General features: G+C 44.1%; 2 protein-coding genes across 5 annotated transcripts; both read right to left on the bottom strand.

The window, feature by feature from the left end:
* Positions 1–1,535: 1,535 nt before the first annotated feature.
* Positions 1,536–31,930, bottom strand: FAH (fumarylacetoacetate hydrolase). Its single transcript, XM_061595273.1, has 14 exons — positions 31,799–31,930; positions 26,713–26,823; positions 24,908–25,029; positions 22,791–22,840; positions 19,354–19,444; positions 18,402–18,499; positions 18,184–18,236; positions 15,643–15,742; positions 12,854–12,984; positions 10,973–11,048; positions 10,231–10,277; positions 7,692–7,793; positions 6,255–6,372; positions 1,536–1,933 (listed from the first exon to the last, which is right to left on the bottom strand). Exons 1-14 carry the CDS (start codon positions 31,877–31,879, stop codon positions 1,857–1,859), a joined length of 1,257 nt encoding a protein of 418 aa, XP_061451257.1. The 5' UTR covers positions 31,880–31,930; the 3' UTR covers positions 1,536–1,856.
* A 5,388-nt stretch (positions 31,931–37,318) lies between these two features.
* On the bottom strand, positions 37,319–102,755 carry ZFAND6 (zinc finger AN1-type containing 6). Of its 4 annotated transcripts, none has more exons than XM_061595469.1 (7): positions 102,532–102,755; positions 62,507–62,678; positions 58,741–58,852; positions 55,294–55,400; positions 49,597–49,814; positions 39,532–39,645; positions 37,319–38,444 (listed from the first exon to the last, which is right to left on the bottom strand). In XM_061595469.1, the coding sequence occupies exons 2-7, from the start codon at positions 62,658–62,660 to the stop codon at positions 38,325–38,327; spliced, it is 825 nt and encodes a 274-aa protein (XP_061451453.1). In that variant the 5' UTR covers positions 62,661–62,678; positions 102,532–102,755; the 3' UTR covers positions 37,319–38,324. The 4 variants fall into 4 exon arrangements, with proteins under 4 accessions (XP_061451453.1, XP_061451450.1, XP_061451452.1 ...); XM_061595466.1 differs by having other exon boundaries at positions 49,593–49,814; positions 102,532–102,752; XM_061595468.1 differs by lacking the exon at positions 102,532–102,755 and adding an exon at positions 88,542–88,620 and having other exon boundaries at positions 49,593–49,814.
* Positions 102,756–130,995: the final 28,240 nt, after the last annotated feature.

Consider the following 130,995-nt stretch of genomic DNA (forward strand, 5'->3'; position numbering starts at 1 on the left):
GCAAATGCACACATTTTTACAAGTTATTTCCCACAATATAATGCATTTTGTATGTTATTTTCATTAATACATTCATTCTTATGCTCACTTTCCTCAAATATATGCATGTTAGTAAACACCGTTTCATTAAAGAACTGCATTGCAACTTTCAGATAAGTGCAAATTTTGACGGATAGGTGTGTTTCAGCTTGCATGTTGTTTCAGAAAGTGCAAATTCTACCATCCAATGAAATGTGGGCATGTTTATCCCTATTTCTCTCACAGAGCTACAATTCCCAGAGTTCTCTGGGAAGAGGGACTGACTGTTAAACCATTCAGGGAATGTAGCTCTGTGCGGAGGCGTTTCCTAACAACTCTCCGCAACTGTCGCAAACTACACTTCCCAGGATTCCTTGGGGGAAGCCATGACTGTTTAAAAGTGGGATAATAGTGGCATAGATGTGTGGTGTGAATGTGGCCTTGCTGTCAGTCTCCCAGATTCCTGTCCTACCGGTCGCAAATGGCCATCAGCTTCCACTGCTGGAAGGTTCCCAGTTCTAGCCCCAGTTGCTTTTCCTGAAAAAGAGTAGCCTTTAAGCAGAGCTTGGAAAAGTTACTTTTTTGAACTACAACTCCCATCAGCCCAGCCCAGTCCAGTGGCCATGCTGGCTGGGGCTGATGGGAGTTATAGTTCAAAAAAGTAACTTTTCCAAGCTCTGCCTTTAAGCTTGAGAATGCCTTTAGAGCTGGAATGGACAGCCCTTTAAATATCAATTGGGATATAGGCAATAGGGGCAGAAGCAGCCAATCTACTAGCCTTGCTATTAATGGGGTGGTGATGGTGGTGGAAAGGCATCTACATCAGCCACGGCTCACAGAGAGAAGCTCTTTCTACCTCTCCTCTATTCAGAATGGAAGAGAGGGTAGGCTTCCGATCCTGGCATCTGACGAAATGTGGGCACGTTTTAAGGGGGTTGTTCAACATAGGAAAAGCCAAGGCAGTGCAAGCAGGAACTGAGCAAAGCCAACCATTTCTTGTGAGCATCATAGGAGGTACCAGTAAACACACTGGCACTCAGGGGTGCCATGTTGGCATCCCCTGTACTAGACAAACTGGCACCCAAGTTAAGGAATATAACTCAATTTGTCCAATAAAAGGCTCTGAGATTTGAGCTGCTCCCTAAACTCAGATGAACAGAATTCAAACAAGGAGTCTTCTTGTGGCATCTTAAAGACAAACGGATTTATTGAGGCACCAGCTTGAGTCATCAGAAGTGTTATCCTTGTCTGATATACGTCATGGATATAAAAGGTGGGGAGCAAACAGGTGGGTTAGAGTCATTATTTAGAGAGGCACTTAGCACATGCTCAAAGGTACCATCTCTTCCAGTCAGCCTGCAGATAAAAAAAGGCCACCACTCTGTGGCAATTTAGGATACAGAAAATGCAACGTGCTGTAGCCTCTCTAATAGGTTCAGATTGATATGAATGTAATGCAGCACTGAAGATAACTACATTGTGTATTGTTTAAAAAGTATTAAGAAAAAGACCAAGAATCAATAGCTCATATATTTATATATTTAAAACACACACCATTTTAAACATTTAATATGGAGAGATACCACCTAATAATGTTCTTTTCCAATATTATTTGCCCATGAACAACAAGGGATGGTATTCAATGCTGGTGTTTCTCAGAGTAGACCCACTGAAGTTAATAGACATGATTAACGTCGGTTCATTCATTTCAATGGGTATACTCTGAGTAGGACTTGGCTGATTACAAGGCAAGATCAGACATATCACAAACTGGAAGAGAGAACATTAAGAGTCCTCCATCCTCTGTTCCTCCCTGGGATGTCCTCTGAAGAACAGCATCAGATCAGTCTGGCTGGGAGCACTTTTCCAGAACATTTGCCAAAGCCAACGCGGTAACCATCTCCCTGGCAGTAGCCTGTGGGATGAGAAAGCAGATAGCGGATATGGTAGATGTTAAAATGGAATTGAGAAAAATGAACTAAAATGATTGGATAAGACTGCAGTATGTATAATAGGGAACATCACATGAAAAACCCCTTGCTTGTTAAGATCAGTAAGCCCCATGATTAAAAGAAGTCAGAAATCGACTGGAGGCAGGAGCAGGGACTTTATGGTTGTGACCCCAATGTTGAGGAATGAATTTCCCAAGGAACTGAGTGTTTTTTCCTGGCTGGAATGTGCCCTTGAATTCTGATAATGCCTCTTGCTTGCCTTGATTGAGACAGAGTAGGGTGTATGAAGAAATAAGCCTACTCTTTGGACAACTTCTGGGTGAGATATAGCTCTTCTCTGTTATTCACGAAATTAACAGCTTATCTCTGTTTCTGTCGCAAAAAGCTGTCCTGGAAGTGCATTCTAAAGATAATAAACAGAAGAGGGATTTCTATTCCTGATTTCTATTCCGAGGAATATTATATTGTCTGGGACTATTCTCTTTTTGGTCTATTTTATTTTGACGAATCTGCTTCTTCACGACGCCACTAACTGTTTTGATGCTGGGAACTAAATTTGTTTTGCATTCTTGCACAAGAGAGATAAGGCAGGTTGCTCTGTTTATACTGTGATGTCATCAAGCCTGGAATATTAACCCAATTGTTGCTGAAATAAGAAGTGGTTCTTCTTTATTTTTGTTTTGCTTTGTTTTCGTGGTTTTAAAAATGGCAATCAAGAAAGTGGCTGAGAATCTGGAAGTAATTATGTTTCAGAAAATAATGGATGAGATTGAGATAACGAAACAAACCCTGCGACAGGGTAGTAAGGAGCTGAAAATTGAACTGAGCAAAATGACGCAGGAGCTTAAAGAAATAGGGGACCCTGTGAGAGAGGAGAATGAGATCAGAGATGAGAAAAGAAAAAATAAAGGGAAGATACAAGCCCTGGAGATTGGAACAAATGTGGAATTGGAAAAAGATCTGGAGTTTATGGATTTTAGAAATAAAATCTACTGTTTGGAATTTAACGTTATCTCTGAAGAAATTAATGAAGATATTAGAGATAAAGTTATCAATGGCTTGGATAATCTTCTGGACTGGAATGATGTGATGGAGCTTGATATAGAGAAAATCTATGGAATTAACTGCAGCCATGTGACAATGGAAAAACTCTTAAGAGATGAGCCAGTGCATTTTGTAAAAAAGAAGAACACAGATATGACTTTACAACAGTATTTCAGCAACTTATTCAGAATGGATGGCAAGAAAATATTTGGGATAGAGGAAATTCCCATCAGACTCTTATTATATGACTATGGCTACAACAGCAAGATTATTATGGAATACTGATAATGGAAGATTGGACACTGAAATTACTGGACTTAACAGGACTATTGAAGATGGAAGATGGAACTAATAGGGATAATGGAATAATGGCTATTGAAATTATTGGACCTAACAGATTCTGATGAGATGGATTAATCGAAATGTTTATTTGGACTATGGTTATGACAATAAGATTATTATAATTATTAACGAGATGGATTAATTGACATGTTTATTTGGAGAAAAATTGATAGATATATTTCTTAAAGAATTGAAACCTCTCTTTGACTTTTTGTGGAAAGAATAAAGTAATGTTTATGAGATTTGATGATTAATTAAGATAACTACTGGAGGAAAGTGATTTTATAATATGATTTAAGAGACAGGATTGTTATATATTGTAGACCTATAACTGATTTGATATGTGACAAATGGGAAGTCAACATTTTATTTTATTTTATTTTTTTGTTTAATCATTTTTGTTTTGTTTTGTTTTTTGTCTTTGAATGTTTTATGATTTTGTTTTCTATGTTTTATGAAAATTTGAATAAAAATTATTGTAAAAAAAAAAGAAAAGAAATAAGCCTACTGTACAAAGGAAAATTTTACATATGTTCCTCTGCCCACTTCTGTCTCTGGCCCCACCCACCATTCGCATGGAGCATTGGGAAGGTTGCCCAGAAGGGAACGTGGTCCTTGGGCTGGAAAAGGTTCCTACCCCTCTTGGAGATGGAAGAGTGAGACTCACACAGAAGCCTATAATGAATGAATAATAACATGCTAGCTTGGAAATGACTGCTTTAGAACACTGGAAGTGGCACCTGCAACAAAATGGTGAAGTGCGGAGTGCTCCTGTTCAGAGTGCCAGCCAGCCAGCCATTTTCCAGGATATTCCATTTCTCCACCCCTGTTTTTTTGCCCCTCCCTCCAAGTTAGCAAGCCAGCATTCAATTGCTTCTAGCTACGCTAAATCCTCATTGACCTATTTTGGGACATTTCCTCTCACCCTACCCTGCTGATACCTGCCTCAGGTGTGCAGATGGTGCATTTTACCTACTAGAGATGGAAGAATCTGTCAATTTTGATTCTCTCAGTTTCTAATTTTTCCAATCTGAAATAGGGATGAGAGAGAATTCTGCAGAATCTGGATTTAGCACTGGATTTTTCAATGGTCCACATATTCTCCATCTTTGCGGAGTGATCCTGCTTGCTTTGAATTTCAGTGGCACCGGATTTCCCCCCCCCCTTGAATATTCCCTCAAATATATTGTTCTTTTATTGATTTTACTCACAGCACAGCAGTACAGGTCTCTCTCTCTCTTTGCCATGCCCCCCCAAATAATCCAAGCTCCAAGTGGGAGGAAACAGCAGACAGAGGTACAAAGAATGAACTCGAATCAATACTTTTGAAGTGGCACTGGCCAACGGATCCAATCCCTAAGTAAAATTCAGGTCTCTACATTTTGATAGCAATTTAAAAAAAAATCCTCATGAAAATTCTTCAGCATTTTTTTGCAAATTTCTCCTAACAAACACATTTTTATCTGCAGTTTTGACTAATGTACACATTTTCCCAAGCAATTTCTCATCATGAAACACATTCTTGTATGTTATTTTCACCAATATATTCATTTTATACAGACTTCCCCCCATATATATGCATTTTGTACACATTGTTTGGCTGGAGAACTGCATTGCAAAATTTGTATAAGTGTGAATTTTGAAGGATGGCTGTGTTTTGATTCTCATATTGTTTCAGAAACAGCAAATTGGACAGATTCACCTTTAAGGCTATAGAAGGATCCAGAGTTGGTATAAGTGTGGAATAAATTCTCTATTAGTATATAGGATTTGAATGTGTGTGTGTGTTTAAGGAAGAACATTGCACACACACTAAAAAAAGTGGAATATATTTTATTATGGAGCAGGGGAAATAAATGAATGAAACACAGAGAAACCTGAGGTTAAGAAAAATACCAGATGTTAATATAGCACTAGTGAGCAAGACTGAGGAGAGACAAGTGTATGGAACTTATCATGCTGCAGGATGCTTTTGTTTCCCAATCTCTGCAGCAGCAGCATATATCTAAGTGACAAATTAAACTGCTGGCCAGGCCAGACTCTTAATTAATGTGTCAGATTGATCTGCCTTCTGACAGAGTTAAGGCTGGCCTTGAACTGCCAACTCCTTTGTGCATAAATACAGTGAGGTTAGAGTTAAAAGGCTGGATTGCTCCCCTCCCCAACAACCACTTCCCTTTCTCTTAATGTGAATCAATATCGTGGCTCAGTTTGCACATAACAGTAAGCGAAACTATGGCTTAGCAGGGACACAAGGGTTCCCGGAGAGAAGCTTTGCTCTTCTGCTTGTGCTGTTAGGAGTGAACAGGCTTTTGTCAGCCTTTTTCTTTTCTTTTTCTAGTTCCATTCAAAACTGCCAAACTGTTTCCTTCATCCCAAACAAATTGGACATATTCACTTGCTAGTAGCCACCACCCATCAAGGCTGTTAATCAAACCATACTATATATATAGAAGGCTAGAGGGAATGGCGGTTATTTCCTCACTTAACAAATACGATGGCATTCCCATTTCAGCCTTTTACATGTCTCCCGAGGTTACTGAACACAGAGCAAAGATTTTCCAAATTTACAGCAAGGCTATAAACCATAAGGAAGGCTGTAAGCCATGACTGATTAAATGACAAAGGTACCAAAAACAACCCCAAGCCAACCCAGGGTCAGTAATCCACTTCCACAAAAATGACACTAAAAAAGATCTCTAAAATAGCTCCACAAAAAAAAAAAGTAGAAAATTTCGTACCAAATCCAAATTGGGTTGAATTCTAGCACATTCCTAGTACTCCATGTCTGGTAGAGTACACTAGCTTTCCTCACAGGTGATGAAGGATGCTGGGTGCTGATGCTGATCCTGACATTTACTCTCCTTCTTCCTCATTCCTCCCCACATACACACTTACCTGTTATAATGACTTCATCCCCATCCTGTAGAAATTTTCGGGACTGGCCATTCCCAAGGTCGATTGCTTTTGTCCCTTTCCAGGACAGTTCCAACATGGAAGCAAAGCTCTCGGGATCCTTCAAGCAGAAATCAGAAAAGGACTTAGCATCGGATTTCTATATAGATGTCCTGCTGCTGCACCCATTGGTTAAAGCAGGGATGGGGGACCAATTTCAGACCAAGGGCCGCATTTCCTTTTGGGGAACCTTCTGGGGGCCACTTGTCAATGGTGGGCAGGGCCACAGACAAAGTGGGTAGAGTAGTGAATGCAAGTTTTACCTTTGTACAGAAGGCTAGTTTCTACACACATTTCTCTCCATCTAGGCAAGGAAGAGGCCTTGTCAGCGTCGGAGGACATTCCAGCCACGCAAAACACTCAAGGAAGGCACAAAGCAGGGCCAGTGAGGGGTGTGACTGGGGAGAGGGTGTGGTTTGGGAAGAATCCCAAGGGCCAGTTGAAGGGACCAGGAGGGCCACATTTGGCCCCCTAGGCCTCAGGGTCTCCAATCTTTGGCTAAAAGAAATCAAGGATACGCTTGGATCCTCAAGAGTGGAACTCTGCCAACAACAGCCATTGATCCAGCCCATTGACTTGCTACGCTTAGTCACTTGGCTATAAAGTAATCCTTTATTCTCTGGGAGGTACAATTGCTTACGGAGTGTTTGTGTTTTTTTAGCCAATGCCTTTAAAATCTCAGAACAGTTTGTTAAAACAAAATGGAGCAAACTCCTCCACAAAGATGCATAAACAAGTACAAAACAGGAGACAAACCTATTTCAGGATTTTCTCTCTTTGTGCAGCAAAAAAGAGATACCACTCATTCCATCTCCCACCCTTCATTTTGCATTACGTTATTAGAGGTTCAGGGTGGAGGGGTGGGCAGCAAGGAGGTCTCTGTTCTTGATGATGAAGGCTACAGCAAGGGCTGCACTCCTGAACTACACAAATGTTTCATCTGGGGACACTGGGAAATATGAGAACTTTATTTCCCATGGGCCCCAGCTTCTCTGATGTGTTATGCATGTGCAGCAGTCTAAGGCTTTGGCACCTGCTATGGCCATCACCAGGAATCAAGTCCTCCCAGCTGCTTTTCTACTTCCAGTAATTTACGTTTGATGGAGAAACAAGGACGGCCCAATTTCCAGTGCTGAAGGCTGCCCCTCCAAGCCCTGGTGTGCCAATTATATCACTGGTGTGCCTGGGCATGGAGGCCCCAAAGGGCCTTATCTGGATCCATTTCAGACCAGACATATCTGGATGGTCTGGGATCCAATGGATCCACAGGTACTGGACACTCCACATCTGGTCTTAAAATCTGGATTTGGTGGGGCTTCCCATCACCTGTCTTGCAAATGTGATCCACCACAATTAGGGTATGGCCAATTAAATGCTTACAGGTCCACTGATGGTTCCGGAAGCTAACAGGTCTCCAGGTCTGAGGTTGCAGCCGTTGATCGTGTGGTGAGCCAGTTGCTGCTTCATGGTCCAATACATGTACTGTGAGATAAAGGAGAAGGAAGAGAGAGGTCTAGAGGACTGGAGTTACATGGGAAGATGCCTTATACGAAGTCCAGCTGTTTTTCTATCTAGCCAGGATTGTCTGTTACTGTCAGCAGCTCTGTTTGAGGTCTCAGCCAGAGGTCTTCCCCACCACCTCCTGTCTGGTCCTTTTAAATTGGACTGAACCTGGGACCTTCTGCATATAAAGTGTATGTTCTGTCAGTGAGCTCCTCCTAGGGATAGAGAAGAAATTTGACTCAGGTCTTATTTAAAGGCAAACCTACCTAATTCCCACTTTCCAAAACAATAAGCGAACTGAAACACAACCATCCTTCAAAATGCACTCTTGCCTGAATTTTGCAGTGCAGTTCTCCAGCCAAGGAACATGCGCAACAAATCATACACTGGAGTAAAGTGTGCATAAAAATGCATATATTCATGAACATAATACACAAAAATGCATTATAAGTGCTTGCAAACGTGTGTGTATTAGGCAAAATTGCATTCAAAATTCTGCATATTAGGAGAAATTTGTCCTTAAATGCTGATGAATTTTCATGAGGATTCTTTAAAAAAAAATTTTATCGCAAAACTGATGTGGAAATGTGGAAAACTGAACTTAATGATGGGGAACTGAAATTGACATTGAATTGAAATTGAAAGGTTTATATTCAAATAGGAGCATTCCAGCTACAACATCCTTACCTGACCAGAACATTCTACAGCAGTGACTTGCTCATAATTTGTTTGTTTCCCACACACATACACACAATTTATTCCATCGATATAAGCAGTTTATGTTGGGGAAGATGCTAAATGATCCAATGTGCCTCCCTCCCTAAGGAGTTCATTTTTGCAGAGCTTGATCTATCCAGCTTTTGTCAGCCTGGATGGCATGAAAGGTATCAAGCTGGTGAAGGTGAATCTATACCATAGATGCAGGCCTGTGGCCCACATGCTGTGCGTGTATGTGTGTCTATGCCAATCTCACCAATTATACACTTGCCTTCAAACCAGTAACATTACTTAAGCATCTAAGCACATGAAGTAATCACCGAGCTTGCAGAGTTAAGGACAGAAGGTAAGGATGGAAAAAATTGTCAATTTGGGTTCTCTCAGTTTCTCATTTTTTCAACCTGAAATTCAGTTCTCCACATTTCTGCAGCAATTTGCTACTTCTAAAAAAAATCCTCATGAAAATTCTTCAGCATTTTAGTGCAAATTTCTCCTCACACATTTTTGTAGGCAATTTTGACTAATGTGCACAATTTTGCAAGCCATTTCTCATCATATAATGTATTTCTATATGTTATTTTTACTCATATATTCATTTTTATCCACACTTTTCCCTAACATAAGCATTTTCAAAACATTGGTTGGCTGGCAAACTGCATTGCAACATTTGAATGAGTGCAAATTTCAAAGGATGGGTGTGTTTCGGTTTGTTTCAGAAAGTGCAAATATGGATAGATTAGGCTTGAAATGTGAACTGAATTTAATATCTCACCCATCCCTAGTAGGAGGTCAGGTATCTTGCCTGCCACAACGGTGCTATTGACTGCAGATCCTTGATTTTATCCCATGAAAGTGTGGCAAGCACTTCTATAGCAACGAACAAAACCAAATGGGTGCATTCAGGGACACCCTTGGGGTAGGGTGAAAACCTGCTCTCCTTCCTGACACTGCTGAGCCCAATGCAAGGGACAATTTGCTCCCACCCCCAACAGTGTCCTACGCAGTTGTGTTTTTAGTGCCATAGAAGTATTAGCAGATATTCACAAAATTAATACGACTGATATTGTGAGTTTGCTCTCTAGAGGACAAGAAGCTATGTTGCAAAGGAAGAGGAGTGTGACTGGTGTAGATTAACTGCTGTAGATGTCCATGTATAAACAGAGAGATATGGCCACATTCACGCCATACCACATTCCACTATTATTCCACTTTAAACAGTCATGGCTTCCCCCAAAGAATCCTGGAAAGGGTAGTTTGTGAAGGATGCTGAGAGTTGTTAGGAGACCCCTATTCCCCTCACAGACCTACAGTTGCCAGAGTGGTTTAACATGCAGTCTCTTTTCCCAGATAACTCTGGAAATTGTGGTTCTATGAAGGGATTAGGCAACTCCTAACAACTCTCTGCACCCTTCACAAACCGCACTTCCTAAGATTCTTTGGGAAAGCCATAGCTGTTTAAAGTGGAATAAATGTCTGGTGTGAATGGGGTCACAACCCTGCATGCACATAGTCAACACAATCTGACTTCCACTAACTGAAACTCTCAGTAGCCTCCTCTTTCCCTTCATACATAAAACAGCCGCTCAATAAGTGGCAGTGTGTCTCAATATGTGAGGTTTGTAGGTACACTAAACTCAAATACCCTCTCAGCTGGAAACATGATAAACACAAATGGACACTGAAGAAAAACATTCCTTACCTTAAAGTTTGAGCGGCAAATATTAGCTGGCTTGCTCATCCCATCTCCTGAAACCAAGTCAATAATTCTGCAGTAAGCAGGATTGTGTGGACTTAACATTTTCAATATAAATACCTGTGCCCAAGTAACTCTAATTCTGCAACCTGAGTAAATACAACTTAAGCATATGTACTGTGCATAATTTGTTCTGATAATCACAAGGCAGGGTAATCACTAGTTTTGGACAATGGCTTTCTAGACAATACAGTTGGGGTGCAACTTTAGTATTTCAATCTCTGTACTATGGGGGGGGTCATTTCACTTGTTTACTTGGCTCATAATATTTTCCCTGTGATGGAAGAATGAGAATAAGCATTCAATTCTACCATAGTGCAACATGCAACTCTAACAGATGTGTTTACTGAATCTTTCAAAACTGCACCGATTTTCATTTTGCATGCTGGGTCCTGAGATGAAGGGGCAGGTTTTTGTCTACATTTGGATGCAATTGGATGCTATTTCCACTCAAGGTGGTGGACCGAAATTCTCAAAACTACACTGATTTTAACCACGTATTTCAAAATTGCACCAAATTTTTGGTTTCTTAGAATTCCTGAGCAATGGTGGGCACGAGGTTGCTAGTAGTTTAATATAGTACTGTTAACATTCTGACTCTTTTAATACATCATTCATTTATGGTCTCCCAGTGTGTTCCTTAGTTGAAGCACGGCAGGTGGCAAGCATGAATGGAATTAAACTGTACCTTTAATACCAACAAAGAGGTTTATGTCAAAAGTGTAAGGCTGATCATCACAGAGGTAGGGCAGCGGTCTGGGATCCTTCCAGGAACATAAGAAGCACACAAGGGGAAAAAAAAGTTTCATTACCCTTAACCAAATATACCTTTAAAAAAAGAGTTAAGTTAATTACAAATTATATAAACATAGATTTTTAATTTTCCATAGAATAAGATGAACAGGATAAATAAACATAAGGAAAGCACTTCTTTATCCCACTTATAGGCCACTGCCAATTAAAAATAAGGGTTCCTCAAAACGTAACAACCAGATATATTTTTGTCTTCTTCAGTGGCTAAATATTTATGGTCCTTATGCTTCTTTAGAATTTTTTCCCCAAAACCTGAATTCCAATATATACATTCAAACAATTTCCAAAGATTAATGAATTCCAGTGTAGAAATCCAAACAATTTTCAAAGGTCAACGTGAAGCCATTTTCTTAGAACCACGAGATCCATCATCTGGAAATGTTAATGGACTGCCTTCAAGTCGATCCTGACTTATGGCGACCCTATGAATAGGGTGTTCATGGTAAGCGGTATTCAGAGGGGGTTTATCATTGCCTCCCTCTGAGGCTAGTCCTCCCCAGCTGGCTAGAGCCTGCTCAGATTGCCACAGCTGCACAAGCCAGCCCCTTCCTTGTCTGCAACTGCCAGCTGGGGGGCAACTGGGCTCCTTGGGACTCTGCAGTTGGCCCACGGCTGCACAGGTGGCAGGGCACGTAACCCCTGAGCCACTCACTGTGGGGGTGATCTTTAGCTGGCCCTTGACACCCAGGAGACATGAGCGGGGATTTGAACTCACAGACTCTGGACTCCCAGCCAGGCTCTCCTCGCCACTGTGCTATACTTGGAGCCTGGTGCAAAATATGTAACACTTTGAAATAAAGGACTCTGAGCCCAGGAATTTGTTTTGAATACCGGAACTGAACTGAGCTCACAATCATGCACTCACAACAACAACAATAGTAATATCCTTGTTACACTCCCCACCCCACAAACTTTATTCATTTCAACAGTACAGAGGGGTGCCAGTTTGTTGTTCCTATTGTTATTAGAATCAGAAATCCTTGCCAACATACTTCAACTCACACAGACATCTACCAATAGATCCTGATTAACCTTATACTCACCCCTGCTTTACAGGACCAGTTGCAACCCTATTGGCCCATTTGGTCACCTGGTCCATGCCAAGCAGTGGCTACGATATTCACTTTTGACCATGCACACTGATGAAACTTAAGCACAACAATGAACACAGCAGCAGCCCCTATAGAAGACTACTGTGGTGTTGCAGAGACGATGGTGTCAGGCTCTTGCTGCCACAGTCCTTTGTTCAAGACCTCCAGCGCTTTTCACTTTGTTTAGGTGGGGTGTAGGGCAGAGTGTAGTACTGTACTAATCTCATGGAGGTTTTAAAAATCTATTTATTAAAGCTCCAGCTGAATCCCAGATTCCAAACTGAGTGAGACCAATTTGACTGGAATGGGGTAAGGCAACCCTAGATTGTCCCGGGTCAAATCGGGTCTGCCTGGAGTGATCTGGGCTGTCAAAAGGGGGTGGTCAGGCAGCAAAGGGAGGTGGGGAAGAGTCCACATCCTCCCTTCCTGACCACATGTTTAAACCCTAATTAAAGACTGTGCTAGGCCCCCAATTCAGTTTGGGGCTTGGATGTGGGTTGGGTCTGATCCCAGGTCAGATCAGAACCACTCCAAAGGACTGGACTGGGCCACAAATTGGAAGGGGGAGGCCATGCACAGCCCTACTATTTATGTACGTACCACACATCTAATCTTGTTTCCTGTAAGTCACATAGGTAAGATGCCTCTGCTCACTTTTTGCTCACCTGGATGGGATTTGGCAAGACAAAAGGCATCAGAGCTTCCATAGTAACCACCCACGGGGAGATGGTGGTGCCAAAGCTCTTGCCCAGAAATGGGCCCAAGGGAACATATTCCCATTTCTGAATGTCACGGGCTAGAAAGAGAGGAAAGCAATAAAATAAAACAAACAGAACATAATGAAAAAAAATTCAAGACACTACAATTCTTTTCCTTCCCATATGCACCTCTACCAACGAAATGATTATGTTGGGTTGTATTCAGCTAAGTCCTACTCAGAGTATACCTATTAAAATTAATGAACTCAAGTTAGTCATGCCTATTAACTTCAATGGGTCTACTCTGAATAAGACTAGCATTGAATACCACCCATTATTTATTTATTTTTATTTTATTTTTATTTATTTATTTTATTTTATTTATATACCGCCCTAAGCCCAAGGGCTCTCTGGGCGGTGTACATAAAATAAAGCAATCAGGAATATTGCTTTAAAGCTGCAGTCCAATATATGTCTACTCAGAAGTAAGGTCCATTGGGTTTGGTGGGACTTTCTCCCAGGTAAGTGTGTATCGGATTACAGCCTTACTCTGGGGGAGCATGATCACACTCTTGATATACCTGAAGGACTGTCACACAGAGGAGGCCAAAGACTTGCTCTCTGCTATCCCAGAAGACAGGAATAGATCAAATGGGAAGAGCTTGGAAAAGTTACTTTTTTAAAACTACAGCTCCCATCAGCCCCAGCCAGTTTGACTATGGAACCAAATACCTAGATGGGTGGTGGGCTCTCCTTGCTGGGGGTTTTCAAGCAAAGGCTGTAAAGCCATCTGTTGGGGATGCTCTATCTTCATATTTCTTGTATTGACTAGGTCAGTGGTTCCCAAACTTCCCCCCCCCATGGACCTCTTGAAAATTGCTGATGGTCTTGGTGAACCACCTAATTTTTTTTTGCTACACTTTTTTTGCAATTATAATGCCCTGCGCTAGACACGGTATAATTTTAAATCCATTTTATCATTTATTTTGCATATTGCATTTTATAGTATTACAATTTGCATTACATAGCATTCAAATTGTAAAGCAATAAAAGAAGTAATAAAATACAATTAACAAATCAATATGAATATTTAATGTGGACATGCCACGGCTGCCTGAAAGAAGCTCGTGGACCACTGATGAACCATGGACCACAGTTTAGGAACTTCTGGACTAGATGGCCTACAAGACGTCCTCCAACTCTATGATTCTTCCACTCAGTCAGCCCCAGCCGATATGGCCAATGAGTGAGGGACTATGGAAACTGTAGTACAATAACATCTGAAGAGTGGTTGGCTACCCCTGTGCTTAATCATTGCTTTGGTACAATGTGCATGAGCAGGAACAAGCTATAGTGAGCCTAGGGCTCATATGTTTTTCCTCTCTCTTCCCACATGGCTGAGAGGAGGAGTTTGGGAGCTTTCACTTATGCCCTTAGTTAACCATGGTTTGCTGTGTCGGCCAAACCTGAGATTGTGGTTAACATTAGCTATGGTTGGCTTCAACAAGCCACCTTCAGAAACTGCACATTGAAGTGACTTCTGTGAAACTAACCATAGTTAATGTTAGCCACAGCTTGCAACTCCAGATGACACGACCATAGTTAACTATAAGCAACAGCTTCCAAACTCCTCAGCTGTGCAGGAGAAGAGGGGATGGGGGAATGCACAAACCTGAGGCTTGCTGTGGCTTATTCCTGTCCTAACCTAACCTAACCTAAACCTGATGCCTTCCAGATTTTTGAACTCCAATTCCTACCAGCCCCAACCAGCATGGCCTATGGTTGGGGTGATGAGTGTTGTAACTCAGTATAAACTGGATGGCATTACATTGGGGATGTGCAGGAGTAGGGAATATGAGGCCCTCCAGATGTTGTTGGACCCCAACTCCTATCACCCCCAGACAGCATGGCCTATGGTCAGGGTTGATGGGAGTTGTAGTCTAGCAACATTTGGAGGCCCACAGATTCCCCACCCCTGGTTTAGTGCAACATATGAATGTGGCCACTTATAGGGATGGGATCAGCTGGCTGGTACCACTTTGAAAGCATTCCATCGACCTAACAGGCAGTATCAATTCAAGTCCATTCTTTGTCTGCTGTCCATTGCTTTTACCGGTCTGACTTTTTCCTCCCAAAAATATAAATACCGATATTTTAAAAGGAATTATTGATATTTTGAAAGACACTATCAATGTTTTGAAAGGAATTATCAATACTTTGAAAATAAAGTGGGTTTGCATCCTCCTCTGCTATTATAGGCTTGGCTTGCTTCCTCCCCACTTGGAGCTTGGTTTATTGAAGTGGAGGAGGTGGCACAGTGAGAGAGAGAGAGAGAGAGAGAGAGAGACAGAGACAGAGAGAGACAGAGACAGACAGAGAGAGACAGAGAGAGACAGAGAGAGACAGAGAGAGACAGAGAGAGATACTGATGTGCTGTGCATAAAAACAATAAAAGAAGAATATATTTGAGGGAATTGTTGAGGGGGGGAAATCCAGTGTCAGAGGAAATCTGCTGAAGTGCAGAGAAAACACAATTGCTCCGTAACGATGGAGAATATGCAAAACATTGAAAAATCCGGTGCTAAATCTGAATTCAGCAGACTTCACACCGATCCTTAACTGGATGACCAGCGCCGCTTCTTGTCTTTTGTTCTCCTGAGGAAATATTTCAATGCTGCCTTATTTTACTACATCGTCTGATGAAAAAAGGTAGGAAGAGGCTCTCTCCCATGGAGAACCACAGCAAGGCTCATTACCGCTCCAGTCATTCATGAGGACCATCCCAAAGATGAATTTGTGAGCTTCTCTGATGGGAACCGGCTCTCCAAGTTTGTTTCCAGGGCCAACAAAGAATGCCTGGGAAAATGTAGGAGATCTTGTCAGGGTATGAACTCTGCAAATGGGAAACTGGAAAAAAACTGATATGGTAATTCACAGGTGCTACAGAGGGGCGACTTCTCTCATTTCCTTCTTGGAATTTCACATGGCACTTTCCATGCAAACAGAGCAAATGTGACAGCCAATACTTCTTAGCTCTGTGAGGACTAAAAACTACAGTTCCCAGGATTCTTTGGGGGAAGCCATCACTGTCAAAAATAGTGCTTTAAATGTATGGTGTTCATGTGACCTACGGTGTCTATTTCATCTTATTTTTCAGCTGTGGCCTTAGCTCTATTTAAATGCTTGCATTTTTATTGTTAAACTTCCTGGGGCTCTTATGAGGGGAAGGGAGGGGCAGAAGAAATAAAATTCTTATGCAGTTTCTGTCATATGCTGAAGGCAAACCTCTTTACCCTGGTCTTTGACATCTGCAGGGGTATAGTTGTCCAGGATATCAGAGGGTCTTAGACCCCTTACCTTTTGGGGAGCAGGGTCCCTATGTCTCCACCATCCTACAAGCCAATCATCAAGAGTCTTCTAACATGTTTCCTTGTCCTTTCCTGCTGATTGGAGCCAATCAGAATGAAAGGAGGTGAGTCAGCCACTGAGAAGACTCTTCTCAGTAGCTAACACTCTCCTGTTTCATGCTTATTGGCTCGTAGGGACGTCTGTTGTTGAGGGAGAAGGCATTAACAAGGATCTCATTCTCAACCCAGCAGCTAAAAAAGGGTGGAGAGGGCATGGCTATGACTAACATGAAGGGACCCAGCACTTCTGAATTTGCCACCACACTACCTGACACCTGAGATGAGGGGTGGAAAGATCAATGTCAGTTCTCCATTGTTTTTTTTAATTTGATTGTACGCTGGATGGCTTTAAAAGAAGATTAGACAAATTCATGGAGGACAGGGCTATCAATGGCTACTAGCTGTGATGGCTGTGCTGTGCCACCCTAGTCAGAAGCAGCATGCTTCTGAAAACCAGTTGCCGGAAGCCTCAGGAGGGGAGAGTGTTCTTGCACTCGGGTCCTGCTTGCGGGCTTGCCCCAGGCACCTGGTTGGCCACTGTGAGAACAGGATGCTGGACTAGATGGGCCACTGGCCTGATCCAGCAGGGTCTTCTTATGTTCTTATGACAGCATTATTATTTTTCAGTTTATTGCATGAAAGCTGACCAAACTTTGTGCATATATACATATACATACATATACATACATATAGCTGGATCAGGGGGTAGGCTAGTGGTGCCCCTCTGTGAACTTTACAGGTTTATAGGACTAAGCTTTTGCCCTCGTTGATGTTTGGGGGGCCCTGTATGGGCACACTTAGATTATTATTTATTTATTATTGTTATTGTTATTGGCAGGACCAGCGTCAGAGGGCAGCCAGGTTGGGCCCTTGCGGAGGGCCCTTACAGCCCAGAGGGGCCCCTGAAGTGCCCCTCCTTAGGGTGTTAGGGTGTTGCTCGCATTCCACAATCCATGGCAGCGTTGGGTCCTGCAACCCGACCCTGCCACAGATCATGGAGAGGGAGCTTCCAGGCATTCCCCCATACAGACAGTGCAGGCTTCAGTGAGTCCGCCCACATGCCCCACCTACCTCTCCCGTCAGTGTGAATGCCGTGTGTGCTGTGCTCGCATGCCTGCCATCACTCAAGATGACAGCGGGGGCTTCCCTAAGGGAGAGATGTCCTCACCGCCATCTTGGTTGATGGCAGGCATGCACGCTATGCGCATGTGTCATTCATACCACATGAGATGTAGCTGGGGTGTACGTGCAGACTTATTGAAGCCTCCCCTGTCTGTATTGGGGGGTTGTTTGGGAGCTCCCTCTCCACGATCTGCTGCAGGGTCAGACCTGCATCACCTGTATGGAATGTGTGTGTTGAGCTATGGTGCTGAGGGCCCAGGGCAGGCTGGTGCCCAAGGGCCCAGTCATGCCTGGCACCAGCCCTGGTTATTGGATGAGACAGAAATTCACTGGATAAAAGGCAAACAGAATCATTTTGAAATGACAAGTATCCAATTCATTCCATGTTTCTCCTTGTACACAAGTCTGTTGCTTTCTAGGGTGGCTTTATATGCACTAGCAGTGAGAAAGCTGCAGGCTATTTTTTTTTTTTACCCAAAAAGTGTTGACTTCCAATGAGATTTTTTTTAAAAAAAAATCGAAATGATTTGGGGAGTGTTTCCCATTTATATTTTGAGAATTTGCATTCCTGAAATGTTACACGTTTAACTTGCTACTAGATGGCCTTGCTTGTTTTTGTGGGAGCCATATTGCAATGGCCAATGCCTACAAACCATAACCAGCAGATGGACTATTCCTCAATACAATGAATTATTTTTGCTCAGGGGCATTAAAACAACAGGACAGGGGAGGAAATGGAGGGAGAAATGTAAGAAAATAAAATCCTACCATTTCTAATTCAATATCCAAAAGTTTGCATGCTCCAAACACTGGAGGTTTTGCTGTGATTGAAACAGAAGAAACACAAAAAATAAGCACACTCTTTTTGTTAATAGGGAAAAGCAATGACGCCTGCAAGCTCAAGGATGCCACTTGCTCTGTTTGCACTGATTAATTACTGTTTGTAAAAGTGACACCATATTCGAGTGGGAGGCCAACAGGCTTACTCTCATCAGGTCGTATTTGCCCCACTGGCCTACGGACTGGCGTCCCAGATACGACGACAGAAGAGGCACGTCCGTGGTATCCAACCGGCAAGTGCAACCTTGGGGAAAGAGAAATATTCGTGGGAGTTCGTGATCATTAACTCAACGGAGAATTCAGTCAATGTCCTATTGTGTAGCTTTACTTAAGCATCAGTTTGGAATCTCAGAAGAGAGCCTGGGGCATTCTAGCAAATATTTACTAGTATCTTCACTTGGAATAACATTAGCAGCCTAGCAGAAACTTAGCATGCAAACCTTGCAACAATTTGGAAGGCTCAGATGTGCCTGGTCTTATCTGTGCGTGAAGATCAAACAACTGAGGCAGGGACTGTCCTTTTATACTTTGTAAAGTGTCACCACAAACACACACTTAAGGGTCTGAGGTTGGGACTTAAGCTGTTGAGTTACTGAAGGATGGTGGGCCTACCAGTCCACTTAGTTCTACCCAGTGTGGTGTAGTGGTTAAGAGTGTCAGACTGGGACCTGGGAGACCAGGGTTGTGAAGCTCACTGGATGACCTTGGGCCAGTCACTGTCTCTCAGCCTAACCTACCTCACAGGGTTTTTGGAGAACCAGTAGGTCTCCAGATGTTGTTGGGCTAAAACTCCCATCATTCCTGACCATTGGCCATGCTGGCTAGGACTGATGGGAGTTGGCGTCCAACAACATCTGGAGGGCCACAGGTTCCTTACTCCTGATCAAAGGAATTTGATGCCCAAGCATTTTGCGCATATGTCTGTATGTGCAGTTTTCCTATTTCCACCAACAACAAGGCAGAGCATTTTCAGGGTTCAAAGCACTTCACAAATATTTGCTGACTCATGGCATTCAAATAATACCTTCTAGTGATTCTGTTCCCCACCTCTTACCCAAATGTGGCACCAAGTGCTATGTTGGCGAAACAATTACTGACCAGTTGGGCATCAAAGCATTCTCCTTTCCTCTGAACATCACCCCAACATTTGTAGCGTGTTGCCGGGAGGAATAGAAATCCGTGTAATCTCCTGTAAGGACGAGAATTTGTCAGACTGTTAGAGAAACTTACAAGTCAACTGAAGGGAGCACAAGACTTAACAGTGATGTTGGAGAGCAATGACACGGTTTTATTGCCTTCAGGATGAACGAAGACAGACCTGTGATGCCACCAGCTGTGCATGAGACACTCTGGAAGGACTTATTGGACTAACAAGATGGAGCATGTTTAACACAAAAGCCCTGCTGGATCAAGCCAGTGGCCCATCTAGTCCAGCATCCTGTTCACACAGTGGCCAACCAGATGCCCCAAAGGGAAGCCCACAAGTAGGACCTGAGTGCAAAGAACACTCTCCCCATTTGTGATTCCCAGCAACTGGTATTCAGAAGCATGCTGCTTCGACCATGCAGACAGAGCATAGCCATCACGTCTAGTACCAACCGATAGCTTTATCCTACATGAATTTGTCCAATTGTCTTTTAAAGCCATCTAAGTTGGTGGTCATCAGTGCCTCTTGTGGGTGCAAATTCCAGAGTTTAACTATGTGCTGTGTGAAGCAGTACTTTTTTTTGTCTGTCCTGAATCTTCCAATATTCAGCTTCACTGGATGTTCCAAAGTTCTAGCGTTATGTGAGAAGGAGAAAAACTTTTCTCCGCCTGCTTTCTCCATGCCATGCATAATTTGATGCACTTCTATCATGTTGTCTCTTACTCGCCTTTTCTCTAAACTAAAAAGCCCCAAATGTCACAACTTTTCCTCACAGGGACGCAATGGTTATACTGTGTTTCTTTTCTCTTGTGCTGTCAAATTTATAATTGCTGAAAAATCTCATAACTAAAATTATATTTAAACATTATAAAATGTGTTTGAAACAGCATGTAAAAGCTTGCATACATGGTGAAACTCTGACACAGATCTGGGAAGCGGCAGAAAAATTTATCTGGAAATGTGCAGGTCCCACCAGCTGTAACTAGTGCAGCATGAAATGGAACTATCACTTTCTGTGACTTGGAGTCTATGGTTTGACTTCCATCTATTTGTTCCCAAACCATAGAAAGAAAAACCCTGCTTCCTACAAATCTAGTCCTTACTGATATGTAAAAAAAACAACGATCACAAGTACCATCCAGTGTGCGATTCCTCTTATATAGTCCCCTCTGGTGGCAATGATAGGAAATGGTTGAACTAAATTTTCTATTAACTAACATCTAACATTCCATACCTCCTTTGGGTGGGGAGGTCTAGCTCTTTTTTTGTGTGCACACATCCTTCCATCCATGCTAACGAACATGTCAGTTGCGTACAAAATAGAGGGAGAACATAGCTGACAGGGCCAGCTCTACCATTAGGTACAGCGAGGCAGCCACCTCAACTAGCTGGTTTTGAATGTCATGAAAGTGCAGCAAATGGTTAGTTATTGCATTCCTACTGCAAGGGAGGGACAGAGACACTTGTGGGACTTTCTGCTTCCAATGCCAAAATAATTTGCCTGGCTTTGGGTACTCTGCGCTTTGACTTGGGGTGGGGAGGCATTTGCTAATCTACTTCAAGCAGCACAACGTCCTGGGCTAGGGATGGATGAATTTGTTAACTTTGGTTGCTCATTTTTTCCAACCCTAAATTCAGATTGCCACATTTTTACAAATGTTCACTTTTCTTTTTTAAAAAAAGAAGTCGTCCTGAACATGTTTCAGCATTTTAGTATGCATTTCTCTCAATGCACACAATTTTCTATGCAATTGTGTATGCAAACTCTCTCACACACATCCCCCCGGAGACCGGCGTGCCGCTAAAGGGCACTCCACCCCTCTGAGCCATTCTGAACATTACCCAGAAGGAAGTGGCAGGACAAGAATTTTGGACTGTAATGCTTCAGAGCCCTGGTGGAAGATCACACTTCTGAATGCTCCCTTGAGCAATAAAATCAAACAAGCACTTCTGGAAGTACAAAACGTAGCACAACAAGAAGCAGGCCGGGTGAGGCTGGTCACCAGGGCAAGGTGAGGCACAGCCCTACCAGTATTGGTTCTATTGCATTGCTTTAGTGTCCAGAGTATCTTGCACGGGAGGAGGACGGGGAGAAAACCAGAACAAACTGGCTCTGCCTCCACCTCACCAGGTCCAGTGATTACCAGCTACCACTGGTTATACCTTTCTCCCCAATATTCTGCCCAGCAGGCCTTATTATTATTATTTGCTTTGTGAGAGAGCATTCAAACAGGCAGCGATGGTCAGTGTCCCTGGAGACTGGTGGGGCGGGAGGCAGGGAGCCCAACAATAGGTGGAACCGGAGCCAACGACAGGGAAAGCCAACAGGCACAGCCAATGAACGCTACTTTTGCTCCCATCCTCCCTACCTGCTGAGCTCTATAATGGCCACAATGAAACTAAAGAGGAGGATGCTGACAGGCAGTCCCATCTCTTGAATGGGTTGTAAGGAAGAAGGCAGGCAGGTGGGGGCTGGCTGAGGGCAGACTGAAGTTGGTGGGGCAGTGCCCCACTTGCCCTAGTGGGCCAGCCTCCATTGCAAACACAGCTGGCCCAAAGCATTTTGCTGCCTGAGGAGAAGGAGAGGAGAGTGCTCCCCTGCTTCAATTTCAGATAGAGAAGCCAACCACTCTAGCAACTGACATCGTTTACCTATAGGCTGAAGTGACAAAGTCCCCAGAATTCTACCCTCTCATTCTGCTGCATGTATAGACTTGGGCCCCATGCACACCATACATTTATTCCACTACTATAGCATAGTGGTTAGAGTGTTGGACTACGGCCTGGGAGACCAAGGTTCGAATCCCCACACAGCTGTGAAGCTCACTGGATGACCTCGGGCCAGTCATTGCGTCTCAGCCACAGAGGAAGGCAATGGTAAACCACTTCTGGAGACCGCTCACCATGAAAACCCTATTCATAGGGTTGCCATAAGTTGGGATTGACTTGAAGTCAGTCCATTTCCATTTCATTTCGCTTTAAACATTCATGGCTTCTCCCAAAGAATCCTGGGAAGTGTAGTTCGTGAAGGGTGCTGAGAGTTGTTCAGAGATTCCTATTCCACTCAGAGAAGTACAGTTCTGAGTTCTCTGGGAAGAGGGATTGACTGTTAAACCACTCTGACATGTGTAGCTCTGGGAGGGGATTAGGAGTCTCCTAACAATTCTCAGCACCCTTCACAAACTACCCTTCCCAGGATTCTCCGGGGGAAGCCATGACTGTTTAAAGTGGAATTATAGTGGAATAAATATATGGTGTGAATGTGGCCCAAGCATAAACTCACAGCCACACTCTGACTTTCCTCAGAACTTGGAGAAGAGAACTCTACTTTTGAAGGAAACGAATTAAGACAATTGCAGAGGGTATGCTGCAAGTCTGGGGAACTTACCAATTTCAGCGGGAAGATGCATTAGTGCAGAAGACTGAGGGACAAAAGCTCTACGGAGCAAAGAGAAAAATGATGCTTCATTCTCAAGCACTAAGGACACACGGCTCTGTTTACTCAAGGTGAATTTTCTGATATTTCTGTCTGAACATACTCATATACTGTATTAGGAATTATTGATCAATTTAAACATTTGCCACATTTCTGATATTTGCTGCAACACACCTAAAAGAGCACATCCCCCAATTTCAACCATCTCAGACCCTATGATGGGCAGGGGAGGCCCAGTTTGTGGTGCCGCTGCTGGTTGCTGCCCCATTGGTGCTTACCCACGATAGGGCCTTCTCAATGGTGGTTCCTCATTGTTAACATTCAGGAAGCATTTAAAAGCATTCCTGTTTAATAAGGGATGGAAAAATCTGTCAATTTCAGTTCTGTCATTTTCTCATTTCCCCAGTCTTAAATTCAGTTCTCCACATTTCTGCAGCAATCTGTTATTTTTTTAAAAAACATCCTCATGAAAAATCTGCATTTTAATGTGAATTTCTCCTTAAAAAAACACATTTTTGTATGCAGTTTTGACTAATGTACACATTTTTGCAAGCAATTTCTAGTCACATAATGCATTTTTATATGTTATTTTCACTGATATTCATTTTTATGCACACTTTCCCCTAACGTACACATTTTTGTAAACATTGATTGGTGAACTGCATCGCAAAATTCAAAGAAGTGTGAATTTTGAAGGATGGCTGTGTTTTGGTTCTTGCATTATTTTGGAAAGTGCAAATTTGATAGATTCGGCTTGAAATGAACTGAATCAAATTTCTTGCCCATCCCTACTGTTTACCTAGGCATTTGATGGCTGAAAGATACTGATGGCTAACAAATATTGTCATGGCTTTCAGCTGAGCCCAGAGGAGATAAATTGGCAATAATGTAGTTGGTACAAGATCTACATGGTCTGAATTGTGTGGTTCCAATGATTGAGGTTTAGACAGGCAGAACACCTTGTTGGAATCATGGTTTCCATTTGCAAAGTATTCCTAATCCTGCTGTGCTCCAAGGCTGATGTTCACAAATTCAGAGACAAACTTTCTAGAAAAGAAAAGTCAAATTCTGTACCATATATGAAACATGCAAATTACGGTCATTTGCATGTCTGCTTATTTTGCAAAGTTTATTCTGCTATCGGTAGTCATTGGAGGGAGAGAAAGAAGAGTGGTACAATGAACAGAAGTATAAAAAGCAAAGGTCAATTTCTGTTAGCAAAAACCAAAGAACTGAAAAAAAATTGAATTACGGTTAATGTGCATAAAGAAAATACAAATTTTAAATTACAGTGGATGGTATTCAACGTTAGTCCCACTCAGAGTAGGCCATTGAAATAAACATGACTAACTTAGGTTCATTAATTTCAGTGGGTTTACTCTGAGTAGGATTTAGATGAATACAAACTAATTAAATGAATGTCTCATATGCAGGTACATAAACACATTGCTATTAAGTAGCTCAAACATGTTTTGACAAAGTCTTCCAATACAATAAAAATAATATTTTTTTCCTTATGTATGAGTAAGAAGTTATTGTTTTTCTTATGTTGGTTGTTATACTAACCTTGAATAGCCTTTAATGTTATTTTTATTTTGCAGAATTATAATAGTATACTTTATAAATGTCACTGAGGAACGCAGTTCATCTGCACTGACAGCAAACATTGCTTTGGAGAGAGTTTGGTTGACAGCAAGTCCCGCTGTGGACAGGGACTGGCTGCAGAACAGAGTTCCCAACTGGAAACTATGTAGTGCAGCTGATCCCAGAGGATCAGAAATCCTAGTGGATCTTGCTACCTCTTCGGCTTTTGACATTCCAAACCAGCATTTGCCCACAAGCTTATCTTTGTATCATAGCCTTGAATGTCTCTGCATGGCACAAAGATAGCACAGAAATATTTTATAAATAACCCATGAGGGCTAGAAACATCATTTTTTAAAAACGAAAAGGAAAGTTGGGAATCTTGCAGCCATTACCACATTCTGCAACTTTTCTGTGCTTCCACAGAGTCACAGCATGCATATCTACAGAGCCCTGGCCATTTATTCCCTCCTCAGTTTTTTTACCTTTTGCGTAATTCTGCGTTATCTCTCAGCATCGGCTCTGTGGCAGACAGCAGCTTTTGGAGAAAAGCTCTGGCTTCCTTCCATGCTTCCCAGCCCAGTGCCATGAAAGGGTTAAGGGTTGGCTGCAAAGAAGGTGCAACAAGGGCAAACATGTTCTCCCACATAAATGCTCCCTCACACAGCACATGAAGCATACTGGGACATTGAATGAAAATTTAAAAATTGAATTTAAAAAAATGTATCCTGCTTTTCATGATCTAGGTCTCAAAGTGGCTTACAATGATAAAAAGAAATACACAATACAGTAATACCTCAGTCAACAAAGCAGATGTGTTCCTGGACATTACTTCTTCAACAGAGGCAGGAATAACATGGAAAGAATAGCGATAGGTTCCTACACCTGCTCATAGATGGTGGAGGCAGCTTCAACAGGAGCTTTAAAGGGTGCCTACCTGGCACCCACCCCTATATATATATATATATATATATATATATATATGAAATGGAATGCCTTCAAGTCGATCCCGACTTATGGCGACCCTATGAATAGGGTGTTCATGGTAAGCGGTATTCAGAGGGGGTTGACCATTGCCTCCCTCTGAGGCTAGTCCTCCCCAGCTGGCTAGGGCCTGCTCAACTTGCCACAGCTGTACAAGCCAGCCCTTCCTTGTCTGCAACTGCCAGCTTGGGGGGCAACTGGGCTCCTTGGGACTCTGCAGCTGGCCCACGGCTGCACAGGTGGCAGGTCACGTAACCCCTGAGCCACTCACTGTGGGGGTGATCTGTAGCTGGCCCTTGACACCCAGGAGACACGAGCGGGGATTTGAACTCACAGACTCTGGACTCCCGGCCAGGCTCTCCTCTCCACTTATGCGCTATGACTGAGCTACAGCTCTTGCTTGACCAACGTGCCCCTAGTGGTCCCCTCTCCTCCTCACCACTGTCCATTCGCTTGTGCCCTCTTCCTCTGGGCCCAATCCACCCCAAGGCAAGCAGAGACTGGCTGCTGGCTCCTCCTCCTCCCGCTCGCATGCTCAGAGAGAGCAGGGGAGCAGGCAGTGAGAATCAGAGCTTGGAAAAGTGACTCTTGTGAACTACAACTCCCGCATGGCCACTGGATTGGGCTGATGGGAGTTGTAGTTCAAAAACTTGTCCAAGCTCTGGTGAGGATAAAGGGCAGCAGCAGCTGGGCCTCCTTCTGGTAGTGGCGCCACCTTTGGGGCAGAAGTCAAGGGCCCCGCTGAGAAGAATGATCAGGAGGGCCCCCAAACACAGCAGAGTTGGCTTACCCCATTCACACATCCCCACCATACAATTAAAGCACATGGCGTTCCCCAAAGGACCCTGGAAACACCTGCTTGTTAAGGGTGCTGGGAACTGTAGCTCTCTGAAGGGTAAACTACAGTTCCCAGGATGCTTTGGGCGAAGCCATGTGCTTCAAATGTATGGTGTGGATGTGAGCAATGTGAAGGAATGCACAATATCATTTCATAGCCACAGACACACATACAAAGAGCTCTGTGAGCTCATTAATTCCAGAGGCTGAAATTATCCAGCGGCACCACTAGTTGCTGAGGTGTGGTGCTTGACTACTGCTCAACGATCCTGCTCCCTGACACTGGCCCCAGTTCCACATGTAAAATCCCAGCAATTCAGTGACCAGTCGTTGTCCTTAAGGCTCCTGGTGGTGTTGAGAAGAAACAGCTATTCCAGTTAACTTCTTGGTCACAAAGCACCCCATTTAAATTTGCTACTGGGAAAAAGAGTTGTACAGGTTGACCTCATCAGTCATCTTGATAAAATACCTGATCAAAGACATGCTGGTGCTTCGAAAGGGTAGGCCCATCGATGAGATGCTTAACAGCACTGAGGTCAAGCACCTGGTCGCCAATAGCAACTCCAATCCTAGGCCTGGGCTGCAAGAGAAGATAAGAGGAGGTAACCAGTTATACTTGCCATTTGTGGCATGAACCAGGGGCAAAAAATGAGCAAAAAAGTAAGGCTGCAACATTTAGGGTGCAACACAAACTCCCTTTCGCCAGCTGGGGTGGTTGTGCATATTGGGCAGAGGTATCCCTCTGCCCAGCTCCGCTGGCCTCCACCTGCAGAATGATCCCAGCATCACTCCGCCTGCACAGAAGTCCTTGTGCCACCTGCCAAATAAATGGGAAGTTAGAAGTGCTGACGGGAGGAACACACTGGCATCAGCAGCTCTCTGAAATCCCTGACACGGGGTGTTTCGGGGATGGGAAGGGGCCGAGCCAACCTGGAATCCACTGGATCCCAAGTTGGTGCCACTGGTCCTGGCTCCATGTGATGGCATCAGGTCTGATTTGGGCCTTATCACAGCACTAGCTGCAGGCTGGCATAGCAAATTGCCTGACCCCTTCCCTTTTGCCCCAGCTGGTGTGAGTAGCAGGGCTGTGCATGCAGCCAAGTACCTTCTATTCTATTAAGCTCCACCACTAGTCAGTTGGCATTTAGATTGCAGCTGTAGTCAATTCCTCAGCTAGATTTACTAAAATGATGGCCCTGAGGAAGGCCTCTTAGAAGAGGAAGGCCTCTTCTGAGATGATGCCTTCTGTGACACGTGTATCACCTAGAAAAGAAAATATGTTTTAGAGTAGAACAGGAGTATAGAACTTGTGGCTTCCGGACTACAACTTCCATCATCCTTGACCATCGGACATGCTGCTTGGGGCTGATGGGAGTCCAACAACATCTGTAAAACCACAGGCTGAGGAAGGCCGTAGGTCAGTGGTAGAGCATCTGCGTGGCATGCAGAAGATCTCAGATTCAACCCCCAATGGTGTCTCCAGGAAGGGCTGCAAAAGACTCCATACCTTAAATACTGGAGGGCTGCTGCCAGTCAGTGTAGACAATAATGAGCTAGATTTCAGACAAGGGACATTCCCAGTCCGACTTGGCGATTCAACCTGGGACCATCTGAATGCTCTTCCACTGAGCTACAGTCCTTCCCCAGAAATGTATGTGGGGAGGGGGTGAGCAAGAGACAACTCTAGATCTATCTAAATCTGGAAAACCTTATCCCAAAATGTTTGCTCAACAGGAGTTTCTGCCAAAGGACAAGTTAATGCATAACCTGCAGCTTAGAAGCCTAAGTCATATGCACCAACTGTGCGGATTGTTCTGATACCTGTCTTTGGGAAAGCACAGTCCCTATGTTGTCTTTTGGGAAAACCTTTACAATATTATGCTATTGTGTTTGCAAGGGGACTGAAGCTGTAGGTCTTTAGGTTTCAGCTCCCTGCACCAAGGCTCTGTAAAGTCAGCTATTTGTATGCGCTTGTGTACACAGATATGTTCATTTTAATGCTAGTACACATGCATATAAGTGTGTATACACAAACATCAAGGCATCGTAAAGCGCAGAGCCGGCCATTTTACATGCTGCTGTTAAGGTTCGTGTTTACCCATGAGGTAGGACATCATATTATCTGACAATTATATTGTACCATCAGCACCCTAATACCAATCTCAATTCTCCAGTGGTGGCTTGGTGTCCGTTGAGACGGGGAGGCGGCAACTCAAACCGTAGGGGGGGGGGCTTTTTAGTTTAGAGAAAAAGCCAACACTGTTATCTTTTCGGCGCCAGGTCAAGACTTTCCTCTTCTCCCAGGCATTTTAGCATGTGTTTTAATTGGCTTTTAAATCTGTGTTTCTAAATTTGTAGATTTGTTTTTCATGTTTTAATTGTTGTAAACCGCCCAGAAACCTTCGGCTATGGGTGGTATACAAATGTAATAAACAAACAAAGAAATAAATAAGAGGAGATATGGTAGAGGCATATGAAATTGTGCATGATGTGGAGAAAGAGGATAGAGAAAAGTTTTTCCTCCCTCTCCCGTAACTTAGAACTAGGAGACATCCAACGAAGCTGAATGTCAGAAGTTTCCTCCTTCACAGAGTGCATCGTTAAACTATGGAACTCACTCCCACAGGAGGTAATAATGGCTGCCAGCCTGGATGGCTTTAAAAAAAGGTTTAGACGAATTCACGGAGGATAAGGCTATCAAGTGGCTGTTAATCCTGATGACTATGTTCTGCCTCCACTGTCAAAGGCAGTACGCTCCTGAATGCCAACTGCTGGAAACTGCAGGGCGGGAGAGTGCTCTTGCACTTCCGTCCTGCTTGTGAGCTTCTCGTAGCATGTGGTTGTCCTTTGGGAGAATGGGATGTTGACCTAGATGGGCTATTGGCCTGATCCAGCCGGGTTCTTCTTAGGTTCTTTTATTAAATGTCTTCTGTGTCTGTAAGAAATATGTTCAAATGTACCCAGGCAGGTCCTTGCATAATAGACGGTGGGTGTTTATCCTTCCAGTATAAGTCTCTTAGCATAGGTCTCTTAGCTACCATAAGGGCTTGCAAAATCCACATACGTCTGAGCAGACAACGGGTAAGATTGCCCCTGTGAATGAGCATATAAAATCATACTATTTGGCATACTGATGAAATTTTCAAAGGGACCCTATGCATGTTTATTTAGAAGACCAATCCACTCGGTTTAGGGGCCAGTTTGGAAGGCCAGCAGATGCAGGATACTTAGGAAACTCCCTCATACCAAGTCAGACAACTGGTCCTTCCAGCTCAGTATCGCCTACACCGACTCGCAATGGTTCTCCAAGGTTTCAGGCAAATAGCCTCTTCCAGCCCTCCCTGGAGATGCCGGGGATTGAACCTGGGATCTGCAAAGCAGATACTCTCCCACTGAACTATGATACTTGATGCTAGTATCTCCAAAACGAGATCAAAGGTCACCAGAAGAAGGCGGCCAGCAGCAACTCACAAGCATCCAATGCCCTGCATGCTTTTCTCATGATGTTGGCAGTGACCTCTAGGTCATGGATGAGGCAGCTATGGTCCTCCAGAAGTTGTCGGGATACAACTTCCATCAAAACAGACCATGAGCCATGCTGGCTGGGGTTGATTGGAGTTAGAGCCAGCGGTGGCTGGTTGCCCATCGGGACTGTCAGGGACTAAGGCAGGGAGACCAGTGGCAGGTAGGGCCAGAGCCAAGGACAGGCAGACTAGTTTAGTCCCCCATCCTGAGACCTACAAGGTCAACACAGAGATGAAGGAGGAAGCAGACAGGCAGTGTCACCCACTGGCCTGGTGGGGCTAGTTGAGGGCAGACTGAAGTTGGTGGGGCAGTGTCCAATTTGCCCTAATAGAACAGCCTCCACTGGTTGGAGCCCAATAGCAGCTTAAGGGCCATTGGTTCCCTACTGCTGCGTTCAGTGCAGAAAGGCATCTTGGATTTGAGAGCGGCATATGGGCCTCACTGGAAGATCTTAGTACGTAGGCATGTTGATGTGGGAGAACGTGGCCCTCATTTCCAAAGTGGAACCCATGCACTGCTGTTGCGAGTCCAGTTCGTAAGGAGTTGGGGGTTGGAAGATGCAAATGAACTTAAGGAATCATCAACAGCTGAGGCTGTCTGTGCATGCTCCAATTCTGGAACAAATTGGAAAAGTTCTTCTAGCCAGGGGAAGTAGAATGTGGCATAGAGCTGGGCTGATGAATGACAAGAGGAACGGGAATGCACAGAGGGATTTGCGTGTCCCTAACCCAGGGTGCTCCCAGACTGTTACAAATTTCAGGGGGGATTCAATCACATACTGGCAAACTCAGGTTGTGTAATTGGGATTGTTGATTGGGGGTTCCTGGACTGAGCAACAAACTCGCTTTCCCCAAAGATTGGACTTTTTGCAATACGTGATGGAAAAATGCGCTGGAATGTGCAAGTCAGCATTTGCTTTGATGCAAGATTATTTAACCATCCTCCATACAATAAACAAAAATAAATGCTCATTAAATAGCCAGCGTCCTCTATCTCCCTGCAAACAAGTAATGACGAATGCTCACTAACACCCCCAGTCTTTGGAATGCCATTTGAAAGCTACTGCATTGTATTACTGAGTGAAAAGTTTGCAGGACTTAGGAATCAATGGAGACAAAAAAAATAAAATGAGGCATTAATCTTCACAGAAAAAGTCAGGAACAAAAGGCTAATTTCAGACAGCATGAACACAGCAGGAAGAGAAAGCAGATCAGAGCATCTGTTAGCAGGCAGAGAATGAAAAGTCTTCTACTTTTTGTTAAAACCAACACTTGCACTGACCGTCTTTTGGTATCATCACATACCACTTGGGCCGCACATCAAACAGCCCGTGAAAAGCTCGTCATGTCTTTTGATGAACTTCTTTAAAGGCAGTGACAAGGGGTGATACGTGTGTGTGAGTGTGTGTGTGTGCGTGAAAGAGAATTGTATGTGTGCATGGGAGTGTGTGTATATATGTTTATATATGTGTTTGTTGCTTTCAAAACTATCATCTATCTGTCTATCTCTTTACTGATCATTAGGCAACATACCTCACAAGGTTATTGTGAAGCAAAAATCAGGGGGCGGGGAGAACCATGTACATGACTTTGAGCTTCTTGGAGAAAAGGCGAGATATAGATGTAAGAAATAAATGAATGAAAAGTGCTACAACTTTCTAATGCTGCAGTTCCCAAACTTCCCCTCCCTCCCTGGACCACTTGAAAATTGCCAAGGGTCTTGGCAAAAATTACTTAGTAAATTTTCTGCCTGTTACAGGCATTGCAATGTGCTACAGTAGATGCCGAATGAATTTTAATTATATTTTTTGCAGACGAGCTGCGGACCACCTGAGGGAAGCTCACGGACCACAGGCTGGGAACTCCTGTCCTCAAGAAATCAAGCCAAGTCCTCAGCCTCGCTAAGTCTGGCGCTGGCCTGCAGCCGGATCAAACAATGTCAAAGGAGAATTAGAAGAGCAAACTAGATCTCTGTTCCTTGTGGGCAGAGGCAAAGATATTCAAGTCAAGCCAGTCTGTTTCTTTACTTACCTTCTCCTTGGTGGAAAAGACCCCGTAAGGCAGATTCTGGATGGGGAAGTCAGACTCCTCCTGGACAGGAATAAAAGACATTTTGTGTTCCTCTTGCAGACGCAGCAGCGCAGAAAGGGAGTTAAAAAGAAAGAGGATCTCCAGCTGTTGCTTTCGACTCTGTACCTCTGACAAGCCCCGCCCCTTCCAGGATGAAAAAGCCAATCGGAGCTCTTTCCCGCAGACCGCCCCTTCTGAAGTGGCAGCCTGTAATCCAGGCAATTAATGAATTCCAGAGTTTGGCACAACTCACCAGCCCCCCTCCTGCTTCATTCCTCCCTCCCCCCCCAAAAAAACTCCTTATATTTGTTAACCAGGTTCAGTCTGGAGAAAATATAACAAAGCAGTGACGGCTGAGTTCTCGTTGCAGGGAAGGACAAACTTCCTGGCTGAGCCATTTTCTCTCTTTCTCTCTGCCTCTGCTCCCTGCTCAATGACACATGTCAGCCTCCGCCAACGTGGTGCCCCCCAGATGCTTGGAACTACAATTCCCATCAGCCCCAGCCGGTGGAATTGTAGTCCAAAGTATCTGGAGGGCACCACGTTGGCAGAGGCTGACATGAGTTAACGTGGCATCGGAGGACAAGCCAACTTTCAGTGTGCCAGAAGTAAAGAGAAGGCCATTCTTTTGTCTCGGTCCCCATCAGCTTGGGTGCAATGTGAAATTCTTGTGCACCAGGCAAGGCCTAAGTCAGGAACGGGGAAGCCCTCCACCAATTCCCATCAGCCCCCCAGCTGTTGGCTATGCTGACTGAGGCTGACCGAAGTCTGTGTGACTCTCTGTAAAACAGCAGCTCAAAAAGAAAATTCGTAAAACACACAGAATCTCTTTGGTAGTTGGGTTTCAGAAAACTTTCCCAAGCAAATTACTAACACAGGTTGGCGAGAAAGGCACAAACATCACTAGGTGGCAACAGGCAAGGCACTCCTAGCCTCAAGCTTTCCCTTCTACAACAAAGACACCTGGCTTTCTTCTAGGAAAAGGAACCGAGTAGGTTTTGGCATGACAGGGCCATGGCTGACATCCGAGGCACAAAAGGACATGCTCGCCATGCCCCACCCAGAGCCAGCGGCATCACCTGTGATCTCCGACTCCAGCATGGCCACGGAAGGAAGGCTGCTTTGCATGCAAAAGGTCCTAGGGCCAGTCCCTGGCATTTCCAAAGACGTCTGCCTGAGAGCCTGGGATGCTCCTGGGGTAGACAGGCAGAGGACCGTAGCTCCGTGGCAGAGCATCTGCGTTGCATGCAGAAGGTCCCACGTTCAGCATGCAAAGGCATCTCAAGGAATGGCTGTAGGAGACCCTTTGACTGAGACCCTAGAGAGCGACTGCCAGTCAGTGTAGACAATACTGAGCTAGATGGACCAAGAGTCTGACTTGGTATAAGGGCAGCTTCCTCGGTCTGTGTGTGGACTCAGCACTGCATTATACTGGATAAGTGATACCGTATAAGGTGGCTTCATATATTGTGCATACAGATATATGAGGGAGGGAGGGGGGGAGCATAGCTCAGCAATAGAACATGTGCTTTGCATGCAAAAGGGTCCATGTTCAATCCTTGGCTTCTCCACTGAGGAGGCTCTCAAAGAGGGTTGGGGAAAGTGACCCTCTCCCTGGAAGAGTCACTGCCAGTCAGCATGGACGATAATGGACTAGAATCTCTGTTCTTCAACCTTGGGTTCCGAGATGTCATCAGACTACAACTCCCATCGACCGCAGCTAGCTTAGCCAAAGGCCAAGGATGATGGGAGTTGTAGTCCAGCAACATTTGGGGACCCAAGGTTGAAGAACAGTGGACTAGATCAAGGTTGGGCAAGCTTTTTGACCCCAAGGGCACCATGCGGCAGTAGGTGGGTGCTTGGGGGGGGCTGCACGCAGTGGACATGGCTGGCAGAGACACATGCACACTTAAACCTCTCTCCCTCTACTCCGTGGCATTTCAGTTCAGCAAGGTTTTGGTCCCTATGCTGCTTAGCATCATGGAAGCAGTGATCTTTTCCGCACCGCCCAAGTGATAGCTGATCAGCTGGGTAGAGATAGGGAGGGTTTGGGGGCTTGGCAGGCCACAGCAAGAGTGGCTGAGGGCCACATGCAGTCTGGGTCCACAGGACTGTGGGCTGGAGAGACCAACTGTCTGAGTCACATCCACACCATGCATATAAAGCACATGGCTTCTCCCACGTAGTTTATCCCTCACAGAGCTAATGATTCTCAGCATGCTTAAAAAATTACAGTTCCCAGGATTTTATAGGGAGATGTTGGTTTAAACGTATGGCATAGACGTGCCCAGAATAAGGCAGTGTCAAATGCACATTTTTCCTTATGCTCATGCTAATTCCCCACATATCCGTGCAATCTTTACCTCCGCTCTCAAATTCACAAGAAAGCAGGAATATACATTCTTCCACCTTGCATTTTCCCTCCCCTTATTACTGCATTTATTACTTATACCCTAGTTTGTACATGATCCCATTCTATCCTCACAAACAACCCAGTAAGGTTGGCTAGCCTGAAAAGGAGTGTCTGACCATAGTCACGTCAACACCATACATCCCAAAAGCATATGGCTCCCCCCAAGGAATCCTGGGAACTGTAAGTTATCCCTCACAGAGCTACAATTCTCAAGCACCTTTGACAAACCACAGTTCCCAGGATTCTTTAGGGGAAGCCAACTTCTTTAAAAGTATGGTGTGGGTGTGACCAGTGTAAACAAGCTCTGTATGAGTGACTAGTGCAGGTTGAGCCATATCTCAGTGATGGAGTCCATGCTCTGCATGCAATAGATCACAGATTCAATCCCTGGTTAGAAAGAAAGAAAGAAAGGAAGGAAGGAAGGAAGGAAGGAAGGAAGGAAGGAAGGAAGGAAGGAATGTGGGCAGCAAGAGACAGAATAGATCCACCTGAGACCATAGAGAGCCACTATCAGTCAGGGTACATAATATCATGCTAGATGGACAAATGGAATATGATGTAAGGTAGCTTTCTGTGCTTGCTGTTTGTTTGGGGATGGGCCATGGCATGTAAACTAGAGGCATGGAAGCTCGCTGACCTACAAAGCCAAGGATGATGAAAGCTATAGGCCAGCAACATCTGGAGGGCCCACACCTGGTTCCCCACACCTGTTGTAAAGAGACCTAGGTTCAATTCCTGGCATTCCTATTACAAAAGAATCAAAAGACCGCTCCTGAAGAAACCCTCCTTGGACCCAGATAACCTGAACAACTATAGACCTGTGGCAAATGTTCCGTTCTTGGGCAAGGTACTGGAGCGGGTGGTTGCCGGACAGCTCCAGGTGCTCTTGGATGACACTGATTATCTTGATCTATTTCAATCCAGTTTTAGGCCCGGTTTTGGCACCGAAACAGCCTTGGTCGCCCTGTATGATGACCTCTGTCGGGAGAGGGACAGGGGGAGTGTGACCCTGTTGATTCTCCTTGATCTCTCAGCTGCTTTTGATACCATCGACCATGGTATCCTTCTGGGAAGACTCACGGAGTTGGGAGTTGGGGGTACTGCTTGGCAGTGGCTCCGCTCCTACTTGGCGGATCGTCTCCAGAAGGTAGTGCTTGGGGAACATTGCTCGATACCCTGGACTCTCCATTGTGGAGTCCCGCAGGGATCGGTACTGTCCCCCATGCTTTTTAACATCTACATGAAGCCGCTGGGTGCGGTCATCAGGAGTTTTGGGGTGCGTTGCCATCAGTACGCTGATGACACGCAGCTCTATTTCTCCTTTTCATCCTCTTCAGGTGAGGCTGTTAACGTGCTAAACCGTTGCCTGGCCGCGATAATGGACTGGATGGGAGCTAACAGACTGAAGCTCAATCCAGACAAGACCGAGACGCTGTTGGTGAGTGCCTTCTCTGCTCAGATGGTGGATGTTCATCCTGTTCTTGATGGGGTTACACTCCCCTTGAAGGAACAGGTTCGTAGCTTGGGAGTTCTTTTCGATCCTTCCTTGTCTCTTGAGGCCCAGGTGGCCTCGGTGGCACGGAATGCTTTCTACCATCTTCGATTGGTAGCCCAGCTACGTCCCTATCTGGACAGTGACGACCTCGCCTCAGTTGTTCATGCTCTGGTAACTTCTAGATTGGACTACTGCAACGCGCTCTACGTTGGGCTGCCCTTGAAGACTGTTCGGAAACTACAGCTAGTCCAGAATGCAGCGGCCAGATTGTTGACGCGGACAAGAAGGTCCGCTCATATAACACCTGTTCTGGCCCGTCTGCACTGGCTTCCTATTTGTTTCCGGGCTAGATTCAAAGTGCTGGTTTTGACCTATAAAGCCCTACACGGCATGGGACCGCAATACCTGGTGGAACGCCTCTCCCAATATGAACCTACCCGTACACTGCGCTCAACATCTAAGGCCCTCCTCCGAGTACCATCCCATCGAGAAGCTCGGAGGGTGGTGACTAGAGCTAGGGCCTTTTCAGTGGTGGCCCCCGAACTGTGGAACAGTGCCCTCGATGAGGTGCGCCTGGCGCCGACGCTACTATATTTTCGGCGCCAGGTGAAAACCTTTTTATACTCCCAGGCATTTTAAAGTGTATTTTAAGCAGCATTTCTGTATTTTGGACGTTGTTTGGTTCTTTTGTTGTTTGTTTGTTTTGTTTCTTGATTTATTGTATTTATATATTGTGCTTGTTTTTATCTTTTTGTACACCGCCCAGAGAGCCTTCGGGCTTAGGGCGGTATGTAAATTAAATAAAATAAATAAATAAATAATAGCAAAGGGAAAGACCTCCACTCCTTTCCAGAAATCTGTATTGGGTAGCAATGGATCTGTGGTCCAAACATAGTTTGCCTTACATCCATACCTGCTCGAGTCCCATTGAACTCAAGTGGATTTACTTGTGCCCTGCACGCATCCAATTATAACATCCATGGCAGAGCCAACTTGAAACCATCCTTTGGGAAGGGTTGTAGCTCAGTGGTAGAGCACCTGCTTGCACGCAGAAATGCAAGGCATTTCCAGATAGGACTGGGAGAGGCCACCTGCCTGAAACCCTGCTCAGGGATGGGGAAATGCTTTGAGCCCGGGGGCCACATACCAGCGGTAGGCAGGGCCAGATGCAAATGTGGGCAGAACAATGGCTGTTCATACACACACACACACCATCCAGGCATTATCACAGTCAAAGGACATGTTCCAGCCAGGGAAAAGCTCTCAAGGAGGGTGTGGGAGCAGTTCCAAGGGCCAAATACAGAGGTCTGGAAGGCTGCATTCAGCCCTGAAGCTGAGATTACCCATCCCTGATCTACACTGACTGGCAGCAGCTCTTCAGGGTTTCAGGCAAGGCTCTCTCCCTGCCCTATGTGGAACTGCTGGGATTTGAACCTGGGACCCTGTGCATGCCAAGCCAGAAGTTCTACCACTGAGCTACAGCCCCTTCCCCTATCCTACTTCTAGGCAAGCACACATGCATGTGTGAACATATCCACCTGCAGAAAGCAACATGAACAATCACCGCCAAATCCCAGTTTTTAAAAATTTTATTTTAATCAAAGTTAAAGACGTGGATGAACATAAATACAATACAGTTAAAACTTCATCATTCTTCATATTGGTGTACATAAAGGACCCAATAACATAAATCCCCCAAGAAAACCTGCAGTCAGCAATGAAGTGCAGAGAATCTGCTCCCCCCCCCACGCATCCTGGCACACACACACAGGAGGAAAAAAATCCTAGAAGTTATCTTTGAAAAGGGGGGGGGACCCACACAAACGTCAGAATCTCAGTGCTCTCACACACACTCTCTCTCATACACACACTCATTACAAATGATTCATACATAAATAGGAAGTGGGTGCAAACAAGCTATTATGCTAATGTATGTATAAACCTTTGTTAATGGGGGGGGGGAACGGAAAAAAAAACACAAGCAGCCATAATGATTAAAATACATTCAGTTACTGATTGCTAGTTGTGCTGTACGAGGCGTTATCAAAAAAAAGGGAAATCGTGCTGCAAAAAGAGAAAAGAAAAGCTATATACAAAAAACCCAAAACAAAACAGCCAGGTTAATGCATGCATGTTTTAGTACAACAGGAAAAAAAAAGCGCTGATGCCCTCCAATATATCTCTGTGTTGGTATTATAAAAAGCCCTCTGCACTCGACTAAAATAAAAAAAATATTTTAAAAAGGATAATACTTGTAAAGCCATGGTATTCATTCAAGAGCCCCACAGGGACTCATAGCGAATCTCACAAGTGTAAAGTTCACTTAACTCTTCAGCTGTAAGAGGAACCCGGGGGGGGGGGGAGAGAGAGAACCTGCAATAAAGTTAAGTGTTTAGTCGTGTTCTAAAAAAGGGGAGGATCTATGTTTTCTGATGACATGCATGATTCGGCATGACTAAAGGTGGGGTGGGGGGAGAAGAGGGGAAGAAGCTCAAGTCAATTTCATCTGCAGATGGTCAAAAATTTTAATATCCCAGCTAGAGTAGCAGTTCAAATCTTCTGGATCTTTTCCCCAACAACTACAGGATTCTCTTTTCTGATTTTCTCAGCGGCGTCAGCTTTGTAATTGTAAGAACAACTGTGGACGTCTGAGTAACGGTGTACGCCGCAATAAACATTTCCGCACCTGCATTCAAACCCTGTGGAAGAAGACAGTACAGATACTAAGAGGCCCGGCATTAGGAAAAGGACGAGGTTCGTTTCGTTGGTTTGAAGCTCGTTGTTTCCCTTCTCATCTCCATCATTGAAACTAGAAAAACAGCATTTTTTGGTGGGTGCATTTGCAACAGGTAATTGTACGTTAGCAGTGATTTTATACAGAACCGTCCGCAAATCATTCTGCTTTATTAGTTGTTCTCTAATGCTTCCCCAATGTTCCCGCAATATACCATCTGGACTATCATCATCATCATCATCATCATCGTCATCCCATCCTTCCTCCCAGTAGGAGCTCTTGTACTATAGAGCAACAGAAGTGGGACAAAAATGTAAACAAAACCCTGGAACATGAAAGTTACATGATTTCAGCAGAAAATTCATGCACAATAATTTTATGGCTGATAGAGTACGTCAGCGGTGGAGAACCTTTGCCCCTCCTGATGTTGCTGAGCTGCAACTCCCATCATCCCTGGCCATTAGTCATGCTTGCAGGGGCTGTAGTTCAGCAACGTCTGGAGGGCCAACAGTTCCCCACACCTGTTGTAGGCAGAGGTGTGTGTGTGTGTGTACGTGAGCGTGTGAGAAAGAGATGGCACATGTACTGTGGCAGCTAGTAGCGCCATTGGAATCTGCAGTGAAATCTGCTCCAGGTTTTAGCTCAGACTTAGCACCGTGGACAGCTCCTTCAAAATTCAGACTAAAACCCAAAGTGGATTCTACTGTCCCACTTACATGGAGCTGTCAGGTGCCAGTGCACATGTGCGTATGGAATGGTGGCAGAAAACATTTCTGCATCTGTGACAGCAAACCAATGTTTAAGAAAGGAAATATTGGGGGGGGGAGTTTCTGGCTATTAGCAAGCCCACATTTCCTAAAATAATGTAGAGTTTTTATTATACATCCTCCCCCAAGCATTTACCGAAATGGTTCATTCACCTGCTCCAAATGGGGCAGCCAATTTCAGGAGCCAGGCTGAGCTCAATGTGAGAAGCCTATTTACAAAGTCGGAAGCAGGCTTCCGATATACAACTTCACGTTTCCAATTATTAAAACCAAAAGAGCTTTTACCAGTAAGGCCAACCTTCTTCCGGCACATGAAGCAGCGCGTTTTTTTCTGTTTTGGTTTGTCGAGTGCCTTCTCTTGTTCTTCAGAGGATGGCTCTGCACTATCTGATGCTGAAGCTAGGAGGTAAAGGAGGCAGAGGGGAAAAAAGAGAGTGAGAAGATGGAGAGAGATAAAACACGAGGCAAGACAAAATCTGAAGGCCACTTTGCAGTTTCAGATCATGACTGACAGTGGTTAAAATTCTTCCCTCAAAACACCCAAATCTGGCCACACCCAGAACTTTAACCAGATTCCTCCATCATTCAACCGCACAAAAGGGCTCAACTCCCTCTATGAAAGGTGTACACTGAAAATCTTGTGTTTATATCTTGTGGTAGGGCTGGAAAAGACCTGTGTAACAAACACTACAAAGCCTCTGCCAATAAGCACAGATGGGCCAACATTCTGACGTAGCCTAAGGCCATTCCCTGTGTATCACCTCCAATCACTGACATCTCCAGGTAGGGCTGGGAACATCCCCAAGCAGAAACCCTGGAAAGCCTCTGCCAGTCAGTGTGGACAATACTGAGCTAAACGGACCAAGGGTCTGACTCAGCATAAGGCAGCTTCCCATGTCCCTACGGAAGGTCAATGCTCCCAATCCAACCCTCCCCATATCTGTTATCTGGGTTTTCCTGGCAAGCACTGGGAAATCCTTTAGGATCTTCTGTCTCTTCCTCTCTGTGGTGCCTCCAAGCAGCATCAGCCAGCTCTGCATTCGGCTTGGTTGATTGCTTCATAGATATTCATGAAGAATCAGGCTATCAGTAGCTAGCAACCCCGATGGCTGTGTTCTGCCTCCACTGTCCAAGGCAGTGAGCTTCTGAATAGCCTGAAACCACCAGAGGGGAGACTGCTCTTGCGCTCAGCTCTTGCTTGCGGGCTTCCCTTTGCGGCATCTGGTTGGCCACTCTGAGAACAGGATGTTGGACTACATGGGCCACTGGCCTGATCCAGCAGGGCTCTTCTGATGTTCTTATAAAGCTAACTTCTACCTCTACTGTTGGAGGCGGTATGCTTCTGAATACCAGTTGCTGGGAACTGCAGGAGGGGAGAGTTGCTCTTGAGTTCAGGTTCTACTTGTGGGCTTCACACAGGCATCTGGTTGGCCACTGTGAGAATAGGATGCTGGATGAGATGGGCCACTGGTCTGATCCAGCAGGCTCTTCTTACGCTCTATATAGCAGGGACAGGGAACCTGTGGCCCTTCAGATGTTGCTGGACTACAGCTCCTGTTGTCCCTGACCATTGGCTATGCTAGCTGGGGCTACTGGGAGTTGGAGTCCAGAAACATCAGGAGGGCCACTGATTCCCCATCCCCACTCTATAATAATAGAATCATAGAGTTGGAAGGGGCCTATAAGGCCATCAAGTCCAACCCCCTGCTCAATGCAGGAATCCAAATCAAAGCATTCCCGACAGATGGCTGTCCAGCTGCCTCTTGAATGCCCCCAGTGTCGGAGAGCCCACTACCTCTCTAGGTCATTGGTTCCATTGTCGTATGGCTCTAACAGTTAGGAAGTTTTTCCTGATGCCCAGTCGAAATCTGTCTTCCTGCAACTTGAGCCCATTATTCCATGTTCTGCACTCTGAGACGATCAAGAAGAGATCCCAGCCCTCGTCTATGTGACAACCTTTCATGTACTTGAAGAGTGCTATCATATCTCCCCCCAGTCTTCTCTTCTCCAGGCTAAACATGCCCAGTTCTTTCAGTCTCTCCTCATAGGGCTTTGTTTCCAGTCCCTTGATCATCCTTGTTGCCCTCCTCTGAATCTGTTCCAGTTTGTCTGCATCCTTCTTGAAGTGTGGTGACCAGAACTAGATGCAGTATTCAAGATGAGGCCGAACCAGTGCTGAATAGAGGGGAACGAATACTCCCTAATAACTTTAGGAAGACTCAAACTGCAAGGCAACAGGCCAGTTTCTCATGTCTCACATCAGTCATTCTTAGAATGTTAGACTGGGGGCTGCTTGTCACAACTTTCTTACTTTATGGCCACTAAGTATGAGGATGCTTAAAATGCTTCCTAATTACTGTGGGTTTTCTCTTCTGCCATCAGAAATCCAAAAAAGCTACATTTAGGAATACAGGAACTTACAAAGCTGCCTACTACCAAGTCAGACCGTAGGTCCATGTAGCCTACTATTGTCCACATTGACTGGCAGTAGGTCTCCAAGACAGGAGTCTCTCCCAGCTCTACCTGGAGATGCCAGGGACTGAACCTGGGGTCTTATGCATGCAAAGCAGATGTTCTCTCACTGAGCTATCGCCTTTCCCCACTTACACAAAGGGTGTGTGTGTATGCATGCATGCATGTATACATTTCCCTACAGCCACTTGCAACCGGCTGTTTTTTTATTTTAATGTTATTTGCATATGTAAGAGAGAGAGAGAACTGGACTGCCTCTTCAAGATGTGGTGAAAAGCTAAAACTTCAAAGAAACCTCTGACTCTTCAGCCTTGTGCGTTGGGGACCTCTATAGACAGAAGCAGCAGCCCTCCAATGAGCTGCTTACTGCAGCTTAAGAACCATTTATCTCTCTTCTGTAGAGATCAGCTGATCATGCATGGAAGGTCCAGTCTGTACTATATAGGAATTGGTCCTTTAAGTGTGGTGGCACCTACTATACCCTTTGGAGCTCCCGCCCATTACATATCAGACCGGAACCATCTCTGTTGTCTTGGCAATTATTGCAGACCTTCCTTCCTTTCATCCATCTATCCGTCCATCTATTTATTTAAAGGCATTTATAGACCACTTAAGGTGGTATTCAGCGCTAGTCCTACTCATGCACAGTAGATACACTGAAGTTAATGGACATGGGTAATTTAGGGTCATTAATTTCAATAAGTCTATTTTGAGCAGGTCTTAATTTGAATACAATGCCATTTTTTAAAAAAACAAACAAACGTATCTTTTCCAGAAGCCTTTTTAAGTGGAGATTTTTATCCCAGCCTTATTTGTATTGGATTTGAAATAGTTTTCATATCTTAAACCACTCTGGGAAGTTTTATGGGAAGTGTTTCATAAATGAAATAAATTCAGTCTCATCAGAAGCCCCAAGCCAGTGACAATGCCTGCAAGTAGCTCCACAGACCCAGCCACTGACCTTCTTAAATGGTTTCCCTTGAGAATTTGTAAAAATGGGTCCTGCACTGGCGAAACAGTGAAATTTAAAGCACCAGGTAGGCATACAGTTTCCATTTCAAACACTACCATTAGCAGTAGCAGTAAAAGCTGACTTGTAAAAAACAAAACACATAGCAAGTCTGCCAGTTTTGACTCCTCAGCGCTGAACTCCTTCATCCCTTAAATGTTGCTTGGATGCTACCCTTGCTAAGGATGTTCAATGAACTAGGGTCAAACCTCTCCCAATTTGTCAAGTCAGGCCACATCTGCATCATACCTTTAAAGCACTGAATTGTGAGAAGACACCCCCCCCCCAATTCCCCAAGTGGTTTCACAGTCATCCCTTTTCCCAAGAAACTCTGGGAACTGGAGCACTGTGAGGGGAACAGAGGGATGTCTCCTAATAACTCCCAGTACTCTTAGCAAACTACAATTCCCAGGATTCTTTGGGGGAGGCCACAGCTGTTAAAGTGGTATAATAGTACTTTAAATGTATATAGCATACTCTACCCCCATGGACCACTTGAAAATTGCTGATGGTCTTGGCTGACCACTTCATGATTTTTCTGCCTGCTGTAACAATTACAATGTGCTGTCCTACATGCTGTACGATGTTAATGCTTCTTCTGTTTCTTATACTGTACTACAATTTGCATTCCACAGAATTCAAATGGTAATACCGTAAAATGCAACTTAAGAAACAAAAGCAGCAACAACAATACAACTGAAAATTAACACAAATATTTAAGACGAACATGCAATGGACCACCTGAATGAAGCTTGTGGAGCACAGTTTGGGGACCTCTGGCATAGCATATACAATCAGCTGTTTATACACTCATTTGCAACCTGTGCAATGTCCATGGACCAGAAGAGGTATAGGGAAAGTCAAGTTCTACTGGAGCAGTAAGACTGGATTCCCTCAACAACAGGCAAGCTTTCCTTGGAGAAATCACCATGCAGGTTGCACTGGAACACTTTGCAAAAGCAATGGTACCATCAGGACAGGCAACCATGTCGCCACCCAGCAGAATGAGCAGGGGGGCTCCAAAATGTAGCAAGAGGAGCTAACCACATTTTGAAGTTGATCCCAACCCCTCTCCCTGAAAGACCATTAAGGCCAGAGTCTAAAACGGCCTAAGTGCACCACTATTTGAGAGAGATACATTAACGCAGAGTCTTGGTTAAAACAAGACAGAGATTAGCTGAAAGGTGCTGCGTTAACACCCTGCCCTCCAACATTTGATACATAACACCTAAGAACATCTAGCACATCTGGAGGGCCAACAGGAAACACTTGGTCCTCCAGATGTTGTTGAACTACAATTCCTATCAGCCACAGCAAGAATGGCCAATGGCCAGGAATGATGGGAGTTGTAGTTCATTAACATCTAGAGGGCAAAATATTCCTCAGGCCTGATCTAGCAGATGCTTGAAAGCTTCCAATTGTGTTGAACCATAGCTTGTGTGCCAGGTTTGGTCTCCAAACATGAACCTAGGTAGATGACCAAACCTGACCAGACCAGCTTGGCTTCAGAAAGGCAGCTGCATCACGGGCCCTCAGACCAAAGTCCGGGACACTACTCCTAATTGTGGAGGAGACAACAGGGGGAGAGATAACGGTTTCAGGGCAATTTATATGACGAATGTAATTACTGTATTGGTCTGAATACAGGCCACACTTGTCCCGCAAATCTGGCTTGTATATAACCTGAGTGCAGGCTTTAATTGTGGTCTTGAAGGTAGCGTAGCCATGATTTAAAATGAGGCCTTGGGAACCACATGAAGCTTCGGTATGTTTTAGTAGTTTCTGTAAAAGGATCACCCACCCTTCTTGACAGGTAGCGCTGGTTGCTCAGTGAGTTATTCATTGCAAGTCTAGAAGTTGCATGTGTCTTTTAGATTGTAAAAAGCATGGATTGCACCAAAGATTTTTTATATACACTCACACACATACAGTGCCTTGCAAAAGTAATCAGAAAGGAAACATAAATCAGAGTTTCAAAGTAAAATATCATACAGAATGAAATTACAATGTACCATTTGTAATTCAGTGATATGAGCGCATTGGTCAGGGGTCTGATTATTTATATACACACACGAAAGCAGAAGTGGCTCACTAGGGGTTCAGAAAGGGGATATTCCCAGCCCCACTTGGAGATGTCGGATATTTAACTCTGGCCCTTCAGTGGACAAAGGAGATGCTCTATCACTGAGCTACAGCCCTTCTCCTTGTTGGATGTGCTTGGTTCATGATCGGTTCAGGTCAACCAGCAACCCAGGGAAGCAGCTACAGCTTAATTTCTATAGCTCTGGTCTCAAGTGGTTTCCCAGGCACTTGGATGGCACCAGTGATTGGATGCTTTTATTCTGTTTTTAATATATTTAGGTATTTTGATTTCTGTATTTTATTTTTGTTGTAAATCGCACTGAGATTTTTGTTGCTGTTGTTGTGGGAAGCCATTCAGAAATTAAATAAACCTCACCTAAGGAGCAGGAAACTGCTAGGCCGCTGAGGACAGCAGAGTTAACCAAGAACTTTTTACATTTTCTCCCTTTGACCTTCAGACTTCACAAGACAAACAGATTATCTACCTACACTTGGCAGAATATTGCTGAAGGATGAATGTACATAGAAGTCCACTCCAAGGCAGATAAATGAATATAGAAAGAAAGAAAATGTTTAACGCTAAATACAGAGTTAGAGGAAAAATGGAAACTGGTTGGAGTTGCAAGGTTTTTAATAAAAGGGTTTGTTATTCCAGGGTCCATTAGGAAGGATGGGAATAAAAAAAACCAAGCACCAGACCAGGGTCAAGGCCTCAGCAACTTGGGTCCAGGGTGCCTTAAAGACTGCCTGAGCCCTTATATACATCCCAGTCCAATCACTGAGATAATCCAGTGGAGCACTGTTAGTTGTCCCCCATGCTACGGGGGGCCTGACTAGCCTCAACCAGAGAAGTTGGTGATTTAGTGCTGCCGATCACACGCTGTGGAACACTCTTCCAGCAGAGATTCAGCAGGAATTCTCCCTTTTGGCTTTTAGGCATCTCTTTTTATGTAGTTTTTAAAAGTTTTCTAAAATAGCCAATTATTTTAATGATTGTTCTGTGCTGCTATTAATTTTTCAAAAAAATGTCTTTATACTGCAGTGCTATTTTGTGAGAGAAGAAAAATTAATATGTGTGTGTGTGTACATGTATAAATAAAGTTGATCAGGACTTAAGTTTCTCGTACAGCAAAGAATTCCCAAACTCTGTACCAGGACACACCAGCAGAGCTAAAGCACTGAAAATTAAGACAACCTGTTGAATGGATACAGAGTGATATGCTGTTGGGAGCAGGGAGGCCCATGTACAGCACTGATCGCCTTTCTCTATGCCAATATATGGACAAGAGTGAGCTGTCATTTGGCCGGAGGGAGTAAGGATGCAGCCTGCTCCCTGATGCAGTCCTCCACTACGGTCAACAGAGGGAAGGGAGTCCTGCCATGGGGAAGACAGCAGCAATCTTGCTGCTTTTCTGTTTGCCGCCCTGGGCTCCTGCTGGGAGGAAGGGCGGGATATAAATCAATCAAATAAATAAATAAATAAACCCATCCCCGAGCCATGAACCACTAGACAATGCAGAAGGCAAAAAGTAGGAAGCAGGATTCATGGGGAAATTATGCCTACTCAAGATATGGGCACATCCAGTTTCAATCAAGGGGGGAGAAGAATAATTTAATTGTGCCCCAGGTATTAGAGGTTTGGGACACATATGACAAAGGAGAATTCATCTACAGCAGCCTTTGCCACCCTCGTGCCCTCCAGAGATGTTTTTACCTACGATTCCTGCCAGTAGAGTCTCCCCTGATTCTTTGCTTATGTCCTTAGCCACTAAGATATAAGCCACTAAGAGAACCAATGTGGTTAGAGTGTTGGACTAGAACCTGGGAGACCAAGGTTCGAATCCCCACTTGGGCATGAAGCTCACCGGGTGACCTTGGGCCAGTCACAGTCTCTCAGCCTAACCTACCTCACAGGGTTGTGAGAATAAAATGGAGGAGGAGAACAATGTACACCACCTTGAGCTCCTTGGAGGAAAGGTGGGACATAAACGCAATAATAAATTAAAAATAATAAAGATCACCAATTGTAATGTAAGTCAGGGGTTCTGCTCTAGTCTTATTCTGTACATTGGCCTTCGCCAACCTGGTGTCCTCCTCATGTTTTGGACTACAACTCCTATCAGCCCCAGCCAGTGGCTGAGGACGTAAGCAAAGAATCGGGGGACTGCCCAGTTCAAGTCTCATGAACACAATAGGTGAATCTGGGTAAGCAACATCAAAGTACCCCAGCAGTATGAACATAAACACACACATATGCTGCACTTTCCATGTGCTTTGCTGAAATACTGACTACTCTGAAGGCTACTCTTGTACAAGGCGCTAGCACTTTGGATCTCAGTTGGCAGCCCAAGAAGTACTTTATGATAACTAAGAAGCCAGCTTGTGACGCATCAGGTATTTGACACAGCCTAACAGAACAGGAGATGCCTTTTCCCCTTGTCCCCAGCTATGGGTTGTATCCAACCATGTTTTACTCAGAGTAGACCCACTGAAATTAATGGACCCGAGTTAGTCATGCCCTTTAAGCTGCAATGGAAAGTTGGGGTTGGTCATAACTGAACCCCTTCTTTGCTCCACCCTGGAGAGGAAGGCTGGGGCTCCTTTTCAGGCTCACCTGATTTCAATTGGTCTGCTCTGAGTAGGACTAGCACTGGATATAACTCTAGATGTTCTTTTCTCCCCAGCTGGGGAAGAACTGCTGATTAGTGGCAGAGTGTCTGCTTTGCATACAGAAGGTCCCAACCGGACACACAAGATTCCATCTCTTGTATCTCCAGTTAAATCAGATGTGAGGAATCTTTGGTCCTCCTGACGTTGTCGATCTACAACTCCCATCATCCCTGGCCATTGGCCACACTTGCTGAGGCTGTTGGGAGCTGTAGCTCAGCAACATCTGGAGGGCCAAAGGTTCCCCATGCCTGAGTTAAAAGGATAAGGTAACCAGTTGGAGTAGCAATGCGAGGCTAGACAGACAAACTGTTTCTTACAACCCTCTGCTGCATAGCAGACTGCTTTTGCAATGGAGGAGTTTTGATGCACTTTTAAACATGGCATTGGGGTGGTAGTAGCTGTTATGCACAGAAGGCAGGCCAAAAAAAAAATCTAACTAGGCATGCACGCTCTTGGGTGCACATTTCAAGTAGTTCTTTTGAAGATGGCTGCTGATCTCCTTGCTTCACCTGTGTACAGAAAATGATATTTCCTCCTATCTCAGAGAAAGAGGAGGCTTGTCCTTGAATGTGCTGATGGCAAGAGGGGAAGAAAGTGACTCACATACACACAGATGACAACAGCACCCAACAAGCACATTGGTGGCAAAGAAAAAGTTTGGACAGCAGGAAAGGTGCACTTAATGGTTAAAACTTTTGTGTTTTTCCCCCTGCACCCTTATTCTTTACAGAACAACATGAAGTTGAAAGATCTGAAGCTGCAAACGGAAGTACGAATTAAAAACGGAGGGGGGGGGAGGGAGAGAGAGAGAGAGAGAGAGAGAGAGAGAGAGATTATTAGAACAGAATTATGACACAGAATAAAGATATACAGACATCTGAATGCAGAAAAAGGTGGAAAACTGGTGGGAAGACTACGATAACAAGCGTATTCTTTCTTGAAGGTGGCAAAAAAAGGTTTTTTTTAACCAATGATTACACTGTGGATATAATAAAATGAGTAGCAGAACCATGTTAGAAGGCATTAGCAAACAACAGAGGACAACAACTAGATGTGGGGAGATAAAATAAAAAGTGTTTGAGGTACCAACAGGAGAATTCAACACATGGCCATATCTCTGCCTTTGAAATAAATAGGTTTAAAAGATCGGGTCCGTCCACACACTACCAAGAACTAGATATTTATTGTCTTGATACTCTATTTTATCTAACCTACAGTTTCCCAAACTTTCAATATCTGGGGCACAGCCCCCCCCATGCCCACTTTGAATTAAGAATAGAGAGACACTTCACTCCTTTGCAGCTCTGGTACCTCAAGCTGCTTTTAGACTAACAGTGCAGGCATCCTCTTTGCGAATGCATCCAGTCTCCTCTTTCTACCCAGCAGCCAGGATGCAGGGATGGGCGCCAATTGCTGCTTTCTTGGTAACTGTGATGCATCTGTGATTCACCAGTTGCCTCTCTGCTGTACTTGCAAGGTGCCACCATCAGAGAATTCTGTTGTGTCCTTGTACCGGGGTGTGGAACCTTTGGCCCTCTAGATGTTGCTGAACTATGACTCCCATAAGCCCCAGCATGCATGGTCGATGGCATGGAGAAGGGCCGTAGCTCACTGGCAGAACATCTGCTTTGTGTGCACGAGGTCCTAGGATCAATCCCTGGCATCTCCAGGTAGAAAGGAGAGGGAGGCTGTGAGGTCTGGCTGAGGACAGACTGAGGTTGGTAACGCTGAATCCCATTTGCCTTAATGGACCAGCCTCCACTGCCAGGTAAGGATGGAAAGACTCCCCCACCTGCAACTCTGGAGAGCTGCTGCCAGTCAGTGTAAACTATAGTGAGCAAGATGGACCAATGGTCTGACTCAGCGTAAGGCAGTTCCTAAGATGATGAGAGTTATAGTTCAGCAAGATCTGGAGGGCGAAAGGTTCCCTACACCTGTCTTATACTCTTGCTCTGGGATATTAGGGTTGCCAACAAGGGCAGAAAAGGATGAATGCATCCAAATTGGCACTCGTTTTACCAGGGCTCCTTTTCCAGCCCCTATGGGTTTATGTCCCAGCGCACAGTTTGGGAATTGCTGCTATAAACCTACATTAACAATGAAACTCACTTACCTACTGTGTTTAGTGTTAAATCTGTATCGCGCCTCGTCGTTTTCCCTCTCGAGCTCTCGTCCAGGAAATCGGGATCATCTATATTAGTTTCTATGCTTGCATCATAATCACACTCTGTTTCTGAGCCCCTGGTAGTGTCAGGTAAATCTGAGTTATCCATCGACAATTCCTCTCCGGTACTGTCTATTGAAATTGTTTCGGCAAGGTCCACTGAAGTTGGTTCTATTTATTCAACGGGACATGTGTTTTAGGGATGGATTTTTTTTTTAAAGGAAAACACACACGTGCACACAAACATGCAGCGTACTCAGTTATAAAGTGGTTTGCATTTGTTTATTGTTAAAATCAGTCCCCCCCTCCCCCACACTCTACAATGACTTTCATTTGAGGGCTATGACAAGGCAGAGCATATCAACACATCAAGGTAACGGTGGCGAGCGGGGAAGGTTTAATAAGGGAAGTGATTTTGACCGGTTCTGTTATCGCTGGGAACAGAGAACGCAAGAGGTGTTGGAGTATAGACGGAAGGCAGGCAGGCATAAAGGTACAAATGTAATTTTCACATCTCAGTGTAGTTTGATAAAAAGTCCCCCCCCCCTTTCTTAGCTATTGTAGGGGTCAATTCCTTTGCACTGCCAAAGGTCCATGGGGATTTAGAATGAAGACGCTTCCAGCAAAGAGGTAACTGCAACTCAGCGAGCGCTGAAACAGGAAGAATATCAGACCTGCATGAACACCATGGGTTGTATTTGATTAAGGCCCCATCTGCACTATACATTTAAAGCAGCATCATGCCACTTTAAACAGTCATGGCTTCCCCCACAGAATCCTGAGAACTGTAGCCTGTTAAAGGTTGAGAGTTGTTAGGAGACCCCTTTCCCTTTGCAGAGCTGCAATTCCCTTCAACATTCAATCCTTCTTCCCAGGAGAACTCTTGGAATTGTAGCTCTGTGAGGGAGTCTCACAACGATTCCCGGTGCCTTTGATAAGACTACAGTTCCCAGGATTCTTTGAGGGAAGGCACAACAATTTAAAGTGGTATGATACTGCTTTAATGTATAGTGCAGATGGGGCTAATGTTTACTCAGAGCAGACCCACTGAAATGAATGGTCAGGACTTAGATCCATTCATTTAAACAGGTCTACCCCGAGTAAAAGTTAACTGAATACAACTCGATACATTTAAAGCATATGGCTGTCCCCCAAAGAATAATGGGAACTGTAGTTTATCCCTCACAGAGCTACAATTCCCAGCACCCTTAAACTACCGTTCCTAGGATGCGGGGGGGGGGTGAGATGAGGGAAGTGATGTGCTTTAAATGTATGGTGTGTACGCAGCCAGATATACAATATGCATGAATGTTATAAAGCAACATGGGTGCACTCTGGCAGATAGCTGTTGTGGTCTGAAGGTTTGTAGAAGCCTCTTACGTTCTATTTCAAACCACGTGTATATACACGCTTTTAATGAATAGAAGTAAAATAAAATTCCTTCTCTTCTTCCCCACTTCACAGAAAGCACTTGTACATAGGAAATGTGATGTGCACATCTAAATTAGCATATTTTGGCTACCCCCATAGTGCTGAACGAATGCGCATGAAGCGGATGCACACTGAAAAGTTAGCTGTGGCGTCCCGGTGTGCATATTCAGAGCAAAGGTGCAGCTGGAAGGTGGGCTGTATACAAGAAATCGCTTCATGTGGAGGGGGAAAAGCACCAATATGAAGTTGCTGGGTCACAGCGAAGGATCACTTCACACAACCCAAGGGGAATATTAAGAATGGGAAATACTAAGTACCCATCTGCAGGGATTTTGGATAGTGGTGCAGTTGGTCGAGAATGTCTAAGACAGAGCTTCAGTCCTTGTCACTTCCAGTGAAAGGCTTTCCAGGCAGTGAGACAGGGAAAGACCTCAGCGCCTGAGACCCAGGAGTTGCTACTCATCGGTCTGACAGCACTAGGCTAAAGGGACCAATGGTACGTAGGAAGCCATTTCTTACCAGGTCAGGCCATGGCTCCACCTAGCCTATTATTACTTATTTCAGTTGCCAGTGCCCTGCTTCTCACATCATGCCGAGTCAAACCATGAAAAATGGAAATGGACTGCTTTCAAGTCGATTCTGACAAATGGCGACCCTGTGAATAGGGTTTTCATGGTAAGCGGTATTCAGAGGGGGTTGACCATTGCCTTCGTCTGAGGCTGAGAGGCAGTGACTGGCCCAAGGTCACCCAGTCAGTTTCATGGCTATGTGGGGATTTGAACCCTGGTCTCCCAGGATGTAGTCCGACACTCTAACCGCTACGCCACACCATAGCTTGCTGCAAACGTGCATGGTCTCAGAGACATTGCAGCCGCTTTGCTCCTCCCCCAGTTGTTCTGTTGCTGCTTTAGGCCATGATTTGGTGTAGTGTGCTGTCCAAATCAGGACTCACAGTGTGTAGCTCTCACAGACAAACTAAGAGCTGCAAGATGTAGAATAAACCTTGGTTATGGCTCCTGTTCAATCTGGAAAGAGCTAAACAATGACACCGGGTTCAGATGGAGACAACACTCTGAGCCAAGCCATGGTTTAGCTCAGCACATCGCAGCAGCAGCAAAACAACTGGGGAAGAACAAAGCAGCACAATCTCCTCTCCTGGAGCCTGCACAGTCACACTAAACCAGGGTTTGGCTTAGTAGAATGTGTTAGCCAGGCCAGTGGCTCTCCAGTATCTCAGGCAGAGCAAGGTCTTTCCTGTCACCTGCTCCTTGACCCCTTTTTTAAAAAACTGGAGATGCCAGGAATTGAACCTGGGACCTTCTGCATGCAAAGCATGTGTTCTACCACTGAGCTATGTTAGAAGGAGCAGACTTGTGGTACCCCAGGCCACCTTTCCCAAGCACCTCAAAAGCTCAGGGCAAAAATAAATACAAATAGAATCAAAGTCCAAGGTATTCCCCGCATGCTGAATCTTACAGACACACAATCCACATTTCACCATATCAAACTATGTAGCCTGAAATACACGGATACACTCAAGTAGTTTAGACAAAAATTCAATATACTTATTTTTTTTAAAAACTCCGCCACAATAGGTGCTCACATATATGAATCTAACTCAGGTGAGTATCTTCTCCCCAAGCAAAATGCATTAACAATATTTCTCACATGATCTTCAGATGATGATGATACATAGGATCCATGCCTTTAAAATATGTGAATCCCCCCCTCCCAAAGGCCACTTGAAAATAGCTAATGGTCTTGAAGGACCACTTAATGATTTTTCTGCCTGTTGTAGCAACTGCAATGCGCTGCGCTAGATGCCGCATGAATTTTCGTTGTATTTTTATTGCTTCTTTTATTTCTTATATTGTTTTTTTACTGCATTACCATTTGCATTCCACAGAATTCAAACTGAAATACAATATAAGAAATAAAAGAAGCAACAAAAATAAACTTAAAAAGCAATGCGAATGCAGACATGCCGCAGACCACCTGAATGAAGCTCATAGACCACTGGTGGTCCATGGACTACAGTTTGAGAGCCCTTGTTCTATAGGAAACACTGACTAACTGAGTATAAATATCAACACTAATGGGAAAGCACAGATTAATATCCTGTAGTCTCATGCTGTGGATTGGAGAGCAAACACCTAATTTATTTATTTATTTATTTATTTTGTTAGATTTTTATACCGCCCCACTAGCATAGCTCTCTGGGCGGTATACAGCAAAAAATACAAATATATACATTAAGAACCCATAATATGATACAGCAAGGACACATATAAAAGAATGAAAGATCTAAAATCAGTTACAACAAATTTTTAAAAACTAAATTAAAATTAAAGTTAGATTAAAGTTAGATTAAAATGCCTTAGAAAAGAGGAAAGTTTTAACCTGGTGCCGAAAAGATAACAATGTCGGCGCCAGGCGCACCTCATCGGGAAGACTATTCCACAGTTCGGGGGCCACCACTGAGAAGGCCCTAGTTTTAAAACACACACACACACACACACCAGTGCTTTGTTTTGAACAGGCAGCAAATTAAAATCCGGACAGCAAATACTAAAAGTATTGGTTAGATAAAAAACCCAACCCCAAAACACCACCAGAGAGAATACGCGATCAGTATCCCAATACAAATAAAGGGAGCAAGGGAAATGGGAGATGCTGACAAGGAAATCTTTTTAAAAAAGAAAGAAACCATGGTATGTTCTACAGGGGATAGGCTAAGGGAAAAGAAAGAGAAACCTTTCACCTAGTCTAGGACATATAGCAGTCTGTAGAATACCCTTTTGTTATCTTATGGTCTGACCAAGATCTAGCTTAACTTGCAATCCATCTGCAAAAGTTCCCCCATGGCGGAAATGAATATACAATGACGGATATATGTACTGAGTAACGCTGCGCTTATATCATAACAGTGCATCTTCTCAAAGAGAGCGGTGCTGCTTGTATTTCTGAATTTTGGAAATACTAAAATAATCTTATGCACCCTTCATGCGAGGATAAACCTCCCTGAACATAGCAAGACTGACTCCTGAGCGTAAAGGAATGCACTACTATTAATGGCATGGCTGAGCGGCACTGGGCAAAAATCATCTAAAAGATTAAATGGAGCACATTCCGTTTATAAATAGCATGTCTTAAATGCACAAATACAGTTTTTGTCAGCCCCCACCCCTCATCTGTGCCTGAAGGACATGAGAATGTCACTACATCTGTCACTCAAAGCTACAAACTATAGATGGCCACTTTAAAATGGAATTCCCTAGAATGTCTTTTTTTTTTTAATAAAACACAAACACAAAATAGAATTTCTGTGTTACCTTGAAGTCTATTGTGGCAAGACGTTTGTCTTTTTGTACAAAGTTGTGTATGCTTATGCCATAATAAATGTAAGGTGCCCCAGGACTCTTGCTGCAAAAGACTAATGCAGAGCTACTTTTGCAGAATTCTATTACATGCAGCGCAATTGACAAGAAACCCTGAACCTTGTGAAGACTGCAGCAGTGAAATTCAGCTTTACGAGCTGGGAGGCTGTCTAATGAAACTTGCAAGCACCAACACTTTTTTGTGAAGCTACAGGGTGGATTCCAGTTAAGCGGGAAGATGAAGCTTGGATTCTCATGAAATAAACGGGAAGGCCAAAACATTAATGCCCAAGGCATTCATCTGAGTATTATGACTTAGTACCACAAAACAGTCAGACATATTCCGTCTTTGGAATCAAAAGCTGCAGACAGGCAAATGATGGGGTTTGTTTCTTATTACCTCAAGTATGGAGATGGCAAGATTAAATTTCTGGTACAGCAGAACTACCCAGAATGACCCATCCCTTTCCCCAAAATCCCTAAAAAGCAGTAAAATTATGGGGTGGGAAGGATGAGGGGAATCCTGACATATTGATGTTGCATCCCACCTTCTGTAACAAAATTTTAAGTGCTTAAAGATTCTCTCCACTGTTAAGAAGATGTGATTGTTAGCATGCTCAGTGGGAAATTTCATAAAACGAATCCGTGCATGCCTGCAATCAAGGTGCATCGTTAAAGTCACCAGCCTTTGGCTGCTGCAGCTTTCTGACAACAGGCACTGTTGAGTTATTGATAATAAGCAATAAATCAAATAGGACAACATTGGTTTTGTGTGTGTGTTTAAGGCATTCCAAAAACATAAAGGAACACAATGGAGGCATCCAACTAGTTCATATACTAACCTTGCACATCTTCTCTTTCAGGTCCTGTTTTGTCTTCTATGCCCGTACTTTCCACTTCACATGTTGCTACAGATTCTGCTAAGAGCGATGACGGGCTTGAGACAGGGCTAGAAAGGGGGGGGAGAGTTTCTTTAGAAAGTGGTACAGTCTTTGCCACAATTAACTAGTTGTATACAAAATATTCACTTATAATCTTTCAATAGCTAATTAAGGCAGCTTGATGTTATGGACCAGGGAAACCTGGGTTCAAAACCCTACTCGGCCATGAAGCTCTATAGATCACCTTGAGCCAGCCCCTCTTTCTCACTCTCAGCTGAGCCTACCTCCCAGGTTTGATGTGAGGATAAAAGAGAGAGGGGAGTCAGGTATGTTGCCTTAAGCTCCTTGAAGGAAAGGCAGGATAGAAATGTAAGGGGGGGAAATGAATACAGTAACTCATCTGAAGCCAAGTATTTGTTCAAAAACAATAAACAGAATTATTTTCTAAATGGTGTTATTTTTATACAGTTTGGTTTAGTAAAATTGGATCTTTTTTGTATTTAGAAAGAAATGAATCAAATGTGTAAATGTTTATTTTGTTTGTTGCAATAATAATCAACCAATAAAAAGCCAACTATTTCAGCTTCCTTTAAATCAGGGGTGAGGAACCTTTGGTCCTCCAGATGTTGCTGAACCACAGCTCCCATGAGCCCCAGCAAGCATGGCCAATACTCAGGGATGATGGGAGTTGCAGTTCTGCAACATTTGGAGGACCAAAGGTTTCCCAAACTTGCTTTGAACAGATCACAACAGGCAAAAAAGGTGCATCAACATCTCAGAGGGTTCTCTCCTCTCCCCCAAATGGAAGTGACAAATGACCTCATCAGCCACAAGGGACTTTAGGTAGTCAAGAACTTTTGTTTAATTATTTATTTATTTATTAAATTTATATCCTGCCCTTCCTCCCAGAAGGAGCCCAGAGTGGCAAACAAATGATAAAACACTAAAAACATCTTTTAAAAAAATCTTTAAAAATATCTTAAAGACAAAACATCTTAAAAGACATTTAAAAAGATTTTTTTTGAAAACATCTTAAAAACAATCCTAGCACAGATACAGACTGGGATAAGGTCCCTATTTAAAAGGGTTGTTGAAAGAGGAAGGTCTTTAGTAGGTTTATTTATTAAATTTCCATCTCACCCTTCCTCCCAAAAGAACCCAGGGCTGCATATGGGATACTGTGACAATATGGAATTTGATTGGGTGCAATGCTGATTCTTGGATTCTGTGTTGTGAAAATTAAAGGCTAGGAATGCTCATGCAAGTCGAAGCAATCCCCAAGGGAAGGATGGGTCCTGATCAAATACCACCGGCTCAGCATCAAGAGGTTCAGCAACAATGAGCATAGGAGTAAACACTAAGCATTTCAGTGCAGAGGGGATCAAAAGCCCATTGGCTCACGAAGCATGATAGAGTATCCAGAAATAAGTGGTGGAATTTAAACTTGCTTCTGAATGAGGACTCCCAATACTTGTGTCTCAGGGGAAAAGGCATTAAATGTAAGATGCAACATGCTGTGAGCACATGCATAAACATGAACATAATACTCTGCTAAGCCAGAAGAGCATACGTTTGGCCTTTTTCTCTGGCCCCAAATCTCTTTTCCTTCATTTCTGCATCTCCCCACCTCCCATCCCCTCGAGGGGATACAGCAAAGTGGTCAAGCAGGTGCTTTGCATGTAGAAGGTCCCAGGTTTAATCTCTGGCATCCTAAGAAGCGGGTTGGGGGTGGGAAAGGCCCCTGTCTTGAAACGCTGGAGAGCTGCTGCCAATAGGTGCAGAGATAGTACTGAGCTAGATGGCCCGCTGGTCTGATTCTTTACAAAGGAAGCTTCCTATGCTCTTATCCCAGTAACACTATCTCCTTAGGAACATAGGAAGCTGCCTTAGACTGAGCCACCTAGATTGGTCCATCTAGCTCAGTATTATTGACATGGACCAGCAGTGGCTCTCAAGGAATCAGCCGCCGGCTCTCCAGTGGCTTCCAGACATGAATCTTTTCCCAGCCTTACCTGGAGGCACCTGGGGACTGACTCTTACACCTTCTGCATGCAAAGCAGATGATCTACCACTGCGCTATGGCCTTTTCCCAAATATACTCCTGCTTTCCCTTCACACTATTCCTTTTCATGTAGCAATCACAAACTATTTTCTCTGTCCATCAAAAACCTACTGGTGCCCAGGAAATCATTATTTTTTATTTGTTAAAAAACTAAGGTAATACCCCACACCTGCAGTATAGAAGTGTTCCCAGGATAGCTAACAAAAAGTAAAAATAATAATACAAACAGAATAAACTAACAAAAGAGAGTAAGATGGTTTTTGCCTAGTGCTGAAGCAACAGCAATGCAGGTTCTAAGTGAGCCTCCTAAAGTCACCACAAAGAGGCTCGCTTGCCTTCCCGCAGGCAGTGGGGACACCTGGAGGAGAGCCTCAGCTGACTATCTCAGTTGTTGGGTGAACTGGTATGGGCAACAATAGTACAGCAAGATTTGCACCTCTTAGTCTCACTTAAGGGCTTTGAAGATAAGCATCAGCGCTTTGACATGGCTTCAGAAGTGGACCAGGAGCCAGGCTTCCGAAGTGGACTGGCAAGATATCCCAATGCCTAGTCCCAGTTTCTGAACAGTCTTTCAAAAGCAGATTTTTTAAAAAGAGCTCTATGCTAAATATACAAGATAAAGACAAATATCTGAGGTAACAAAAAAGAGTAAAGGTGCAGGTTAAAACTGTGTTCCTCCCAAGATTTTTAATGTTAACAAGTGGAGTCTGCAATGAAAAGTTCCAGTGCATTGCCTCCTAACAGGAGTGCTTCTGTTCAGGGTTCCAGCCAGTCATGCCCTCCTCCAGGATACTCCATTCTATTCCATTCCCGCCTGTTTCCATTTCCCCCCCCCAATCAAAATCCAACAACTGGGCCATGAGTGTGTGTGTGTGTGTTCTCCCTCTTCTGGCTACTTTGGCAAAGCTTAGCCCCCCCCCCCCCAAGTATGGCGATGCCTCTCTTACATTTCTCAGTGGCCCCGTTTTGGCTACAGAGCCATTGGCACTCACTGCCTGAGTTTACAATAACAGGGAATGATGTAGACTGATGGGGTCCTGTTCTATCCAAGCTTTTTACTCACATTAACAAAATCAGCACAGAAAAATATTGTACAGCACTTTCAATCTATAAAAAGGGAGATTGCTCTAGCCTAATCAGTTATTATTCTGTCCCAAAATAGAAAATGCTGTGATAATGTTATAGTAAAAATTGTAGACTTTCAACACAGAGAGAGAACTTTTACCTACAGAGAGAGAGAGAGAGAGAGAGAGAGAGAGAGAGACAGACAGACAGACAGACAGAGAGAGAGAGAGAGAGAGGGAGGGAGAGAGGGAGAGAGAGAGAGAGAGAATGGCAACTTTTACCTTGGCTGCATAGGTGGTACAGATGTAGAGTCTAGTGTTGATGAAGTTTCCTGGATGCTGCCTTCAGTGCACTGAACTGGTAAAGACTCGGCTAGGCTACTAACAGAAGTTGCTGAAAGGAGAGACACTAACATTAATACAGCAGAAGACTACTGGTCACCATAGGCTTGATCTTGCCCCCTTAGGGTTAGGGGAGACTAAGAGTTGTGATGATTTCAAAACTGCACAACATCCAGACCTGAGCTGCCCACTGTCCATTTACCAAGGTATATGCTTGTGCTTCTGTTAGAAAGGCAGCATACAATATTAACCATGCGATCACAAAAGGGCACACTCAAGGTCAAAGTACAAGTAAAGACAAATTAGTCTTTGCATTTAGTGTTCATGTTTTTTAAAAATACAAAATAAACTATGGTATTTAAAAATAAAAAAACCCATCATCTCCTTGGGGATCAGGGATGATAATCAAACTGGGACATCAGCAGGGGAAGGAGAATTCAACCCTTTCCTCTCCCACTGCAGTTCTAGCCCAGAGGAAAATCCCTCTTAATTTGCTATTTGTATTGGTTGGAGATCACACACCCCCATACATGCACAAAGAAAAGGGGCGTCTTCCTCCTCCTATAAATCACACCTTTAGGAGGGGTTTTCCTCAGAGCAGGAAAGAGTGAAAAAGCCCCTACACATCTGATGCAATCCTGCTAATTATCAGTCCCTCCATGTCAGTGCCATATGAATTTAAAACAAAACAAGCGAATTAAATGCAAAAAATGCATTTAGCGTTTAGTTTGGCCCCAAGATGTGGCCTAGCAGTTAATTTTGGGCAAGGACTGCACAGAGGAGGGACTATATAGCTCGGTGGTGGAGCATGCAGAAGGTCTCAGGTTCAATCCCTGGCATTGCCAGTAAAAAAAAAGGGGGATCATGGATCAGGTGACAGGAAATACCTTTCTCGGCCAGGTAGCAGGTGCTGGGAAAGACCCCTGCCCAAGAGACCCTGGAGAAGTCACTGCCAGTCAGAACAGTCCAGAGGCTGTCAACCTTTGTCCCTAAATGGTTAATGGAGTACAAGTCCCATCATCCCCAGCCAGTTCAGCCAGCGGTCAGGAACGATGGAGGTTGCAGTCCGGCAGCATGTGGGGACTCAAGGGTGAAGAAGGTTGGTATATAGCACCTACCCTTTGGAATTCCCTCCCCTTAAATATTAGACAGGCACCATCTCTGTTATCTTTCCAGTGCCTACTGAAGACTTTCCTCTTTCAACGATCCTTTTAAGTTAAAACCTTATCCCAGCCGGCGTCTGTGATGGAATTGCTTTCTAATGCTTTTTTAAAGCTTTTTTTTTTTTAACATGTTTTAAAATGCGTTTTGTTGTAATGTATTTTAAAGTCTGTTTTTATGACGTTTTGGTGCTTTTGTTTGCCATCCTGGGCTCCTATTGGGAGGAAGGGTGGGATGGATATATACATATATACATATATACATATATATATATATATATACACACACACAGACACACACACACATATATATATATATATATATATATATATATGTACACACACACACACACACACACATATATACACACACACATATAAAAACAAACAAAGATAATATGGGGCTAGATGGACAGTCTGACCTAGTATAAGGACATCAGAAGAGCCCTGCTGGGCCAGGCCAATAGCTCATCTAGTCCAGCATCCTGTCCTCACAGAGGCCAACCAGCTGCCTAAGAGAAGCAGGACCTGAGCACAACAGCACTCTCCCCCCAAAAAAAGTGATTTCCAGCAACTGGCATTCAGAAGGGCCATAGCTTACTTCTAGAGCATCTGCTTTGCAGGCAGAAGGTCCCAGGTTCAATCCCTGGCATCTCAAGGTAGGGATGGAAGAAACTCCTGCCTGAAACTCTGGAGAGCTGCTGCCAGTCAGTGTAGACAATACATCTGAGCTAGACGGACCAATGGTCTGACTCGGTATAAGGAAGCTTCCCAGGTACTATTATTTATTCATTCATCCAGTTTGCTTCGTGACTGAGCGGGGATCTGAACCTGGAACTCTCCAGTTTTAAGTCCAACACTCTGGTCTATCCACTATACCACATTGGTTCCCTAAGGGACTGAGGCCCCATCTGCACTATACTTTAAAGTGTTTTAAAACAGTCATGGCTTCCCCCAAAGAATCCTGGGAACTGCAGTTTGTGAAGGGTGCTGAGAGGAGACCCCCATTTCCCGCATAGAGGCACAGGGCCTAGAATGGTTTAACAGTCAATCCCTCTACTCAGAGAACTCCGGAAACTAGCTCTGGGAGGAGAATAGGGGCCTCGTAACAACTCTCAGCACAAACTACAGTTCCCAGGATCTTTTGGGGGGCGAGAAGCCATGGTATCATAGTATTTTAAATGTTTAGTGCAGATTGGGCCTAAGATAAGAAAGGGATCAAGATCAGTTCCTGGAAAAGTTGCAGTCCAACGATGTACAATGTGGCATTGACAGGAAGGTCAACAGTGCAATGGGAAGTTCTGCAAGTCATGTGCGGCAGTTTTAATTTGGCAGCTGCTGCTTCCATATCATCTGGTTTTTCTTTCCTCATGTTATGTATTCCTTTGCATTTTTGTTAGTCGTCCTTGACAGACAAATCTGTATCTGTGTAGCAGGGATGGGGAACCTTGGACCCAGATGCCAAATGTGGTCCTCAAGGACTCTCTACCTGGCCCTCAATCAAGCCTCTCTCCAGGTCACTTCTCCCACCAGCTTTGCATCCTCCTTGAGGGTTTTTGCCAGGCTAGAATGTGTCTTTGAACTCCGACAATGCTTCTGGCTTGCCTGGATGGAGGACAGAGAGGGGTGTGTGAGGGTGTGTAGAAACTAGCCTACTGCGCAGAGGCAAAATTTACATTCATTGCCCCACCTATTTTTGCCTCTAGTCCCACACACCACTGCACATGGCCCTAGAAGGCTGCCCAAAAGCGAAGACGGCACTCGGGCTGAAATTCACTCTTCCCCACCTCTGCTGTACAGCTAGTCACAGCAACATTGGGCAGACTAAGCTTGTAATACTTGACCAAAAATAAAACACAAGCTGGAAGAATGACCCTTAAATGACACTGACAAAAAAAAAAAGGTTTTAAAACAGTGTATGCCTAATGCGCTATTTAAAACTGATCATAATCTATTTGGTGATACTACAGGACCCACACAATTAGTCACAGTCACAGCCTCTTCTCTGCCTTCTCTCTCTCCCTAATTAGTAGTTGCTTAATGCAAGAGACAGAGGAAGGCAGTCTTGCTTAGCCTGCCTCATTTAACACACTCAGGCCGATCAAAGCTTGCAGCTCCCTCGGATGAGCAACAAGACTTTTGCATTCCATTTTGCCATATGACAGCAGAACCTTTTTTCCGGGGTGTGTGTGTAAATCTTTATTTTCCCCCACCCCATGAGCCAATTTTGACAGGAAGGTGGCTAAAGGTGACTCAGAAGGTTGTGGGTCTGCTTTGCCAATATGTTCCCTGCAGGAAATGTGCAATGAAGCAGGACTGAAGTAGCAGCTAATATTGCCCAGTGACTTCACCCAGTGATGCCACCTGATTGACAGGTGGGTGTGGGTTTTTTTGGAGGGGGAATGGCATCATGGGCCAAAGTGGACCCCCTGGCAGGGCAAGATTGGCCTGCGGGCCAGAGGTTCCCCATCCCCTCCATATGGGCTTCTGCATCTAGGAAGGGAGCACAAAATCAACCCTTATGCCGTTTGGCGATTTACACTCACCTGGTGGGCTAATTCTACCATTACTACCATTCTGCCGTTGAAGATGCTCTTTATAGCATACCGAACACATGCCATTCGTACGAGGGTTTCCGTAAAATCCGCACCCAGTAGTACAAAGCATAGGCACTTGGCTATGGTTGGTTTCTTGAGCCATATTCTTTTCTCTAGTGACCTGGGAAACAAGAGACAGTCGATTGACTGATTGAGTTCAGACCCAATCGAAGTTTTTGCATACAAAGACACATTAAAGCCCCAAACATGAGCCCAGCAAACTTAAGACACCAGCATGACCTTTAAGATCAGGAAGGCTCTCAAGTCAGAACTGCAAAGCTGTAGAGAGTTCAGTGGCTGCCCCTCAAGTTTGGAATTCTCTTCTCCAGAGAGTTGCCAAAGCTTGAGCCTGTGCATCTTTCACTGGCGGTGCAAGACATGTTTATTCAAACCGATTTTCAATGGCACAGGCGGTAGAGTAATTAGGGTATTGTTACCTATCTCAAGCTCTTGGGATGGAGAGGTCCAGTAAGGCCGGTTACATAAAAAATGTAATGCAATCAGATATATGATCATACAAAGATCTGTTTTGTATGTTAACGCTAAGCCAAGCCATTGACTGTGTTTAAAAAAGCAAACATGCACGCTCCCAGTGAGATTGCAGCTGCTTTGCTCTTCCTGCGATTCTGCTGTTGCTATGCTGCTATAAGCTAAACCATGGTTTGCCTTAGCTCTGTATTTGAACGCCGGCTCATGGTTTATCTCACTCCAAACAAGCCACGAGTTGTAGCTAAGCTATGTTCTATGGCAGGGGTAGCCAATGTGGTGCTCTCCAGATGTTGCTGGACTACACCTCCCATCCTCCTTGATCATTGGCCATGCTGGCTGGGTCTGATGGGAATTGTAATCCAAAAACATTTGGAGGGCACCACATTGGCTGTCCCTGTTCCATGGCTGACTGACTGCTTAGGGTTTGTCTGGAGTGAGATAAATCATGAACCCGGATTCAGACATAACACAACTACTACCCATGGGAATGCAGCCCTCAACAGAATAAAGGCTGCAAACCCATTACTTATTTTAATATTTGCAAGCTGCTTATTATTATTATTTATAGAATTTATTAGTCGCCCATCTGGCTGGCTGTCCAGCCACTCTGGGCGACGTACAACATAGGCATATAATACCTAGACATTGAAAATCTAAAAACAATGAAGATAAAATCTAGCCCACCCCAAAAGCCTGCCTGAAGAGCCAGGTCTTCAAGGCCTGGCGGAAACTCATCATAGAAGGGGCATGGTGGAGATCATTTGGGAGGGAGTTCCACAGGGTGGGGGCCACAACTGAAAAAGCCCTCTCTCTCGTCCTCACCAGTTTGGCTGTTTGGACTGATGGGATGGAGAGAAGGTCCTTTGAGGCTGATCTTGTTGGGCGGCATAGCTGATGATGCTGGAGGCGCTCCTTTAGATAGACTGGGCCGAAACCGTATAGGGTTTTAAAGGTCAAAACCAACACCCTGAATTGGGCCCGGTAAGCAACTGGCTTACAATTCTATTTCATAAATAGAAAAGTGGGATAATGATGGTGGCATTATTATTATTAGAAGCTGCGCATTCTCCAGCAACCAGCCTTCCATGCATACAACCTCTTTGAACTAACTGCTTTCTAGGGGTGTAGATACATAATACTATAATCAAAATTACAAAGGACCTGAAATATCATCTAGCCCCAACCCCTAGTGATGCAGGAAGTCTCCTGCTTTGGCTTCCTAGCACAGATGGTCATCCAGACTACTTATAAATCTCTAATGAAGAGTCCACCATCCAAGGCACTCTCTGTTCCACTCAGTGGCTGCTGATGTCTATTGGGACTGGTAGGATGGAAGTCAGGGAGGCCAACAGTAGGTGACACCAGAGCCAATGACAGACAGAGCCAACTCACTGTCCCCAAACCCCACAACAAAGGCTCTTCCTTCCAAGTAAGAGAGAACACTTTATTCAAGCAGGTTACGATACAGGTTCAGCTGTAGGAGCGGGTTACAGGTTCACCTTACAAGAGTCTAAAAGCGGGGTTCAGAGTTCAGGACTTGGGGTCAACAACAAAGATGTCCTGACATCACCCTTCCCACCAAGGGTTTAAAGAGCAACACATGGCAAATTCACTCGCACAACTCTTATCCTGCACAAGATACTGTGCTTCCAGGTGGGCACTCTGGGGGGGGGGGGGCTGCATCTGCTTGCGCTGAGTCCTTAGTGACGGAACAGTGACCTGCCCTCCTGGGTCCTCCTCTTGCTCTGCCACCCCTCTGGTGTGATCAATGAATTCCCATTCCCAATGAAGCTTCCAGCTCTGGGGTGGGGCAGGGCAGAGAGCTGGCAAGTCTGCCTCCCCGTCCATAACACTTACAAGTCAGGGTGGTTAGATCCTTATCTTCCCTCCTGTTTGTCCCAGCCCACTTGCATCTTCCTCATCTGTCAAACACTGCCAACTCAGCCCAGACCCTGTTGGAAATGCAGGGATCATGACGTTTGACCCCGTCCTCCTCTCTTGATTTCTACAAAGACAACATTGAGACGAAGGAGGAGAAGCTGATAGGCAGTACTACCGCCTGACTGCTTTTAAGTAAGAAGCCAGAAAGGTGGGGGCTGGCTGAGAAGAGGCTGATGGTGGTGAGGCAGTACCTCATTCACCCTAATAGAGCAACCTCTGCTGGTTCTATTTCAAACAGCTTGTACCATCAGGATGTTCTCCCTAAAGTTTAGTCAAAAACCCTTTTCTCTTTCTTCGCGTGGAAAGAATGGCCCCTATGCCAATTCTCTTTTTTCTTCATCCACTCTGAAGTACAAAAATAATTAGAAAAAGGTAGCTGCAGTCACATCCTCTAGAGTTGCTTTTTGGAACGTCTAGCTTTTGGCTTAAAAAGAGAATGCTGTACAAACAATTCACCTTCACAGATTCACTGAATCATGAAGCTGGAAGGGATCAAAATGCTGCCCAGCTCAACCCGCAACTGAGAGATGGCGCTATACAACCCACAGCATCAGCACCAGTGACTAGACAACAAGGTGCCACAAACTGAGGGCATAACAGAAAGGACCTGCAAAACGTACGGACCCAGAAAATGTATGGACACCAAACAAACTTGATGCAAACAAGGCATTGCAAGGTTTGCAGCCAAGGAATAGCGCAACCAGTTCTGCCCATCTTTTAACACTTAAAAAGACAGACTGAAAACCAAGATGTCGATCCATAGACTATTGAAGAAAGGCAAGAATTACATCCATTGCTCCACCTACTTTTGCCTCTGGCCCTGCCCATCGCTGGCATGAGACCCCTAGAATGCCACCCAAGAGGGAAGATGGCCCTCAGGCTGAAAAAGATTCCCTGTCCTGGAGCACACTGGAAAAAGGTGATACATAGGTGCGAATCAGTAGGAACGTAAGAAGCTGCCTTATACCGAGTCCGTCTAGCTCAGTGTTGTCTGCACTCACTGACAGCAGCTCTTCAGGGTTTCAGATGGGAGCTATTCCCAGCCCTACCTGGATACCATGGATTAAACCTAGGGCCATCTGCAGGCCAAGCAGATGCTCTACCACTGAGTTACGACTCTTCCCTACCTTATTAAAATGGAAATGGACTGCCTTCAAGCTCATTTCGACTTATGAACAGGGTTTTCATGGGAAGCAGTATTCAGAGCGGGTTTACCATTGCCTTCCTCTGAGGCTGAGAGGCAGTGACTGCCCCAAGGTCACCCAGTGAGCTTCATGGCTGTGTGGGGATTTGAACCCTGGTCTCCCAGGTCCTAGTCCAACACTCTAACCCAGCCTTTCCCAACCAGTGTGCCTCCAGATGCTGTTGGACCACAACTCCCATCAGCCTCAGCCAGCATTGCCAATGGTCAGGAAAGATGGGCGTTGTGGTCCAACAACATCTGGAGGCACACTGGTTGGGAAAGGCTGCTCTAACCACTACGCCACACTGTCTACATTATTAAGTGGAGCTTAAAAAAGTATTTCCTGCCATTGTAACTGCAGGAGGGAACAAGAACCAGCCAGTGGCAGTGGTTTCAAAGGGTGTTCCTGCAGGAACCCTGGGGCTTCTTCTTGGAAGCTGGAAGCTTATCAGGAGTTGTTCGATGAGGAGACAATGAATGGTGAATCAAATCTGGGTGGGAAGGGGGAAGTTTCCTCACCACTCCTGGCCTTCTGAGCGCTGGGTTTGTTCCAGGTATGCTCTCAGGTCGCTTCCAGACACCCTGTTTGTGCCTCATTCATTTGCACAATGTTTGTGGGGAAGCTAGGTGATGTCAACTATTCAGTGAGTAATCATTCTGATTTGGTCGCGGAAAGGTTAGATGGTTGTTGAGTCAAGCAAATGTTGCCCTACTTTCCAGCATATTTTCTCATTACTTTCCTTGTAGCAAAAAAAGTTGTGTGTGTGTGATGTGTGAATGAGAAGCAGGTTTGTTGCACAAGACCTCCAAACCAACTTTAATTGCAGAATTTGAATTTGCCGTTATGCGATTGAATCCCACCCCAAAATAGTGACATCTTGCAAGTGCCCTCCATTTACACAGAGCAACAGTGAGCCCCAACAAGTCTGGCCAACATGAAGCAAGGCATGCCCTGGCCTAGAACAGAGCCAGCAATGGCACAGCCAGAGCAGAACTTGGCAGAATGAGTAGGAGGGTCCCGAGAAGGTAGCCAGGCTAGCTTAAAGGAAGTGAAGTCACACGCATCATCATCTAAAGAGACTCCCATCACCTGCAAGGCAGCTAAGTCCAGAGCCTAAAATTATCTAAGTACGCTAATGAACATTGGCATAATGCCTGATATTGGGCCCTCCTGCATTGTGCCTATACCAGTCTACTTGGTCAGCCTTCAGCAGGTGGTGTCTGAAGCAGAAGATTCATCCACACAAAGCTGGGTTCGATGGTGGTAATGCTCTGGTGAGTGCTGGACCCCCAGTAAGGGGCTGGAAGCCACCATTTAAAATTTCAGATAACACCCTGGACCATTGCTATGCTGGTGGCATTGTGGAAAATGTAAATGGTAGCTCCCAGATCATCACTGGGAGCTGCCTGGTGCTCAATGGGGGCCAAGGGCAGACATCAGCAATAGGCCCTTCTGGGACAGTGGCAGCTGACAGAGAATACTATGTGTTGACACTCAGACCACATTTGCACCATACATTTAAAGTCAATGGGTCTCCTCTGAGTTAAAGTTAGGCCCCATCTGTACTTTGTGTTTAAAGCGGTATCATTCCACTTTAACAGTCATGGCTTCCCCCAAAGCATCCTGGGAACTACAGGTTGTTTAGGGTTCTGAGTTTTTAGGAGACTCCTATTCTCTTCCCAGAGCTTCGATTCCCAGCGTGGCTTATCAATCAAATCCCTCTTCCCAGGCAACTCCAGGAATTGTATCTCTGTGAGGGGAATAGGGATCTTCTAACAAATCTTAACGAACTATAGCTCCCAGGTCCCTTTGTGGGATGCTATGACTGATAAAGTGGTATAAAAGTGCTTTAAATGTATGGTGTGAATGTGGGCTCAGTCACGCCTAAAACATACTCCAGAATCTTCTGTAGAGGTACAAGGAGGAAAATATTCAGGGGTCTGTGGCAGGTCTGTCCATGTAGAAACGATTCCCTGAAGTTAGAAAAATCTGAAAACCATGCTGGCAGCACAAGGCTAAATTGTGACGAGCAAGTTGTTAAAATCAAGAGTGACTGTGTGGGAAGGCATGTGTGGGGAACCAACACCATCTAATAGACAAAGACAGGAAGTAGAATAGGTGGACGTAGAAAGAACAGGAAAAACTGGATTCAGTATGAGCTGAGCCAGGTACCCATTTCTGTAGCTAGAGGATGAAGGCAGTACTCAGCATCTAGGAGAATGACTCTTGGAGTGGGGGGAACATTTGGCATACTTTCAAAGGTACTAGAAGGCTTCTGTTTGTTTTAAAAGAAAAAAAAAAGCAAGCCAAAATTAAAAAGCCGATTAAGAAACAGAACAGAGTTTCACCTTGTTAGCGAACATATCCAACAGTCTACTGGCTTTTCTTTACAACAAAAGGCTGCCAAAAAGGAACCAGATGGGGTGTGTCGGGGGGCAGGGATGATATGATTAATCCTTTCCCTTCCAGCCATTTTTCTGCTCAAAGACTGCTTTTCCATCCAAGAAGAGGGGGGCTATTGCCAGTATCTCCCCAGCTGGTAGAGCACAACACAGTTTTGAACTTTTAACTTTTTGCCTTTGGCCATTTTAAATATTTGCTCCTCCCTCTCTTGCTGCCACCCTTCCTGTGATCAAACTTGCCACCTCCAGTGATTGCTTGCTGTTGAAAACATGCTACACTGGAAGACTGTCAGCCACATAACATCTACGAAAGCCAGTATAGTGGTTAGTGTTGAACTAAGACTGGAAATATTTGGGGTCAAATCTGCACTTAGCCAGTAAGTGGCCTCAGGTCAGTTACTCTTTCTCCTCCTAAGCTACCTCACCGGGTTGTTGTGATAAGAGTGAGGAGATGAGCACATATGGTACCCTAAGCTCCTTGGAGGGCTGGTGGGACACAGATGTAGATGTAGTCTAGTTTGGCCCTGAAATACACAATGCAGGTAGAACGTGCACTATTAACTATGCAAATAACTTCATACCAGTGTTATTTTATCTTTACAGAGTAACATAAGCAAAATCAGGGTCCTGTGCCAAAGATCTTACAATATAAACTTGCTAGTGTTGGGTGGGGGGAGGAGGAGAGGTAAAATGCCAGTTTTCGTTTCAGATGCAGATTAGGACTTGTGGGTAAGGCTTCATGGAAGAACTGGCTTTAAAAGAGAGGAGGAGGTGAAAGGGGAAGCGAGGGGAACTTGAGAAGAGCCCTGCTGTATCAGGCCAAAGCCAGCACCAGACTGCAGCGGGTCCCCAGGCACAAGTCCGCCGGGGATCTTGAAGATGGTGGTGGCAGCACTACCGCTGCTATCAGGGCTTAAATAGGTCCAGCCAGCTCAGCAGATCTGTGTGTTGCTCACACATGCTTGCCAGGGTGTCTGTTGATGACCCCACCGCCATCTTGGGTGATGACAAGCAAACACGCACAGCAGACTGATGCGGCACCGCAGCAAGTTGCAGGGCCAGCTCGGGGTGGGGGAGGGTTGCCTGGGAGGGTGGTTGCCACTCCACAATCTGCGCCAGCATTGGGTCAAGGGGTGCATGCTCTACAACCCGAAGCCAACTTGGATCGTGGAGCAGGAGCTATGCCCACCCAGCCCCTGCAGCAAGGGTCCTCCTCAGCGCCAGGGGCCCTCTGCCAGTGCCTAACCTGGCTGCCTGCTAGCATTGGGCCTGCCAAAGGCCCATGTAGTCCAGCATCATGTTCTCACCATGCTCAACTAGATGTCTATGGCTGGTTATCAGCCTGCAAACAGAACCCAAGCACAACTCTCTTCACTTGTGTTCCCCAGCAACCGGCATTCAGAGGCATACCATCTCTGACAGTGAAGGCAGAGCATCAATGGCTACTAGCCATGATGGATATTAGTCTTCTCCTCCATTATGGGGCCATTTGAGAGCATCAGGTTGAGGAAGGGCTGGTCTTGAGCAGTGAGGGAAGCAAATGACCAACTCCAACAGGGATACAGGCAAGAGAGTGCGAGGTGCAACTCTGGCCCTCCAGATGTTGTTGACTCCAATTCCCATCAGACCCAGCCAGTGGTCAGGCATGATGGGAATTGTGGTCCAGCAATATCTGGGGGGCTGCTGGTTTCTCAATCCTGCTGTAAGGTAACCAATGTTAACGTACAGGGTTGTGATGAGTCTAGGGAAGGACTGTGCTCCAGTTAAGAATAGCCCTGCTGTATCAGGCCAGTGTCCCATCTTGTCCAGCATCCTGTTCTCACAGTGGCCAACCAGATGCCCATGGGAAGCCTGCAAGCAGGACCTGAGTGCAAGAGCACCGTACCCTTCTGCAGTTCCAGCAAATGGTATTCAAAAGCATACTGCCTCCAACTACGGAGGCAGAGCATAGCCATCATGGCTAGTAGCCATATTTGTAAGGATAGCCATCAGCATCTCACTTCATTTTGACACCCCCCCAAAAGAAATCAAGATGTACTAAACCAAAGATGCAACACACTGCAAGGGCAAACTTATGAGACTGCTATAGATATCCAAGGCAGGAACTTGGGCAGGTGCAGGATGGGAGTGAGGAGAAGAGGATAACAAGGCTGGAGATCCAGAAGAGTTGACAGGCAATTAGGAAGACAAAGCCCATATCCTAATAGGAGAAGGCAAGAGTTCCATCTTTGTTCCGCTTGCATTGCCTTTGGGGAGGCAGACTACACCAGCATTTGAAATCCCTTTCATCTACATATTATTTTAGGAAGATTTTTCTTTAGCGCACACCCTTGAGTTTTATAGTACATCAAGAATACATTGAAGCAGTAATTACTACTTAAGCTAAAGGTTGAGTGCAGCTGCAATACAGATTAGTAGAACCCCAGTTTGAGGATCAAAGATTATAATGGGCTATAAAGCAGAACATGTCAGTAACTCTGGTTAATCTCAGGCAAAAGAAGATGCAAACAGCAAGGGAAAAAAACTTTTTACACAAAACATTGACAACCAGGGTGTTTGGGGGGAAAAACACCACCCTTCCCTACAAAAAAGCATTCACAACATCCTGCTGTGTGGGTCCTCACGTCGATTATTCATAAAACTGGCAATTCCTTACTCTAGCATATTGCAGTAATTATCAGAGATATGCCACTCTGAACATGATTTATAAAGAGGCTGACACTGGCTTTTATTTTACTGCATACCATTTCGATACAGACTTAAGAAAAGGAGCTGTAAACAAAATGCAGGCTTACAGAATGTGGACTGGAAAAAAGAGATTTGTCCAGGTGACAGTTTCAGAAGCAAAACGGTTTATTAACAAGCAATTGACTAGTTCTAAATTGTTTTGAATGTACCACTTTGAATGTGCCAAAGCATCCAATGTGCCTGCAAAAGTACAAAAGACAAAATGAAACAGTCCAAACAATGCATTAGAATGGTTGTCAAATTACACTGCTTCTTCCTTTGAGAAAAGGTGAAATTATCTTTTCAAATATGGACTGTAGTAATTCACAAGTACTGGAAAGTTTTTTAAAATTTCTCTCTGGAGAATAATTGTGATTAGTTTTACAGACCGAGCAAAGTGAAAACGGAAGGACACCATTCTTGTACGTTGATCTTCCAATTGACCCCAAGAATAAAAGATGGCTTGGACTTACTGTTTTAATTCTTTTATATTCTCCAAGTAAACTACATTTGAGAATAATTTAGCTGTAAGGAACCTCTGACCCTCCAGATGTAGTTGAACTACAACTCCCATAAATAAGAAATATATTTAACAGTGATAAATTTTAACAAAACCCTGGGTGATGCTCATGGGACCCAAGAGTCCTACAGAACCCTGGATGAGAAACACTTAGTTAAGGCATAACTAATATGTGTTCAGGGGTCCTGAGTATGCACGCTTTAAGGACCTAGGAAACACCTTGCTGAATCAGACCACAGTGTATTTAGTATAACATCCTTGATAAGAAGCTATGCAACCAGAAAGACATCTGTTGGTCAACCAGACATTGACCAACCTTTTGCCCATCCTAACACACAAAGGTGTCTTGGCTTTATTAATATGCATTAAGGTGGCATACACACATTAAATGCTCTTGCTTTCCAGATGCAAGACAACTACTGAGTGAAGAGAACTGTTAGTGAAAAAATAAGATGCCAACTTCTGCACCAGAACTACTTTCCTAGTTTTTTTTGCCAAACTGCTGTCATAATGTCATTCCAGTTTGTATTAATGCATTCAGAACCATTTTACAGGATGCTTAGCAGCAGTCTGATTGTAAATGGAGGACACAGCCACTTTAGAAGTGGTAAGCATGCATTCATTCCCTCTGGCTCTTTGCAACTGATGATTGCTTCTTCATGTATGGCATTCCAGGAGCAATTGCAGAAAATGCCCATTTTCAGCTCACCACCATATTCTGTAGGCTGCAGTTCCATGAACAGAATCTCCCCAGATGATCTAAGTGATCTTACAGGTCTATGCAGTCTTTCAGGGAAACTGGTCCTGAATTGTTTGGGGCTTTATACGTTAACAACAAGACCTTGAGCGTGGCCCTGTAGGTGACCAGCTGCCACTACAGTTCCCTCAGTTCTGCACCAGCTGCAGCTTCTGGACAAAAAATGTTACATTGCTTTTTGTATGGCAAGCCAACCCACCAGTCCCTTCCCTTACAAACAGCCTGAGCAGAGACAGAACACACAAAACGTGAATGTATGTGTCCTTTTTGGCATGCAGTTTGGAACATACAGCTGACATTTATCTGCCACCCACAAGCAAAAGACAACCAGTAAGATTTCATTTCCAGCCTAAGATTTCAGCATCGACCATTCAAGAATAAATTTCTGGCTCCGCTCAATGACCTTGAAGAAAATTAATTTCCACAGACTCAGTTCTGCAGTGCAAAGCAAAACCAAACCAAACCTGCCTTATCCTGTGTCAGGTCATTGATCCACTAGCCTATTACTACTATCTGTGACTGTTAGTGGCTTTCAATGGCCTCAAGTTGGAAGATGTCTTTTTCAGCTCTTTCACCTTTGCACGGAGAGGTCAGGAAGTGGATCCGGGATTTTCTAGCCGCAAAACATGTGTTTTGTTTGAGAGGTCTCTCCCTCCATGTGTAAAATTTCCTCTGAAGTTGCTCTGATGCAACTCTTCTTTGCCTTTTCAAACAATGCACACAAACATTAAAGAACTAAGAAACATTTCTGCCCAGAGGATATGAAAAAGCACCCTTTAAAAAAAAAAAGAGGAGGGACATTTGGCACATTTGTCTCAGAGAATTGTAGATGTTACTGTTTTTATACTGACATCTCAAATGCTTTAAAAATAGCTTTTTCAAAAAAGGGGGGGATTCTACAGGTTTTCTGATTTCATATGAAAAAATACATATGCAGGAAACAAGACGATGATTGCATTCACACCATCTCTCCAGCCAAAGAAAGAGTACAATGATTTATATACACACTTTGGCAAGATGCCAATTTCCTGCTGAGTTATATCATCAGAAAGTCAAGCTGCCTGGATGGATGAATATGGATGACACAGGAGTGTGTGTCAGCAAGAAGATGAATATTGCAAAGCAGTATCACTAGGAAGGCAAGATTAAGACACTAACTATGCACATACGTGACGTTTACCCTACTTTTAACCCCAAGGAAGAACCAAGGCTAGTTCCCTGCTTGACCACCACTTCCTGCTTTGACTCTCTGAACTTAATCTGGAGGCCATGAATAGGGAGGGAGAAAGGAGGTGCTATTTATGGAAGGAAAGGCTGACAGGGAGATGGATGGGGAAAGAAACATAGCTGAGTTTGAAATGGAAATGGACTGCCTTCAAGTCGATCCTGACTTATGGAGACCCTATGAATAGGGTTTTCATGATAAGCGGTATTCAGAAGTGGTTTACCATTGCCTTCATCTGTGGCTGAGAGGAAGTGACTGGCCCAAGGTCACCCAGTGAGCTTCACGGCTGTGTGGGAATTTGAACCCTGGTCTCCCAGGTCGTAGTCTAACACTTTAACCACTACACCACACTGGCTCTCTAGCTTAGCTTACGTAACTCCTAATTTGAAGATCACCACCTTTGGATTCTGATTACTGTGTTTTTGGGGGGGGGCAAAGAACAGCACATCTACGTTCATATGTCTAAGGGGCCTTTAGGCGTGTATTTTTTGAATGTACATGGCAAACCATTTTTGCAATTTAAGAGTTTTTTTCATAAGCGGTAGAGATGGGGAAGAAATTTGATTCAGTTCACATTTAAAGCCAAATCTCAAATTTGCACTTTCCAAAACAATATGAGAATTGAAACACGACCATCCTGTGAAATTCACACATGTCCAAATTCTGGGATGCAGTTCTCCAACCAAACAATATTTACAAAAAATGAATATATTAATGTAAATAACATACAAAAACGCACTATATAATGAGAAACTGCTTGCAAAAATGTGTATGTTAGTCAAAACTGCATGCAAAAATGTGATCTTTAATAAAACTTTGCACTAAAATAAGAATTTTCCAGAGGATTTTAAAAACATCAACACATAAATTGCTGCAGAAACGTGGAGAACCGAATGCAAGATTAGAACAATGAGAAACAAGAGAACTGGATCTGATGGTCCTTCTATCCCTAGTAAGCAGTCTGTGGTACAACATGTTTTAAAGGACCAACAAATTCCACTGGGCGTGCCTAGAGATGTGAAGGCCCAGAAAAAAATGGAAAAGTTTGAGAAAACCCTTTCCCCCATTTTTTTTCTGTTTTCCCCCTATTTCCCCCCCCCCCAGGCCTTCACATCTCTAGACACACCCAGAACTTTGGCATATCCGAAGTACCTGTTTGAATCCCTGGCAACATTGTTTTAAACCAAGAAATTGGTCTAAAAAAAATAAGTCAGCATTTCTCTCTCTCATCTCATTGATGCATTTGTCATCAATGCACACTGATACATTTTTGAAACAAACTGTGTTGGACAGGGCCAGCCCCAGGCATGCCGGGGCCCTTGGGCACCAGCCTGCCTTGGGCCCTGGCACACGCACACATGCCCCACCTACCTATCTACCAGGCAGGCAGAAGAGCGGGAGGTCGAGCGAGCGAGTGAGCGGGGGTGAGGTCAAATGAGGGAGCCGGCGGGGGTGGAGGGCGAGTGAGTGGGTGGGCCGGCAAGCGGGTGGGTAGCTCCCTCCCTGCCCTCCGTGGCAACCTGCTGTGGAAGGGGAGTGCTACTCCCCCACCATAACGAGGGGCCCTCGGGATGGTGGGCGAGCAGGGGGGAGGGCAAGTAAGGTGGGGGGCAGAGGGGAGAGTGGGCAGGCGGGCACGGGCAGGGAGCCTGCTGAGGAAGGGGAGCACTACTCCCCCACCATAATGAGGGGCCCTTCAGGGGGCCCTGTGGGCCGCAGGGCCCCACCTGGCCGCCCTTTAGAGCCAGCCCTGGTGTTGGAACATTTGAAAAGTGTTAAAGCCCATGGATAAGTTCCAATCTGTACTTCAGTCTGGGAGATGCAGATCAGGTCAAAAAGACCAAATTCCTCAAGCATCCCTATACAAGGAGGGAATCATTCTATAAAAAATATTTTATTTAAAAGCATTTATATACTGCTTAATATAAAGCATTTATTAAGAGAAAAATCAACGCGTTTGAAATGTGGTGTTGAAGAGCTTTGCGTATACCATGGACTGCAAAGAAGACCAATAATTGGATGTTAGAACAAATTAAACCAGAACTATCACTAGAAGCTAAAACGATGAAACTGAGGTTATCATACTTTGGACACATAATGAGAAGACATGATTCATTAGAAAAGATAATAATGCTTGGAAAAACAGAAGGAAGTAGAAAAAGAGGAAGGCCAAACAAGAGATGGATTGATTCCATAAAGGAAGCCACAGACCTGAACTTACAAGATCCGAACAGGGTGGTTCATGACAGATGCTCTTGGAGGTCACTGATTCATAGGGTCGCCATAAGTCGTAGTCGACTTGGAGGCACATAACAACAATAAAGCATTTATATAACACTCCCTGGTCTCCTTTGGGAGGAAGGGCTGGATATAAATTTAATATATAAAATATTTCAAAACTCTCTAAATGGTTTACAGTCTAAAAAACGAATATCTCACTAAACAAAAAGTCAACCAAAAAACAGCAAACAGCAATAAAAAGCAAATAAAACAAAACTTCAGAAGATTCAAACAGATAAAACAGGCTCCAATCTTATGGGCCAGGGAAAGCCTGGGCCAAAAGATATGTATTTATGAGATGTCTGAAGCACCTGATGGTTGCTGCTTCACGTATGGCAGAGGGAAGGGCATTCCATAGAATGGGGCAACAGCAGAAAAGGTCAGTTTTTGGCATTAGATGGCACTTAAGAAACACCCACACCAGTCCTGTCCTTGCTGAAAAAGTGCAGCTTTGCAAGTTAAGAGTTACTAGTCCACAACATTTTACAGAAAGCTATGTTAGCCAGTACTTCCTAATGTTGAAAGAAAGAAAGAAACCAATCAGTGTGCTCTAGTTTACCAAAGCTCTTCTGCCGGTCATAATGAGAGCTCTTGCAGAGAGTGACAAGGCAAGCAAGTACCTATTCACAAGTCTGTGAGGTCATTACTACAAGAACACAGAATATTACTGCTGTTAATCACGTCCTTGGCTTTCAAGAGCCATTGTTAACCAACTCAGAAAAAATGCCTAAATAACAGCATACATGCTAAGGGCTGAAAGCCAATGAAGCTTTCATGAATCAATGAACTAGTTGTTTTAATTTTATTTATTTAGTACATTCGTATCTTGCCCCTCTTTTATCATGGACTCAAAACAATGTCCATGGGGTTGCCAGAGGTCTCCCATATAGGCACTGCCCAGACCTAAACCTGCTTTGCTTTAGCAGGTGATAGCACCCTCCCCCATGAGGCCATATCAAGTCTTACAGCCAAACAATTCAGCGCAGCTCTTATAAGCAGCCTTCACCAATTAAGAAAGTTGTTAGCCTCCAGTATGAAAGAACCTTTAGTTTCAATCAGCAGTTCCTAAACTCCCCCCCCCATGGGCCACTTGAAAATTGCTGAGGTGGACCACTTCGTGATTTTTCCACCTGTTGTAGCAACTGTAATGCACTGTGATAGATGCTAACTGATTTTTAACTGTATTTTATTGCTTCTTTTATTTCTTATATTGTATTACAATTTGCATTCCACAGAATTCAGATTGTAATACAATAAAATACAATATAAGAAATAAAAGAACCAATAGAAATATAGTTAGAAATAAGTATATTTAATGCAGACATGCCGTGGACCATCTGTGTCAAGCTTGTGGACCACTGGAGACCCACAGACCACAGTTTGCAAACCCCTGGTTTAAACGGATCTGTACAAGCCAGTACGATGTAGTGATTAAGAGCATCAGACTAGGACCAGGACAACACAGGGTTGTATTCAACTGAGCCCTATTCAGAGTAGACCCACTGAAGTTAATGGACTGGACTAACTTAAGTTTATTATTTCAACAGGTCAACTCTGAGTAGTACTCGGTTGAATACAACTCCTGGATTTAAATCCTTGCTCAACCATGAAACTCACGGGGTACCTTAGGCCAGTCAGCCACTCTCAGCCTGGCCTACCTCATAGGGTTGTTGTGAAGATAAAATGAGGGAGGGTGTACAGTAACTTGAGCTCCTTAAAGGAAGGGGCTCTTACATATAAACGTATAATAATAGATTGTGCCAAGAGTTTCACGAGTGTGGTACTACCTCAGAATGACTGGAGATGACTTTTTCACCACAGACGAAAACCTATGAATTTGCTATTATCTCTTTTGCTCAAAAGGAAACAAAACAACCTTTTGTGTGCCAAATCAGGCAGATTCTTTCAAATATTTGCATGAAGTCAGCAGACTTCACATAAGACTGAGGCAACAGGGCAGTATCAAGCGTGTGTGTGTATAAGTGTAGTTCTAGCCATGTTTAGTTAGAAGCAAGTTCTGTGTTCAAACGAGGCTTACTCTCAAGTTAAGTGCATTCAGGATTGCAGCCTGGCTTTCCTTCAAAGCATCTTAAAAACTGAGAGAAGCCTGTCGTCGTCATCATCATAAATTTATTTTTATTGTCTGCCTCTCATCAGGAATGTGGGTCCTGAGGCAGATTACATAAATTTAAAAACACAAAGCATACATAAAACCATACAAAGATTTAAAAATATAAAATATACATAAACAAATCCATAAAATCCTTAAAAACATCAGTACTATTTCACAAAGGGTAAAAATTTAACCAAATGCTTGAGTAAAAAGATGGGTCTTCACCAGCTTTTTCACCTGTCACACAGCCTCTTAATTAAAATGGCCAGATTTTAATTGTTTACAGCCAATGGAAATTACAATAAAAATCACAAAACAACAAACAAAATGTTTAGTCTAGGAGATTAATGCGCAATGTGTGTGCAATACAACATGCACCAGCAGTTGGATCTTCCAAGAGGCTAGGGAAGAAGACTTGCCATCATTGCCCTCCCTGGCACGTCCCTTTTGACGCTGCTGATCTCCTTTGGAGGAGAGACGAGGGAGTCAGCTGTAAGTCCTCTCTAGCTTGGTGAGAGGAGCCTCCCCTCTGAACCGCTGAGGCTTCTTGAAGTGCAGCAAAGTAAGCACCTTGAGCTCTGTCTTCTGTCAGCTTTGTTTTTGTTTTGTACTTATGTATTTAGGTTTAGATATTTTTGTTTGCTAAATTGTTTTCGTTCTCTTTGAATTATGTTTTACAAACAGACTTTTCTCCCCTGCCCCAGTGCTTTGTATTTGATATTTTGAAAGTTGGTTGTAAGCCACTTCGGGCACAGCTCACTGTAGAAAGGTGGCGGCATATCAATAAAACTCTATCCATCAATCAACATAACACTTTCATAAATGCAGTACAAGCAGTATTGAAAGTGGGATTGCATATAACTGCCCTGATACCATGATGAGCACAAATCATCATCACAACTTCCACTAAAAAGGGCACTTGGACGGGCCCAATGTCACAGGTAAGTGAAGTTAGGCAAAACAGAGGGGGGGGAAAGAATGGAGCCCTAGGAGGCTATCTGCCCCACTAATGTGCCATTTGGTCCAGAACTAAAATAGCTTCAAACACACTTCTTGGAAGGCTGAACTTCATTAACAAACATCACAGAACACCTCTAACTAGCAAAAGAACCAGGCGAGAGTACTTGCACCAATCTAAAAAGCTGTTCCTGTACAAACTTTCCAACAACAAAACCCATCATGGAAGTGGCTTACCTGATTTGACAAGAAAGGCCAGACAAGAAAAGCAGCCTTTAACAGCTCATTTTTCTTTCTCACCAATAAAGACACTGATTTACAAAAAACCTTTCGTTAATCAAAATAAGCATCCCAGTGTGTTTTACATTCTGTCCTGCTTAAGCTGCTTTGAACAGTCTAACTGGCTAATACAACATTAAGTCTATTTATTTATTGGATTTATTAGATGCCCAGTTGTCCTGCCACTCTGGGCGACGTACAGTAAAATATATAATACACTCAATATAAAAACATATACACAGAAATTAAAACCACAAGTCTATGTTACTGTACTAGGAAGAAGAAATTATTTACCACCTCTGCTCCCTACCAACACAACTTAAACCATTTAATGCTCCAATATCAAATCTCATGCCTTTGGGCACTATACAGCGCGATAATAAAAATTTAATACTTGGGATATCATCTAGGGGTTCTCAGCCAAGGTGGGTAAAGGAGAACACTGCACAAACCATTGTTTGTCTGCATGCCTGGAATTGAAGCCAGGAGTTGGAGTGCAAACTATGGTTTGCACAAACAGGGATCAGTGCTACATCTGAACCAACCCACTATGTACACAGCCTGGTGAGCCACTCACAAAATACATAAGAAAGTTTTAGATACGAGGATTTGGCTAGGGCTGTTGAATGAAGATGTCAAGCCTCCTAGGTAGCAGCAGAACATCCCCACTGATACCTTCTCGAGCCTTGAACTACATGCTAGAAATGCATCCTCACATAAAATAAATCAGCTTGATGCCCAGGACCCCCCAACTCTGGGGACTATTCAGGTTCTTTAAATTCAGAGCCTGCCTACTCGAGTCCCCTGCTTCTGTTTGAGATTATTCTGGGCCAACTCAAACCCAATCCGTTTATTACCTGCAGCAGCAAGGCAGCTGCTATGCCGTGGTTGCTCAGAAGTCAGTACTAGTAAAACATATAAATGGCACTCTAATGTCCCCGATTCACTGAGAGGCTCTGCGGCTGAAACAGTAGGGTCATTCAGTTCTTCCTGAGCGACAATAAAATGTTTTTCCTTCACACACCAGCCTTCCATGGGCGAGAAGTCATCATTCTGAGAGGCGAGGGAGCATCCAGACATGTACCCCCAACAGCAGCCTAAAGATGCACAGTCTAGGACGGGCTGTACCACCTGCCATGATGTTAATCCCCCACATTTGAACCAGTTCCAAGCCAAAGGAAGCAAGTCATCATCCTTTAAATTGGACTTGTATGTTGCAGGACAATCCTGCATTATCATTGTCCCTCTCAAGTGCATCCCTATTACTACACAATGAGGGAGGCAAAGAACCTTTTTATATCATAAGTTTGATATGCGTCGGCAAAGATTTTAAGCCTTTTGTTACCCAAGGCCAAAATTTCCACCCACTGATTAAAATCAGAGGCATTTGGAAAGATAGGAAACTGCCTTATACTGAATCAGACCCATTGGCCCATCCAGCTCAGTATCGTTTACGCTGGCAATAGTTCTCCAGGGTTTTACGCAGGAGACAATGACGCATCCTACCTGGAGATGCCTAGGATTGAACCTGGGGCCTTCTGCTACCACTGAGCTATAGCCCTTTCTGTAAAGGTTCGTACAGACTGAACCTGGGACTGTCTGTGTGCAAGGCAGACGCTCTATCACTGTGCTATGGTCTTTCCCCACATCCTTGTTACTGCAGGATAATTAATATTAACTCGGGGAAGGGGGCAGCTCCCACCCTCTGACTCATCCCTCAAGGCTCAGCTATGGGCAATGGAGATACTTCTGGGATTCCCCTGTGCCCGTCAGCTGTATTGCATCAGAAAACACCAGGTGCATACACACTCCCCACCCTTTTGGAGATCAGTGCTCATCTATCAGCAGATCAACACAGCAACCGCAACCTAAGGAATTCACTGCCACAAGAAGGCCACAAATGAAGACACCTTTAAAAGGGGCATCGACAAATTCGTGGAGGTCTAATAAGTGGCTTTTAATCAAGATGGCTATGTAGAACCTCCATATCCATAAGCAGTATACCACTGAAAACCAGTTGCTGGGCAGCAACGGGAGGACAGGGTTATTGCTTTCATGCCATGCTGGTGGACTTCCCAGAGGCATCTGCTTAGCCACAGTGGAAAACAAAATACTGCCCTACTTGGTGTTTGGATCAGATCCTGCAGGGCTGTTATGATGTTCACGGGGGCTTCCCCACTCCAGTGGACACTGAAGCATAGCTTGATTTTTCAAGCCCCAGTCACCTCACCCTGCCAGCCCTCAATATATAGTTTGATGATTGCTGTTTTAAGCCATTCAAACCCGGCTTTGTACTTGCAAAGGAACTCCCGTTGGTGGAGGTGTTTGTTTTGGCAAAGCAGGACACACTCCAAAAGGCTCCACCACCCTCCCGCCCAACCCCTCTCCTAGCAACCCCGAGGATTCCAGTCCCTACACTTTAATCAGAACACAAAGTTCAAGATTTCAATTGTTTGTGGACACAGAGAAAGACTGTGAAAAGGTGAGGAGGAGGAAGGAGGTTTTTTACTTCTCTGCAATACCCAACTAATAGACCTTTGCTTCTCCATTTCTAAACATTTGAAATTCAGGAAAAACAAGGTAAGCCAGGTCTGCAGATACAACAGCAAGGAAAACCTGATTTCCATCCCTCTCCATCTACCCATTTAAAGAGCTTCCAGAGGGGTAGTTATGTTTGTTGGGTTTGCTGCAGACTAAAGAGTCCTGTAACTAGAAGTGGGGCAACCCAATGGAATCATGTGTCAGTAGTCCTGAAAGAGCTGCAGGAGCCGCCAATGAGCTACTGGGCCCCATTCAAGGTCTCAGTACTGTAAGACGTACACTATACACAAAGGATGGTGACCAAACCCCTTTATTTAGAACAAACTCAAAACACACCATTAGGCATGAAAATAGCCCACCAGAAAACTACGGCCTCAGCTGACTTAGGGCCTAGTCCCTAGACTCTGGTGAGCTGGAATACAAACATGTACCAGATTCCCTCAACATTACAAGCACAAAGCCCTAAATGGCTTAGTACCCAAGTACCTAAAAGAGCACCTTTCCTGATATCTACCATCTTGGAAAGGGTCTACTGGTGTCACCATTGGATACTGTTTGGTTGGCACTGTACCTGTGTTGATTCCCCACTAATGAAATGCCTTTGATGCTGAGGTGTGTCTGTCTCTCCCATTATTCATGTTTGAAATTCCTCCCGAAACATTTCTGTTCTGTTCACAGCTGAAATATATAATACGTAATACTGCTCCCAGCAACCTTGAAATTATTAGCTGAGGGCATGAAACCGTTTAAGAGTTTTTAGATGTTCTTATTGTTTTGTTTTATTTTAATTGCATTGTTTTACTACTTTGCTGCCCTGAACTCATTTGGGAGGAAAGGCAGAATAGAAATTTAAGAAAGAAACAGCTGGCTGCCTACAGTAAGCACTATCCTTTGGACGGCTTTTTGAACCTGTTGGTTAAGGCACAGAATGGATATTGTTTTATTTTTTAACCAATTCTATATTTATAGTGTCGTTTCCATTCAATTACACCATTTATATACGCACCCAAAACCACTGTGAGCCCCTTGGGAAAATAACTATTAACACCTAGAAAAATTGCTGTAAACTGCTCTATGCCCATAAGACAGAATAAATAAAAAGCGAAGTCTGACCTAGAGGGTCTGTGAACCAGGCGCAAAAAAACAAATTCCAATGCAATAAAATTAATTGTATTTATTCATTTATTTATGGAAGTCTATGGCTTTCTTCAGACTTTCCAAAGGGACCATGACCCAAAAAAGGTTAAGAACTACAGTACTGCCCTAGGCAGTAACAGACCATGCTCTGTAGAATTATGCAGCCATGTTGGCTTATTGTCTATCACTGACTCACACAACTGGGTGTCCTTGGTGCATAATGTGTGTATTTCTGATAGAAGTCAAACAGCAGTTCCATAGGAGGAGCAAGGTCTTAACTTGCACTGTCCAAGTTAACCACTGTTTTCTGACCACAAGCCTGTGTGATCCTCTTCTCATTTCGGTACCTTGATACTAAGTTCTGAGTTGTTTCATTCTCTTGGGACTTTGGACTGGCACTCTCTCTATAGATACAGATATCTACATTAAATGCTGAATGTGGGGGGAAATGCACTTGTACAACCGTATCAGTTTTAATGCAATGAACAATGCAGGGAGAGAAGAACCACCTTGGGATGTCTCTGTGGGAAAGCAAAACTGCAGCTGGGCTAGAAATCAAAAATTCTACCATTTCCCTATAGCATTAACTTCAAGGTCTAAGTTAGTAGATGTCTACAAAATTAGTTTTTAATTTTAGAAAAGGGACTCCAGCAACAAGGGAGGAAAGACAGACAGAAAGGGGGGAGGGACATCGCTAAACTATTTGCTCACAGGATCCACTGACATTTAGTGATTCTTTCGACACTATTTTCATATCAAGGAAGCAGGAGAGTTAAGATACGATACAGGATGAAGAACAGACTGCACAAGCTCCTTGTATTAGTTTCAGAAATTCAGTGGTGGGGAACTGCCTGTCTGCCTGCCATGCCTCCCACTTTGGCCCTTGATTTTTTTTTTACCTAAACACCCACCTACCTGTCCATCACCTGATGTCTTATGATATGATACATCATATCTAGAAATGTTCAGTTGTTTGGATACCTCATCTTCAATCTTTGGTAGGCAGCCACAGACAGGTATGTCAGTTCATCTGCCACTTGTACCTTAATTTTTTCCTATACTTAAGATTCATCTTAAAACTTTCTCTTCCTAACCCGCTTTCCTAAACTTCTGGCGGAATTTGCTGTCTTTAGAGACTATGAATTCTTAAATTGTTTTGCATTTGGTTGCATGCTACACTTTGGAAACTGTACTGTGGCACATCAGCACATTACTGGGAAAATGAATACTTCCCAATATTCCATAGGAACAGGTTGCTTTGGTGTCAAGTGAACAGAAGAGCTATGCTCTAGCCAAAAGAAGCAAGCCACTTTGATTTCAGGAGATGTCAGAGTCCACATACCACCCTCACACCAAAGCTGCACATTCACATACCAGCCAATTGCATCTTCATATTCAGTCTCAAACACACTCATAGAAAGATTTTTCATACAATGTTTACTGAATATGCTATTAGTTCATACAGTAATGTTGCTGGAATACCCCTTCTCAGAAGCCACAGAATTGCAACAAACTAGCAGGTAACAACTGTGGCGCAGTTCCATGGTAATGTACAAATTCAGTGCAGGTTGACCTAGGTGCATAGTGAACTGGCAGATCTGGAGACGCGCTAGACAGATGTCGAACTCCTAGGCAACTTGCAGTTTTTCCTGCTCTACATGTTACCTTTCTTATTGAACTGTGCTAAGAGTATCTACTCACCTTGGTTCTGTGCTAAAGAGTATCCATCTATATACTGAATACCTGCCTAAGAGATATTTTAGACATGCCCAAGCTAATATGCTTCCGCCGCCTTTAAACAGCAGTTCCTCATGCACACCCTCTCACAAATTGCTTTTGAAAAGTTCTCTGTTTCACAAGTGATTTCCTATATGACAGGGGGTGGGTTAGATGGAGTTTGAGCAATACAAGCCCAATTTTTAGTTGTATCTCTAACCCTGCCTTCCCTATATGAAGCTCAAAAAGAGGGAGTTCTTGCCTCCCATATCATCCTCACGACAACCCTGTGAGGGAAATTGGGATGAAAGATAGTGACTGCCCCAAAGTCACCCAGTGGGCTTCATGATTGGGTTAGGGACATTAAAGCCTGGGAGAAAAAAGTTAAGAACAAACAAGAACTCCACCTTCCTGAGGAGTTCCTTCCTTCCCTTAAAATTGTCTAGTGAGGAACACGGGGGTGACGAACTCCGATTAAATATCGTCTCTTTGGAAATGATTGAAATGCTTTAAGGCAAATGCTTTTATGTAAGCCAGTCTACCAGGTTAGAGAATTATCATTCCTGTATATACCAAGAGCCAATGTGGAGGAATGGTTAGTGTTGGACTAGGACCTGGGAGAGTTCAAATCCTGGCTCAGCCATGAAGCTCACTGAGCAACCTTGGGCTCTCAGCCTAACCTACCTCACAGGGCTGTTGTGTAGATAAAATGGAGAGGGGCAAACCATGTATGCCATCTTGAACTCCTTAGAGGAAAAAGGGGATATAAATGTAATAAATAAAACTAATTTATAGACCAACTTGGAGGGCTTTAAAAGAGGATTAGACAAATTCATGGAGGATAAAGGTATCAAAGGCTACCAGCCACAATGGCTATGCTCTGCCTCCAGTCGGAAGAAGTATGCTTCTGAAGACCAGGTGGGGGAAACCACAGGAGGGGACAGTGTTCTTGTGCTCAAGTCCTCCTTGCAGGTTTCCACAGACATCTGGTTGGCCACTGTGACACCAGCATGCTGGACTAGACGGGCCACTAGCCTGATCTAACAGGCTCTTCTTATGACCTATACAATACTCATGTCCAAAGTGCTTGTGAATTGCTGTTTGCCTTCCCTGATGATCTTTATTGGAGATACTAGAAACCAGTATCCTGCATCTGTTGTCTTTTGACCTGGGCTCTCCCCTACGCTCTACATTTTTCCTCCTCCCTCAAGACACCCTGTTACAAAACAGTGCAATCCTATGCATGTCTACTTGGAGGAAAGTCCCATTTGGTTCAATGGGGTTTACTCCCAGGTAAGCATGCACAGGACTGCAGCCTAAGACATTGAAAAAGTACATTTGAGGCTCTAATCCTATATGCACAAACCCAGGAATAAGATCCAACAAACAGAATAGGTATTATCTCTAAGTAAAACTAGGATTGCTTGGTAAATTTCATTAACTATGCTAAATAGTACACTTTTATAGTGATAAATGGTGTATTTTGTGTTGTTAAATTGGTCAAATAAAGTATAGGTCTGATAATTAAGCAAGCACTGTATATTTGCATGGTGTCTCAAAGCATGGAGATTCCTTATCAAAATGGAAGCACACTACCCAACACACTGAAAATTTAGACTGTATGCAAGAAACCAAAGGATTTTTTTAGAGCAGCCTTCAGCAACCTGGTGCCCTCCCTCCAGATGTTTTGGACTACAACTCTCATGCCATGATGGCAGGGGATGATGGGAGTTATAGTCCAAAACATCTGGAGGGACCAGGCTGATGAAGGCTGCTCTACTGAAACCCTCTGGGGCTATTGGAATGGCAGAGCTCTGTCAGCTTTCTATGACTTTGAAAAGAGACAAGGACACTTGTCCTGTCTCAGAGAGATGCTTTCCAGCCAGGCCAGCAAACTAGTATTGTTTACCTGTCAGGGCACATTTTGCTTTCACAGTTACTCTGAACTGCAACTCTACCCATGCATAGAAAGACTTCAGCAGCTCCAAATGGGTAGAGGGAAAACATCTGTTACCTTTTCTTCAGTTTGAGTTTTGATGTTAATTGTTGCATCAGCCACTTATGATTCAAACCCAATAGGCTTGTTCGCACGTAACACTGAACACAGGTACAAGCTGTCTCTATGCATGTGCAAACGTTTGTGTGAAAATATACAGACTTGTTTATTTTTACAGCTCAACCACTGTGTACACAGGTACATACATTGTACACTCATTAAATGTAACGTGCAAATACCCCTAATAAGATTAATCTATATGGGGTCAGCTACTAAATCTATGAGAATGCCTTTGGAGGATGGGATAGAGCAGGTGTGGGGAACCTTTGGCCCTGCAAATGTTGCTGAACTGCAAGTCCCATCATCCCTGGACATTGATCATGCTTACAAGGGCTGATGGGAGTTTTAATTCAGCAACAGCTGGGGGGCCAGAGGTTCCCTGCTCCTGGGATACAGAGTAGCAAGCCAAGGCCCTCTCTACCTACCAGAAGTAGACTGTCAACAAGTCCCTTTGCCACAATACCACCACCTCCCATTACTCTGGGGAACAGCAGATACTTCCCAGGCACCTTCAGGTGCTGATCCTCAATCCAAAATGTCTGCTCAAACTAGCTGATGAGAATGATCCCTTTTGCTTCCCCTGGAGTGTAAGTCACACCTGATGTAAAGTAAAAGTTTTATGCCACTTAGTTAAAATGTAATGTGTATTTACTCAGTAATAAGAAGTCTGGCATTTGGCTAATCTTTCCTGGTCACACTGCACAAGCACAAATGCTGTTGTCTTTAGGACTCTAAATATGCAGCATAAGGCCATTCCAAGGGTGCCTCTGGGACACTTAGGAGGAGATATTTAAACATCCAGTACCCAAATCAAACCCAGCTGGTAAAACACACATTAAGAGGCGTGGAACACATACACACACAGAGAACCTGAAGATGTAGCACAGGGTGCTTTTGAGGTTTACATGGAGGTAATATTGACCGATGTTTGTGAGAAATTCTACTCTTACACTAAAAAGGGTACAATCACAGCATGAATATGTCTCAGTCTGGGAAATCAGTATTAAAAAGCACACGCTCACTCAATGTCAGCTTTTGAACATTCCCCATACACACACAAACCCCATGAAAAATACACGAGAACCTACACATTTTCACAAGATTCCTCCATCCCCTGGTAAATAAACATACCAAAAGAATATGCATATCTCTAAAAGTATGATCTTGAAGATGCAACTTAAATCCAGACAAGAAAGGGGGAAACATTTTAAAGCAGATGTCCTCATTAAACACAACAAGTAGTGTCATTATCTCCCTACCCCCACCCCCAAAATATCAGAGCCAAAGAAATTAAGTGGTTAACACAGATCAAGGAGATTTAGGAGCTGCAGTGTCATACAATAAATAAAAATAAGAATACAGACCTAAGAGCCCACAACACTGTAGAAATAGCCACATATACAAAATTCATTTTTCTGAATAAAGGAGGAAGTTTAAGCTGGAGATCCATGAAAAAATAAACTCAGACAAGTTTGTGTCTCGACACCTGATTTCCTGTCCAAAGATCCCTTTTGTTCTGGTTCCCTGCATAAATTTTAATATCCTGCCAGCATCACAAAATGAACAATGGCAAAATCAGCTGAAAGCACACAGACCGAACTGCCTTAGAGTCAAAGTGGAAAACACACAAACATTCAAACAGCAACAAAAGAAAACCTACCAACAAGATCTGCACAATTTTCTGTTTGCTTCACCCCAGATTAACTTCACTTGAAGCTGTACTCCAGCGCAACCTACCCTGAACATTATGCCCCACCTTCTAAAATGTGACTGGCTGAACTGGGAAAACTCCACCCTGTTTGTGAAGCTTATAATCCTAATTGGTAAAAGCTAATATCCATTATTTAAAGAACTTTTTCCTTGCTAGCAGGGTAGGTTAAGCAGGTTAAGACACCCTGAGCAAGCTGATTTCTTAAAGAAACAGTACACAGATTTTAGCAGAGGCAAAGGGCAATGTTCAATGAAACTGGTGTCAAAACAGAATAAATACACTGATCAGACAGCCTTTACAGGAACACTAACAAAGGAAATCATCACCATCTGGAAACTTGAAAGTAGAAATTACATAGCACTCAAGCTGTACACACTTAGCAAAAAAGGTGAAGAAGCCTTACAAAACACGTGTGAAAAATGAGGTCATTCTATTATTAGAGAGAGGTTATGTGAAACACTGCAAACTGAAAAGGCACTACAGGTGCATCTGTTCCTGCTTATTTTAAGTTACAGGGTCAATTTTATCTTACAAATTTAAAACATTTGTACCCTGCTCTTCAGCGGAGAAGATCAATAAATGACAAGGCATACCCTATGCTGAGACTTGCAATCTAAAAAAAAAGACATGACATAAAAGGAAAAATGGGATGGGGAGGGAAGAGGAAAACAAGCAAACTCAGGCACCAGTTCATGAAGTATATCATCCAACTTCTTCCAAGCTGCCTTTAATGGGTTGGTGGGCCATGTTCAGTTAGATAGGGGCAAGGCATTGTGGCCTTTGTGCTTTCACTAAAGTGACAGCAACCCCTTTCACCAACCTGTCAAGACTATACAGTTATTGACCCCTTTACTCCTACCACACCAAGTTAGTTGTGAACCAGCCACCAAGTCTCCAGAACACTTTTTAAAAATTCTGTTTTCCATATGGTTGAGAACACGATCCTGCGATGAGACAGACTGCCATATCCCACCTACCATGTTGGCAAGGCAATTTTTTAAAATAGGCTTAGACTTACTGGGAAAAAGTTATGCGCACGTGTTTAAATTTGGGAAGGGACACTGCTCAAATTTTGTACAGCAATGCTATTTTGCACAAAATCCATTGGAGGGGTGCCCTAGATACAATTTCTCTTTGTCTTTTACTATATACTGTGCAACAGTATACAATCACTATACAGAGTTTTACAATCACTGTACTGGGGTAGCCAACAGGCTGCCCTCCAGATGTTCACTACTTCATTCCCAACCATTCATCATGCTGGCTGGGGCTGATGGGAGATGGAGTCCCAAACATGTGGTGGGTGCCACAATGGCTACCCTGCACTACCAGACGACAAAACTCTTAAGTATCATTTAGTTAGAGACTATAATTCCCACACCTGCCTATCCCAACTCAACATGGTCCAGAAGGCAAATCCTGATTGATAGGCAGTATGGTACATCTGTCAGAATGTCGGCTCAAGTCTGGGGAGCCCCTGTTCAAATCTTAGCCATGAAGCTCACTGGGTGACCTTGGAGCAGGCACTCTCTCTGTGTGCCTAACCTACTTTATAGGGTCGTTGTAAGGTACATACAAGGGAACAATGCAAGCTTCCTTGGAGGAAAGGTGGAATACAAACAACAATAAGTAGCAGTAGCCCCCCATTGTGCACTCCAGCTGTTTTCTTCCATACCAGTGAACAACACAAGACTCTTTATTCCCCCCTTTCTCCAGGGTGCCAGAGGCTCTGTGGCTGTTCAAAACCTTCTCCTTGTTAACTGCAGCTGCTGAGTTCCGTTTGCCTTGGCTCATGTATGGCAAGAGGCAGCTGAGGTGCATTACAAGGGACCTCCTAGAGTGGTCGTTATAGCTGTACACAGTAACCTTTTGTAGCCCAAGGGCCGCATTCCCTTCTGTGCAACCTTCCAGGGGCCACATGTCAGTGGTGCCAGAGGCAACAGTGGGCGGAGCAATGAATGTAAAGTTTACTCTGGTACGGTAGGCTGGTTTCTACACACCCCTCTATCCCAGGCAAACGTGAGTCACTATCAGAGTTCAAGAATACATTCCAGCCAGGCAAAAATATGAAGCAAGGCCAGTGAGTGGTGTGGCCTGGTGAAAGGTGGTGTGGCTCAGGAGGAGATATAACCTTGGCAGTGTCCCAAGTGTCATACAGAGAGGCCTGAAGGGCCACGTTTGGTCCCTGGGCCTGAGGATCCCCACCCTTGCACTAGGGAGAAGCCCTGTGCCCAAGTCTCACTGACGTGGGGGAAAGCCATCCAAGTCTATGGCAATGCTGGGTGTGTGTGTCAGTGTGAGAACCCAGTTGCCTATTTCTGCCCAGTTTAAGAAATTGAAAGCCTGAGTGCAGAACAGGGCTAACTTCAAGAAACAAACACTTTAAACTGGAGCTCTGTACAAAAAGAACTGCAAAACTGGATTTTCAGCTGTAATTTATATATAATCATTTTAATGTTGTTGCTTTGTATTTTTAAAGTTGCTGTACACCACTTGATGGAAAAGACAGTATGCCTTAAATAAAATCAATAAAACAAAACGCAAAATTGTCCCCGAAATAAAATCTGCTCTGTAAAGTCCTTTATGGAAGACACACGGCACCAGAAAGATAGTTGCCTCATCCCTGGAAACGCACTGCAACATATGGATGCACAACTGGCATAAAGGACAGGGTCAAGAGGACTGGGGGAGGGAGAGGAAGTTATCCAATCACACCGTAATTTTAGGCTATTGCAAAGATTAACTGGTCTTGCGGTACAATCTGAAGATAGGAAAGACCCTGAATTAGAGAGGTGGGAATTAGATTCCAAACCAGTTTACAGCTGCTCCCTGTCATTATAATGACCAGATGAAGTATACACATGAGGACCACACAGTGTACCGACTGGATTCTTATTTATTTAGCTATCTGGTCTTTACCCAATCTCAGAGATTAGCAAGAACATGAAAGTCATTTCATCTCCATTCACAAAAAACAACAACCCTGTAGTCCTAAATTACCCTTCAGGGGCGTACGGCACATGCTTGGAATATTAAAAAAGGTCCCAAGGTTCAGCCTCTAGAATCTCCAGGTAACACTAGGAATGTCCCGTCTGAAACCCTGGAGAGCCATTGCTAGTCCATGTAGACCAGTAGTTCCGAAATGCACCCCCAGGACCACTTGAAAATTGCAGAGGGTCTTGGCAAACCATGATTTTCCTGCTTGTTTAGCAACTGCAATGCTCTGTGCTAGATACTCAATTGTTTTTGAAAAATTCAAATTTACAGCTGCAGCCCACCTGAATGAAACTCATGGACCACTGGTGGTCCACAGACCTCATTTAGGGAGCCCCTGATGTAGACCATGATGAACTAGGTGGACCAATGGTCTGACTTAGCATAAGACAGCTTCCTATACTTTCAGGCAAAGTTTGTGTGGTATTAAGCTTGGAGCCTCTGAAATGCTTTCAAGAATTATTGTACAATCACTAAGCAAAACTAAAATGATCAAATGAAATGAAGTGAGCAGTTAGCCTGCAAGCCTAAGATCTGTGGAAACCACTTTGGGAAGACAACCACAAAAGCTGATTCTTTACTACTGCTGCTAACATTGCTGGTGACAGAAGAAGAGGGGGGCTTAGTTTTGCTCTCTCATTTGATAATTGTATGGAAGCCAAAAACATTTCCAAGGCAAGAACAAATATACCTTTCTGGGGACACCTAAGGCAAGGCTGAACAGAGTTGGCAGCACACACTCTCATCTTCAGCCCATAATTTAACAGCAAAGGGAGAGTGTATGACCACAGGGTCCTGTAGTAAGCTCCACAGAGGCCTCAGACATGGAAGAAAAGCAATTTTGTGTGTGAGAGTGTGAGAGTGTGAGAGTGTGAGAGTGAGAGAGTGAGAGAGAGAGAGAGAGAGAGAGAGAGAGAGAGAGAGAGAGAGAGAGAGAGAGAGAGAGAGAGAGAGAGGGAGAGGAGGGCTCTTAGGACCATGGGCTATGCTGTGGGCCAGGTTGACCATTCAGACGTGGTTTGTCCTAGTTTAAGGAACCAACAGTACACAAAACAAGCTTCAGACTAGGCAGGAGATCACCACATAAACATGAACTATTAAAAACAACAACCAGCAAGCAGCTCCATTATTTCTGAGCACTGAAATTAACCCGGCAGGCACAAAAGTGCTTGGCACATCACACTGTGGCCCAGCCATGACAAAACAGTAACTGGGCTTGAGGGTCATGGAGGGAACAGTTAGGCCTCACCCTTGGCACCTGAATCCCACACGCACACTAATGCTCTGTGACAATAACCAGAAATGGCAAAACCACACAGGTGGTTTTACACAGTTTTTGTCACCCTAGGAATTTATGATAAACGGTAGGATAAATATACATACAGTAACATTAGATGCCAGGACACTTTTTTTATACTCAAGCTCAGATAAATTACATTATCATAATGTAGCCGTAAACAGGGAAAAGGGACCTGTGGACCCCCCCCCCCCGGTGTTGTTGGACTCCCATCTGTCCCAGAGCTTGGAAAAGTTACTTTTTTTGAACTACAACTCCCATCAGCCCCAGCCACCATGGCCACTGGATTGGGCTGATGGGAGTTGTAGTTCAAAAAAGTAACTTTTCGAAGCTCTGATCTGTCCCAGCCAGCATGGCCAGCGCACAAAGATTATGGAAGCTGCAGTTAGCAATATCCGGAGGGCCAGAGGCTCCTCACCCTTGCCTTAAGAGCTGCACAGAAGTTAGAATTGGCTCAACAGAATGCAGAAAAATTCAGTTGCAGTTCAAATTTTATTTACTCTGATCAAAAGAATTACATAGCCTTATTGGCTGAGTTTAAGTTCCACAGGTACATTCAGCCTTGATCCTCAAGCTAATCTTCTGTGCTAATGATACTTAGATCTTAACAGGATAATGTTTTACATTCCCAAGAGTAACACTGTCAAGCCATGGATGGTTAAGCACTCTTTCAGATATCCCATGTTCTATCCATCCTTCAGAATAAGGACTGAATTGTTCAACAGGATGTAGACCCAGCACATGAAATACTAGATGGGGTACTTTTGTTTAGCACTATTAGAAGTCACAACTCTGAAATATCTGGATCCCTGGGGCTGACAAGTCAAATGTAGCAACATCATACAAGCTATTCCATTAGGTCTTCTACATTATGAGGAAAAAACCCCTGGAAATGTTACCTCCACATTTCCACCACCTACCGTGCCTGCACTTATGTGAACCTCCTCTACCTCCCCCCTATATGTCCCTAACCCAACATTTCCTTACCCATCAGAGTTCACTTGAACCTGGAACACTTACAGAAGGGGCTGCTCAACAGTACCTCTCAAATGCAATATTCAAAGAATTCAAACCATTTTGAGGCATCTCCTGACCCCTGTGATCCTTAACAGGTGGAATAATACCCCATAGTACACCAAAGATATGAATCAGCAGAAGGTTCAAGGAGAGGTGTAGGTCTCTCACCACTACAATAAAGAGAACAAGTTTCAGAGATCTTCGTATCCACTTTGGTGGGGACTGTAGCATTCCATTTTAAAGAGCATTTAATATCAACATTTCTACATGTCTAAAGCTACACACCTGCCAAAACAATCAAATGCAATAAAAGTTTTAGCATTAGAAAAAGACTTTTTCAAAAAGACACACACACTTGCGTGTATATGCTCAATGTGGGTATGTGTTAGAGATGGGACAACAAAATACATGATCGCGTTTCCGATTTGCTTGGGGTTTTTTTGTACCACAGTGTCGAAGGACAGATTTGAACCTCCCCAGCCTGCTCTTTTCCTGACGAATATCTCTCCTCTCCAAAAGCAGCTATGTACATGGATCAGGGCCCCCACAGATGCTATTTCTAAAACATGTTCAAAGAAACAGAAATACAACCATGCATGTTTTGCCTTGCTTACTAGGTTTGCTAAACTTTATCATTTAGTTAGTGGGCCCTGCAGGTTACTCAAGAGACTGCGTTATCTCTTATATTCCACTGGATCACTACGTTGTGCAGAAGAATGTCTCCTTAATGTCCCTAAAACATCAGAAGTCCTTTACACAGACATTTGGAGCAGGGCTTTCAGTGTGGCTGCCCCCTGTTTTTTGGAACAGCATCCCTGTTCAGTTACAGCAGGTGCCCACTATCTGTAGTTTCTGGAAACAGCTGAAAACATTTGTTTCAACAAGCTTTTCCAGGTGTATGAAAAGATGTCTGTCTTAGGCATTCATTTTGTATTGCTTTTACATCTACCTTTACTTTGGTGTATATTTTTTGTCCAGTTTTTAAAACTATTTTTAGCTGTTCATGGTATGTTTGTATAGATCACCTTCAGATAAATGTAAAAAAGTGATTCATAAATTAAAATACTAAAAAAACCCAAGCATTCTGGGCCACCTAGATGTGCTCAATTCATTCTTCATACTAAATTCAGTGCAAGTCATTAAAATTACTTTTTCAAATGTGTTTATATCCATTATTATCAGATAGCTTCAGAGTCTGATCGCACAGTTTAAATGCTGCCCTGCCATTTCATTAGGTTTTGCCATTAACAAGAATAATTGCTGCTTGATCAACTGGACAGTTAGTTTCTTTAAAAGCCAGATTGAGTAAAACCTCTTTAATGCTTTGGATCATGGTCATAATATGACTGTCCTGTTGGTAACTGCCCATGCCGTCTTTCACATCTGTTGCAGGGGATTATGGTTAATAAAAGCCAGATTTCACTTAAGGCACATTTCTAATAGGATGGTTTTTTTTAGTTATTAGCGTGGATGGATACGCTGCACAACATCATCTAGCTTCTTTGTGGGCAATCCTGTGAGCAAGATCTAATACAGAGTTTAAGAACCTCAGGCCCCAGGGCCAAAAGCAGTCTTCCAGGCCTCTCAGTCTAGCTCTTGGAATTCTCCTTAGGTCACACCCCTCACTGACCCTGATCCACACTCTCCTCAACTGCTTCTGTCTGGTTGGAATGTGTCCTTGAACCGTGATAATTCATCATGCCTGTTTGGATGGAGATACGTGGGTATGTGTAGAAACTCTGACTTTTGTGTGGGTGTAACGTAGCCTGCTATACAAAGGTAAATAGTCACATCCATTACTCCAAACACTTGTGCCTCTGGCCCGCCCTCCACTAGTATGTTGCCCCTGTGAGGAAATGTGACCCTCAGGCAGAAAATTGTTCCCCACCCTAATGTAAGAACACTTAGGATCCAGGTCAAAGCACAATCCTTGTACGAACTGCATTCAAACAAACATAATCCCCCCTTTTTTTGGCATATATGCAGTATACAGGAAGTCACTCCCTTTAAAAAAGCTATCGCGTGGGCTCAAATGTTATGCTGCGAGTGTGGTTCACTTTCAAAGGCATACCACTTTGCTAATTTCCAGACGTTCCATAACAACCTATTTTCCTTTGTAAGATAGCATACCAAGTTTTAAGAAAGCATAATGAAAGGAATTAAGGCTGTAAGGTTGAAATTATTATCTGGAAGCTCTAAGAAGTATTTGTTTTTACTACTATCAAACAGTGAAGCAAACAGCTGAAAAATAATAGTTCTTTGGAAAGATGGGAGACAGCTAGGACCAAGGGCCAAGATAATATATCTTGGACAGAGGGCCAAGAGAATCCACTGAGATAAGGCAGCAGAAAACCCAAAGCATGTCAACTAGAAACGCTTCTGACACAACACACCTGGGAACATGATTGCAGGGCATATAAAATATGTATATATCTGTTATTTTGAATGGTGTCATAATTCATTGCTTTTGTTGCAAGAGACTTAGGATGGAAGCCAGTACATGTTTACTCCGAACTAAGCTCCATTGGGGTCAACTGGACTTACTCCAAGGTAAGTGTGTATTGAATTACAGCCTAAAGGTGCAATCCAACTCACCTTTCCACTGGGCTGGGGTGAGTTGGATGCTGCTGATCCCCAGTAGAGGGGGCAGGCTCCTGGCTCCACCATGGCTGAGCTATGGTGTCGCCAGGAGCCTACTGGTGCCACTGCCAGGGACAGCCATCCTGGCAGACAGAGGGCCGGCAGAAGCCCTGAAAACAGGGCATTCCGGGGGCATGGTGGGGGAGGAGCCGGGAGTGGGGGAACTTATACAAGATCCTCCTCGCTTTCAGAGCCCTTCCCAGGTCCTGATCCTCCCACAAACTCCACCGGCCAAAAGGACAATGCAGTAAAATAATTTTATTTATTTCCTATTATGGCCTACAAGGAGCACTTGCTCCTTGGGAGGCCAGTTCATCGGAGCCAGCGCTTCCTGGCTGGCTTGTTCACATGGCTCCTGGTGGAGATAGTGTTCAACTGGGCTGGCAGCTCCCGAATGGGAGGATGATCCCACAGAGCTTTCCGCCAGCTCCTCCTCCGCCAGCCCCCCTTCCGCTGGCTCCCCAGCATTTGGATTGCTCAGTAAGGTTGCAATCCTAAGTAAAAATTTCTAGGGAGCAAGTCCCACAGATCTCAATGGAGCTGACTTACAAATGTTTATTTGATTTATTTATTTATCTAACAAAATGTATATGCTGCTTACTTGACGGAAAGCCTCTAAGTGGCTTACAAAAAAAACAGTCTAAAATATGCATTAAAAACTACTGATAAAAGCAAACATTAAAAACAAGCTGACATGAAGTTATCTCTGCAATTTAAAAATTATAGTTTAATTTAAAATGTAATTAAAAATTATATCAGGAATTTAAAAATTATAGTGTATTACATGTTAAAATTACATACCTGGGCATGGTTGCAAAAACAAGAGTTTTAGCAGGCAGTGAAAACAATACAGTGAGCATTCCTGCCTAATATCAATGGGCAAGGAGTTCCGAAGTATAGATTGCTTGCAGGTAGATTGCTTCCAGGTGCAGAATGATTATGTGGCACTTGCAAGAAAGTACAGGTTTAGGATTGCACCAGTTCACATCTGCCTCCGTGGAACATGCATGCATGAGCAAAGCATTATAAATAGTTATGATGAAGCTGAAATATAGTCCTGAACCACCTCAAAGTCCCATTTTTAAATTTTGCATCTCAGAAGCACTTCCACATTTCTGGATGCCTCCCTGACTGAAAGCTATTGACAAATAAGGCAGAATTCAAAGAGCAGCAATAAAAGTCATCAATGAGTTGAAAGCTAAAAGATATTGAGGAATAAAGTAAAGGGCCTAGGAGTAAAGGTCACTAAAACAAAAGCTAAGGTTCAATAAGCATCTACAATAAAGAAAGACGTCATTTAAAGGTAGTCTCTTATAGAGATGACACAAGGAATTTTACTTTTTTACTGAAGGCTTCAGAGCAAAAGCTGCAAAGTCTGATTATGTACTAGCCTTAAACCACAGCAGTCGACTACTAACATTAAATGGGAGTCAGCAGTGAAACAGTACCACACTGGTTCTTTACAGGAAGCAAATCAACCTCAGCACTGGGATGTCCTCTCTGCTCTCATACCTCACAGGCAAGGCTGCAGTCACAAACAAGTCCAGGCACAGATTTAAGAAAAAGCTGTGCATGGCACACTTGAGATATTGTTGCCAGCCACCAGTCCTTTTGTCAACAAAACAATAAACAGCACACTTACATGTAACTGTCAGAAGACCATTAACACACACACACACAAGAAAGATTCTCCAGATCCAATTTCAAGACATGAAGCTACTACACACACAAAAAAGCATCCAAAGCAAGAATGAAAATGCACACTAGTCCAGCTGGAGCCTAGTTGGTCAGGGAGGTGGAAACAGGACAGACATCAAGTTCAACGGTCATAGGCACTTGTGAAGGCCTACAATCCTGCAGGGGGCCCAATCTCAACACCCAGACAAACCATGAGCTGTAACCAAGGTTTGTTCTTGGTCTACAACTTGGTCTTTGTCTGGAAGAGGCAAACCATGGGTTTGAACAACAAACTAAGCCAAACCATCGCTTAGCTCCCAGCTGTACTGGAGGAGTAGCAAAGCAGCTGCAACCTACTATCCAGGTGTACTAGCCATGGTGTGGCTTAGTGTTATGTGCAAGCCGGGCTGGTGTGAAGAATGTGAGGAGCAGAGTGTAACTAGTTCTGTCTTCCAGGGCAGAAATAGCTGGCTAGAGCATCCTTTTGAGAGGCAGAATCCTCTATCCACTCTAACACAATAATACAAGAGACAATGGGTTAGCCAGCACTTTTCTTCTCAGCCTGAAGACGAAACAGTGAGGAACAGCAAAAATGTATATCACATAACCAAAGTGGTAGTGGCAACAGTACAAATGGCAAAATGAAGAACTTTATGACTTCTAAAAACACTGCAGCTGTTAGAAAAGTAGACATAAATGCACTCTTATTGGACAAACTGATGTTCAGGTGGCCAACTCCTTGCCATATTTGGTCTAGGGGAAAAAGGATCAGTAGCCTGCAAAGAGTTATGCATATTTTTTTTAAGTGTCCCCAATCAAGTTAAGTCACTTTGTACCTTCCTCTGCACAATAGTTTGTATTCTGATATATTCTGTAACAGGCTAAACAATAATAAACTTAAATCACATTGTCTACTACTGCCAGAGACATGGGTTAAATAACCACCTAGACAAAAAAGAGAATTTGCAGCCACAGACAAAGCTCCCAGTTCTAACAAGATTAAGCATATACTGTAATGCAGACACAATGTAACACTTGAAACACAAGACATTAACGCTACAATCCCAAACACACTTGCCCAGAAGCTAATCCCCTTGAGATCAAAGTAGACATGTTTAGAATCAGGGTGCAAGTGTCCGAAGCATAACCCAAAAATCAGATTAATAGAAGGGGGGAGATCAGCCCAAAAGTAAATATAACAGTGACCACAAATGAACTCTAAAGGTTCACCCTCTGACAAACCTCTCTGCCCACCAGGCCAGATCAGAGCCACATACCTCTAACCAAAGCACTTCCACCACAGTAAATTCTCACTGACCTACTATTTATTTCCTGGATATCCAATCACCTGATTGACTCATACTCCCCCAGGGCAGGGCAGCTGGGGACAACAACAACAGCTGTTTGAGGTTAATCTGACTTCCGTCAGCATGTTTATTTCTTGGGGTCAGTGAGGTTGCACATCAGCCCGCATCATCTCCCCTCTTCCCACAGCACATACCAACTCTTCCCTACTGGGAAAAGCCCCAGCCCTTTGCAACCTTGCTGCCCTCTCAATGGGGCAGGAGTTGATACTTCCTGCTTCTCCTAAAACCCAAGCAAGCCTCCCACATCCTACTAGAAATTCCCTATACCACTTTGCTACTTCCTTCCAGAACTCTAATAGGTCCCTTGGTGTACTGATAACCCCCATCCACCCGAAGACATATACACTCCTGTCTTCCCATCAGTCTAGTACTCCCCCGCAGAAGTATGCAGCAAAATCCCTCTATACCTCCTGCATGCCAAAGGAAGTACAATATTTATCCCCATCCCACTTCCAAGAGAAAAACAGCAATCCTCCAACTCCTTGCCCCTTTTCCCTTCTGACAGCTTTCTTGTTTTGCTACCCCCGAAAGGTTTAATGGAGGTCTCCACTCCATGAGAAATTATTAAGGACTGTGACCCCATTCTTCATTTCTCTTCCCATTTTGCATTTAATTCCCCATCACATCCTCCTTCCTCAGTTCCTTGGGCTAACTGAAGGCTCCCACACTGGAATGGGACAGCAGACAGAACCATATCCCTCTCTCCTTTCAATTCCATTGCTTTCTTTCCATTGCTTTGATTCCATCCAAAGAACTCCAAAGGTGAACAAAGTCATCCTAGAAAGGGGGAGTGAGTATATTCTATAGCAGCTTTTACCAACCTTTGGGTCTGCAGATGTTGTTGGACTACAACTCCCATCAGCCCCAGGCAGCATGGCCAATGGTCAGGAATGATGGGAATTGCAGTCTAGCAACTTCTGGAGGCCCAAAGGTGGGGAAAAGCTGCCCTATCGTACTTGCGGCCCTCCAGATGTTGCTGCACAACAGCTCTCATTACCTCAGCCATGTTGGTTGGAGCTGATAGGAGTTGTAGTCCCAACAATATCTGAAGGGGCACAGGCTCTCTGTCCCTGCTATGGTGGAACCTCATTCCACTTCCTTAATATTTGTGTAACAACTGAACTTGAAATCAAATTGCCGCTTGGCCTTGAAGCTCATTGGGAGACCTTAAGCAAGTCATACTCTCTCTCTCTCTCTCAGACTAACCTACCTCCAGTTGTGAAGATTTTTTTAAAAAAAATAAACTCCAGATGAGCTCCCTGGTGGATACAAATAATAAGCAGGTGATTAACCCCTCTCCAATTTTTAACCTCCCCTACAAACCATAGGATCTTTTTTGTTCCTTATATACACCTTCACCTTCATCCCCATGTTGTCCACCCAACCCCGTTTCATCTAGTCTCTCCCAAGGGCATGATCCTCTGAAATGAGGAAGGGGGTGAAAATTCCCCTACACACAGGTTTAGGTTGATTTGAGTTATTTCACAGACTCTTTTTGTTCACTAGAAAACCCACATTCCAATGACGCATTTTAAGTCTCCAAAGCAAGCGCACACTCTCTGGATCTCCTAAGGTCCCACAGAACTAACCAGTCATCCCAAGTCTATACTCTCCCTTTTTAGAGTCTAAAATGTGTCTTGCCAGATCAGATCACAGCCCACCTAGCCCAGCCTCCTTTGCAAGGAACTGCAGCAACTAGTAGGCAAGTTAAAACAACAAGTAAGAAGCCTACCAGAAATTGCATAGTGGTCTTCTTGCTACCTACCTCTGCCTTTCAGTTGAGATTTGCCACTTAAATTGAGTTTTCTCCTGCCCCTCCTTACCCCATGTGTGTGCATGTGTGTGTGTGTGGGGGGGCACAGTCCCCATTTAGGAGAAAGACGTGCTTAGCCCTTCCTTATCCTCTTATTTCCCCCAAAATAAGACCTTCTGAGAACAGGGACAGAAGGAGGGATAAGATACTCCCAAAACTCCCCTGCAATCAAGACCTTTTTTCCTCCCCCCCCCCGCCTTTAAGCAGCAACTCCCAACATTAGCCCCTGTTTGGGGGGGGGGAGAGAGAGAAAGGGGCAAGAGGAAGCCTTCCACAAAGCCTCATCTCCTGTGTAAGGTCCCCTGAGGGGGAGCCATACCCCCCCAAAATATTTAGGGAAAGATTTCATTTGTAATTCTCTTCCTCTCATTTCCGGAAGGGGAGGGGAGACACCCACCTAGAAAAAAGTCTTAAGAACATAAGAAGAGCCTGCTGGATCAGGCCAGTGGCCCATCTAGTCCAGCATCCTGTTCTCACAGTGGCCAACCAGGTGCCCGGGGGAAGCCCGCAAGCAGGACCCGAGTGCAAGAACACTCTCCCCTCCTGAGGCTTCCGGCAACTGAGGGAAGGAGTCATTTCTTTGACTTTTCTGGGGAGCGGGAAGGAAGAATATTGCCTAAGGCCCCTTTTTTTCCCCACCAAAGTCGCCCGAGAGGAAAATGTAACCCTCCCTGGAGTCATGAACATCCCCTTTCCTTCCTCAAAGTTTCGGGGGTGGTGGAGTGAATCCCCCCCCCACACCCTTTAAGGCCATTCTCCTCGACTCTTCTTTTCCGGATTGGGGTATGCGTGTAAATGGAAGAGGAGGCGCTCCCTATATTATTGCTGCCCCCCTCTCTTCTTCCTCCTCCCTCAGGTAAACTTCTCAGGAAACAGTAATGTGGAGACTGACTCCCCTTTTCCCTCTGTTCCACCCCAAATACTTAACCACGTCTACTCAAAAGTAAGTCCTATTGAATCCAATAAGTGGGGTTATGATTACAACCTAACTAAGCAAGGAAGAGGCAGAGAGTAGATCCCCATGTCCCTTCCGGATGGGGGAAGAGAAAGAAGGGGAAATCGCCCCCTCTCCAGCGGGGGGTGGGGAGACAGAAAAAGGGAACAGCACACGAGCCCGCGCACGCGCTCTCTCACCTGACACTTATGCGAGGGAGGGGGCGCGGGGGTCCTCGCGCCTCAGAGTTCCAGCCGCCGTTTCGCTGCTCTGAGTCTTCAATAAACTTTTTCTCCCCTCCTCCCTCCTTCCTTGCCCTTCCTCTTCTCCCGGCCCCGCCCTGCCCGAAAGAACCGGCGCGGGCGGGCGCTGATTGGCGGAAACCAAGCGGGCGGGCAGACAAGAAGAACTGGGGAGGGAGGGAGGCGGTGCTATCGTCGCCGCTGCTTCCTCCTCCTGGCTGTTTCTAGTGACAAGCAGCGAACACCAGCGACGGCATTGCGACGTGAACCAAAAGAGAGAGAAAAGGAGGGGAGAAAGACAGAGCTAGGGGGTTTTTTTGTTTTTTTTCAAAGCAGACTTCCCCCAAGCTGGTATCCTCCTGATGTTTAGGCCACATCCACACCAGATATTTATTCCACGTTAAACAGTCATGGCTTCCCCCAAAGAATCTTGGGAAGTGTAGTTTGTTAAGAGTGTTGAGAGTTGATAGGAGCAGAGCTTGGAAAAGTTACTTTTTTTAACCTACAACTCCCATCAGCCCCAGCCAGCTTGGCCACTGGATTGGGCTGATGGGAGATGAAGTTCAAACAAAGTAACTTTTCCAAGCTCTGGTTAAGAGATCATTTATTCCCCTCCGGAGCTCCAATTCCCAAAATTCTCTGGGAAGAGGGGCTGACTGCTAAACCACTCTGGCCACTGAAGCTCTGTGAGGGGACTAGGAGTCTCCTAATAACACTCAGTACCCTTCACAAACTACACTTCCCAGGATTCTTTGGGGGAAGCTATGACTGTTGAAAGTGGAATAGATTCTGGTGTGGTTAGCACTGGCCATGCAGGCTGGGGCTGAAGGGAGTAGAAGTCCAACAGCATCTGGAGGGCACCAGGTGGGGGGGGGGAAGAATGCAGATCCTGTGGCTGTCCAGACCCTGTTGGACTCCCAAGTTCCATCAGCCCCAGCCAGTTTGGCCAATCATGAAGGATGATGGGAGTTGAAGTCCAACAGAATCTGTAATGCCTACAGTTGCTGCTGGGAGGCACTTGTAAAGGTTGCTTAATATCAAGCAAACAGCAGGCAATTAGGCTCTAGATACTGTCAGACAGGAAGGATTGAGTTGTACAGTCCTAGGCACACTGACCTATGAGTAAGTCCCATAAAACTCAAAGGGACTTACTTCTGAATAAACATACAGAGGAGTGGATGGTAATTATACATGGAAAATTAAGAGGACAAAACAAGAGAGAGTGGAAACTCTTTAGAATGTTTTTAATTATTCTCAGAATGTTTTTAATGGTATTATTAATGTGTTTGTCACTCTGGGCTCCTTAGGGAGGAAGCGTGAGATATGAATTGGATGTATTTAATAACAATAATAATAATAATAACAATTAAATCGTTTCAGCCTTCCTCAGTATCTTGGAGCATAAGCCTATCCGTGTCTACCCAGGACTAGATCCTACTGAATTCAATAGGGCTTACTCCCAGGTAAGTGAAGGTAGGATTGCCACCTCATTTAGTATTTAGGATATGTCTGTATTTATACTTCATATGAATATATCTGGCAGGAGGGAAGGAAGAAAAGTGGGGTTGGGAAATACGCATGAAACTAAACTGACCCTGCCCCCAGGCATAAATAAAAACACGCCGGGCCCCAATGAATGAACCCTTGGCACAGAATAAGCACTGGTCATTTTCCTTGAATGATAAAAAGGTATATATTATGGAAACATTTCTATAGTACTTTTTTGAGTGGCTAGGACCTCCTGGATGCATTACCTCAATAATCTTTAACAGCCCTGCAAAGCAGAGCAGTAAGGTTTGGCTCAGATAGGAAGACAGAGAGAATGGTTTGCCTAAACTTACATTTAGCTTGATCTCTAATTGCATCCCGTTGCAATGGGTTCCATAGGTAATTTTGTGCTTAGGGCAAAGGAACTCTTCTTGCTGAACTGTTTTTCAGCCCAATATCTTTTTTCTGTAGCAGGGCTTGATCCTGGGCTATGTGAAGTGATACTGAAGAAATTATCTCTGAGCATGTGCAGAAAACCTTTTCCCCATCCCCTTTGAGAGTCTACAGTTTATCCCTGTTAGAGGTGTAAACGTTTCTACACCACCACCCCATTGATTTCCTGTGCTTTTGCCACCTTTGCAACAGGCAAGCAGCGATTTAATAAGAGCCATTTTCCTATCACATCTCCATGGTGAAGAAAAGTAAGCGCCTGCTTCTTGCATAGAGCTTTTTTTGGGGAGGGGGGAGGTGCGGTTCCAACCCAAGTCTACATTCACAAAGATTTCAGAAGGCAGAAGAAAATCCTCCACCCAAGCTTATGCCATAATAAACCTATTAGTTTTTCAGGTGGCACAAGATGCATTGTTCTTTTTAGAAAATAAGCATCAAAAATAGGGCTGCCACCTGATTAAATAAACATTAGTCATTCATCATATGAGCTTTAATTGATTCATCAATGAACTAATTGATTTAAATTGCATAACTTTGCAGAGGAGTAAAAACAATTGCTCTGATGTGGAAAACACATAGATAATGTGCATATCAAGGGTGGTAGTCAATGCCAGCCCTATTCAGAGTAGACCCATTAAAGTGAATAGACCTGATTAACTTAGGCTCATTAATTTTAATGGGTCTGCTCTGAGGAGGACTTGGTGGAGTACAACCCTGCGGTGTAGACACTGTGGTGTAGTAGTTAGAGTATTGGACAAAGACGTGGGAGGCCAGAGTTCAAATCCTCCCTCAGCCATAAAACTCACTGGGTGAGTCATGCTCTCAGCCTAACCTACCTCACAGGATTGTTGTGAGGATAACACAGGGTGGGGAAGAACTATCTACGTTCCCTTGAGCTCCTTGGAGAAAAGGTGGGATGAAAATGTAATAAAATAATAATAAATTTTTTTTTACAAGAGACATTCCCTCCTATGTGTCAGAGGACAACATGGCATCTGCCATCCGCAGTATTTGCATTGAATTTATAGTTAATTAACTACTTCTTACTTAATTGGGTGACCTTTTTAGTCTCCAAAAGGGCTGCAACCCTGGATCCACTTACCTGGGAGTAATCCCTGTTGAATGCCATTTGGCTTCCTTAATGGCATAGCAGTGTAATGCTATACAGGTCTACTCAGAAGCAAGCCCTGTGGGGTTCGATATTACTTCTTCTGACTTAAGTGTATTGCTGTCCTAATGGGAGTCATTTTATTGACCTGCCTTGTGATTTATGCGTGCACACACACACACAAACACGCCCTTGTCCAGGCTGATGACTATCTATCTGAGTTTATTGCTCATTAGGGCAGTAGTGATTAGAGAGGAACTAATCATCCTCAGTTGTTTTCCTACAGTTTAATAAAAAAACCCATGTCATAAAATATGCTGTTACCCATCTTTCTCTTATCCCAATATCCCTCCATCCCTTGGCCTCCAAACTCCCACAGCCTGCTAATTATTGTAGGGAAGGGCCATAGTGGTAGAGCTTGTGCTTTGCATGCAGAAGGCTCCAGGTTCAATCCCCAGCATCTCCAAGAAGAGCTGGGAGAGACCCCCATCTTGAAACCCTGGAGAGCCACTGCCAGTCGGTGTAGACAGTACTGAGGTAGATGGACCCCAGGCCTGTTTGTGTATTAAGGCACCCTCCTATGTTCTGCTGTCTTTCTCTCACCTAACTCCACATGACCCTCTGCAATCAGGCATTCACCCTCCACACGCCTCTGAAACAGTCCCCATCCAAATCACCAGCCATATCACTGCCAAAACCAACGATCGTTACTCAGCCCTCATCCTCCTCAACCTCTCTGCTGCCTTTAGTGCTATTGATCATTCTTGGGGTGCCTCTAGACTGTCATTATTTATGGGACTGACTCACTCGTGTACCACAACTTTAGGTTTGCACTCAAATTTAAAGAGCTCTGTTGCCCTAGCACCACAAATCTACTTCAAAAAAAAAAAGATGGGGAAATGCATTCGGAAGTGTGGGATGAATGAATGACTAACAGGATGATGTATAAACACCTTGCAAGCAAATGAATGCTTATTGTTGAATAACCGCTCCACAAACACATCAGAACAAATACTCAATAAAGACTGGATATAATCTCACTTCCACATGATTTCCACCCTAAAGGATCATGCAGCACAGGGCAGAGAACCTTTCTCGGCCCCGGAGCCGCATTTCCTTCTGGGCAAACCATCCGGGGGCCACATAACAGTGGTGGGCGAGGCCAGAGGCAAAAGTGGGCAGAGCAACAAATGCAAATCTTACCTTTTCAAAGTAAGCTAGCTTCTACAGACACTTGTACACTCCCCTCCCTTGCCCATCCAGGGAAGCCGGAACCATCACCAGAGTTCAAGAACACGTTCCAGGCGGGCAAAAAACACTCAGGGGAAGTGTGGCCAATGAAGCATGAACAGTGAGGCCTGTGGCTTAGAGGCAGGGGGGGTGGCCAAAGGGCAGATAGAGGAGCCTCAAGGGCTGCGGTTGGCCTCCGGGCTTGAGGTTGTCCACCTATAATATACAGCTGATGGGAAAGACCTCTTCTTCCTGAGATCCTGCAGAGCCACTACCAGTCAGAGTAGACAATGGTGAGCCAAATGGACAAGTAGCTTGATCTCATCTAAAGCAGCTTCTTATGGTCTCCAGCGATCAAAATACCTGATCGTTGCCAATTCATTGTCTGTCGAGGAGACAGGATTCCTATAGCATCACCTCTGAAGTCATCCCGGATAAAAAAAAATATTGTTCATTTCACATTGGCCTGCTCTCTTCTCCTTTTGCATTTATTATTTATCTAAGAGCAGCTCCATAGATTTTTATATTGTTCCAGACATTCCCTTCCTCACTCCACATGCTTCTGTCTAGGAAGATTTTGGCTTTTACCAGAAACAAGGATAATTGTGTCTTATTAAAATGAAATACATTTGTCCTTCCCTTTTTTACTGTGTTTTGGACATTAAAATGGGCAATTGATTTAGTTTAATAAATATACATGCACGGTACCAGAGTCATTTTTATGAGTTTACCTACTTTATTATGTCATGGTTGTTTTTTAATGGTTCTCTCCAACGTTATTATTTATCATTCAGAGAGCACTTTAATAGCCTAAAGGGTTTTGCAGGCTTGTAACCCAGTCTGGTGGTTATTACTGCCCTTATTCTAATTTTTCTTATCCTGGCTGAGGGATTGGGTGGGATCCCAACATCCCCAGATGTTGCCGGACAACATTTCCCATAATTCCTGGCCATTTGGCCATGTTGGAAAAGGTAATCTTGAAAATGTTTTTAAAAAGGACACCAAAATGATCCAAGGGCTGGATTGCTTATTTGTGGAAAGTTTGGGACTTCTTATTTTAGAACAGGGCGGGGTGTGTGTGGTAGAGTTTTATAGAACTCTATAGAGTCTATGAACAGCAGGGATGACCTCAGGCCAAGAGGCCAAATGTGGCTGTTGGAACTATCCCCAAATCACACCCCTTCCCAGCCACTCCCTCTCTCCTGAGGCCACACCCCTCACGGGCCTTGCTTCACACCTTCCTTGAGTGTTCTTTGCCTGGCTGAAGTGTGTCCTAGATCTCTGATAATGTTTCTTGCTTGCCTGGATAGGGGAGAGAGAGGGATGTGTGAGTGTGAAGAAACTAGCCTACTGTACAGAGGTGAAATTCATATTTGTTTCTCTGTTCATTTTTGCCTCTGGCCCCACCCACCACTGGCACGTGGGCCCCAGAAAGTTGCTCAGGAGGTAATGTGGCCCTTGGTTTGAATAAGGTTCTCTGCCCCTGGTTTTCAGAGAGTGAACAGAGAGATGTTCTATGAGGCTTTCGTAATACAAGAATTTGCCCCATGAAGCAACTGGCAGTAAGTTCAGGATGGGCAAAAGGAAATATTTCCTCAGTCTACAGTTAGCTTGTGAAACCCACTGCCACAAGATGATGACATGGCAACTAGTTTATATGGCATTATAAAGGATTAGACTGGGATGGGGAACATTTCTCCCTCTAGGACAGTGTTTCCCAACTAGTGGGCCACCAGATGTTGTTGGACCACAATTCCCATCTTTCCTGACCATTGGCAATGCTGGCTGAGGCTGATGGGAGTTGTGGTCCAACAACATCTGGTGGCCCACTAGTTGGGAAAGACTGCCCTAGGACCACATTTCCTCAGGATAAAGTGGCTGTATGCTGCATACCAGTGGTGGGAGGCTAAATTGCACAAAAAGGGGGACACCACTGAAAAGGCTCTCCCTCTGAAGGCATTTATACTAATTTGCTTCAATGTTCTCCACTCAGCTATTTTGGAAGGTTTTAATGGTATTCTATATGAGAATATCCATATGTCTGTGCAGCAGTGAGGAGTGAGAAACTGTACTTCCCAGGTTACTATTGTGTAATGTTTATAGAGAGAAAATGCCCAGACATATTTGTCCCTTGTATTCTCTTCCCAGAAAGATCTTTAGAATGGGATATGGCCTTTGTGGTCCAGGTCTCAAGTAACTGAATCAGTTGCAAGTAGGGATGTGGAAGAAATTTGATTCAGTTTGCATTTCATTAATTCACATGTTCTTAAACTATGTGCAAACGGAAACACATTCATCCTTCGAAATCAACACCTCTGAATTTTACAGCGCAGTCCTCTATCAAGTAATATGTAGAAAAATGAATATGCTGGGGTAAACTGTATATATAAATGCATATATTCATGAAAATAACACAAAAATGCATTCTATCGGGAAATTGCAAAAATGTGTATTGTAGGCAAAATGGCTTACAAAAATTTGCATACAAGGAGAAAAAGTCTGACAAATTTTCACAAGGACTTTAAAAAAAAGTCACCCAACTCATGTGGAAATGTGGAGAATCAAACGTACAACTGGAAAATGAGATGCTGGGAGAAACCAAAAGTGATATATTCACCTAAGCCTAAGCTTGCGTAAGATCAATAATAACAAACGAGACTGTTCCCACACTCATACTTCCAATCTAAAAGAGGAATGGAGGATCTGCAGCTTTCCAGATGTTGTTGGACTGTAGTTCCCATCATCCTTGACCATTGGCCATGCTGGCTGGGGCTGATGGGAGTTGTAATTAAACTTCTAAAGTAGGGGTAGCCAAAATGGTTATTGCTGGGCTCCAGTTCCCATCAGCCTCAGCCAGCATGGCCAATGATGAAAGATGATAGGCACTGTAGTCCAGCAGCACCTGGAGGGCACAGTGTTGGCTACCCTGATCTAGAAAATGAAAGGTTCCCCATCTAAAAGCTGGAACACAAAAGGGAAAAGGAGGAAAAGAATAAAGCAAGCAAGCTCAGTTCTTCAAGTTATTAATTTGTTTTTGTTAATATCCAAAGCAATTTTATACTTCATTTTGTAATATTTTGAAATTAACCACTGATTTTTATTTTATCTTTATACTTTTTTGGTGGGGGAGATAGCAGCAGGGAAACAACCTGACTGGCATAAAGACAGCAAAACTGCAAACAAGTTTAGTAGAAAAATGAAACAGAGACATTTGCGGGATCATAACCAGAACATGGCCAACAGAGAGTGTAACAAATCACTGATATACAGCTGTGGTTCGGGGCATTGAGACAGAAACCTAGCAGTTGGCGATAAGAAAGCAATGAAAAAGTGGAATTGGAGAAGACAGCTTGTGCAATTGGCAGACTCTTCCTTTGCCCTCCTACATAGAGCCAATCTAAACGTTGAGATCACAAGAACGTTAACATTGCCTTGTTAGACCAAGCCAAGGTCAACCTAGTCCAGCCTTCTGTTTTCAACTGTGGTTTAAAAGATGCATCTGAAATAGAGGTGTTGACTGACCAGGAAAACAAACCAGTCTAGCCTGCTCCTGTGCTTTTAATAGCAGCTTGATCTGCACAAGTCAGGAGGTGAAGCATGTTTACCTACTAATATTGGCAGATCAAGTCTTCTTGGAATTGGTAATGGAATGAATGAGGGCTAATAAACTGGGGCTGCATACATACCATACATTCAAAGCATATGACTTCCCTCAAAGAATTCTAGGAACTGTTGTTGGTTAAGGGTGCTGAGAATTATAGCTCTGTAAGGGAGTAAACTACAGTTCCCAGGATTCTTTGGGGGAAGTGATGTGCTTTAAAGCTATGGTATGTACACAGCCTGACATTCAGTCCAGAGCAGGCAAAGGTACTGTTGGGAAATGGTTCGTCTGCCCTGTGTTCAACCTGTCCTGGTTGGAATATACTTTCCCTAAACCAGGAATGATAGGCATTGGAGGCCATTAGCAACTGCAGCCTAAAGGATCAAGTTTGTGGTCTGGGGGTGGTTATTAATCCAGCTTTGTTGGTGAAGGCCCATGTGGCCTCTGAGGCTCAGAGGACCTTCATCTGCTGAAGTCAGTGGAACAGGTGTGGCCCTCCTGAATAGAGTTAGCCTGGCCACCATTATTGATGTTCTAGCCAACTCCAGGTTACATTACTGTTCAAGCTTATTAATAATCCAAAGCCTCCAAATTCCAAGGAAACACATATTTAATTATGTACAATGAATTGGAAAGGGACTAGGAAAATACAAGGAAGCCCACAAGCAATGCATTTTTCACTGCACAAACATTAAAACAAGATTAGGACAAAATTTAAGTTGCTTATGAATCTAACACTTGGAATATGAACTTTGCAACTAGGGATGGGGGAGATACTGATACAATTTGCATTTAAATGTGAGCCTACCTAATTAGCACTTTCTGAAACAATAAGGGAACCAGCCATCATTCAAAATGTGCATACTGTGAATTTTGCAATGCAGTTCTGCAGTCCAGTAATATGTACAAACACTGGGGTAGAGTCTGTATAGAAATGCATGTTAGTGAAAATAACATACAAAAGGCATTATATTACAGGAAATTGCTGTGCTAAAATGAATATATACTAGGCAAAATTACATACAAACATATTTAGGAGAAATTTGCACTAAAATGTTGATGAATTTTGATGAGGACTTTTTTTTTTTAAAAAAAGGAAGACTGATGTGGAAATGGGGAGAATTTAATTTACAGTTGGAAACAGGAGAAACTGAGAGAACCTGAAACTGACAGATTCATCCATTCCTACTTCTAGTATAAATGCACTCTGAAATAAATCCATGTTCAGCAGGGTTTACGTCCACATAAGTGTGGATAGCATTGCAAGTTTAAAACGTTTGTGCTATCCATACTTGCTAAGAAGTCCTATTGAGCTCAGCGACGATATTTTTCCAAGTAAACATAAAATCAGATTGCAGAGCCTAGAGATGGGGGAGAAATCCAGTTCATATTCTAAAGCTAATCTACCTGATTAACAGTTCTTGAAACAAAATGGAAGACTGAAATACAGCAGTCTATTGAAATTCACACTTCTCATTTTGCAATGCAGCATGTTCCAGAAAAAATGGTCTGTTAGGGAACGGTGTATATAAAATATATGTACTTGGTGACAATAACAAAAATGCATTATATCAGGGAAAACACATCACAAAATATGTACATTTTGCAAAATTGCATATAGAAATGCATACATTAGGAGAATGCACTCTAAAATGTTCAAGAAATGTTCACTAGGACTGTTTTTTTAAAATGCAAATGGTTCCAGAAATGTGGTGAACTGCACTTGAGACTGGACAAAATGAAAAAAATTGAGGGTGGTATTTGGGGCTAGTCATCAGAGTAGACCTACTGAAGTTGATGGACATGATTAATGTAGGTTCATTAATTTCAGTGGGTCTGCTCTGAGGAGGTTTTTGTTGAATACAACCCTGAAAGACATCAGCATTGACAGATTTGTCCATAGCCACAATCTTGCACAGCTGCACCATTTCAGACTTGTTTGGAGCGAGGGAAGCAAACCTTTTCAGGGTCAATAAGAGTGGCTCTTGGATGCATTCAAGGTTAAATATACAACTATAGCAGTATATTTTAAGAACATTTGTTGCAACCACCCCCCTTCTTGGACTTCATAATAAAACTGTAGTACTATTGCCAACACGCTATTTCCCTCCCTAGGGACAAAGATTTCCGACTTTTGCTTTCACACCTAGCAAATTTTGTACTGTTTATAATAAAAATTAGTGCACAGCCCTGTGAGCTGGTCAGAGATACAGATATTCTCAAGGAAAATAAATAAATAAATGGCATGTGGCCTGAAACACTATGATGCGGTTCAGATTCCTCTCCCCAATAGGAGCCCTATTTATATAACACTAAGAAAGATATGTCCTGAAGGCAGTGTTGTTGATTTCCTCCTCATCAGTGCTGAATCAGCATATCACATCCTTGAAAGTAAGGGATCAGCAACTGGAAGCCTCAGGGCCAAATTCAGCCCTTTGAGGAGTACCAGCTCAGTTGCCAGCTGAGAGGGAGGAGAATATGGCCCCATCAGCACTGTACATTTAATGCACTATGATACCACTTTAAGCAGCCATAGCTGCCCCAAAGAATCCTGGGAATTGTAGTTTGTCCTGAGAGTTGGTAGGAGATCCATATGCCCCTCACAGAACTACAATTCCCAGAGTTCCTTGGGAATTGCAGCTCTGTGAGGAGAACAGGTATCCTAACGACTCCTGGCACCTTTTAGAAACTACACCTCTCAGGAAGCCATAACTGTGTAAAGTGGTATAATAGTGCATTAAATGCATGGCGTGGATTCGGCCCTAAGTGGAAGGAGTGGTGGCTGTATCAATGGGACTTGCTGGCAACCTGCTTTGGGTGGTCTGACCCTTTGAGCTAGCTGCTGAAAGGTCTTGGCATTCATGCCAATTGCTGGAGTTACTTTATACAAGATAAGCCCATTAGTCCATAAAACCCATTACTGTCTGCTGTTGGTGCCTTTGCCAGTGTCTCATTCACATGTTTCTCCCAGTCCTGGTACCTGGATTTCTTTATCTGGAGGTTCTGGGATTGGACAAGGCACATGGTCTATCACAAAGCAATGCCTGCTTCAGAAGCAAAATTCAGTTGCTGTTGTTTGATGACAACAATAATGATAATAAATGCAGTGCCAGCTCTCTGCATGGCACTTTATGATGTACCGTTGCTTAGTAAGCTGAAGTTTAAAGACTTATTTTAAGTCACACCAACATGGCATCTAACCTCCAACCCTGTACTGTGTGCTGTGCCTGACACTATACTCTTTCACTATACAGGCAAGGCTCTGGACCCTTTCTAAATGGTTTTATCTATATAAAAGTAGGATTCATGCACACAACTGGGCTAAAATGCCATGGAAGATTCTGGCCTGTTGTATATTTCTAGGCCAGGGACATTTTGGTGGCCTTTTGAGGTTTGCTTATGAACACCTCCCGCCCAATATCAAGATAGAATGACTAATCTATGCAGGGGAGCACTTACCGATCTCACTTAAACCGTCCACAATACATGCCAAGCAGGACTTTGTATGTAAATATACGGGAAGCATAGAGGAGAGGAATTTGATGGTACTGTTTGTCCTTAACATCACACTTGCCGAAACATTTAAGAGCCACAAGAAAACTGTATAGCTAACAGCTGAAGGTGTGTGTCAGGCATCTGAGGACATCAGATCTTTACAGCCTTTCCTCTCCTCTCCATGCCCTTTCCCCCTCTTCATCTTTCTTCCCTCTCTGCTTTTCACGTTCTTTCCCTTCTTTCTGTTGCCCTGTGAATGGCTTCCTCTTAAGCAGCAGGGCTGTGATGTCAGCATGAGTATTATGACATCAGAGCGGTGTCACCCCTCTCTACCCTATCCTTGCCCTTCTCCTCCTCCATTTCACCTCCTTAGAAAGAGGAGTCACCATGGCATGAGAAAACCAGGAGTGTGGGCTTGCTTTACTCTTGAAATACTTTGGTTTCTTCAGGTAAGATATTCTGCAAAAGCACAATCAAAACGTGTCCTACAAGCAGGTATATGGATTAGGGACAGGGGAGAAATTTGATTACGTTTGCATTTAAAGACGAGCTTGCCAAATTTGCACTTTCTGAAACAGTATGTGAACTGAAACACAGCCAGCCTTCGAAATGTGCACATTTTGCAATGCAGTTCTCCAAGCAAGTAATGTGTACAAAATGCATATACTAAAGCATGCATAAAAATGAATATGTTTGTGAAGATTTAAAAAAAGATGGGAAACTGCTTTGCAAAAATGTGTTTGTTCGGAGAAGTTTGCACTAAAATGCTGATGAATTTTCATGAGGATTTAAAAAAAAATCACAGAAGATACTACTGTCAGTTTCCGCGTCTTGCTTAAATCTGAAAAATGGTGATTCATTTCAGTGCAGAAGCTTCCTCCTGGACATCTTCCCTCTTTATCACTCTTGACATGTGCAGGGTTACATTGACCTATTACCCTTTTACAACACTCTTGGGAAACAGGGAAGGAAGCATTATTGCCTCATTCAGATAAGGAGGAGAGGCCTGCTTTTTCAGCTGCACCATGACTTAGTCGGGTTTGAGGATCTGGAAGATGGCTATTGAAGACTTTTTGTTTGTTCAAGAAGGCTTTCCCTGAAGTGTGACTTGCGTCCTATACATTCCAGAGTGTTAATGTGCATGTGGGTCACACAGATCCGATTTTTCTGTGTGCCCTTTTGTGAACATTCATGCACATATCAGCATTTTCAATTAGGGGTAGGAGAGAAATGTAATGCATTTCAGATTTAAAGCCGAACCTATCAAATCCACACTTTGCAAAACAACATGGGAACTGACATAAAGCCATCCTTTGACATTTATGCTGATCTGAACTTTGCGATTCAGTTCTCCAACCAACAAATCTTACAAAAATGTAAAAGTGTATAAAATTATGCATGGCATGGAGAAAGTGGACAGAGAAAAGTTTCTCTCTCTCTCATAACACTGAAACTCATGGACACCCAATGAAGCGGAATGTTGGAAGATTTGGAAGAGACAAAAGAAGTCCTTCACGCAGCAATGGGATTCGCTCCCACAAGAGGCAGGTGAGGGCCACCAACTTGGATGGCTTTAAAAGATGGTTAGACAAATTCATGGAGGGTAAGGCTATCAGCGGCTACTAGCCACGATGGCTGTGCTCTGCCTCAGAGCTTGGAAAAGTTACTTTTTTGAGTTGTAGAACTCCCATCAGTCCAATCCAGTGGCCATGCTGGCTGGGGCTGATGGGAGCTGTAGTTCAAAAAAGTAACTTTTCCAAGCTCTGCTCTGCCTCCATAGTCAGAGGCAGGATGCTTCTGAATACCAGTTGCCAGAAACCACAAAAGGGGAAAGTGCCCTTACAGTCAGGTGCTGCATGCAAACGTCTTTTGGGCATCTGGCTGGCCACTGTGTGAACAGGATGCTGGACTAGATTGGCCACTAGCCTGATCCAGCAGGGCTATGATTCTGTCTTTATGTCCATATATTAGGAGGAAATGTGCAAAAAAAGAATACATTACTGAAAATAACACACAAAAATGCATTCTGTTAGGAGAACATGCTTGTAAAAATGTGCACATTAGTCAAAACCGCATACAAAAATGTGTTTATTAGGAGAAATCCGTACTAAAATGGTGAAGAATTTTCATGAGGATTTTTTTTTACATCGCAAATTGCTGCAGAAATGGGGAGGACTGGATTTAAGACTGGAGAAATGAGAACTGAAAGGGGAAGATTCTGCAGTTTCTTCTTTCACCTGAACTCTGGCTCAATGTTTCCCATCCACACTAGTAGGCGGTGCTTGATGGGATGTGTTCTCTCTGTGTGTGTTGTTGTCCCCTCCCCGTAGTTAGTATTTCCCTATCCTCCCTGAGTTCCAGAAACCTGAAATCCATTGTGTACATACACATATGTATTTGCACACAGCCATTTTATTTTACTTTTCTGATATACCAGACTCACAAAAGGGTGGGTTAAAAAAAAATTGGTGAATTGTGTTCAGCCCCATAAGCAGCCCACCACAGAGGGCCTTTCTAATGGAATTAGGGGATGTGGTGATAAATGGCACTCTGAAAAATGTCAAAACATGTTAACCCCCCTACACACAATGCACTTCACTATGCCCACCGTTGGGTAACATGCAATTTTGTGTTGGATTTTTCATCATCACCATCAGAATTAGACTTGTCAGTGGCTTGTTACCTGAAGGTCTTGTAGCGACTTACAACACATTAAAAATATAAATATAAATAAATACCATAAAAGCAGAACAAACACCCCCTCCCAATAGTCACAGTAAGTTTGGCAGCACACCAATCGAAAAATATCAACTTAATCTGTCAAAAGCCTGGGGGGAAAGTCTTTACCTGGTGCCAAAGAAATATCAATGAAGGCATCAGATGGACCTTCCTGGAAAGCATACTCCACAGACGGGGAGCCATGACTGAAAAGGCCCTTTCCCTTGTCGCCACCCTCCGACCCTCCCTCAGAGGGAGGGGATTGGAGAAGGGCTTCAGAAGAAGATCTAAGGGTCTAGATAGGTTCATATCAGGCGAGGGGTTCCAGAAGATATTGGGGTCCTTGCCACAATATCCACAGATCAGGAGCATCCAAGTTAAATAGGGGGAAAGTGCAGGTTGTACTTTGGATGGCGTCTGATGTGAAAAAACATGATCATGTGGGATGCACCAAATCCAGTCCAAACTGTCATGTTCCCACAGCCCCAATCAATTTAAGGAATATTAGTTGTATAATTATAGAAATGGTCTTATTTTTTCTAGACTTTGTATCTTGTGTCTCCTTTTACCTTGTACACCACTTTGATAGCTTCTGCCTGTGGAAGTGGTTTATAAACCTGCCCCATAAAATAAATGAATAAGAGAAGCCATATCTCTCAGATGCCAAATGTGACCCCGCTTTCTCCAAATTCAAAAAAGGGACAGGGGAGACACACTGGAGATATAGGGCTGATTCATGTATTTGAAGCGGATACTAGATCATGCAAAGAACTAATTAATTGGACATGGGCTACTAATAGCAGAAACGACCCTCTTGCATTTATATCTCTCTCTGACACAACACTGCTAATATTGATTTTAAACTACAGTGACATGGATTGTTAAGCTCATAACTTGGGAAGTGGTGCATTACATGGCTTCCTACACCTCTCATCAAGATGTGTAGGTGCACCCACCCTGCAAACAAAATACACTGAAAATGGAGCCCTTTTAGGGTCTCTAGCCTCCTGTCCTGGATCCGAGGAGAAATTCATAGGGCAAGGCAGGCTCCTTGTAAGCAACTTGATCTGACACCATCTGGGACTTAAGCCTTTCTGCCTTGACATTCCAAACCTCCTCCTTGAAAAGTGGAAGGCTTGAAAGTGACAGGCCTCTGGCACAGAGACCAGGTGCACCATTGTCTCTCCGGGAGCTCATGCCAGGTATACAGCCTGTGTTGGTGCATTGCAGTGGTGGCTGGTGGCTCCATGTCAGTGGGACAGTGGACTGTGCTCTGGGTTTTAGTCTGGGCTTTCAAGTAGCTGTCCAAGGTGCTTCAGCAACCCAGAGGGGAGTCCACTGCCCCATTGACATGGAGCCACCACCACGCTGGCTCTGTTGCTTAATAGTCAGCCTCAGTAGGCAAGCGTCAATCAAGGTACTTTACTAAGAAGTTGCCACCTGCAGTTCAGTGGCTTACCACACGAGGCTGCTCTCCAGATCTAGCAGCTCCAGACATTGCCAATGAATGTGGATATTCAGAGACATCCAACAATCTATGGGCTGGATATGTAACTTGGATGACAGTTACCTTGCAGCTATTTCCCACCATTTCACGACTCTTTTGCTTTTAAAATGTTATTTATTTTATTGGTTCCTTAAAGGGTGTGCACCCTTCTCCTCTAGCACCAGGGTGCACCGCTTCGGATATATTTGCTTTTTTAATGGTTAGCCCCCACCCCTCTCCCTGCCAGCATAGGACTAACCTAATGTTCAGGGATACAGTAACATGCTCCTTCTGCTGGATCAGGGCTTTTTGTGTGAGCAGAAGGCTTGGAATATAATCATGGGTTTTAAAAATTGTCTGAGAGAGCCTTTTTGAGTCCCTTGCCACTGAGATATTTTAGGTGATTGCGTTAGGCTTTTATTGCAAAAGCCTCAGCAGGACTGGCACACTGTCAGGATAATTAGGTAAACACTGTACCAAAATGTAACTATTAAGGGAAACAAAACAAAACTTCAGCCTCCCTGAAGGTCTCAACAGTATTTAATATTTTATTCATTGCTGTGTTGCTGTGTTTGCCCTACAGTAAAGTAGCTTCAGGGAACCTTCAGTGAGACATTATGCAGGGCTGAGACTCAGTATGTGTTTTATCCCTCAAATGAGCTACAAGAGGTGCTTGAGGAATTTGTTCTTTGAGAATTCTGATACAAACTGACCCTCATCAGCACCTTCTGGAGTACTGTGTGGAGTGCAAAGCAGTTATCCTTCAGATTCTGCACTTCTCTGGGTTTTGTGAAGCAGCTCTTGGCTCAAAAATATTTGGTGACATGGATAAAAAGATGGAGATGAATTCAGCTAAGTCATACTCTTTGAAATTGGTGGGCATGGCTAACTTAAGTCCACTGATTTCAGTGGGACTTCTCTGAGTAGGAGAGCTGAATAGAACCCATGCCTTTTAATATAAAATACATTTAGAAATGTGCAGTTTGAGAAAATGTACATTCAGAATGGCATATTTTTTGGGAAAATGCATTATAAAATTTGTGTATTTAAATACAAATTTTCATGCAGGTTTTTTTTTTTAAATAGCACATTAATGCCAAAATCTGACAGAAGGGATGGGAGATATGAATGTACACATGTGAAACCAACACAAACCAAAATGGGACACAAAGGATGAGACTTACGAATGAACACAAATGGGTCGGACTTATGAACACATGCAAAATTGACACAAATTTGGCCTGACAGATGTTTGACCTGCCTCTTTCCCTCACATTTTGTTCTTACATTTTTGGATGCTTTTATTGTTAGGCCAATTAATAAAACAAATGTTACTGGCTGGTTTTATGTAATGTAAACATAATGTTACAGGAAGCCAGATTTTGGCTGAACATCAGAAAAAGAATCCTAATTAGAGCAGTATCAGAATGGAACCAATGACCTAGGGAGGTAGTGGGCTCTCCAACACTAGAGGAATTTAAGAAAAAGCTGGACAACCACATGTCAGGCATACTTTAACTTAGATTCCTGCACTGAGCAGGGGGTTGGACTGGATGGGCTTAGAGGCCCCTTCCAACTCTACTATTCCATGCTTTTTTTAAAAAAATAAGCAAGTGGGATATGCAACAACATTGCAACATGGAGTGCTCCTGTTCAGGGTGCCAGCCAGCTATGCCCTCTTCCAGGATAAGCCATTCTGTTCCCTGTCCCTCTGCATTCCACCCCCCACCCCCCATAGACACTCAGCATTCTATGGTCACTAAACATGCTCGGTCCTTAACTGTCTAGAGTTTTGGGAGGGATGCCCCCTTCCATTTTTTTAATATTTTAAACTTTTATTAAGGAAACCACATGATACACGTAAAACATAAAAAAACAAGGAGCAGAGAACAAAATCTAGGAGGAGGACGAGAAATTATACAGTAGTAATGTGATCAATATGACTGTCCTGCCTGAAGTCGAAAGACTCAGTTGTAGTCGTGTCTGTGATTTTCTCTCTTTTTATTAAAGTTATAGATACATCAAAAGCTTTGCAGCTCATTAACCTCTCTATGCTTTCAAGGAACTTTTGCCCCGAACTAACACTGACTAAGCATGTCTTCGTGGCTCCCAGGCATTGACTCAGCAACTAGCCCCTCCCATGTATCAAGTAGGCCGGCTTTCACGCATAAATGATGGCTCCTCCTCAACTCCATCCATTGAACCTCACCCCTCTCAAGCCTCCGAGCACGGGGCAATAGGGGCTGGATCTCAGCTTCCCCTTCCGACTGGTGGAGGCTATCTGTCTGCTCAGGCGTGGGAAGCTGCAGGGCACTCGGCTAGGGAATGTCAGGTTGGCAAGGCAGCACCTCTGGTGCGGTCGAGTGTGTGTGTCTAATTGAGCAGTCTCTGACAGTTCAGGTTGTGAACCAGCAGGGGGGGCAGAATCAGGAGGAGTTGAACTGACAGTGTCAGGGGTCTGGACATGCTGTGAGCTCTCCTCAGTGCTGGACTCCTTCTCCAGCTCATCGCCCCAGTCCTCAAAGTCAGTGTTGCCCTCTTCAATGCCTCCCCTCCTAACCTGGGTCACAACAATGACCGGGGAGAGGTAGTGAAAAGGAAGCACAGAACATTGGGTTATTGGAAGTCAGCAAAGTTAACTCAGCAGTTGCAACAAATCAGTCTCTTGCGACCACTGGTAAAGGTGAGAAAGGAAAATTAAGGTTCATTCACCAAAAGCAGACAGAGCCATCTCTCTTGAGTAAGAGCTCAGAGACAGCATGACCTCACAACATGGAGGGAGAACAAAGGAAGGGGTGTGTGGTCCAAGAAGGAGCAGGAAGAAGTTGCTCAAACAAACAAGGTTACAAGATGGTCAGTGAGAGGAACACAACACATTACTCTTTTCTGTCCAGTGCCTCCTACTGGTTGAGGTAACTAGTTACAAGCATTGTTGCCTCGTTCCAGCAGGGGATATGGAGGAAGATGCATGTTCAGGAGAAATAACACTGTGGCTAGTTACCAAGAGCACCAAATCAAGTCACATTTCACTGGAATAGTCCAACTGTGCAATTGTCAAGTCATATAAGTTATGGAAAGTCACCAGGTTGATGCAAAGCCCCCTTCCATATATATATATATATATATATATATATATTTGGTACTTCTGCAAACCTTGGGGTTTTCCCCCAAGGATGCTGTATCTTCCTCTTCTGTGTAGGTAGTACTGTTTTTGCTACGTAAGTTTCAGTATTCAGAGAATGAGTTCCCCATGAGTGTATCGGCTGAAAATAAAATAAACCACGTGAGGCCCCAGCTGCAATGGCACAGCCCAGCTATCATGTTTTATTCTCATGATAGCCCTATGAAATAGACTGGGCCGAGGGGTAACAACTGCCCTCAGGTCACCCAGTGAGCTTCATGGCTGAAGGAAGACTTGACCCGGTGTCTTCCCAGCTGATCGCTACACTGCTTCGCCCCGGCACTCTTAGTGAAGGCGAAAAGAGTCATTGCAGGTATTGAAATATGAATGGGATAATTGACGGGGAAAGGCATCACACCCCATGTGTAAACTGGGGCATAGAAAGCTGCCTTATACCGAGTCAGACCATTTGGTCCATCAAGCTCAGTATTGTCTGCACTGACTGGCAGTGCCTCCCCAGGGTTTCAGGGATGGAGCCTTTCTCAGCCTGACCTTGAGATGCCAAAGACTGAATGTGAGACCTTCTGCATGCAAGGCAGATGTTCTACCATAATCCATCTGAAGTTGGGCACATGAAGGCTACAATCCTCTTGCACACTTTTCTTTGGGAGTAAGCTCCACTGAACTGGAAGGGTTTTAATTCTGGGAACAACATGCATAGGATCAAGCTGCATGGCCTATTAGGTTTCAATGGGATTTGCTTAACCTGGATCCCAAGAACATAATAAATTCTCTATGAGCTGCTTTTCCTAACTTGGAATCCACCTAGAGAGTCACTGCCGGTCAGTGTAGATCACTGTTCTTCAGCCTTGGATCCCCAGATGATGATGGACTGCATCTCCCATCAACCCCAGTCAGTTTAGCCAATGGCCAAGGATCATGAGAGTTGTAGTTCAACAACAACTGGGAACCCAAAATTGAAGAACAGCGATGTAGACAATACTAAATAAGATACACCAATGGTCTGACTCAGTATAAGGCAGATTCCTTTGTTGTATTTATATGCCTTCAAGTCGATTTCGACTTATGGTGACCCTGTGAAGCAGGCCATCGAATAGCACCTGTTATAAACCACTCTGTTCAGATCCTGTAAGTTCAGGTCTGTGGCTTCCTTTATGGAATCAATCCATCTCTTGTTTGGCTTTCCTCTTTTTCTACGCCCTTCTGTTTTTCCCAGCATTATTGTCTTTTCTAGTGAATCATGTCTTCTCATGATCTGTCCAAAGTATGATAACCTTCGTTTCATCATTTTATCTTCTAGTGATAGTTCTCATTTAATTTGTTCGAACACCCAATTATTTGTCTTTTTCGCAGTCCATGGTATGTGCAAAACTCTCCTCGAACACCACAATTCAAGTGAGCTGATTTTTTGCTGTCTTGCCCAAACCCACTGAAGTCAGACACGAACACAGAGGAGTAGGGTTTTTTTTAGCAGATTTAATGGAAAGTTTCAGTTCAGAGTGCTTCAGTTTACAGATTACACAGGATTCAGCTTCATTACTAGGAAAAACTAGGCATGCATCCATTGCACTACGACGTTGTCGCAGCAACTAGACACACCTCCTTACTGGCCTTAAGTAAGGATGGGTGGGCACCCTACTTGGGTGGACTGAGTGTCACTGCAGAGAGCGCATGTGCAGATGAGCGGTCCTTCTCAGAGGGACAGTGAGAGCCCACTGAGATTGCTGGCGTCACCTCCTACAAGTCCAGGAAGGGGGCAGTTGGAATGCCTCAGTGAGGTCCTTCCCAGCAGGAGCCGGGGGGGCTGCATGGCAGCGGCGACAGCGGAGCGGCCAAAGGAAGGGGTGAAAGATAGGCGGAGAAACATTTTCCTGACTGGGACAGGTGTCCTTGCTGGTCACTGGATCTGTAGGGGCAGAACTGTCACTGGCTACAGCGCAAGAGCCCACAGACTCCTGCGCGCCTGAAGACACATCACTGGTGTCTCCTTCCCACTCTTCTGCCTCCTCCTCTTCTCGCCACCCCAAGCCTGTGCTCCGGGGCTCATGACAATAACTGAATGGGAGAGCACTTGCTTTGCATGCAGGAAGTCCCCTGCATCTCCAGATAGGGCTGAGAGTTTTAAATCTTGGAGAGCCACTGCCAGTCAGTGTAGACAATGCTGAGCTAGATGGACCAAGGGTCTGATTCAGTATAAGGCAGCTTCCTATGTTTCTATGATAATTAAATGAGGAAGATTCAAGAGTGAAATCCACTCTAACTTGCCAGTGTGTTTGTTTCATTTGTGACTCATACAGGATCATTAGGCAAAAAGCATTTAGCACGCGATGCACAGGGATTTCGCGGTGGGACGGCCATTAACATTGCCAGGAGATATGCAGCTAAATTCCAACATACAAATACTAATAGAATGCTTCTGCATAGATTAAAGATACTATTAAGAGGAAAGAGGGAAAGAGCAATCTATGCAGAAACGGTTCCATCAAATTGAGTCTGCAGCTTCCTAAACTTAATGGCCATTGCAGTTTCGCTGATGTCCATGGCTGGTGCTTCTAATTCTTCTGTTGGGCATTTGATACTTGAGTGCCAGCAGGGTCCAATTCTGATGCATAGAAAAGCCGCAGGTAACTGGAAGAGGAAGTGGTGGGCTAGAACAGGAAGCCAAGGTGCACTCCACCATTCCTAGGGCACAACAGGATGCGGACAGGTATTTAGAGGCCCTTCCTAATTTGGGGCTCTAAATGGTAGCTTACTTAGGTTGTGCTTAAATCCAGCCTTGCTTAGGAGAGAACATCACTGGCCAAGAAGGTTGTCTGCAGAGCCTTATAAATTATGCTTACGAGTGTTCTGAATGCATGTATGAAGGCGGAGGGGAGTTGTAAGGGTTTGGGGAAAGGGGATCTATAGGGGTCTACTTGGAGCATAAGAGTTGCTGCCCTGGGCTCCATCTGGGAGGAAGGGCGGGATATAAATTTAATAAGAATAAATAAATAGGAGTTATTTATGTTTTTGTTGCCAAGTCATTTCCCCTAATGGAATCAGTTATCTGGAGCACAGGGTGGTACACTCTTCTTCACTGAAGGCCTTCAAGCAGAGGCTGGACAAAGTGATCTACAAGGCTCTTTTCAATTCTACTGTTTTGTTATTGTAAACCATATGAAGTGTGAGACCTGTGGTCTGCACAACTGTGCCCCTTTTCTCCCCAAACTCTGGTTAAATGCACCTTAGATCAGCTTTTTTAAAAAGCATTTTCTCGTTCTTCTGCATGATTCTATGATTCATCGAGAACATATTTTTGACCTGCAAACTTGTCAGTCGCTGCTAGGTGGCAGTGCTGCACAGAGTAAGCCAACATCTAACTTGTAACATTGAGTACCCTGTTTAGCAATAAAATACATATTGGTTGCATATCCTGTCCATGAGACCATGGACCTCTCTGGACTATGTGTTTGTTTGCAGGTCTATGCTGTAACACTTCATTGATGCAACATAACTGACACAGTAATAGTGCATTTGTGATGGATTTATACTGAACCGTCCACACATCATTCTACTATATTAGTTGTTTGGCAAGAGTTCCCCAATGTTATTGCATTCTCGCCGTCTGGAGGGGCACTCTTAGCCCTATAATACAACAAAAGCAGGACAAAAATAACAACAGCCCTGGAACATTTGCGGTATAAAAAGTTGCAGGATTTCAACATGAAATTATGGGACACGCAACAAGTGGAAATGAGACTATGTTATAATCATAGAGTCATAGAATCACAGTGTTGGAAGGGGCTTATAAGACCATCGAGTCCAATCCCCTGCTCAATGCAGGAATCCATATTAAAGCATACCCAACAGGTGGCTGTCCAGCTGCCTCTTGAATGCCTTCATTGTTGGAGAGCCCACCACCTACCTAGGTCATTGGTTCCATTGTTGTACCACTCTAACAGTTAGGAAATTTTTCTTGATGTTCAGTCAAAATCTGCCTTCCTTCAGTTTGAGCTCATTATTCGGTGTCATGCACTCTGGGACAATCGAGAAGAGATCTTGGCCCTCCTTTGTGTGGCAACCTTTCAAGTACTTGAACAGTGCTATCATATCTTTCCTCAGTCTTCTCTTCTCAAGGCTAAACATGACCAGTTCTTCCAGTCTCTCCTCACAGGGCTTTGTTTTCAGTCCCCTGATCATCCTCATTGCCCTCCTCTGAACCCGTTCCAGTTTGTCTGCATCCTTCTTAAAGTGCGGTGTCTAGAATTGGACACAGTACTCAAGATGAGGCCCATCCAGTGCTGAATAGAGAAGAACCAATACTTCATGATTTGGAAACCATACTTCTGTTAATGCAGCCTAAAATTGCATTTGCCTTTTTTGCAGCCACATCACACTGTTGGCTCATGTTCAGCTTGTGATCAACAACAATCCCAAGATCCTTCTCGCCTAGCAATTGCAAAACAGTACTGAAAGAAGGATCACTTATAACAGCCCTGATATCATTATCAGCATGAACCATCATGAATGCACTATAAAATGGACCTCTGGAGGAGCTCTAAGGCAGTGGTAGCTGGTACCCCTTGGGACTGGTTAGGTAAGAAGGCAGGGAGACTAACAGTAGCTGAGGCCTGTGCCAGCTAAGTCTAGATTTGTCTTCTCCTGCTCCCTGCTGAGCAATACTAAGGGCATGGAGACAGGGACGGGCCACTGCCTTAAAGGCTCTGCAGCTCACATACTGAAGGGAACCAACTCACCTGTACCTACAGGTCTGTCACTCCTGGGTAACTACCATGGCTTCAGCACCCCAGGCAGGGCCCATCATTGATACTTGCCTGGGACGTCCTTCAAAATAATGCTCTTTCTGGTACTCCAGTGAGTGCTGGTGGGCTCTGAGCCAGAGGAAAGGGTGGGGGAGGAAGCTAGGCCCTGGGCAGTGGGCTGGCCAAATTCCAGAGTCCAGAGGGTTAGGATAGCGGTTGGAGCCCAGGGTGGATGCAAATAAATGACAAAACACTAAAAACATCTATAAAACATTTTATAAACAAAACTTCAAAACAAAATATTGTTTAAAACAAAACACCTTAAAAAAATCTTAAAAACAACCCATCTTTTTAAAAAAATCTCTAAAAACCTCTCAAAAACAATTAAAGCAAAGATGCAGACTGGGATAAGGTCTCTACAGAGATGGCCAGTTCCAGCTGCAACTGGTTAGTTCATCCTTCAAGGTTCCCTGCTCCTGAAGAGCCCCTGACCCCCAAGGAGACTGTTTTTTCTGGCTCTTGATGCATGTGTTCCACTGACAGGTGACCACCTGCACCTTCTGATGCCAGAGTTCCCTGGGACTGAGAGGCAGTTGAACCTGCCTTTCTGATTCCACAGTTGAAGTAGCTGCCACAGGTAAACTGGAAACCTCATCCATGGGTCCTCTGGATTCTCTGCTGCAGATGGGTTCGGTGATGCTGGGATAACACGAGTCAGGAGGCCATAAAAGGTTTTTGGACTTGGTGACATCAGAGTCTCATCTGATGAGGAGTTGGCTTGACTTGGGCCTAGGTCAGGCATAACAGCTGGTCTGGGAGCCAGCACTATTTTAATTTCCCACAGTGCCTGCAAGTGGCCAGTGCTCTGAAACATTGTAGGAAATTTAAATGGTGGCAATTCCTAGATCAAGCCGCCCAGCACTCTCTGTAGCACATCGAGTATTACAACTATTTACTGCTGCCTCCAAGTAAGCCAGCCAGGGAGGCCCACAGAGATAGGCCCAACAGAAGGCACTTTGCCACAGGGCTCTCAGACCTGAAGCCGGCCTTGCATTACATCTGTGGCAGCTGGAAGCACCTTGGACAGCTCCTTGAAAGCTCAGGGTAAAACCCGGAGAGGATTCCACTGCCCCACTGACATGGAGCCATCAGCCGCACCTGCATTACAGCCAAGTGCCAGGAGCTGCTGGAGTTTGTATGTGGCAGCCCAGTGTGGTAAGCCAACAGCAGATGGTGCTCTTATCATTGAAGAACTTTCCGGCCCTGTGCCAACTCTGCCCTCCAAGGCTGGCTATCGGATTGTTCTGGACAGGAAGGAGTGGAATGGCCATCTTGTTCTAGCAAAATGTCCCTTTTGGGCTCTGATGTATTCCTGAATCCTTGATTTTCTTTTGGCCCTGACTTCTGGCTTGTTCCATGAGCCCACTTCCCAGTTAATCCTCTCGCTCAGACTTTTTCTTGGGATTCTATCCAATGTTAGTCATACTTGGCTTGGATCCATGTCAGTGTAATAGACACGATTAACTTAGATCCATACCCTGAGCAGGACATGATTGAATACATTGAATGCAGCCCTCCATTTCCTCGTTCATAAGAAGCTGCCTTCTACAGAATCACAGCATCGGTCCATCTAGCTCAGTACTGTCTACACTGACTGGCAGCGGCTCTTCAAGGTTTCAGACAGGGAGTCTTTCCAGCCTTACCTGGCAGTGGAGGCTGGTCCATTTAGGCAAATGGGGCTCTGCCTTACCCTCCTCAGTCTGTCCTCAGCCAGCCCTCACAGCCTGCCTGCCTTCTTACTTACAACCAATCCAGGGAGTGGCCCTGGCAGTCAGCTTCCTCCTCTTCCTTCTCAGTCTCGGTGTGACCCTTACAGAACTCAGCTAGGAGGAGGATGGGGACAAAACTAGAAATGGTTGGCTCCACCTCTCATTGGTTCTGGTTCTGCCAGTCATTGGCTCTGGCTCCACCTACTGTTACCCAGGAAATGCCGGGGATTGAACTTGGGACCTTCTGCATGCAAAGCAGATGCTCTGCCACTGAGTTACAGTGATAGCTGACTTGCTGACTCGTCCTCATTTGCTCTTTGGTCCTGCCTCCTCAATTGCCCTTGGCTCCTGACTTGTTCTTCAGTCTTGACTACTGGCTCCTCTGATGACTTCTGGTTCCTGGCTCCCATTTCACTCAAGACTACAGCCTATACTCCAGCCCTGACCCTGGGCCCTGTAATGCCAGAATCTTCAACAAAGAGATATGTTGGTGTCGGACCTTCATGATTCCCCCCCCCCCGGTAGCTTGCACCTTTGTGAGATGGCAGCAAACGCCTCACTCTACATAAATTACTTGTTTCTATGCAGCTGCTGAGATGTGCTGGGGAGAGGAGCTGACCTAATCGATCTGCATAGATGCATGAATGAGATCATCTCAGCAAGAATTGGCCGGTGAGGCAAGTTGTAATCAGCACTATTGGCTGTTTATGAAATGATTTGTTTGAAAAGGGAAATGTGGGAAATTCTGACTTCATGTAATTTCAACACTTTCCCAGCTCATCACATGACATGTTTATCTAAAGAAGCCTGTACCGATGTAATAAATTCATTATACTACACTGTGACAGGCTGGGGATTCCCCTACCACAACAAATCACTTTATTACATAGACTCAGAAGAGTATTTAGTTGCATCAACGTGAGACAAATTCTATAACCTTGGCCAGAAGTCAATTGTGCTAGGCATGCAGTGGTGACTGGTGGCACCATGTCAGTGGGGTAGTAGAATCTGCTCTGAGTTTTAGTCCGAACTGTCAAGGACCTTGGACAGATCCTTGAAAGTTTGGACTAAAACCTGGAGGAGATTCCACTGCCCCACTGACTTGGAGCCAATTGCCACTGTTAGATAGGGTCTGTTTTGAGAAGTCACTCTGGGGTAGTGGCCTTAAATTATGACAGCATGGACTGTTTATTTATTTTCACTGAAACCCCCTCCTTTCTTTCATGGATATCCAAGTGGTGTACATGGTGGTTTTTTAAGGCGTTCTCCTGTTGATCAGGTTGACCCCACTGACCTGAACCAGTCCTGCTTGGCTTCAGCAAGATTGCTGCAACATACGCTCACCTTCAGACAATGTCCTGGGGTTATAATAGGAGAGAGAGGCTGCATACACACCATACATTTAAAGTGCATCCTTTCCTCCTCCACCCAAATACTGGGAACTGTTCTTTGTTAAGGGTGCTGGGGATTGTATCGCTGTGATGGGAAAACTACAGTTTCCAGGATTCTTTGGAGGAAGTCATATGTTTTAAAGATACAATGTGTTCAGAGCCTAAGAAGGATGTTGATAAACTAGAACATGTTCAGAGGAGGATGGTGAAGGTGGCAAGGGGTGTGGAGATCAAGTCCTATGAGGAAAGGTTAAAGGAACTGGGTATGTTTTGTTTGGAAAAGTGAAAATTAAAAGGTGAGATAGTAGCCAAATGTTTCAAAGGCTGTCACATAGATAACAGAACCACTTTATTTTCTGTTGCAGTGTAGGATCTGAACTAGTGATGGGATCCGTTGGCTGGTGCCGGTTCAAAAGCATTCCATTGACCTAACAGGCTGGCATTGATTCAAGTTTGTTCTCTATCTGTAGCTTTTACCAATCTGTGGCTTTTTTTTGCTCTGAAAAAGATAGGTATTAATATATATTTATGTATATTAAAATATCAATATTAATAAATATCAATATTTTGAAGGAAATATCAATAAATGATAATCCTTGCAATCGATGTTTTAGAGGTGGATTTTTAAAAAAAAGTCTGCTCTCAAAAAAAGCCACGGAAATTTGCTACATTAAAATCTGATCCTCTGTGATTGAGAATAAGCAAATTAACAGAACATTTGGTACCAAATCTAAATGGGGCAGAATTCTGGCACATCCCTAATCTGAACCAACTGGTTTGAACTGGAAGAAAGGGTTTTTTAAAGTAAACATTAGGATGAACTTCCTGACAGCTGTCCCGTCCAGAGCCGGAAGAATGAGGCTGAAGTGTGGGTGCAAGTAAATCTCGTTTTATTAGAGTAATGGATACATCAAAGGCATTGCGCTTCATAGGAAACCCTGCGCTAACTCACTAGAATCCCTAACTATACTCTAGACATGCTCTGCAGCATGTGAAGGAAGTTGACTCAACGACTCCCTACTGGGAGCGGCAGCCTTATGTAGGAAATGTTTTCGAACGTAATCTCTGACTCCTTCGTAATTCCTGTCTTTGCCCTGTCTGTTTCTCGCTGTGACGGGAACGAGGAGACTGGGGACGCGCATCCAACGGCTCATCAGAAGACACCTGCTCCCGAGCAACGGGCTCGAGGTCAGGGGGCTGTGCCACACTGTTATCCCCCTGGGAACTGCTTGGCAAGGGAGGAGCTGGCGCTGTCTCTGGAGCTTCCCCCAACAAGTCCTCTGCATCAGCTGGGGGCGGCGCGCTCTGTTCGTCGGGAAGTGCGCTACCCGTGGGAACTGGCTGGAGTGCAGGCTGCCCCCCTCCCGCACGATCCTGCTCAGACACAACAATCCCCAACTCTGCTTCTTCTGGCAGCGGAGGCGCCTGAAACTCATGCCTCCCCCCTTCCTGTCCTTTCTGGGTTAGCTGAGGCTCAACATCAGCACAGCATGGAACAGAGTGTCTCAGAAGGTGATGGACTCCCCTTTGTTAGAGATTTGTAAGAAGTTGGACGGTCCTTGTTCAGGGATGTGTTAGTGGGGAATTCCAAAGTGGCTTGACTTCCAAAGTCCCTTCCACCTCTAAGATTCTATGAAAAAGTAAAATATAAAATGGCATCTCTACAGCAGGGTGAAGAAAAGGGAACTATAATAATAATAATAATAATAATAATAATAATAATAATAATAATAATAATAATAATACAACTTGCTATTCACCCAGAGGTCCTAGGGCAGGTTACAACCATTTTAAAATATAAT

This window comes from Rhineura floridana, chromosome 14 (assembly GCF_030035675.1).
Source record: "Rhineura floridana isolate rRhiFlo1 chromosome 14, rRhiFlo1.hap2, whole genome shotgun sequence".
Taxonomy (NCBI): Eukaryota; Metazoa; Chordata; class Lepidosauria; order Squamata; family Rhineuridae; genus Rhineura; species Rhineura floridana.

Coding starts and splice junctions, on each gene's coding strand:
- ZFAND6 (XM_061595466.1), bottom strand. CDS start 62,660: ATGGCTCAAGAAACCAACCATAGCCAAGTGCCTATGCTTTGTACTACT. Junction 58,853..62,506: donor TGGTAGAATTAGCCCACCAG/GTGAGTGTAAAT, acceptor CTCTCCTTTCAG/CAACTTCTGTTAGTAGCCTA. Junction 38,445..39,531: donor GAAGAAGGTTGGCCTTACTG/GTAAAAGCTCTT, acceptor CTTCTTCCACAG/GGTTTGAATGCAGGTGCGGA.
- FAH (XM_061595273.1), bottom strand. CDS start 31,879: ATGTCTTTTATTCCTGTCCAGGAGGAGTCTGACTTCCCCATCCAGAAT. Junction 26,824..31,798: donor TCTTTTCCACCAAGGAGAAG/GTAAGTAAAGAA, acceptor CTTCTCTTGCAG/CCCAGGCCTAGGATTGGAGT. Junction 10,278..10,972: donor CCTCTTTGTTGGTATTAAAG/GTACAGTTTAAT, acceptor ACTTGGTTTCAG/GAGATGGGATGAGCAAGCCA.